This window comes from Hyla sarda, chromosome 3 (genome assembly GCF_029499605.1).
Source record: "Hyla sarda isolate aHylSar1 chromosome 3, aHylSar1.hap1, whole genome shotgun sequence".
Lineage (NCBI taxonomy): Eukaryota > Metazoa > Chordata > Amphibia > Anura > Hylidae > Hyla > Hyla sarda.
This window is the reverse complement of record NC_079191.1, coordinates 266304594-266448772: the sequence shown is the minus strand read 5'-3', so window position 1 is coordinate 266448772 and position 144179 is coordinate 266304594.

The window sequence follows — 144179 nt, the reverse complement described above, 5'->3', positions numbered from 1 at the left end:
TGTCATTCATTTCAATGAGCCGACCGGAGTGAAACGTTCGGTCCGGTCGGCTCATTTTTGCGCCGTATGCGCTTTTACAACCGGACCTAAAACCGTGGTTGACCACAGTTTTAGGTCCGGTTGTAAAAGCGCATACGGCGCAAAAATGAGCCGACCGGACCGAACGTTTCACTCCGGTCGGCTCATTGAAATGAATGACATACGGGAGCGCATATGGTCACATACGGGAGCGCGAGCTTTTAGCTCCCCCCTGCCGTATGCGCTCCCGTATGGGACAAAACGTAGTGTGGACCCAGCCTAACAGGAATAAAATGTGGAGTGAAACCAACAGCTGTTTCAAGCACCAATCCGCTTGGTTGGGTAGTTCTGTCTCTGAGCATCTGTCTGCAAATCTGTTTGTCCCGTATGTAAATAGTGTCATCTATCCATAGAATTTAGTATTGAATATGATCATAATATGAGCCACTTTTTGGATGTCAAAATGATAAGACAGGAAAAATATGGAAAGCCAAAAGAAAGAAATAACACATTAAAGTATAAAGGTTTTTATGCACCACATGCCTACCAAATGGCCAGTTGTGATGCCAGTGACTGCCACTGCAGTTTTTGAACAAAAGTCAGAAGTGGATCCATAAGGGAGGAGAAGTATAAGTCCTTCCTTTATATGTCATATTCCTTTTGAATACATTTCTGGCTTTGGCTCAAAAACTGCAGTGGCAGTGGAAACTTAGCGTGATTTACTAAGACTAGCATTTTACACACCAGTCTTTAGTAATTCCCTGGCAGGTCTAGCATTCTGCCGATTAATTAAAGGGGTACTCCAGCTGAATTTTTTTTTCTAAATTAACTGGTACCAGAACGGTAAACAGATTTGTAAATTACTTCTACTTAAAAATCTTAATCCTTCCAGTACTTATCAGCTGCTGTATGCTACAGAGGAAGTTATTTTCTTTTTGAATTTCCTTTCTGTCTGACCACAGTGCTCTCTGCTGATACCTCTGTCCATGTCAGGAACTGTCCAGAGTAGGCGCAAATCCCCATTGCAAACCTCTCCTGATCTGGACAGTTCCTGAAATTTAAAAAGGAAAACACTTAATCTGGAGCAAGCAGCAGCTGATAAGTACTGGAAGGGTTAAGATTTTTAAATACAATTAATATACAAATCTGTTCAACTTTCTGGTACCAGTTGATTTAAAAAAACAAATGTTTTCCACCGGAGTACCCCTTTAAAGGGGTTCTCCAGTGAAATTTTTTTTTTCCTAAATCAATTGGTGCCAGAAAAATAAAAAAAATTGTAAATGACTTCTATTAAAAACATCTTTACCCTTCCAGTACTTTTTAGCAGCTGTATGCTACAGAGGAAATGGTTTTCTTTTTGAATTTCTTTTTTGTCTCTCTGTTGACAGGAACAGTCCAGAGCAGGAGAAAATCCCAATTGCAAACCTATGCGGCTCTGGACAGTTCCTGACACAGACAGAGGTGTCAGCAGAGAGCACCGTGGACAAGACAAAAAAAATAATTCAAAAAGAAAAGTACTGGACGAGTAAAGATTTTTTAATAGAAGTCATTTACAAATCTGTTTAACTTTCTGGCACCAGTTGATTTAAAAAAAATGTTTTCCACCATAGTACCCCTTTAAGGCTATGTTCACACCTTTGAATTTCCGTGTGGAATTCCATATTGAAATTTGGCAGATGTTTCCGGCATGGAAATTACGATTTCCGTGTCCGCAGAAAGAATGAACCTGTTGATTCTTTCTGTGGACTCCGCATGCAATGCATAGCCGTCTATGAGATGGCACATTCCTGTGCAGTCCTAGCACTGGTATATTTTGCTGGCACCAGCCGTCTCCGGTATGTACACAAAGAGATTTTTTGGTGGACATTCCGAAGTGTGAACATTGCCGAAGAGGCTCTGGCCTCTTACAGAATCAGGCATTGGTGTTGGGTAAGATTAATCAAAACCTGTGTAGAGGAAAAGTTGACCAGTTGTCCATAGCAACCAATGAGGTGGCTTCTTTCATTTTTTTTAAAAGGCCTCTGATTGGTTGCTATGAGCAACTGGGGAACTGTTCCTCTAGACAGGTTTTGATAAATCTCCCCCATCGATATGGTGGTAGCAGGAAAAAATGACTTTTAAAGGGAACCATACATAATGTTTCGCCATATATAACGCTTGGCAACCAGTAAAATCCTTATCCCCACCATCCTTAGGGGATGGTTCTGCCCAGAAGGATGCTAAAATTATTTTGTTTGTACGTCTTCCCCACCATCATGTAAGTAGTCCTCTGGGCGGAGAGCTATGCTTACCTAGTTCTGCTGGTACAATGTAGTGATGCCCCCCTCAGAGCGATGGACAGCCTTTTTCTCCACTCTGCTCCGATTGCTTTGGGGCAGAGCAATCACGTCAAGGGGGCTTCACTACGGTCGACATTTTTATTTTTGTGGTGGAAATTCTGCCGTGCGCATGGTGCAGCAGAACCCATTTGAAAACAGTGGGAGGTTGCTGCAATGGAATTTCCGAGTGGAATTTTTCTGCTAGATTCCACTCAAAAATTCTGCCGTATTGCTCAAACAGGCACTTCTCTAGCTTGGCAATGAAGGAGCCCAAAAAAAAAAGAACAGCCAAGTTAAGTTACTACTTTTTATAGGACCAACACAACTGAGGTTGCAACAGGTACAGCAGAGTTAGGGTTGCAGTAAAAGAAGGAGAGCTTGTAGGTTGTAGTGGTTAAAGGGGTACTCCATTGGAAAGCTTTTTTTTTTTTATTAACTGGTGCCAGAAAGTTAAACAGATTTGTAAATTGCTTTTATTTAAAAATCTTAATCTTTTCAGTACTTATTAGCAGCTGTATACTACAGAGAAAATTATTTTAGTTTTGAATTTCTTTTTTGTCTTGTCCACAGTGCTCTCTGCTGACACCTCTGTCTGTGTCAGGAACTGTCCAGAGCAGCATAGGTTTGCCATGGGGATTTTTTCCTGCTCTGGACAGTTCCTGATACAAGCATCAGGTGTCAAAAAGAAATTCAAACAGAAAATAATTTCCTCTGTAGCATACAGCTGCTAATAAGTACTGGCAGGGTAAAGGTTTTTTAATAGAAGTCATTCAATAATCTGTTTAACTTTCTGGCACCAGTTGATTTGAAAAAAAAAAATTTTTTTCCACTGGAGTACCCCTTTAACCTCTAAAGGACTCAGGGCGTACCAGTACGCCCTGCACCCGGTCCCGGTATAAAATACTGGGTCATGCTGTGACCCCTTGCCATACCCTTGTCGGTCCCAGCGGCTAATGACAGATCATTGTGCCGCGTGCTATTAACCCTTTAGACGCTGCGTTCAAAGTTGGTCGCTGCGTCTAAAATGAAAGTAAAAGCTTCGCTGCCCCTCAGTCGGGCTGATTGGGACCATTGTGGGGAAATCGCGATGTCCCGATTAGCTAGAACGCGAGCGGAGGTCCCCTCACCTGCCTCTGTCATGTCCGATCGGCGAATGATTGCTCCAAGCCTGAAATCCAGGCTAGAGCAATCGACTGCCGATTACACTGATCTTTGCCATGTCAATGCGCAGCAATGATATGTCTATGAGATCGGTATGTGCAGGGAAATAGGCACCAGGGGGGCTATAACACTGCAAAAAAAAAAAAGTGTAAAAAAAAAGTTAAAAAGATCATTTAACCCCTTCCCTAATAAAAGTAAGAATCATCCCCCTTTTCTCATTTAAAAAAAACTGTGTAAATAAAAATAAACATATGTGGTATCGCCGTGTGTGGAAATGTCCGAGCTATAAAAATAATGTTAATTAAACCGCACGGTCAATGGTGTACGCACAAAAAAATTCCAATGTCCAAAATAGCATATTTTTGGTCACTTTTTATATCATGAAAAAAATCGATAAAAAGCTATCAAAAAGTCTGATCAATATAAAAATGGTACCGATAAAAACTTCAGATCATGGTACAAAAAATGAGCTCTCATACCGGCCCGTAGGAGGAAAATTAAAAAGTTATAGGGATCAGAAGATGACAATTTTAAACATATACATTTTCCTGCATGTAGTTATGATTTTTTTTTTTAAATAATACAAAATCAAACCTATATAAGTAGGGTATCATTTTAACTGTATGGACCTACAGAATAAAGATACCGTAAGATGTCATTTTTACCGTAAAATGCACTGCGTAGAAACAGAGGCCCCAAAAGTTACAAAATGGCAATTTTTCTTCAATTTTGTTGCACAATGAATTTTTTTTATCCGCTTCGCCGTTGATATTTTGGTAAAATTACTAATGTCCCTGCAAAGTAGAATTGGTGGCGCAAGAAATAAGCCATAATATGGAATTTTAGGTGAAAAATTTAAAGCGTTATGATTTTTAGAAGGTGATGAGGAAAAAATGAAAATGCAGAAACGGAAAAATTCTGCGTCTTAAGGTTTCAAATACTGAACCAAAATATTGAATCACAATAGAATATTTCCAGGCAGAGGTTCTGTAGTGTGAACCTACCCTCAGGGTACTTACTCAGAATTAGAAACAGAATACATTACTCTCTGTGGCGACCGTCAATGTCAGTCTGGTACTAGCGCCAACTCGATTTTTGCTTGAGATTTTTCTAGTTGTTTATTTTTTCCGTAGAATCTGCTTGGAAATGTAATGCCATCTATGAAAACAGTTAATTTCCGAGTGGTCCGAGTTGGCAACTGCCATGCCCGAATATCCGCACAGAATTTTCCCAGGTGGACATACTGCTATGAAAATGGGCCATTACAGTTCAGGGTTACATTATTTCTGGGGTCAAGCTGGGACTCAGACAAAATCTTTGCAGTCCTAAACTGGCTGCAAATCGCATGTCTCAAGTCTCTTTGAAGATTTTTAGCTTTGTGATTTTTAGTTCATTTCTTTCTCAGGTTGTCTTTCACTCCTCTAATCCAGAAAGGAGTGACTGTCAGAGACAGAGTAGATTCTGTGGTAAAAGCATTTAACCACCTCAGGTCCACATTTTTCCCACTATATTTTATCTAGACAATGAAGAACCAAACTATTCTTTCTGAAGGTAGATGCCTCTTCAGGTAGATTGGATGCTCTCTCCCAGCAATTTTAGAAGAATAAGTACTTTTCTGTAGCTTCTAATTCCCAAAAAACTCCTGCCGGGAGAAACAATACCATTGGAGATCAGGAACTAAGCTGGTTTTGAAGAAATGGCATCATCACTTGGAAGGTGATAAGTTCTCAGTAACTACCTAGAATTTTGAATATATTCAGTCTGCCTATGGCAAAGATGTTGGGCCCATTTCTTTCTTTCTCTCCCATAGAGCTGTATGGGAAGGGGGCCTGGAGGGGGAGTACCGTCAAGCTCACTGAGGTTAACACTATGCGCATTAGCTGTTCTCACAGAGCGGCAATGCTGGAGCCCGTTTGGGAGATCGCAGGAGGTCCCAGCGGTCAGGCCCCCCGTGATCAAACACTTATCCCATATCCTGTGGATAGGGGACAAGTTGTTATCGCTGCAGATGTCCTTTAATATCTCCAAATTGCTTCCTGAAGATCCAGCACATTATTGACCCAATCTGCATCCTTATCTTATCCAATGTCATATCTGAGAGACCATCAGGAGGAAGATGCCCCATATACCCTGATCAATGTAGTATGGTATTATACTATTCTTCTCGATTGTCTGGTTATCTGGGATTCAAACTCACCACTGCTTGACTCATGATGTCTTTTTTCTATTAGTGGCCAGTCTAGTGGCAAGATGCTATGGAATTTGTCCTGTCTTGAACTAGGTTTAATCCAACTAAGCCTTAAAAGGAAATATCTATGGACAATATCATAGCATTTCCACATACTCTTACTAGGTAGGCTTTTACTACCATATGGGTGGTAGTGTGTAATCTCTCAAATATGGCTCCTTTTGTTCTGTTACTTGGCTTACCATAAACTAATAAACACTGCCATCTCTTCTATCTCTTTGTTACGTGACCAGGATGGATTCATATGTAATTCATGTGTTAGAGCAGTCATAGAGGGCCCATGGCAAGGAAGGGCCCACATCAGATGTAAACATTTTTGAGCACTATAATAATCCTAAAACAAAACAAAAAAACTTTTATGTTTATGATATTGGACTGAAATTTAAATGTAAATAATAAAATAAGTAGTAGAACGAGCTATAGATTACTCTGATACCTGCCTTTTAACCATTTAGATGGTGTAATAAATAACAACAATGACAGAGGGGCTTCCTTTGTCACCTAATTGCCCCCCTGCCTCCCTTGGCACAACAAAAAAACTGAATTGTTTTTTTTTGTTTATCTTGTCATGCAAAAATCTCTAATTAAAAAGTGATCAAAAACTACCAAATGAAAACTACAGCTCTTCTAAGTCATCAAGTTAAAAATTAAAAAAGTTACAGCTCTAAGGACATAGATTGGTGACATTTTATTTTAAAATGGGCACTGAAAAAAAATTGCTGTCATACAGACATTTCAAGTTTTCATTGATTAAGGTCTGAGTATTCAGACCCTGACCATTCAAGAGAACAAGCTATGAGAAATGGGCACTGCCATATCTTCTAGCTCTGTGTTACGTGACCAGGATGGATTCATATTGTAGGTCTATGGGGCCTGTCCTGGTCTCACAGACACAATCCCTAGATTCTTAACCCCTTAACCACCTGTGCCATATATATACGGTGTGGCCGTCCAGCAGATTTATTAAGCAAGCTCAGTAGCTGAGCTTGCTTCATATTCTTTAGATCCTGGCCAGTGCTGCCATCAGAAATTTCGTGGCCCCTAACACCGGTCATAGCCTGGGCCCCCTAACCCCATCCCTCCCGGTGGCCTGGCCCTAAACCTGCCCCAGGAGGCCCCCCTCCCTACTTATTTTTCTAATTATTTATTTCTACTTAGATTACAGCAGAGGACAGTGCGGTAAAACACTGTGCTGTAAAGGGTTTTACTGCACTGCACTCTGCAATAATCTAATATACTCTTTTCTGGTTACTGTAAAACTTCCCTATGGAGGAGGGGGGGGGGGGGGGTCTGCTGTCAGCTTTTTCATGGAGGTAACCAATCTACCTTTAATCCACCTACCATTCCGGGCAGCCCCATAGATGTATTCTATCTTGCAGTGTGTAAAGAGATTAAGGCTTTAATTTACCCTAAAGCGGGTTTTAATATTTCTAAAAAAGAACAAGCCCTAGATTGGCTGGGTAGTATCAAGAAAATCATAGTCTCGAAGGCAGACAAAGGCGGATCTATAGTCATATGGTGAAAAAAAAATTATGACAGTGAAATTAAAAATCATCTTAATAGTGAGTCGGTCTATGAGAAATTGCCCAAGGATCCTACAAATAAAATTGTATATACAGTGCACAGTTTCCTTAAGAAATATGTAGAATCAGGCATTATTAGAGAAAAAACTGCTAATAAACTTATTCCAGTGAATCCATCAAAACCGCACATGTATATTCTACCCAAGATCCACAAAAAACAGAATCCCCCTCCTGGACATCCAATCATGGTGGCAATTGATTCCCCCACACAAGCACTATCCAGTTACGTTGACTGGCTCCTGTCCCCGCTGCTAAAACAAATCCCCACCTATGTCAACAGACAACCTCATATTGGCACTTCAAGGTTACGAATGGATGGCCGGATACAGCTTGGCTTCTATTGATGTTGAAAGCCTGTACACCCGCATCCCTCAGGATGTGCGTGTACAGAGTTTGAGGACTTTTTTATCCTCTACAGAAAAATCTGGCAAATGCATCCATTTCATTGTGGTACTTCCCTAGTGTTGAATAACAACTGTTTCAAATGTGATGGAGAATGGTTCAGTCAATTACTGGGGACCGCGATGGGGTCCCCAGTTTCTTGCTCATTGGCCAATATGTATTTAGGCGTATTTGAGCAGGATTACATTTTTACCCCTCTAAATCCATTCCTCCACCACATTCAACTCATGCTAAGGTATGTGGACGACATCTTGGTCGTCTGGTCAGGATCCCCTACTCAGTTCTCAGAATTTGTTACCTATCTAAATGATATCAATGAGGCAAATATGCTCTTTACTTCGGTATTCAGGGGAACTTCTTTAGAGTTCCTAGATGTTAGGATAGAGGTTAAAAACGGTAAACTACACATGTCGGGTTTCAGGAAAGTTACAGCAAAAAATGTGATCCTTCATTACAATTCATCCCATACAAAGAAGGAAAGTATCCCATATAGCCAGCTGGTACGGCTAAAACAGTTAAGTACAGGTCCATAAGTTTTCTCCCAACAGGCGGAAGATTTGTCTGATTGGTTGGTTGCTAGGGGTTACCCCAAAGATGTCTTATCTCAGGCTAGAGCAAAAATAGACAATATATCGAGAGAGCAGCTATTGAACAAAGCTAGAAGAAAAATGGATTATTCACACTCAAAACCAAGAAGAGCAATCTTTACGTTTAAAAATATCCCTATGATTGAGAAAATAAAAAATGCCATTTATTCAAATTTGTATATACAACAAAGTGATCCTGATATTGCTGAAATCACATGTTCAAATCCAATAGTAAATTACAAATGGAATAAAACTATTAGGGATTATTTGAAAAAGAAAAGAAAAAGAAACTAATCGTCAGAGAACATGGTTAGAAGACAGTAGCCTGTTAGGTAATTATGCCTGTGGTTCGTGTTCGTTTTGCAAGATGAATTTAAAGCAAAAAGTGATCAAACTAGGAGGGCAAACAATATTCGTGAAGCAGATGCTGACATGTTGGTCCAAATTTGTGGTCGACTGTATGGTATGTACGTGTGGATACTACTATATGGGGAATGTACAAACAAGGAGAGCGCTCCTAGTGTGATACCGTAATGCAAAGAGAACATGAACAAACAAGAAAACTTGCTCACCAAGTATAGTTGTACTGCGACCAAATACAACTATGGTGAAGGCGTGAAGTGACCCTGCAACGGGCGAAGAACGGCAGCTGCTCCTGGACACAGGCGAAGCAATTAGACGGATCCCTCCAAGGAAACAGTCCAGGATAGAGGCAGCGCACAAGACTTCAAAGGTAAAATGGTTTATTTACCCGGCATGCAACGCGTTTCGCTGGATAACCAGCTTCATCAGGCATGTTGAGGGTAGAGACACATAGGGTATTTATACACAACAGTTAACCCGCACATTGCTGGAATAAAAGCAATAAGCAGGAGCACATAAAACACACACATAAAAACTAGTGAAATAAAAAATTATATATATCACATACCTAACTAAAGAAATTAGATATAAATATAAATAAAATATAAAATATATAAAATATATCAATAAATTTGTAATGTATTTATAATATGATAATAGAAGGCAAGTCAAGTTACACAGCATTCTCAATCATCTCATTTAAACCACCAGGGAAAAGGGAACCAAGTGAAAAAATCCAGTATGATTCTCTATTAATTAGCCTTTGAAAACGATTTTTTATAATGGATGGTATACCTTCAATGATTTTTAATTTTAGACAGTCAAAATTCCCGGAGTGGATTTGACATATATGTCGTGAGACACTGTGTAGCATGAATTGCCTTCCCACATTGGACCGATGTTTATTCATGCGGGACCGCACTGTCTGAACGGTGCGGCCCACATACTGCAAACCGCAAATACAAGATAAAAGGTAAACCGCATAGCTGCTTTCGCAATCATGCGTTCCCTTAATCCGAAAGACATTTTTCGAAATATTACAAACAAAATTGTCACCTTTTTCTATCATGATACAGCATTTACATCTCATTTTTCCACAAGGGATGGTACCATTATCCTGTCCTACACGATTAGATGTAACGAAACGATTGTTCTTCAGACCATCACTAGGGGCCACCAGATTCCGCAGATTTTGTGATCTGCGGAATGTGACACCTGGGTGGTCAGACAAAATATCTTTAAGAATCGGATCACCTTTTAATATGTACCAATATTTATTAAATATTGTTTTTATCTTGGGTGCTGCGCAATTAAAATTGGTGACGAAATTGTGACTATAATTCTTATTGGATTTTTTACTATTTTTACAATCAATTTTACATTTATCAATTGTAAGATTTATAATTTCTTTCTTAATATTATTCGCAACAGTTTTATCAATTATCAAATCCTCTTGTCGTTGTCCCTTAGCCTGATTGAAAGCTTTATTTAGAATCGATTTTGGATAGTTTTTCTCTCTAAAGCGATTCTGTAAAATACGCGATTGTTCCAAAAAGTCAGAATTAGATGTACAATTTTTTCTGATACGCAAATATTGCCCATAGGGCACATTACGAATCTACTGGGGATAATGGGAACTATTGAAATCCAACAGGCTATTTATGTCCACTGGTTTAAAAAATGTTTTTGTTTTTATACGGCCATCCGAATCCTTTCTGAGTTGAAGATCAAGAAAATCAATGGAGGAAGAAGAGCAGTGTATAGTGAATTTTAAACCCCAGGTGTTCAAATTAAGAGTGTCAACAAAATCTTGTGCTTGAGAGAAAGAGCCTGTCCAAATAATGAACAGGTCATCAATATATCGCCTATAAAAGACGACATACTGATTAAAAACAGGGGACTGTGCGATATGAGAGGACTCGAAACGCCCCATAACCAAATTAGCATAACTAGGGGTGAATCGAGTCCCCATCGCAAGAGCAGTGTATAGTGAATGATAAAAAGTATCCACATAAGGGCCTTTATTATGGATAGGGTAAAATGATGAAATTACTTCATCATTTTACCCTATCCATAATAAAGGCCCTTATGTGGATACTTTTTATCAGATTGTTTCAAAAGAACTTTGTTCTTTACGGGATTTTGACAAAATACAAGATAATTTAAGTGCTGTTGAACGACAGGCTGTAAAAAGTCTACAGGACAATTCCTCTATAATTATCCGCCCCGCTGATAAGGGGGGCGGAGTTGCAGTTTTGGATAGATCTGCGTATATTGATGAGGCCCTCAGAATCCTTTCTGATAAGGAGTATTATGAAATTTTGGCGAACGATCCCTCCCCTAGGTATTTTGTGGAATATAAAGAGCTTATAAAAAGTGCTACTGATAATAATTTGTTAAATAAAAAAGAATGTGATTTTTTATCAGTGAAAAATTACTCTTTACCTATTTTCTACTATCTACCTAAGTTGCACAAATCCTATTTTGTTCTCCAGGACGTCCTATTATTTCTGGTGTAGGTTCACTCACTTGTAATTTATCACATTATATAGATTTATTCTTACAACCTTTTGTTCTTTCTCTTCCCTCCTATATTAAAGATTCCACACAGTTAATTAGGGAGGTTAGTAATATTATTTTTCCGGCTGATTTTTTATTTTTGACACTCGATGTTTGTGCACTTTATTCTAATATTACCACCTCTATAGGTCTAGCGGCCATAAAGGAGGTTCTCCTTTCAGATGGTAATTTTTCACTCACCCAAGCACTGTTTATTATTGAATCTATTTTTTTTATTTTAGAACACAACATTTTTAGTTTTAATGACATTATTTACAGACAATGCAGGGGCTGTGCGATGGGGACTCGATTCACCCCTAGTTATGCTAATTTGGTTATGGGGCGTTTCGAGTCCTCTCATATCGCACAGTCCCCTGTTTTTAATCAGTATGTCGTCTTTTATAGGCGATATATTGATGACCTGTTCATTATTTGGACAGGCTCTTTCTCTCAAGCACAAGATTTTGTTGACACTCTTAATTTGAACACCTTGGGTTTAAAATTCACTATACACTGCTCTTCTTCCTCCATTGATTTTCTTGATCTTCAACTCAGAAAGGATTCGGATGGCCGTATAAAAACAAAAACATTTTTTAAACCAGTGGACATAAATAGCCTGTTGGATTTCAATAGTTCCCATTATCCCCAGTGGATTCGTAATGTGCCCTATGGGCAATATTTGCGTATCAGAAAAAATTGTACATCTAATTCTGACTTTTTGGAACAATCGCGTATTTTACAGAATCGCTTTAGAGAGAAAAACTATCCAAAATCGATTCTAAATAAAGCTTTCAATCAGGCTAAGGGACAACGACAAGAGGATTTGATAATTGATAAAACTGTTGCGAATAATATTAAGAAAGAAATTATAAATCTTACAATTGATAAATGTAAAATTGATTGTAAAAATAGTAAAAAATCCAATAAGAATTGTAGTCACAATTTCGTCACCAATTTTAATTGCGCAGCACCCAAGATAAAAACAATACTTAATAAAGATTGGTACATATTAAAAGGTGATCCGATTCTTAAAGATATTTTGTCTGACCACCCAGGTGTCACATTCCGCAGATCACAAAATCTGCGGAATCTGGTGGCCCCTAGTGATGGTCTGAAGAACAATCGTTTCGTTACATCTAATCGTGTAGGACAGGATAATGGTACCATCCCTTGTGGAAAAATGAGATGTAAATGCTGTATCATGATAGAAAAAGGTGACAATTTTGTTTGTAATATTTCGAAAAATGTCTTTCGGATTAAGGGAACGCATGATTGCGAAAGCAGCTATGCGGTTTACCTTTTATCTTGTATTTGCGGTTTGCAGTATGTGGGCCGCACCTTTCAGACGGTGCGGTCCCGCATGAATAAACATCGGTCCAATGTGGGAAGGCAATTCATGCTACACAGTGTCTCACGACATATATGTCAAATCCACTCCGGGAATTTTGACTGTCTAAAATTAAAAATCATTGAAGTTATACCATCCATTATAAAAAATCGTTTTCAAAGGCTAATTAATAGAGAATCATACTGGATTTTTTCACTTGGTTCCCTTTTCCCTGGTGGTTTAAATGAGATGATTGAGAACGCTGTGTAACTTGACTTGCCTTCTATTATCATATTATAAATACATTACAAATTGATATATTTTATATTTTATTTATATTTATATCTAATTTCTTTAGTTAGGTATGTGATATATATAATTTTTTATTTCACTAGTTTTTATGTGTGTGTTTTATGTGCTCCTGCTTATTGCTTTTATTCCAGCAATGTGCGGGTTAACTGTTGTGTATAAATACCCTATGTGTCTCTACCCTCAACATGCCTGATGAAGCTGGTTATCCAGCGAAACGCGTTGCATGCCGGGTAAATAAACCATTTTACCTTTGAAGTCTTGTGCGCTGCCTCTATCCTGGGCTGTTTCCTTGGAGGGATCCGTTTAATTACTATATGGGGAAGACAGTACGCCCCTTATTCCACCATATATGGGAGCATTTAAGATCATTACGGACCTGCAAAGGATCAACAAGATTTATGGATCATATGTCAACCTGTCACAATAATAACCAGAAAGATATTAAATTTGCGGCTCTAGAAAAAGTAAATGAATCAATAAAAGGAAAAGATAAACATCAAACATTGATACTAAAAGAATCAAGATGGATTCTTAGGCTAGAAGCAACTGGCCCATTAGGGCTGTAAGATTAAAATGAGTTTGGGGTTCTATTACACTGCTCAAAAAAATAAAGGAAACACTAAGATAACACATCCTAGATATGCATGAATGAACTAATCGTATGAAATACTTTAGTCTTTACATAGTTGAATGTGCTGACAACAAAATCACACAAAAAATATTAATGGAAATCTACTTTATCAACCCATGGAGGTCTGGATATGGAGTCACACTCAAAATCAAAGTGGAAAACCACACTACAGGCTGATCGAACTTTGATGTAATGTCCTTAAAACAAGTCAAAATGAGGCTCAGTTGTGTGTGTGGCCTCCACATGCCCGTATGACCTCCCTACAACGCCTGGGCATGCTCCTGATGATGTGGCGGATTGTGTCTTGAGGGATGTCCTCCCAGACCTGGTCTAAAGCATCCAGCAACTCCTGGACAGTCTGTGGTGCAACATAACATTGGTGTATGTAGTGAGACATGATGTCCCAGATGTGCTCAATCGGATTCATGTCTGGGGAACGGGCGGGCCAGTCCATAGCCTTAATGCCTTCCTCATGCAGGAACTGCTGACACACTCCAGCCACATGAGGTGTAGCATTGTCTTGCATTAGGAGGAAACCAGGGCCAACCGCTTCAGCATATGGTCTCACAAGGGGTCTGAGGATCTCATCTTGGTACCTAATGGCAGTTAGGCTACCTCTGGCAAGCACATGGAGGGCTGTGCGGCCCCCCAAAGAAATGCCACCCCACAACATTGCTGATCCAACGCCAAAACGTTCATGCTGGAGGATTTAGCAGGCAGCAGAACTGCAGATTCTGTCACATCTGTCACATGTGCTCAGTGTGAACCTGCTTTCATCTATGAAGAGCACAGGGTGCCAGTGGCAAATTTGCCAATCTTGGTGTTCTCTGGAAAATGCCAAACGTCCTGAACGGTGTTGGGCTGTAAGCACAACCCCCACCTGTGGACGTCGGGCCCTCATACCACCCTCATGGAGTCTGTTTCTGACTTTTTGAATGGACACATGTACATTTGTGGGCTGCTGGAGGTCATTTTTCAGGGCTCTGGCAGTGCTCCTCCTGCTCCTCCTTGCACAAAGATGGAGGTAGCGGTCCTGCTGCTGGGTTATTGCCCTCCTACGGTCTCCTCCACATCTCCTGATGTACTGGCCTGTCTCCTGGTAGCGCCTCCATACTCTAGACACTATGCTGACAGACAGAGCAAACCTTCTTGCCACAGCTTGCATTGATGTGCCATCCTGGATGAGCTGCACTACCTGAGCCACTTATGTGGGTTGTAGACTCTCATGCTACCACTAGTGTAAAAGCACCGCTAGCATTCAAAAGTGACAAAAACATCAGCCAGGAAGCATAGGAATTGAGAATTGGTCCGTGAACACCACCTGCAGAACCACTCCATTATTGGGGGTGTCTTGCTAATTGCCTATAATTTCCACCTGTTATCTGTTCCATTTGCACAACAGCATGTGAAATTGATTGTCAATCAGTGTTGCTTCCTGAGTGGACAGTGTGATTTCACAGAAGTGTGATTGACTTGGAGTTACATTGTGTTGTTTAAGTGTTTCCTTTATTTTTTTGAGCAGTGTATAATATAATATGTATCTTTTCCTAATCCCTTAACATCCTGTTCACACAGGCGTTTATTCCTTCTTTTGTTTTTCACCTACTTTTTGGTTGTTAGGCACACAATGAGTTAAATGGTTTTTCCTCACCTGCACTTTTCAGAGGGGGCTAAATACGTGGAGTAAATGTGATGACGATTGAGCGGCCTGACGAAGCGCCAAGAGGCGTGATATGGTCCGTAGCCAGCATCTGAACTCCCCCGCATACCTGCCGCCTCCCCGCTCCAACTCCGAAGATGCCAGCATTTGGAGACTGCCATTGAAGGAGTGAACGATTTGCCGGGTGAGTGCACCGTATCTATGCTTCTATGCTACTTATGTGAAATTTTTTTTTTGTTTTGCCATAGATTCTTTGGTGCAATTATTGTTATCATTACAAGGCAAAATTGGTGGGGCAAAATACAAGCTCTCATAAAAAGAGAACATGCCCAAAAAAAGTCTGTAGGTGGAAAATTTAAAGCGTTATGATTTTTAAAAAAAATTTGAGATGGAAAAAGTGCAAAATGAAAAAACCCTGTGTTCTTAAGGAGTTAAGGATGCAGCTTTTTTTTTTTTTTTTTACTTTTTGTGCTTTCCTTTTCTTCTCACCTTCTAATAGCAATAATGCTTTCTATTTTCCACTTACATGGCCATATGGAGGCTTGTCTTTTGTGCCACCAATTTTACTTTGTATTGACATTACTCATTTAATCAAAAAAGTGGCAATGATTTTCTGCACTTTAGATGCAATCAACTTCAGTTGCAGGGCCTAAAAGGTTAATACTGGACATCACCCCGACCGGCATCAGCCGTGGGTCCTGGCTGCTGAGGGTGCTTCATGCAACAGAAGAATGCGCAGGACGTACACATACCACCTATAAGGGCTAGGACACATCAAAAGTTTTTTCTGAAGCTACTTGTAGAATAAAGTTAACATGTCTAATACATCTTTGTAAGGTCTGGGAAATGTTGTAGAATTCAGTTGTTTTTTTTTTTTTTTACACCACCCCCCCTTCCTCAAGAAAAATACATTTTATTCAAAACACTATGGAGAAGATTTATCAAAACCTGTGTATAGGAAGAGTGGTGCAGTGGCCCATTGCAACCAATCAGATTTCTTCATTTATTTTTAAAGTGGTCTGTGAAAAATGAAAGAAGCAATCTGATTGGCTGATATGGGCAGCTGCACGGTTTTTCTTCTACACAGCTTTTGATAAATCTCCCCTCTTGTGTAGCCTAAATTGGACCAATAAAATTTACATCTTGTCACACAAAAAACAAGCTGTCATGTGTTTTATCATAAGTTATGGCTCTCAGAAGGCAGAGATGTAGAACATGCAAAAAATGATATATCATAAAAGCCTAAAGCAGCAGTGAGGAGTTAAAATCTTCTTTAGCTTTATGTGTACTCTTCATCAATACGAGTGACTATTACTCTTTTGTGTCTGGGCTGTACAACAATGGAAAAAGTAACATCCTGAAAATTTGCCATTTCTGAATATATTATGGTGCATTATTTAAATAATGACTAATTACTTTTAGTCTCTGGAAAAAATGCAACATTTCATATTGTTTGTTTAATGAACAGATGTTCTCGCCTTGTGTGCCAGAACTTGAGATATAAATGTAGAAAACATTGCCCAAGCATTCCATATGGCCTGTTAAAAAAATAGACAAGCTGATTGTGTTTTTAACATTGCTTCTATATCCCAGTGGAAATCGGTCATTTATTGTAACTAAAGTAAACTAGAGATTAAGTTTAATAAATAGGTCTATTTTAGTGAAGTGTTAGGTAATCTCAATATTTGCAGAACACGGCACATTCTGATATGTCCAGCTATCTTCACACTTTCAAATCTACCACTACCAAATAATGAATACATATGAAGACATCTGGTCTAAATAAATACAACCATTAATATCAATGTAGAAATTTATAAGCAAATGTGTCTGATGAGAAATGTTACATTCTTCACCACAATCTTTATGTACTTCAACAATCCAGCCTTACTGACTAAGCCCAAGTTCATATAAGTGTACTTTAGTTCAGAAATTTGCCTTTAGTTGTTTACATCTGATCTAAATGACTGCCAATAAAAAAAAAAAAAAAAAAAAAAAAAACTGATAAATGATTTGTAAACACTGTTAGGTCATTATTTTCAACTGTAAAGATTTTTATGCAAAATATTTTCCCCCAAATCAGCCAAAAATATTATTTGCCCTTATTCATTTAATGGGTACTAAAACATTGGTGTTCCATTAGTGCTATTATCACAGCCTCAATAATTCAGATCATCAAGAAGGTAAAATCTCAAAAACTCTCACAGCCATTATTCACCTCCCTTAAAATAAAATTTTATTGGTATACTTTAAAATAACACAAACACCACCACCTAAAAATGGTGCCAATCTAATAAAATAAGGCCAAACTACATTATAGTATAACACACAATAACATTCTGTCTTTTAAGCACAATATATATGCAATTACATCCATATAGACTGATGTTGATTCATGGAAAATAAGACTGTTTATACTTTCCTCTACTATGGTACCAACCTCAGTTCCAACACCACGTGATGAAATATAAAATGTTCTACTTTACAATTATTCATAACGTTCCAACGCATTTCCCCCCTGTAATATTGAGGTTTCTCAAGGAACATTTATCGGTGGTATTGCCCCTCAATACGGTCTGGAATCCTGATAAATGGCCATAGGGTCTGCCTGACCCTTGATGAATGCCTGTCAATAAGAATAAACCACATAAATATGTGCACAACATGAGGTATGATATATTCCCTCTCAATCCAGTGTCACCCCTTAGTCATAATGACAAAGACATGAATGATTACGTCCCTCACGGGCACCCGTTATGGTTCATTGTTATCACTCCAAGCTGTTTCATTGGATTCTTGTGATAATTCCACAGGTAATATATGATGTAGATGACCATAGGGCCTCAGTCTTGAAAAGATTACATAGATTTTTTTTATTTAAGATTTATATTAGATTCCCATTAGATTTTAATGTCCCGGTGTTTACTTTGAACTAATACTGTATTACCACAAAACCCAAACTAACAAGGAGTCACATGGCGGCACAAGGACAGAGGCTAGAGGTGGCAGCAGCATGAGGAGACCATAATCTGGCAGAATGACACAGTCTAAAATTAGCTGCAGCAAGAGGAGACCATATAGGGGCAGCATGAGAAGTCCATAGGGCTTCACAATCCCTAAGATTAGAAGATGAATTTTAAAATTTAAATGGAAGATTTTTGGTAGCTAGTGCTACCATAAAAATTTGTAGGTAATGTCCCAGGCCCAGCAGCAACAGTAAACCATATAGTGGCTGAATGACACAGACTGGAGCTGTCAGCAGCATGAGGAGACAATGGGGCTTCATAATCCCTAAGATTAAAAGATGAATTAAAAAATTTAAATTATAGATTTGTGGAAGCTAGTGCTACCATACATTTTTTTAGGTAATGTCCCAGGCTCAGCAGCATCAGTAACCCATATAGTGGCTGAATGACACAGCCTGGAGCACGCGGCAGCATGAGGAGACAATAGGGCTTCACAATCCCTAAAATTAAAGGATCAATTTTAAAATTTAAATTGAAGATTTATGGTAGCTAGTGCTACCATAAAAATTTGTACGTAATGTCCTAGGCCCAGTAGCATCAGTAAACCATATAGTGGCTGAATGACACAGACTGGAGCTCGTGGCAGCATGAGGAGACAATAGGGCTTCACAATCCCTAAGATTAAAAGATGAATTTTAAATTTAAATTGAAGATTCATGGTAGCTAGTGCTACCCTAAAAATGTTTAGGTAATGTCCCAGGCCCAACAGCATCAATAAACCATATAGTGGTTGAAGGGCACAGCTTGGACTTGGCAGCAGCATGAGTAGAACATATAGTGGCTGAATGGCACAGCCTGGAGTTTGCGGCAACATGAGTAGAAAATATAGTGGCTGAATGGCACAGCCTGGAATTGGCGGCAGATGAGGAGACCATATAGTGGCTGAATGGCCCAGCCTGGAGTTGACGACAGCAGGAGTAGAAGATATAGTGGCTGAATGGCACAGCCTGGAGTTGGCGGCAGATGAGGAGACCATATAGTGGCTGAATGGCACAGCCTGGAGTTGGCAGCAACATGAGTAGAACATGTAGTGGCTGAATGGCACAGCCTGGAGTTGGCGGTAACATGATTAGAACATATAGTGGCTGAATGGCGCAGCCTGGAGTTGGCGGCAGATGAGGAGACCATATAGTGGCTGAATGGCACAGCCTGGAGTTGGCGGCAACATGAGTAGAACATATAGTGGCTGAATGGCACAGCCTGGAGTTGGCGGCAGATGAGGAGACCATACAGTGGCTGAATGACACAGCCTGGAGTTGGCAGCAGCATGCGTAGAACATATAGTGGCTGAATGGCACAGCCTGGAGTAGGCAGCATCATAAGTAGAACATATAGTGGCTGAATGGCACAGCCTAGAGTTGGCGGCAGATGAGGAGACCATACAGTGGCTGAATGACACAGCCTGGAGTTGGCGGCAGCATGAGTAGAACATACAGTGGCTGAATGGCTCAGCCTGGAGTTGGCAGCAACATGATTAGAACATATAGTGGCGGAATGGCACAGCCTGGAGTTGGCGGCAGATGAGGAGACCATATATCAGCTGAATGGCACAGCCTGGAGTTGACGAGAGCATGAGTAGAACATATAGTGGCTGAATGGCACAGCCTGGAGTTGGCAGCAGCATGCGTAGAACATATAGTAGCTGAATGGCACAGCCTGGAGTTGGCGGCATCATGAGTAGAACATATAGTGGCTGAATGCCACAGCCTGGAGTTGGCGGCAGATGAGGAGACTATACAGTGGCTGAATGACACAGCCTGGAGTTGGCGGCAACATGATTAGAACATATAGTGGCTGAATGGCACAGCCTGGAGTTGGCGGCAGATGAGGAGACCATATAGTGGCTGAATGGCACAGCCTGGAGTTGGCGGCAGATGAGGAGACCATATAGTGGCTGAAAGGCACAGCCTGGAATTGGCAGGAGCATGCATAGAACATATAGTGGCTGAATGGCACAGCCGGGAGTTGGCGGAAGATGAGGAGACCATATAGTGGCTGAATGCCACATCCTGGAGTTGGCGGCAGATGTGGAGACCATATAGTGGCTGAATGGCTTTGCCTGGAGTTGGCGTCAGCATGAGTAGAACATATAGTGGCTGAATGGCACAGCCTGGAGTTTGTGGCAGCATGAGTAAAACATATAGTGGCTGAATGTCACAGCCTGGAGTTGGCGGCAGATGAGGAGACCATATAGTGTCTGAATAGTACAGCCTGGAGTTGGCGGCAGATGAGGAAACCATGTAGTGGCTGAATGGCACAGCTTGGAGTTGGCGGCAAAATGAGTTGAACATATAGTGGCTGAATGGCACAGCCTGGAGTTGGCGGCAGATGAGGAGACCATACAGTGGCTGAATGATACAGCCTGAAGTTGGCGGCAGCATGAGTAGAACATATAGTGGCTGAATGGCACAGCCTGGAGTTGGCGGCAACATGATTAGAACATATAGTGGCTGAATAGCTCAGCTTGGAGTTGGCGGCAGATGAGGAGGCCATATATTGGCTGAATGGGACAGCCTGGAGTTGGCGGCAGATGAGGAGACCATACAGTGGCTGAATGGCACAACCTGGAGTTGGCGGCAGCATGCGTAGAACATGTAGTGGCTGAATGGCACAGCCTGGAGTTTGCGGCAACATGAGTAGAACATATAGTGGCTGAATGGCACAGCCTGGAGTTGACGGCAGCATGAGTAGAACATATAGTGGCTGAATGCCACAGCCTGGAGTTGGCGGAAGATGAGGAGACCATATAGTGGCTGAATGCCAAAGCCTCGAGTTGGTGGCAGATGAGGAGAACATATAGTGGCTGAATGACAGAGCCTGGAGTTGGCGGCAGCATGAGTAGAACATAAGTGGCTGAATGGCACAGCCTAGAGTTGGTGGCAGATGAGGAGACCATACAGTGGGGATCAAAAGTTTGGGCAAAACAGGTAAAAATTTGTATTAATGTGTATAAAGAAGCCAAGGAAAGATGTGAAGCTTTGGCTGGCTGAAGGAGGGAGCGGCGTGCCACTGGGTGATGCAGCAGGCTTGACCACTACATCAGAGCCACGGTTCTTCCAGGCCGCTTTATGGTGGCGCAGCATATGTTGATGCAGGGCCGTGGTGCATGCATGTAGTTATGATTTTTTCCAGAACTACCAGTGCTGGGGAGTTGGTAGATAAATGTTCCGACTCCAGAATTTTCTATACTTCCAACTCCGATTCCGACTCCCCGACTCCGACTCCTCTGTATTAATATGCAAATGTATTTTATACATTCCTTGAAGGAAAGAAAGGCAACATACATGTCATTACCACAGGACTACTGGCTGGGAAGCCAACAGTCTACTGTATTGAACAGTTTGTGTGCTGATCTGCTGCTGAAGATAGGGCAGTGGGAGGATCCAGGCATTTATTGTAAAACATGATTTACCTAGTAGAATCACATAGTCATGTTTTAAAGGGATACTCCGCCCCTAGACATCTTATCCCCTATCCAAAGGAAGTTTGCTCTGTGCGTAATGATGGGCGATACAGGGGACGGAGCAGCGTTACGTCATGGCTCCGCCCCTCGTGACATCACGGCCCGCCCCTTTAATGCAAGTTTATGGCAGGGAGCGTGACAACCGCCTCGCCCCCTCCCATAGACTTTTATTGAGGGGGCTAGCTGTTACATCACGAGGGGCGGAGCCATGACGTAATGATGCTCCAGCTCCTGTATCGCCTGTCATTAAGCACAGAGCGAACTCGCAGTGGGACCCCGGCGATCTGACATCTTATCCCCTATCCTTCCTAGGGGATAAGATGTCTAGGGGCGGAGTACCCCTTTAAGCTAACAATCGAGTTTACAACTTTTCAAAGCCTTAGCTGAATGGCAGCAGTTTTGCCAACGGTTTACAGCTTCAGTCTTGAACTATTGACCCTCCATTCCCTTCACTTATACAAGTGTCTCTAAAAACATATTTTCTTAATCCTTTTTCAGTGAGAGGCTAGGTTACCCATGGGTTCCCTGTAACAGCAGAACACAACACTATGGAAAGTATAAGTATTGCCGCTCCTAATTGTGCGTTGTGTGCCATATAGTAAAGCACATGAAAAGCATACTTCTTCACAGTCACTTAATGTGTTCGTTTGTGGTCTTTATTCTTAAAGTAGAGAAGTCATTAATTATAACTTTTTGTTAAATTAAACTTGCTTTTTTTTTTTTTATTCCAATCAAAATTTAGTAGGAGTCGGAGTCGGTGCATTGTTTGCTGACTCCGACTCCGACTCCAGGTACCCAAAATTTTGTCCGACTCCGACTCCTCGACTCCGACTCCACAGCCTTGAGAAGTACGACAAAATGAAACCTATATAAGTAGGGTACCATATTAACCATATGGACCTACAGAATAATTATAAGGTGTCATTTTTATTGAAATATGCACTGCGTAGAAACGGAAGCCCCCAAATTTACAAAATGGCGTTTTTTCTTCGATTTTGTTGCACAATGACTTTTTTTCCGGTTCGCCGTGGATTTTTGGGTAAAATGACTAATGTCACTGCAAAGTAGAATTAGTGATGCCAAAAATAAGCCATAATATGGAAAATTGAAAGGGTTATGTTTTTTAAAAGGTAAGGAGGAAAAAACTAAAATGCAAAAACTGAAAAACCCTGTGTCCTTAAGGGGTTAAAGTCGCTGTGTATTACACCCAAAAGTGTACTTTCTCTCTCTCTGTCAGTGCTTTTATGCAGTGATTTTGGCTTGTGCTGAATCGCTGCTGTGAAGCAGTTTTTCTGTGCAAAGCACACAATGCTTTATCTCTCCCTGTAATGAAACGCTCTCTCTGAATTAAAACACTGCAATGCCTGGCTGCAAGATGGCTGCCAATTATATAGGGCTGTGACATCACAGGGGTGGCTGGCTGCTGACAGGCTGCATCCTGCCTGTGATTCAGGGTCATCCTGCCTACCCTCCTTCCCAGAGTTGCCCCATGTCCTCACATGTGGGTCCGCCATTTTAGATGCCCTTGAGCCTAGACCGCACTAAATAGAGTTTAATGAAGCAATTCGTGCAATTGAATAGCGGCGATATTCAAATTCATTGCAAAGCAAATTCTTCCTGAAATTCGTAAGGAATTTGGATTCGCCAGATTCGATTCGCTCATCCATAGTGGTGGTGTTCGAGTTTCTTTGGTTCTACAAACATTTTTTTACCTTTTTATTTGCTCACTAATATATAGTTTTCCATTGACAATAATGAAACACAATATTATAAAAAATAAATAAATAAATAAATAAAAACTTTTTCAATGTTGTAATGAAAAATGCAGTTTTCACAGGCTTTTTTTTTTTTTTTCTTTACTGCTATAAAAGGTTTATGTGTGTAACCATGGCTGAATGGTCAAACCTATTTCAATCTGTCTTTTTATTAATGATAATGTAAAACAAAATGCTATATATCATCAGTAAAAACATGGTCCTATCAAATACACTACGACTAATATCAGAGGAAGACTATGTATATATTACTTTTGGAACATGAAAACTGCAAAGCAGCAGTACTCTATGCTCCCAATAAATGACTGATAGCCCTCATCAATAGATAAACAAACGCATGTAAGAATTAGAGGTAAGCATCCTGTGCCCACTAAACCCGGTCTCACTCAGAACTTTAGGGTAAATACAGCTCACAGAACTTTTGAAATTGGAGAACGAGGATGAGGAAGTGGGACCTGAGGAGGATTTGGAGATGAAATCTGTGAAAGGGATGATAGATGAAGAACCTACAGAATGTGCCAGTGATGAAGACGAGGACCATGATGATCAATCTTGGTATTATGAGTTCAGAGGCAGAACAAGCGGGGGCCTCGGAAAAGCTAGGAAGGATGGTGAGCTGTATGTTTTCTTGCTTGGTCACTGAGGGGCATATTAAGCTCTTAAATGAAAGACTGGATAGCCACACTCTTAGACCTTCAGTATGAAGCCAGATTAGGGGAATGTTTTTCACCTTCCAAAAAAAAAAATATATATATATACATTGGATTTTGATTTTGGGAGACCCTACTGTATGCAGCCAGCTTCCTCCAGCAGCAAACACCTACCAGAAGGGAGTGCACTCTCCACTCCCCTCTGAGCCAGAACTTGCCCAGTTTGCCATGGATGTTCTGTCTTGTCCACCCTTCTGTTAAGCACGGCAGGCGTCCTCATCCCCCCCTCATCTGGTGGCTATAACAACTCCCACTAGTCCACCACTGCTGGCTACCACAATTCCCACTAATCCACCACTGTCTGCTGTCATGTCCGCTGGCTAATACAACTCCCACCAGTTCTTTTTTTCTGCTGAACTTCTCAAGTATGACAATTTCAGCAATCTGTGCAATGTGACTAAGAAACCAGCAAATTGGGTACTGCACCATTCAATTTAAACAGGTCTGCAATAAGACCATAGACAATTTACATGCTGTACAAATAAAAACAAGGTTGTTTTTAAACCAGGCAATGGGGCTTTGATTATGTGCTAGCAAAATGCAGTTGTTATTATCTTGCCTTGCGGCGGCCATTACCTCCCAGTAGTGCCTAGCACAAGGAGGAAGCCACTTCCTACCAGCACTCTACGGTATGGGATATAAAGAAATTGTATAAATACCCCCTGGTTAGGGATCTTGTGCTGTTTACATTTGGAAATGGGGAATGCAGAAATACAATATGCCACAGCAGGGCTCAGGGAGCACGATTTTTAAAGGGGTATTGCAGGACAAAAAAACTTTTATTTTTTATATCAACCGGCTCCAGAAAGTTAAATAGATTTGTAATTTTTTTTCTATAAAAAATCTTAATCCTTCCAGTATTTATCAGCTGCTGAAGTTGAGTTGTTCTTTTCTGTCTGACAACAGTGCTCTCGGCTGACACCTCTCCTTGTCTCAGGAACTGTCCAGAGTAGGAGTAAATTCCCATAGCAAACCTCTAATGCTTCGGACAGTTCCTGAGACAAGCAGAGGTGTCAGCAAGGAGCACTGTTGTCAGAATGAAAAGAACAACTCAACTTCAGCAGCTGATAACTACTGGAAGGATTAAAATATTTTAACTTTCCAGAGCCAGTTGATATTAAATTTTTTTTTTTTTCCTGGAATACCCTTTAAGTTCTTGGTGAGCTTCTCCAGTGTGGCAATTTCAGCAATTTGTTCTCCTGTAGGCTCTGGACATTCCTTCCTTTCTTAGCCCTTTCATGTATCCGGTTTGCATAAATCATGCAAACCTGAAAAGACCATAGAATAGATTCCAGCTCTCCCTGATTCAAAGCATAGGATAAAACTTTACATTTAATGGATATGCATTAAAAGGACAAAATCAACATAACGTAAACAAAAGAAATAAACAAAATCACATGACGATGTGTACAGAGCAATTGCCCGTTTATATATGAGAGAATGAGCAAACCAGCAGAGAATTGACGCGGAAGGAACCAACTCTAATGGCATCAATTAACCTTATAACGGAACAATGCAATAACGGGGTAAAACGGTTACAAATTATTACAAACGGTTACAAACGGCACAAAACGGACTGCAATACAAATGGTGGTTCAACTGATCATAAGTGCAAAATGACTGGTATCAGCAATAGCAGTACTATATAGTGTCAATATGTACATACTTTACGTTTAGTAAACTGTAAAGTTTACGTAACTGTAGTAAACCCATAATGATAAAAAGCAATGTAAAACATATCATAATAGATGTATAAATACAGTAAATAATTATTTCAAAACCGCATACTATGAACATATATCAATAAAGTGGTAATCACCAGTTTTGGATCAGTGTCATAATATAACTGTGCTAGAATATCTAACATAACTCCAATCAGACCCGCGACAATAGCAGTAAGTTTATACCATTTAATATCAGTTTTTCTTCCTCTGAATATGATACAACTGACTATGTTACAGACGTATCGGAAATGGAGGAAACATACACACAGTGAAACCAAACAACTCAACCTCACCACTCTAAATCACAGCAGAATTTTTTAAGATCCTGGCCAAACGAAGAAAAAACAAAACAAAACCAAGACAACTCTTACAATTGCAAGGAAGGTACAAACCCTGCAGAAGATCAGGACAGAAACACCACAAATCAAAGAATACGCACACGATGGACTGAAACAAAATTATTTTTCTGTAATAAACCTTTCGGCCAACATTCTGTCTGCACAACAAATTCAGGTACTTGCAAGAGGACGGAGTTTTGTTCCGACCCAAAGTTTTGACCTGTACCAAACAATTTGTGATGTAAACAGATTCATTAGAAGTATGACTTCTTTTTTTTGCCTCAGATGTTTCAGACTCTGAACAGCATGAATTTATTGCTCATTCTACTTCCACTGCCCCTGTCCTTCACCCTATGGGTGAAAATCTCCTTCCATTACATACCACATTTCAGGAACAGGTCTCACTGCTAAACCTAATGAAATTACAAGGAGATGGGATTGTGGTGTCCCGGTACCGTATTGCATACCATACCTTGGTTAGGGGTCCCCAAAGTCAGAGTTCTTAGTAACTGTGGGGTTCCGTTTCTATAGTCATCCCCTAGTCACCCCTCAAATAGTTAATATATTTCTAAAATTAATGTAAATACTGTATAGAAAGTATATACTTACCTGCATAGCGTCGCAGGACCTGCGGGTCATGTGACAGTGGTTTAGTCTCTATGGTAGGTAAAAGGACCTTTGGAGGTTCTGGGTCAGATGATTACCCACAATGCCTTGTAAGGCTGATTGACAGATGGTGTGGACCAATCTTAAAACAGCCAGCCCCTGCCCATATAAGGGAGCTGCAGCCAATAATCTCTCTCTTGTTCCTGCGCTGCAAAGCAAGCAGCATCAGCTCTTGGGTTGCCGACACTTCATGAGGTACGACCTTCGCAACTTGCAAAGGCAACTATTAGGCCAAAGCCTGCTGGCCTTGACCTGAAACGAAACAGTGAGTTCTTACAAACTTCCCTGTTTATGCTAACGAGACCTCTGGACCTAAACATAACCCTAAATCCAGCGGATCTGCACATACTAAATCCTACTAAGCTAAAGAACTTACAAAAGTCCCAACCATACGTCAATCTCAGCTAAGCTGTATATAGACTCTGTTAAAAAGACTGTTCCTGTATTCACATGTTACAGAAGATCTTCAGTAAAGTTTACACAAGTTTTCAGCAAAGCTCTGGTTGTGGACAATACTTTATTCTGCATCTACCTATCGCTCTTGGGAAGGGTGGCGATAGGCCAAGCCATACAGCATCTAACCCTCACCCTGGCATCATGACTGACAAGAGTTAATTATAACCGTGATATACCTCACAGCAATACCCCAACTGCCATACACCTCCCCCCCCCCCCAAGGCACCACAGGATGACGGAATTTGACACGGCATATATTATTAACACTAGCAAATCTTTCTTTACATCTAATACTAGTTTTTACCCGGTCAATGCCAGAAGCAAACCTATGGATACCTTCCAGCACCAAGTAGAGAGTGATTTAAAAGAGCTTACTAAAATGACTACACAGAATATTGATAATAACCTGAACAAAGCACTAACAAAAGGCTGACAAAGGAGGATCAGTTGTTGCCATGGATGCCTTACTTCACAAGGAATTGATCCTACAACTATTACTAGACAACACTACCTACAGATCTTCTGATCCAACTGAAGCAGTCAGGAGTAAGCTATGAGCACCACCTTAAGAAGGTGTAAAACTAGGCATAATCATTGAGAAACAAACAAAAAAAAAAAAAATACATGTTACCAGAACACCCTAAATGTCCAGTGTTCCATGGTTTTCCAAAAACACACAAAGAAACCTTCCCTCCACCGTTATTGCCCAATTGTTGCCTTACATTGACTGCCTCCTAGAACATCTTGGAGCATGGCTTAACCACTTACTACAACCAGTAGTGACACGTGCGATGGGCTCGATTAGAGACACAAAAGTATTGCTTAAAACAATTGTCGTATACCTGCATACCCCAAAGCTATTGCATCTGTTCAACATCGGATGGAAAAGTACATATGATCCCGTTTAACAACAATACATTTTGGACATTTTGCTTTCTGTACTGAAATTTTTTTTTTTTCATTTAATGGGTCTTTATTTTTCCAAATAACAGGTTGCCCCATGGGAGCTAAATTCTTCCCTCCTTTGGTTAACCTGTATATGTCCAATTGGGAGGAGGTCTGTCTATCTATATTCAGCCGTCAATCCCTACTGCTCCCTCATGGGTTGGTACGGCCGACATATATATATATATATATATATATATATATATGTATAGACAACCTCCTCCTGATGTGGTCCAAATGGGAAGCAGTGTTGTTCCAACAGTATGTCAACAGCAACAATTTTAATTTGAAATTTACCACCAATTTGGAGAACAATTCTATTCACTTCCTTAGAGGCTAACACTGAGTCAGACATCATTTCGTCATGCATGTATCGAAAACCCATTTCAGGGAACAACATTCCTCATGCTCTCAGTTGTCACCCACGACATACCACCCGGAATCTACCGATCGGAGAATATATCAGAGCGAAAAGAGCTTCTACACCTTCAGCTGATGAAAACCCCTCATCTCAAATTACTGAATGCTTGAAACACTGTGGTTATTCTAACATTACTCTCACTAGAGCGAAAGCCATTGCCGATTTCAAAACCAGAAAAGTATATCTACAAGAGCATCTGCCTGAAAATAAAAAAGCTAGAGGAAAAGGAAGAGGAGATAACAATGTGGTAAGCTTGTGGGGTGTAGGGTATATGGGGTGTAGCTGTGCAGTAACTAAAGGGTGCTGGTTTAACCCTTAACTGTCGTGACGCCGGGGTGAGGGCTCCTCTGTATATGCTTGTCCTATCACCACCCATCCCAAGAGTCATAGGGAGGAATAATAAATGAATGTCCAGGGTTTATGCAGAATTAAACAGGAACAGTCTTTGTACAATAAGAGTCTATGAGGATCCTGACGGTTGGGACCTTGTGAGTTTTAAGCTCAGGAGATTTATATGCGCTGTTCCGCTGGATTTAGGGGATTGAGTTTAGGTCCAGCAGACTTTAGCGGGGAGTTGTATTGTAACTCACGATTTGGTAAGTTACGGTATTATCAGGCTTCGGCCTGGTTTTCTCTTTGAAAGTTGCACAGATCTCTTCTCTCTGCTAGTCTGGAACCCAAGAGAGCAAGGATTGGCTGGCAGCTCCCTTATATGGGCAGGGGCTGGCCTTGAGCTCATTGGTCCATACCATCTGTCATTCACTTTACACAAGGAATTATGGTCTAAACATGTGACCACCCATGTGACCTAGGAAGGTCCTTTAACATACCCTAAGAGAATTAACATTAGTCACATGACAAGGTCCTGCGACACTATATACATAATTAAATATACAATCACATATACATACAAACATCACAAAATTAAAGAAGGAAGAGGTGACTAGGGGCTATCCCACCAGGAGGGCCCTACTGGAATGAAGTAACTCTGACTTTGGGGACCACCATACAAGGTACGGTATACTATACTGTACCGGGACACCACAACAACATACTTACCTTCGCTACACCATTTATCAGCAATTTTGATGCCATATCTACAATTATAAATAGACGTTTACCAGTCTTACATCAAGACCCTATTCTCTCTAAAATTCTACAACCAGGCATCAGATGTGTTACAAGAAAAGCTAGGTCTCTAAGAGACCAATTATCCCCCAGTGAATACAGGCATATTCCATAGATATATGGTTGTCAACTAAAGGCTGTCATAAGTGTAACCAACCTCGGTGCTGAGTTTGTAGATTTATAGCCAACACAAAAAGCTTTTCCTCCATTGTTACTAAGAAAAACTTTCCTATAAAAACATTTATTATGTGCAACACCACCCCCATAATATATTTAGCTACCTGTACCAAATGCAACCTGCAATGTGTGTGTAGCACTATCCGCAAACTAAAACTAAGTTTTGCGGAACGTGTAAGAAAGGCTACTGAAACAAACTTCACTGTACGTTCCACATGAGGTCTCTCAAAACATATTTTTGATGCACACCAGGGTGACCCGTCCTCAATGCAAGTAATTGGTATCGAGCGGGTATTTTAACCACGTCGCGGGGAGACTGGACTCTCCTGGTACGCACACGTGAAGGTTTCTGGATACTATATCTGGACTGTTGTGTGCCGGGCTGGCTCAACTCCCGCAATGATCTTATGTTCATCTATTGACGTCTTGTATTTAACCTCTTAAGGACCCATGACTTACCGGTACGTCATGAGTCCACTCCCATTCTATAATGCGGGGCACGGCGTGGCCCAGCTTCATAGCGGGTTGGGCCCGGCCTCTAACAACGACCGGGACCCGTGGCTAATAGCGCGCAGCACTGATCGCGGTGCCGCGCGCTAGTAACCCTTTAGACGCTGCGTTCAACTTCTAAAGTGAAATTAAAGCCATGCCGGTTAGCTCAGGGAGCTGTTCGGGATCGCTGCGGCGAAATCGCGGCACCCCGAACAGCTTACATGACAGCCGGAGGGTCCTTACCTGTCTCTATGCTGTCCGATTGCCGAATGACTGCTCAGTGCCTGAGATCCAGGCATGAGCAGTAAAACAGCAGAATCCTCGATCAGTGGTTTCTTATGAGAAACCACTGAACAATGTAAAACAATGTAAAAGATCAGTGTGTGCAGTGTTATAGCCCCCTATGGGAGCTATAACATTGCAAAAAAAAGTGAATAAAAATAAACATATGTGGTATCACCGCGTGCGGAAATGTCCGAATTATAAAAATATATAATTAATTAAACCGCACGGTTAATGGCGTACGCGTAAAAAAATTCCAAAGTCCAAAATAGTGCATTTTTGGTTACTTTTTATATCATGAAAAAATGAATAAAAATTCCTATCACGGCGCAAAGAATGAGCCCTCATACCGCCCCATACGCGGAAAAATAAAAAAGTTATAGGGGTCAGAAGATGACAATTTTAAACATATTTTCCTGCATGTAGTTATGATTTTTTCCAGAAGTACGACAAAATCAATTCTACATAAATAGGGTATCATTTTAATCATATGGACCTAGAGAATAAAGAGAAGGTGTAATTTTTACCGAAAAATGTACTGTGTAGAAACGGAAGCCCCCAAAAGTTACAAAATGGCGTTTTTTTTCTATTTTGTCTCACAATGATTTTTTTTCCCGTTTCGCCGTAGATTTCTGGGTTTTAAAGGTAAGTAGGAAAAAACGAAAATGCAAAAACAGAAAAACCCCGGGTCCTTAATGGGTTAAATGTTGATTTTGTCTGCTAATTGTTTTCTTCTTTTTCTGGTTATTAATTGGTATAAACTTACTGCTATTATCATGGGTCTGATAATCAGGAGTTGTGTTAGATATTCTAGCACAGTTATATTTTGACACTGGGCTCTTACTGATTCAAAACTGGTGATCACCATTTTATTGAGATATGTTCATAGTATGCAGTTTTGTAATAATTATTTACTGTATTTATGCATCTATTATCATGTTTTCCATTGCTTTTTATCATTATGTTTACTACAGTTACGTACCCACTACTTGTACATATTGACACTATATAGTACTTCTATTGCTGATACCTGTCATTGTGCACTTATGATCAGTTGTACTACCATTTGGATTGCAGTCCGTTATGTCCCCTTTGTAACAGTTTGTAACCGTTTCTAACCATTTTATCCTGTTATTGCATTGTTCTGTTCTATCTAAGGTTAATTGATGCCATTAGGGGCAGTTCCTTCCGGGTCAATTCTCTGCTGGTGTGCTCTTTCTCTCATATATATAAATGGGCACTTGCCCTGTACACATCGTCATGATTAAGGGCTATGTTTTTAGCTTGAAACGCATCAATGTTTTGTTTTTTTCTTTTGTTTACCTTATGTTGATTTTGTCTTTTTAATGCATATCCATTAAATGTCAATTTTTATCCTATGCTTTGAATCGGGGAGACCTGGAATCTATTCTATGGTCTTTTCATGTTTGCAGTCATGGGATATGGCCCACATCAAGTTCCGTGCTCCCCTCCATACTTTCAACATGGGTCCAACATACAACTATTACCTGTCATGACTGATTGGGGGGACAGGGAGAGTGAGCCCTAAGCTGTTCCTAGTGACACTCTCCCTGCCTGCTTGCCTATACACCCTAAGAAGTGAATCGACAACTTGCAGCCGGTCCCTGCCTGCGCCAAAGTGCAGTGGCCTAAAAACAAATAATATACATATTCAGTCACAGGCCAGAAACAGAAACAGGAGAACTACAAGACAACCAGATATTCCAGACAAGATACAAATACTAACAAGGGCAGAATATAGTGTATTAACAAACAGTTCATAAACCAGATATCATATAAATGGCAGACATGATAAAATGACTAGGAATGGAACAGGAATACAGCAGAATCCAGGAAATGCAGGGAATGGATGGAAGAACTGAGAGCTAAAACACAAAACTGATCTGGTAACATAGGACACTGTTCACACTGGGACACAGAACAAACAAACAGGACACACTCCACTACACAAAAGGAGTAGCCATTATAATAAAGCCAAATAGTCTACAGGCCAGTGGACACATTCCACTGTGTGATCAGGATGCCGACCCAGTAGGAAACAGAAATATAATACATTGAACATCATAAACATGGATACAACCAAGTTAAAACCAAGCTCTACAATGTAGAGGAACTCAGGTCAGGATACAAGACAGGATATTACTCAAGCTACAAAACAGGCTATATTTCAAAACCAAACTCCACAAAGAGGAGGAACAAGACAAGATTCTACAGTGCGAATACAAACCAAGCAGAACAGACATACATCCTAAAACCGACAAATGTAACAGACTTAAAACTACAATTAGCATGCTATTTAACCATGGCTAAAATCCCGGATAAAAATCACAAGATAAATACATGGTAAAAGCTCAAGCAGAAATAGTAGCATTATAGCACAAACAGACAAAGAGTATTGCACCAACAACTTCATAGCAGCATATATGCACAAACAGACATCATAGTAGCAACAGGTCAATCACCAGCTCAGAACCTAGACTGAGCTGGAGATATATAGACACACCCGCATTGCAATTGAGTGAAAGGATTAACTTATCCACGCCTGGAAATGAAAGTATAGAAACAGAAAAACATGATAAACAAGGTCTGAACAGGGCCTAAAACGGGAAAATGAAAAAACCAGAAAAATGGACATTACAACTTTTTGCAACTTTTCTTTATTTTTGCTGCTGCATAAATCATGACACACATTTGGTATTGCTGCAACCAGGAGAACCCACATAACAATTTCTGGGATGTATGTCTCTGTTGAGGCAAGCTGGACACACTATATAAGGCTGTCATTCTGCTCATTCCCCAATAGCCTTTGCTTTTGGAAAACATCTCTTGATTTAAAAAGCTTACTACCCCCCTAAATTAATTCCTTGAGAGGTGCAGATTGCAAAATGAGGTCCCTTCTTTTGGGTTTTCACAATTTTTACACCTCTAAGCCTCTGTAAGTGAAATAACAACGCAGTAAATTAGACAAAGGTAGGTCTGAAATTTGAGTTGGTGCTATGTCTCTCCTGGAGGGGCAAGCTGTGCATAACTAGCTTGCCCCCTGACTGGTGAGCAGTAAGGGGTTAAGAAATATACAGGCAATGGTTTAGCCCCCTCCCCCACCTGTAAAACTTGCCAGTGGCTATAGTGGTATGTCCCATGGGTGGGGGGAAGGAGTGCACCAATCAGGGGTTCAATAGTTTCCCGGGCTTTCAGGGGCCCTCCCCTGGGTATTTATAGCTGTGGTGCCTCCCTTCCCCCCTCAATCTGCCCAGGACCCGGAGTTTTGTCTGCTGCTTGGTATGTATCTGCCCCTTATTTATGGCCCGGATGGAGCAGGAGGGTGAGGGCTGGCATGCTCGCTTGTGGCTGAGCTGGCCTCCCCTCCTGTTGCGCCGGCGTTGGGTTCGGGAGGCTGGAGGACCTCTCCTCAGTCCCGCTCTCCTTTCCCCTGTAGTCCCTGTGTGGCCTGTCCCACCTGCTCCTTTTGCCCTCTTCCCTGCCCCGAGCCCTCTCCCCTGCCTGTACCTTGATCCCTCTCCCAGGGCGTGCTCCTTATGAGCATGCACTGGTTTTCCTTCTTGTCCCCCCCCCCCTGTTGTCCCCTCCGTCTCTGGAGGTGGCGGCCCCTGGGTGGCTGCTGCAGGGTGGTGGCGGCCCCTGGGTGGCTGCTGCTGGCTTAACCCCCCTTTTTTTTTCCCCGCGCAAATGGACGTTTATTAACGTCCATTTGCGCGTCCCCAGCTGTAATGCGCGCTCCCAAGGCGAGCGCGCATCATAGCCGTGAGTCCCGGTTGCTATTAGCAACCAGGACTCATGCTAATGCCGGACATCGCCGATCGGGCAGATGTCCGGCATTGCCTCTTTAGACGTGGCGATCAAGGTTGATCGCCGCGTCTGAAAGTGACATTGCAAGCATCCCGGCTGCTCAGTCGGGTTGATCGGGACCATCACGATAAAATCGCGATGTCCCGATCAGCTGGGACGCAGCAGGAGGGTCACTCACCTGCCTCCTGCGCGTCCGCTTGTTGATTGATTGCTACAAGCCTGAAATTCAGGCTTGAGCAATCGATCGTTGTTAACACTGATCGTTGCCATGTTACTACATGGCAAGTGATCAGTGTCAGGTTCTGTGAGTGCAGTGTCATAGCCCCCTGTGGGAGCTATGTCAGTGCAAAAAAAATAAATAAATAAAGATTTCAACAGTTAAGTTTAACCCTTTCAATAAAAGTTTGTATGTGTATGTATATATATATATATATATGTGTATATGTATATATATATATATATATGTGTATATATATATATATATATATATATATATATATGTATGTGTGTGTGTGTATGTGCACATAAATTAAGTACTGTATATTATAACAAACGCATACATATGTGGTATCGCCACGTGCGTACATGTCCGAAATATAAAAATATATCATCAATTGAAGCGCTCCGTCTATGGCGTATGTGCAAAAAAAAAAAAACATAAAAAAAAAGGATAATTTAATACATAAAAAAAATTAAAATTAAAACAAATTTAAAAAAAAATTATTAAATAAATACAATACATATATAGCTACAAATATTAATAATTGAATAAATATATTTCACAGTCCTAATTAGCGTGTTTTTGATTGCTTTTTGTACCGTAAATATGTATAAACAGTGATCTCATCATCTGATCAAAATGACGCTGGTACCACGGACGACTTCAGATCCCGGCGCAAACTGTATGAGCCCTCATATCGTCCCCACTCATTTACCCAGTTCCTTACCCCCACCACACTAGCGCCCCCCCCCTTATCTCCCCCTGCTGCTGTGGCTGCTGTTGCCCCCCCCTTTTTCCTCATGCTTTTCTAGTGCTCCCCATGTCCTTGCAGCCACGGCCCCCCCCCCCCGCCTCCCCATCACCTCTCCGTCCCAAGTTCCCAACCCCCCCCCCTGCTGCCGCTGCTGTCCTTCTTCCTCCTGCCTCTCCAGTGCCCCCCGTGGAGGGGTAGGGAGTGCTCCCCTGATTTCATGTTGCTCTTCCCCCTCTGGGGCCGGATGGGAGCATAGACTTATTCGTCGCCGCTCTCGCTCTGGCCCTGGGAGGCGGTGTTTTTTGGACTTTCTGCTCACCTGCAGGGAGTAGGTGTTTTGGTTCTTCCCGCAGTGGTTCTCCCTCATCCTCCTCTGCCTCATACAGTGCCTCGGAGTCCTCTACTGCTGGTTTCCCGGCGTGGTTTCCAGCGCTGTTTCGGGCGGCGGCCGAGTGCCTGCGACCCGGCGGTCTCCAGCGTGCCTTGTCCCATGCCTGCGGCAGTGGTGAAGTGGTCCCTCCAGCTGTTGTGCTTCTCCATCTTCTGGAATTGGTGAGTGTTCTGCTGTGGGGCTTGGCCCCTTCCCCGGTTTGTGTGCTTATGGCTACGTTCTGTGTAGTGTTCGTCCTTTTGTTCCCGTGTGTTTGTTGTGTTTGTGTCTCGGATATGGATGTATGTCTGTTTTGGTCTCTGGTGGTGAGTTGGGTAAGTCTCTTCTTGACGGGGTGCTTTGGTAGGGTTTCATCTTGCGCGGTGTGCGCTTGGGTGAGTGGTCTTTTGGCCTTAAACTCCGGGTGGCCGGGGTTTGGCGGACTTCGCTCCCGAGGCTTGTTCCTTATCCTGGATCAGTGGTTGCCACCGAGTTACGGTTTTATTTCTTATGGTTTTCTCCCCCTTTGTTTGGTTTATCTCTCCATCTTGGTTGTAGTCTCTCTCCGCTGCGACTCCTGTATGTTGTGCTGGGTGCTTTAGCTGATGTGGCGGTGGGTAGATTTCGCTTGAGTCTTCAGTGGGTAGGTGTCGCTTGAGTATCCGTTTGTCCACCCTTGTGAGTTCTTTTCGTGGTGGTATTCCGGAGGGTGATTCTCCAGTGCTCTACGCTTGTTGGGGTGTGGTTTGTTGCTGCAAGGCTGACATGCAACTTTGTGAAGTGTTCCATATTTTGTGCTCGCTTCAGCAGCACATGTTATAATTGGAACGATACAGTAAAGATTGGCATGGCCTCCGCATGCCGCGTTGGCGATGGTTTGCTGCTTTCCTGTGGTTAGGGAGTGATTGCGTTGAAAAGTAAAAAAAAAAAAATTCTCTGTTTTGGTTTCCTCTGGGCTTGTAGGTGCCCTGGTTCTGGTCCTTGCTAGTTTACTGAATGTTCCACGGGGAATATGGTTCTGGGCGGAGTTTTTCCTGCAGGTTGTCTCTGGCTGCCGATGGTGTGTGGTGTCTGTGCCCCTGCATATGTGCCCCGGGTGCGCTAAGGGCTGACGTTTCCGTTGCTTGGGGTTTTTCGTGAGTTGTGCAGTGGACAGGCCTGCTTTCAGTCCCCGGTTGCGGCTCACGGGGAGCTTGCTCTGTTCTCAGATGTGGCTGGTTTGGTTGGTTGTTGGTGTGGTGTTTGGTTTTTCTTAGTGGTGCTGCAGGGTGGTTTACCCCTGGGTCTTAGTAGTCGGGGGGTTTCTGCCATGCTTGGGTTTTGTTTGCGCTTTTCCCTTGGTGTTGGTTGTGGGACTTTGGGTGCTTGCTTCGGCAGCTCATGTTCTAGAATTGTAACGATACTGTGTGGGTTGGCGTGGCCCCTAAAAAATGGCCGAGCGGTCTAGGGCGCCAGACTCAAGAGGATTCTTTTGCGCTTGGTTGCGCTCTAATTTGGTGATACTTTTCTTCTTTTCTAGGGTGTGATTTGAGTGATCGTGGTGTGTTGTCGGTCTGACATTCGGGGCGTTGTCTCTGCTATTATCTCTTTTTCGGCTCTCTTCCTGTGCTCGGCTTGTTGCACCCAGTTCTTCGCTGTTTGGAGTTACGAGTTATTTTGGGGCTATGCTCCTTGGGGTCGGTACTGGGTGTTGATGCTTTGTCCCGTTTTCTCTGGCAGTGGTTCCGGAGGTTGCTCCCTCGGGTGGAGTTGGAAGGTTTGCTTGTGTAACTGGCCCATGTGTCATTGTGCGGAGTGGTGTATTTCTTGGTCCGCTTTGGTGGGTCCTGCGACTCACGGTAAGGCGCTTGCGAGTGGTTGGTGTTGGTGTGGAGGCCGGGATGTCTACAGCCGAGGAGGGTCCCGGAGGTTCCAAATGGTCTGTGGATAGGGGATTTGTTTTTCATACCTGGAATGCCCCTTGTGGTAACCTTACGAGGCTCTGATGTTTGATTTCCTATTTCGTTTTATTAGGTTGTGTTAACGGACGTTAACTGCTGTGTCACCTCTCTAAGGAGGTTCTAGATTTGGGCTGTGTTCTCCGTGAATCCAAATAACATTCTTAGTATGTGAAGCTGGGTATCTTCACCTGTTCATGTGAATCACCTGCTAATTAAAAAAAAAAAAAAAAAAAAAAAAAAGTTGGGTGGCTTTCCCGCTGTGCTGCGATCCAGTGGGGTGCGGTTGCCGCATGGCACATGGCAGGGGGTGTTTTCTTTTCTGCTTTGCGGTTGGTGTATACCTAGGGGCTGGGCCCGTGAGTGGGTGGCCTTGCTGTCGGCGACCGGTTTTTCCTATCAGTTTTTGGGTTGCTTGGTGGCGGCTGCGGGTCGGGTTTTTGGTTGTCGCTTTTGCGTAGTTTTCTCTGATCCGAGGTTTTGCGCTAGCTTTTTTCGGGGCTATGTGGATGGGGCACTTCCTTTCTCCTCGTCTCCTTCCATGGGACTTGGGTGTCTGTGTTTTTGGGTGCCTATCTTGTGGTTTCACGAAAAAAGTTAAAAAAAAAAAAAAAAAAAAAAAGGCCCGTCGGTCCGAGACTGCTTAGGCGATCCGAGTCACGCAGCTTGTGCTGCATGAGGGTCCGCGGATGACTGTTTTTTCCGTTGTCATCCTATTGTTGACTGGGCAGCGGTGGGGCCCCCCCTTTTTCTTTTGCTCCCCGCCCCCGATTATTCAGTTCCAGGTTTTTTGTCAGTTTTGGGTTTTGGCTTTTCTTTGATAGTATGGGGTTTTGTGAGTTCGGGATTTGCTCTCTTTTTGTATCGGAGCCGGCGGAGGTGGCTGGGTTTCCGGAGAGGGTAGCGCTGTGCATGGGGCGTGGGAGATCTGAATGTTGTGTTGCTATTTTCGCCCAGTTTGATGTTTCCCATATGTGTTTTTGTTTTGAGAGCGGCTTTCCGCAAGGTGGTACGAGTGCTGCGGTACTCTTCGGTGTATAGGCGAGTCTGAGAGTGGAGTTCACACGAGTTATTTAATTTAAAAAAAATAAACTAAAATAAAAAATGGTCCTGGCGGCAGGTACCTCAGATTTCCTGGAGAGGAAATGTGTTGAGCGGATTTCCTGGAGAGGAAATGTGTTGAGCGGATTTCCTGGAGAGGAAATGTGTTGAGCGGATTTCCTGGAGAGGAAATGTGTTGAGCGGATTTCCTGGAGAGGAAATGTGTTGAGTGTGTCCGGGGGGTTGAGGTGGCCCCAGGTGTTGGCTATCCAGTATCTCTTGGGTGGGGGTCGGAGCCCAGTGTAGGGCTAACTGGTCTCCTCCGTGGCGGTAAGAAGACGGTGAAAGCGGGGTCAACCCGGGGTAGACCTCCACACAGGACGGTGTGGCAGCACCTCTCGGGTTGGTAAGAAGCCAATCGGTGTCTTTGTTACAATTAAATTGTTATTTATATAAGTAATTTTATAAATAAAGCTGTGGCCGATTCCCACCCACGGAAAAGTTAAATTGTTGTTGTGTCAGTTATTATTTAATTATTTATTGTAGTAAGGGGGAGGAGTAGATATAGCCTGCTAGGAGCTAATTGGGTCTCAACAGTCTGGAGGGGCAAGCTGTGCATAACTTGCTTGCCCCCTGACTGGTGAGCAGTAAGGGGTTAAGAAATATACAGGCAATGGTTTAGCCCCCTCCCCCACCTGTAAAACTTGCCAGTGGCTATAGTGGTATGTCCCATGGGTTGGGGGAAGGAGTGCACCAATCAGGGGTTCAATAGTTTCCCGGGCTTTCAGGGGCCCTCCCCTGGGTATTATATATATATATATATATATATATATATATATATATAGCTGTGGTGCCTCCCTTCCCCCCTCAATCTGCCCAGGACCCGGAGTTTTGCCCTCCCTCCCTCCCTTTTTTTGTATCTCTGTTTATTGTAAGTCACAGCTTGGCGGTGAGAAGACGGTGAAAGCGGGGTCAACCCGGGGTAGTCTGACCCCTGCCATCTGTCCACTCAGCAGATAACATGCTGCATATGGGGTAATAACTTGGTCAGGAGAATTATCTATCATCCCTGTGTTTCTGGTGAAAGCAAGAAAATTTGGGGCAAAAAGTGCAATTTATGCATAAAAATCACCTGTGGGGTCTAAATGCTCGCTACCTTCACTCAATTGTTTTGGGGAAGGTAGCGAAATGGGGTCATTTCGGGGGTCTTCCACTGTACTGGTACCATGTTGGACCCTGCAAACATGGTGAGAGCCCTCCTGCGGAGCCCTCCTGCGCGCCCAAACAGTTGCTTGTAACCACATGTAGGGTACTGGCGTGCTCAAAAGAAATTGTGTTACAAAGTTTGGGGTGCTTGTGTTCCTAAAACTACATGAATTCACACCTGCGATTTGCACCGATTTCCGGTCATACAGGTCTATGGTGACCCGGTGACCCGGAATATAAGGGGGATCGTGGTTTCGTTTACCCCGTTCTGCCCATCCACAATAGGTGGGACAGGATGGGGAAACCGACAGGGATCGGGCGCCGAAGTCCACTTACCCATCGGCGACAGCTGCAGGCTGCAAACGGGACGGGGATCGGCGGAAGAAGAGGACAGTGATTCGACTCCCTGTATTCTACGAAAGCCAGTGAGTTGCCTAGCATCATCTGGAGGGCTACAGTCTGAGACCACTATACAGTGGTCTCTATACTTTAGCCGTCCAGATGTTGCAAAACTACAACTCCCATCATGCCCAGACAGCTATTTGCTGTGTGGGCATGCTGGGATTTGCAGTTTTGCAACAGCTGGAGGGCTACAGTTTGGAGATCACTGTGCAGTGATCCAAATGTGGCCCTCTAGATCTTGCAAAACTACAAGTCCTGGCATGCCCACACAGCAGTTTACTGTCTGGGCATGCTGAGATTTGTAGTTTTGCAACATCTGGAGGGCCGGCCACAGTTTGGAGATCACTGTGCAGTGGTCTCTAACTGTAGCCCTCCATATGTAGCAAAACTGCAAATCCCAGCATGCCCAAACAGCAAACAGCTATCTCGGCATGCTGGGAGTTGTAGTTTAGAACCTCCAGCTGTTGTATAACTACATCTCCCAGCATTCCCTTTGTCGATCAGTACATGCTGGGAGTTGACGTTTTGCAACAGCTGGAGGCACACTGGTTGGAAAATACTGAGTTAGATAACTGAAGGTTTTCCAACCAGTGTGCCTCCAGCTGTTGCAAAAGTACTATTCCTAGCATTCACGGTCTGTCAGTAATGCTGGGAGTTGTAGTTTTGAAACAGCTGGAGGTTTACCCCCCCCATGTGAATATACAGGGTACATTCACACTGACTGGTTTACAGCAAGTTTTCTGCTTCAAGTTTGGGCTGCGGCAAATTTTTCACCGCAGCGCAAACTCCTTGCGGGAAACTCACCATAAACGCCCGCCAGTGAGAATGCACCCTAAAAACACTACACTAACACTTAATAAAGCGTAAAACATTACATATACACCCCCTTACACTGCCCCCCCCCAATAAAAATGAAAAACGTATCGTACGCCAGTGTTTCCAAAACAGAGCCTCCAGCTGTTGCAAAATAACAACTCCCAGCATTTCCAGACAGCCGCTGACTTTCCAGGCATGCTGGGAGTTTAGCAACAGCTTGAGGCACCCTGTTTGGGAATCACTGGCATTGAATACCCCTATGTCCACCCCTATGCAATCCCTATATAGTCCTCAAATGTGCATGGCGCTCTCTCACTTTGGAGCCCTATCGTATTTCAAGGAAACAGGTAAGGGTCACATATGGGGTATTTCCGTACTCGGGAGAAATTGCACTTCAAATTTTGGGGGGCTTTTTTCCTTTTACCCCTTATGAAAAGGAAAAGTTGGGGGCTACACCAGCCTGTTGGTGTAAAAAAAATATTTTTTTTACACTAACATGCTGGTGTTGCCCCATACTTTTTATTTTCACAAGCGGTAAAAGGGGAAAAAGACCCCCAAAATTGGTAACACAATTTCTCCTGAGTACGGAAATACCCTGCATGTGGGCGTAAAATGCTCTGCGGACGCACAACAAGGTTCAGGAGTGAGAGTGCACTATGCACATTTGAGGCCTAAATTGGTGATTTGCACAGGGGTGGGTGATTTTACAGCGGTTCTGACATAAACGCAAAAAAATAAATACCCACATGTGACCTCATTTTGTAAACTACACCCCTCACGGAACGTAACAAAGGGTATAGTGAGCTTTAACACCCCACAGGTGTTTGACGAATTTTCATTAAAGTTGGATGGGAAAATGAAAAAAAAAATGTTCTTTGCAAAAATGCTGGTGTTACCCTAAATTTTTTATTTTCACAAGGGAAAATAGGAAAAAAGCCCCCCAAAATTTGTAACCCCATTTCTTAAGAAAATGACCTATATGTGGATTAGTGTTGATCGCGAATATTCGCAATTCGAATATTATTCGCGAATATCGCATATTCGCGAATTCGCGAATTTCGCGAATATAGCGCTATATATTCGTAATTACGAATATTTGTTTTTTTTTTTTTTTTTTTTTTTTTTTTCTTCACAGTACACATCACAGTGATCACCCCTCTCTGCTTCCAGCTTGTGTGGTGTAAAGAAGGCTGTAATACTACTGTGTGAGACTGGCGTGCGAAAATTCGTATATGCGAAAATTAGCATATGCTAATTTTCGCATACGCGAATTTTAGCGCGCGCTAATTTTGTATATGCGAATTTTCACATATGGTAATTTTCGCATACGCGAATCTTCGCGTATGCGAAAATAAAACGAGAATATAACGAATATGCGAATATTCGCGAATATATGACGAATATTCGTCCATATATTCGCGAATATTCGCGAATTCGAATATGGCCTATGCCGCTCAACACTAATGTGGATGTAAAGTGCTCTGCGGGCGAACTACAATGCTCAGAAGAGATGGAGCACCATTGGGATTTTGAAGAGAAAATGTGTCCGGAATTGAAGGCCACGTGTATTTACAAAGCCCCCATAGCACCAGAACAATGGACCCCCCCACATGTGACCCCATTTGGAAACTGCACCCCTCACAGAATGTAATAAGAGGTACAATGAGCATTTACGGCCCCACAGGTGTCTGACAGATTTTTGGAACAGTGATCCGTGTAAATGAAAAATTTTATTTTTCATTTGCACAGCCCTCTGTTCCAAAGATCTGTCAAATGCCAGTGGGGTGTAAATACTCACTGCACCCCTTATTAAATTCTGTGAGGAGTGTAGTTTCCAAAATGTAGTCACATGTGGGGGGGGGGTCCACTGTTCTGGCACCACGGGGGGGGGGGGGGGGGGGCTTTGTACACGCACATGGCCCCCAACTTCCATTCCAAACAAACTCTCTATCAAAAAGCTCAATGGCGCTCCTCCTCTTCTGAGCATTGTAGTGCGCCAGCAGAGCACTTGACGTCCACACATGGGGTATTTCCATACTCAGAAGAAATGGGGTTACACATTTTGGGGTTCATTTTCTCCGATTACCCCTTGTAAAAATGTAAAATTTGGGGAAAAACTGCATTTTAGTACAAAAAATATGTTTTTTTCATTTACACATCCAACTTTCACAAAAAGTCGTTAAACACCTGTGGGGTGTTAAGGCTCACTGTACCCCTTGTTACGTTCCTTGAGGGGTGTAGTTTCCAAAATAGCATGCCATGTGGTTTCTTTTGCTGTTCTGGCACCATAGGGGCTTCCTAAATGCGACATGCCCCCCAATAATCATTTAAGCAAAGTTTGCTTTCCAAAAGCTAAATGTGACTCCTTCTTTTCTGAGCATTGTAGTTCGCCCGCAGAGCATTTTGCGTCCTTACATGGGGTATTTATATACTCAGAAGAAATGGGGTTACACATTTTGGGGGTAATTTTCTCCTATTACCCCTTGTAAAAATGTAAAATTTGGGGAAAAACAGCATTTTTGTGAAAACATTTTTTTCATTTACACATCCGACTTTAACGAAAAGTCATCAAACACCTGTGCGGTGTTAAGGCTCACTGGACCCCTTGTTACGAGCCTTGAGGGATGCAGTTTCCAAAATGATATGCCATGTGGGGGTTTTATGCTGTTCTGGCACCATAGGGGCTTCCTAAATGTGACATGCCCCCCCAAAAACCATTTCAGCAAAATTCACTCTCCAAAATCCCATTGTCGCTCCTTCCCTTCTGAGCCCTCTACTGCGCCCCCTGAACACTTGACATCCACATATGAGGTATTTCCTTACTTGAAAGAAATTGGGTTACACATTTTGGGGGGCTTTTGCTTCTATTACTCCTCGTAAAAATTGAAAAACTGGGTCTACAACAACATGCAAGTGTAAAAAATGAAGATTTTGAATTTTCTCCTTCACTTTGCTGCTATTCCTGTGAAACACCTAAAGGGTTAACAAACTTTCTGAATGTAAATTTGAATACTTTGAGGGGTGCAGTTTTTATAATGGGGTCATTTGTGGGGTATATTTTAATAACAAAGCCCTTCAAATCCACTTCAAAGCTGAACTGGTCCCTGAAAAATTCCAATTTTGAACATGTTGTGAAAAATTGGAAAATTGCTTCTGAACTTTGAAGCCCTCTGATGTCATCCAAAAGTTAAAACATGTCAACTTTATTATGAAAATATAAAGTAGACATATTGTATATGTGTATCAAAATATAATTTATTTGGAATGTATGTTTTCCTGACAAGCAGAGAACTTCAAAATTAGAAAAATGCAAAATTTTTCACCAAGAAATTATTCAGGTATCGGCAAAAATTTACCACTAACATAAAGTAGAATATGTCTCAAAAAAACATTCTGGGAATCAGATTGAAAGGTAAAAGCATCCCAGAGTTATTAATGCTTAAAGTGACAGTGGTCAGATGTTCAAAAAATGGCCGTGTCCTTAAGGTATAAATGGGCTGGGTCCGTAAGGGGTTAAGAACTAAAGAATTGGGGTACTAGGAATTGCTTAGAAATTTTTGTTTCTTAATACCTAAATTACAGAAAAAATCTACAGAAATTAAAATAAATAAATAGAAAGAAAAAAATGTAAGTTTAAAATTTAACCTTAAAGGGGTACTCCGCCCCTAGACATCTTATCCCCTATCCAAAGGATAGGGGATAAGATGTCAGATTGCTGCGGTCCCGCTGCTGGGGATCCCCGGGATCCCCGCTGCGGCACTGCACTTTCATTACAGCACAGAGCGAGTTCGCTCTGCACGTAATGACGGCAGTACAGGGGCCGGAGCATCATTACGTCACGGCTCCGCCCCTTGTGACGCCACGGCCCGCCCCTTTCAATGGTAGTCTGTGGGAGGGGGTGTGGCGGTCGTCACGCCCCTTGCCATAGACTTGCATTAAGGGGACGGGCTGTGATGTCACAAGGGGCGGAGCCATGACGTCACGCTGCTCGGTCCCCTGTATCGTCCGTCATTACGCACAGAGCGAACTCGCTCTGTGCTGTAATGATAGCGGGGTGCCGCAGCGGGGATCCCGGGGGTCCCCAGCAGCGGGACCGCCGCGATCTGACATCTTATCCCCTATCCTTTGGATAGGGGATAAGATGTCTAGGGGCGGAGTACCCCTTTAACTTTACTTTAACTCTTGTAAACTTTGTAAATGTCATTATGAATAACTTGAGGGGTGCTGTCTTTAAATGGGATGATTTATAGGGGGTTTTAAGAATGAAGGCCCCTTAAATCCACTATTGAACTGAAGTGGGCCTTAAAAAAATCTGATTATAAATTTCCCTTGAAAAACTGGAAAAATTCTTATAATATTATAAGCCTTCTAATGCCCAAAATAATGTTTAATAAATTATGCCAATATTAAGTAGGGCATTAATAACTAATTTATTTATCAGCAGTATGTCTCTTACAAGTAGAGAATTTCAAATCTAGAAAAATGCTAATTTTTCCACAAGTTTTATATAACTAATATAAAATACAATATAGTCTAAAGACATAGAAAGAATAAGTCTGGCACTGCTGTTTGAGACCTGTACACACTCCACCAGGGATTTAGGCTAACAGGAGTCTGTACCTTATGTACCTTATGTCCACTTGATGGGGGTGCTCTGTCTTAACAGCAAGCAAGCCATCCATCCAATCCATAATCCATTAACCTTTTAAGGACCAAGGACGTATCGTGTATCCTGAGTCCACTCCCATTCTATAACGCAGGGCCACGGCGTCATAGTGGGTCGGGGCCCAGCCTCTAACAATGGCCGGGACCTGTGGCCAATAGCGCGGCACTGATCGTGGTGCCGCACACTATTAACCCTTTAGATGCGGCGTTCAAAGTTGAACGCCGCGTCTAAAGTGAAACTAAAATGTTGCAGGCTAACTCAGGGGGCTGTTCAGGATCGCCATGGCAAAATTGTGGCATCCCGAGCTGTGACACAGCAGGAGGGTCCCTTACCTTGCCTCCTGGTGTCCGATCGCTGAATGACAGCTCAGTGCCTGAGATCCAGGCATGAGCAGTCAAGCGGCAGAATCATTGATCAATGGTTTCCTATGAGAAACCATTGAAGAATGTAAAAGATCAGTGCATGCAGTGTTATAGCTCCCTAAGGGAGCTATAACATTGCAAAAAAAAAGGTGAATAAAGATCATTTAACCCCTTCCCTAATAAAAGTTTGAATCACCCCTCTTTTCCCATTTAAAAAAAAACTAAACTGTGTAAATAAAAATAAACATATGTGGTATCACCGTGTGCGGAAATGTCCGAGTTATAAAAATATATTGTTAATTAAACTGCAAGGTCAATGTCGTACGCGCAAAGAAAATTCCTAATTTAAAGATAACATATTTTTGGTCACTTTTTATATCATGGAAAAATGAATAAAAAACTATCAAAAAGTCTGATCAATACAAAAATGGTACTGCTAAAAACTTCAGATCACGGTGCAAAAAAACGAGTACTCAAACCACCCCATATGCGGAAAAATAAAAAAGTTATAGTAGTCAGAAGATAACAATTTTAAATGTAGAAGAAATTTTCCTGCATATAGTTATGATTTTTTTCAGACGTACGACAAAATCAAACCTATAAAAGTAGGGTATAATTTTAATTATATGATCCTACAGAATAAAGAGAAGGTGTAATTTTCACCGAAAAATGTACTGAATTGAAACAGAAGCCCCCAAAAGTTACAAAATGGCGTTTATTTTCAATTTTGTCTTACAATGATTTTTTTTTTCTGTTTCACCGTACATTTTTTGGGTAAAATGACTGATGTCCTTACAAAGTAGAATTGGTGGTGCAAAAAATAAGCCATCATATGAATTTTTAGGTGCCAAATTGAAAGGGTTATGATTTTTTAAAGGTAAGGAGGAAAAAAAAACAAAAGTGCAAAAACTGAAAAACCCCTGGTCCTTAAGGGGTTAAGATAGAATGAACAATGGCACTAACAATCCATGGATTAATTTGTTTTGTTTATTTTATTATCTGTTTGTATGATCATAGCTCTGCACTGCATATGATGAAAACAAATTAACCCAAGGATGGCGAGTGCCACTGCTCATTCTATCTTTTTGGATAAAGTAAAACATGTCTCAAAACTAAATTCTCAGAATCACTTGGATCAGTGAAAGTATTCCAAAGTTATTATGACATACAGAGACACGTCAGATATGACAAATGGGGACTGGTTATTCTTGCGGACTGCTAAGGGGTTAAAAAGGGGTGTTAAAGGGTGAAAAAAAGGATATCATAAGCATGGTGCTGTTTATTGTTAAATGGATACAGTAAATAAATAGTTAATATATTTTTATTTATTTATTTACTTTGTGACCCTTCATTAATGCCTTAATGAAAACAGATGTTAACAAATAGTCTGTTATAAGCAGATGAAATTTGCTTTTAATATTAGAAACAAAATAACAATCTTGTATACACAACACCTGCTATAGGCTAACAAAATAAATAGACTATGTAAATAGCAAGCTCATGGTGTCAAAAAGTATCTGAGGAAACACACACTCAGAGGAAAAACAGAAATAGTAACAAAATGACATTTAATGTGCAACAGAACAACAAAAAAGTAGATGCATAAATCTTCAATATGTTCGCACAAATTTTGTTATTCCTATAAAATAAACTTGCAGTCAGGCTGCTTATTTTCTTCTTGGTAATCTTTGTCTATCTGCTATAGCAGCAGTGACATGTCATACCACAGAATGATGAGATATGATAGTAATCACTTATTCTTATAAACAAAGGGTGCATTAAATAGTTTTTATATATATGTATAATCACTTGTAAGGAATGCAACAAAAATGTGAAGGTCTTACCTGGCTCCGACTTGCAACATTTTGGAGGGGTTTGCAACTTTTATTTATGCCTACGTGCGTCATTCGCACATCATAAGTTCACAACCACTGCAATTTGAAAACTGAAAGTTGCTTAGGTAAGGCTGTTTGCTACTTTATGCTTACCCAGAAAAGTTGCAAAGAAAGTCCTTATGCACAAGTGCAACATTTTGTGCCCCCGGAGTACGCAAAAAAAAAAAACCCTCTAAATGCAGTGATAAATCTCACCCAATATGTTTGATAGTTACAGTTCACAATTAATGACACTATATGTTTAGAGGTTGCAATACACTATAGGTGGTGCAGTTACCAGCCATAAGGTAATGCAAATCAAGAAAGAAGCTGGTGTTGCTAAGATCTGAAAATGGTCATATTTTCAAGCACCCAGCTCCAATCATTGGTGTGTGGGTGGGACTTTAACCCCTTCCCGACCTATGACATACCTGTACGTCATGGGTGGCAAGGCGTTCCCGACCCATGACATACAGGTACGTCATGGACATTACTGCCGCTACTCGCGGCACCCCGCAGCGCCCGGAAAGATGGTGGCTATCACTGATAGCCAGCCATCTTACCGTGCGACCACGGGGGGTTTCGTCCCCCACCCCCCCAGCGATCGCTGCTATCAGCTGGTCAAATCTGACTAGCTGATAGCAGCGTTTCGCTATGAAAACACTTAGCAGCGCGGTGTGTGAGTCCCGATCACGGGGATCGGGACACACACCGCTCTGCTAAGTGTCCCTGACCCGTCCCCCGGCGTCACTTACCCGTCGGAGCGGTGTCCCGAGCGGTCCCGGCGTCCTCCATGCAGTCCCGGCTGCGCTGCGTCCCGGAGGTGAGTTTCCGGCAGCAGGGCGGCATCTTCATTGGCAGCAGTGAGATCGCCGTAAAGCTATCTCACTGCTGCCTCTGAGAGTTTCAAAACTGCAACTCCCAGCATGCCCAGACAGCCTTTGGCTTTCTGGGCATGCTGGGAGTTGTAGTTTTGCAACATCTGGAGGTCCACAGTTTGGAGACCACTGTATAATGGTCTCCAATCTGTGCTCTTCCAGATGTTGCAAAACTACAAATCTCAGCATGCTCAGTCTGTCCAGGCATGCTGGGAGTTGTAGTTCTCTAACATCTGGAAGACCACAGATTGGAGACCATTATACAGTGGTCTCCAAACTGTGGACCTCCAGATGTTGCAAAACTACAACTCCCAGCATGCCCAGACTGCCCAAGCATGCTGGAAGTTGTAGTTCGGCAACATCTGATCCTTCAGATATTGCCGAACTACAACTTCCAGCATGCCTTGGCAGTCTGGGCATGCTGGGAGTTGTAGTTTTGCAACAACTGGAGGCACACTAGTTGGGAAACATTGTCCGTTTCCTACCTCAGTGCCTCCAGCTGTTGCAATTGTTGCTAAACTATAACTCCCAGCATGCACTGACAGACCATGCATGCTGGGAGTTGTAGTTTTGCAACAGCTGGAGGCACACTGGTTTGGAAACACTAAGTTTGGTTGCAAAACACTTGAAAGTTTATTACTTAACTTAGTGTTTCCAAACCAGTGTTCCTCCAGCTGTTGCAAAACTACAACTCCCAGCATGCACGGACAGCTCAAGGGCATGCTCGGAGTTTGCAACAGCTGGATGTTTGCCCCCTCCCCCCAATGTGAATGTACAGGGTACACTCACATGGGCGGAGGTTTACAGTGAGTGCTGCAAGTTTGAGATGGCGCAAATTTTGCGCTGCAGCTCAAACTTCCAGCGGCAAACTTGCTGTGAACCTCTGCCCATGCGACTGTACCCTAAAAACACTACACTACACTACACTGACACTAACCTAAAATAAAAAGTAAAAAACACTACATATACACATACCCCTACACAGCCCCCCTCCCCCCAAAAAATGAAAAACGTCTGGTACGCTACTGTTTCCAAAACGGAGCCTCCAGCTGTTGCAAAATAATAACTCCCAGTATTGCCGGACAGCCATTGACTGTCCAGGCATGCTGGGAGTTTTGCAACAGCTGGAGGCACCCTGTTTGGGAATCACTGGCGTAGAATACCCCTATGTCCACCCCTATGCAAATCCCTAATTCAGGCCTCAAATGCGCATGGTGCTCTCTCACTTTGGAGCCCTGTCGTATTTCAGAGCAACAGTTTAGGGCCACATATGGGGTATCGCCGTACTCGGGAGAAATTGCCTTACAAATTTTGGTGGGCTTTTTCTTCTTTAACCCCTTATGAAAAGGTGAAGTTGGGGTCTACACCAGCATGTTAGTGTAAAAAAATAAATTTTTTACACTGACATGCTGGTGTTGCCCTATACTTTTCATTTTCACAAGAGGTAAAAGGGAAAAAAGACCCTCTAAATTTGTAACGCAATTTCTCCTGAGTACGGAGATACCCCATATGTGGGCGCAAAGTGCTCTGGGGGCGCACAACAAGGCCCAGAAGGGAGAGTGCACCATGTACATTTGAGGCGATTTGCACAGGGGTGGCTGATTGTTACAGCAGTTCTGACAAACGCAAAACAATAAATATCCACATGTGACCCCATTTTGGAAACTACACCCCTCACGGAATGTAATAAGGGGTGCAGTGAGCATTTACACCCCACTGGTGTATGACAGATTTTTGGAACAGTGGTCTGTGAAAATGAAAAATTAAATTTTTGATTTGCACAGTCCACTGTTTCAAATATCTGTCAAACGCCAGTGGGGTGTAAATGCTCACTGCACCCCTTATTAAATTCCATGAGGGGTATAGTTTCCAAAATGGGGTCACATGTGGGGGGGGGTCCACTGTTCTGGCACCATAGGGGCTTCCTAAATGGGACATGCCCCCCAAAAACCCTTTCAGAAAAACTCACTCTCCAAAATCCCATTGTCGCTCCTTCCCTTCTGAGCCCTGTAGTGCACCCGCCGAACACTTTACATACACATATGAGGTGTTTCCTTACTCGAGAGAAATTGGGTTACAAATTTTAGGGTGATTTCTCTCCTTTTACCCCTTGTAAAAATTCAAAAATTGGGTCTACAAGAAAATGCGAGTGTAAAAAATGAAGATATAGAATTTTCTCCTTCACTTTGCTGCTATTCCTGTGAAACCCATAAAGGGTTAAAACGCTTACTGAATGTCATTTTGAATACTTTCGGGGGTGCAGTTTTTATAATGGGGTCATTTATGGGGTATTTCTAATATGAAGACCCTTCAAATCCACTTCAAACCTGAACTGGTCCCTGAAAAAAAGCGAGTTTCAAAATTTTGTGAAAAATTGGAAAATTGCTGCGGAACTTTGAAGCCCTCTGGTGTCTTCCAAAAGTAAAAACTTGTCAATTTTTTAATGCAAACACAAAGTAGACATATTGTATATGTGAATCAATATGTAATTTATTTGGAATATCCATTTTCCTTTCAAGCAGAGACTTTCAAAGTTAGAAAAATGCAAAATTTTCAAAATTTTCATGAAATTTTTAGATTTTTTACAGAGAAAGGATACAAATATCAGTGAAATTTTACCGATAACATAAAGTAGAATATGTCACGAAAAAACAATCTCGGAATCAGAATGATAAGTAAAAGCATTCCAAAGTTATTAATGTTTAAAGTGACAGTGGTCAGATTTTCAAAAAATGCCCAGGTCATGAAGGTGAAAATGGGCTGGGTCATGAAGGGGTTAATGCCAAATTGAAAGCGATTTCTCAAGCTACATGAAACCTTAGAGTCAGTACAGTATGATTGTGTAATGTCTCCTGTTCATTGATGTGGCTGTTATCGCCAGAAGTCGCAAACTGAGAGGAACAAAACCCTGGACCTGAGAGACCTCAGTTCATAACTATGACAGACCACTAAATGTGTAAACCAAGATGTCAGCACTGTTTATCATTGCATGACCGAATGGTTGTGAGACCAATGATGAACTGGAATGACAGCAAGAGTAGCAGAGGGAACCTCTACACAGACAGATCATTAGATTTGAAGAGTGGCGTGTAGTGATCCATTCTTCACTGAAAGAAAATTGGACATAACATACCAAGTCTAGGGTGTCAAACAGGGTCTACACTCATCATTAGAAGGGTCTTCCACAACATTGGGCAACAAGTCAGACACCCAGCTACATATATTCCATTGACCCCCACTCTTGAAGGCTATTATGGTGCAGAAAACATGGTAGTGGAGGATGGAATGAAGGGCTATCCTCTGCAGTGAGGAGTCCCATATTTGTCTCAAATGCAATGATAGACAGAGATAGCCAGTCTGAAGACCATGTGGGCAATGCCATGAAGAGGCCTTTACAACTGAACATGTAGTAGCCCTTGGGGGGTGTATGGTATGGATGGTATGATGTTGGTATATGAGGGGTTAATATTAACCCCGTCACTCGTGACGCCAGGGTGAGGGCTGGTATGCTGAATCTATGCTCCAGCCTATCGCTGCCCTTCCCAGAAGCAATAGGTGCAATGAAATGACTGAAGGTCCACAAGCAGATTTAGCTTGAACTTGAATAACTTTACTGCAGTGCTTGCAATATCCAATGCGTAGTAACAGTCTCATATAACAGTTCTTAGGTTGCTTAGCGACTGGCAGAAGTTGCGGACCTTGCATTAAACTTATAGTCTCTGAATTTAGGGAGTGATGTGCAGATCCGTCCGGATTTAGGGGAAATATTGGGTCCGGTGATACTGCAGAGTGCTTAGGGGATGACACACTATAATTTAGATCATTCAGCAGTTGCCGCAAGGCTCAGGCCTAACTCACTGCGATTACTGCTATACAGGTCTTGCTTGCTTGCTATCCCAGGAACAAGAGAGAGCTAAGATGGCCGCCGCTCCCTTATATGGGCAGGGGGCGTGGCAATTGGTCCGAACGTCTGCCACTCACTTTACATGGTATCATGGGATTGCTTACATCACAGGATCTATATACATTGCAAAAACCCAAAATAAGGCTAGGGATAACAAAGTGAGGACTGGAACGCATCCAGAATGAGGCTTGGAACGCATCACATGACCCGAAGGCCCTGCGACACCATGGAAACAAGTAATTAACCATTTATATGCAGAAATAATACTATATACATTATTCTATAGATAAATTAGAAATCTATACACTATAATAGAGGCGACTAGGGGCGGACTGACTAACAGATATTACTAAGTCCTAGGGACTCTGGCTACGGGGACACATAGATAAATAAGTACTGAATGAAATGCGGCACTGGGACACCACAAATATCACATTAATCCTACCCCCAGAATTATGGTGTGGGGGGACATAATGCACGGTAGCTGGACCCCTCTAACCTTCATTGTGCAGTGTTGAGGTATTGTCCCCACACTGCTAAACTGTAAAGTTGTCGGGTAGAGGAGTCAAATGGGCACTATCATGATGATCCACAGTAGGATATGTTTAAACATCCCACTCAATCTTGTAACCTGAGACTTACCCTGTAACTGATGCTAAGTCCCATTCAGTCCCAGGGCAAGTTATAGGCTACAAGTTTGCATGGGGTTTTTAGAGATATGCTGCTGAAGTTTGTCATAAAGTACTATGGATGTGCAAGGGTTAACAGTTTTACCCTTTACTGCCACCATTGGATTGCTTTGGTAAAGGATGATTGGAATATTGGTCACATGCCTCTCCTTCTTAGTCAGTTTCTATGTAAATACTCCTAGAAAGGCTAAAGGAGAGAAATTCCCAAGTCCAACCCTCTCTCTCCACAGGACTGGACCCAAAATGAGTTTAGTCTGGCTCTAGCCAGAGTAGTGTGAAGAAGTCTCTTAGCTCTGCTTCTGATAAGTAGACCAGATTGGTCAGAGTTCATAATGCTAGGTCCTGCCAAAAGTTTATACCTGAATAATAACCTGCACTAGTCAAAGCCTGCTGCAAGCAAAATAAATTAGGGTGCATTCGCAACACGTTTTTGCAATACAGTTCCCGTATACATTTTTAATTTGAAAACCATATGGAACCGTATTGAAAACCGTATGCAATGACTCTCCATTGAAAACCATATGCCAAACGAAGCATCCATTTTGCGTCTTGTACAGTTTTGTCCATTTTTTTCCGATACCCAAAACCAGAGCCTATGACAGTTTTTGGTCCGAGTAAAAAAATGGTATTGAAACCTTATATGTTTTTTTTAACATGGGAGTCAATGGGAACCGATACTGTCCAGTTTGCACCATACGGTTTTTGACTTTGCACAGTTTTTTTCTTTGAATTTCAATCAAACAAGTTAAACTTTGTTCATAATGGCGTGACAAGTTAAAAACGTATACGTTTTTTTCTTTAAAAAAATGGATGCAACCGGACACTATTTTTCAAACCGTATATGGTTTTTAACCGTATACGGTTAAAATTTGTACACATGTTTTGATACAGTTTAGTACGGTTTTGAGGAATTCATTTTTTATCAAAAACTTGATACGGGAACTGTATTGCAAAAACATGGTGTGAATGCACCCTAAGTCTTGTCTGCACCAGAGTCACAAGTCCAGAGTCACTGCTGTATGGCTGTCACATAAATCTCTTTAGCATATGCCCTGTGAGAGGGTATCATGCTGCAAACCATAAAGATAGTCTTCAAGTATTTTCCCTCCACAACAAAGTTGTTTCTAATAAGACTGTGTTTTTACATCACCCATACAGAGAGATCTTTAGTCAGTATCACTACTCCTAAAACGTCTTAGGAAACTGTGACCAAATGTTAACACCTTCACTCTAAAGAACTGCAACTTTGCAACCCTTTGCTAAAGTGGTGGACATGTATCATTATTTGTGTATAGTAGAAGCAGTTCACCCCTTCTGCCGAATTCTAAATTATGCGCAGAAGCGCTAAACTTATCAATCAAGCGCAAAGAGCTTCATAAATTGCGGGTAAATATGGTAATCTCCTCATACCTCCACTCTTTGAAAAATGACATCGATAATTCAGAGCATCTTGCTACGTGCAGTCCAAGATGGCTTATATTTGCATTAAAAAATATGGTCATTGCGCAAGATTTCTGCGGGTAAATGAAATGTACGCAGTTAATAACTTCATGCGTACTAAATATGTCACTCCAAGGTACACCGAAACCTACACATCTGGAGGAAATGCTCCACCAGGATGTACACCAGAATGTACACAAAAAAAGACGAAAAAAATCAGTGCAAAAATTTTAATACAAAACAGGGGTAAAATCTTTGATACATGTCCCCCAGTGTTTCTGTCTGGAAGTTCAAAGTGAGTCTGGAACCTCATCCCTAGACACCTCGCCGCATGTAGTTCAAGGATTTACTAAACTGTGTAACATCCCTGTTACCAAAGTTGCACAGGCTCATAGGGGGTTAGCAAGACCATGCATATGTGCCAAATGTAATACTACCAAATGCCTGAGGGACAATTACCTTCATCTATCTATCTATCTTTATCTATCTATCTAAAGAACATCCGTGCAGGACACACAATAAAATAGAACATCCAGTCGGCGATTCTCCCACAAAGTAGAAAGAGGCTATGCAAAGCTAAATGCAAGCTACTTTATTTCAAGGATGCAACTCACACCGGTGCATAGGCGCTTTCTACTTTGTGGGAGAAGCGCCGACTGGATGTTCTATTTTATCATGTGTCCTGCACCAATGTTCTTTGGATCTTCATTGACCGGTGTGCAGCTGTATTGTCTGGGAGAAACGAGAGGCTGCTGACCTAGGTCCATATTACTTTGTACGCTTTCTAGATGTTGTGCTCTGAGTACAACATCATTTGGTAAGGAGCTACCCGTTGCCACTATATCTTTCTGCCTTTCTTCATAACAGTCTAAGTTAGGGGTGCCCACCTTTTTTCTTCCCTTTGTTTTCTCAGAATCTATCTATATATTCACACATGCAAAATATTCCAAAGTATAGAATTTAGGTGCTTATTTCAATCCCTGTCCCCATTCTGGCTCCCACCCTAATTTCAATTTCCCTATGTTAGACACACAGCCCATACCCCTCTATAAGGGAAGGAGGATGTTAATTGAACCACTGTGAAAGGCGTAACTAGTCAAAGTATGGGGCTGTTTTTTACTATAATGTATACAGTGTAAATTATTCTTAACTTAATACCATGTCCAGCTTTTAGAGACAGTTTCATATAAGATAAAGAATAGGACTATTCTTACTTTATAGAGTTTCCCATTTCAGGTTTCTGAATCTCTAACTGTTGAATGGATTTCAAAACAAATCAAGAGACACATATAGACTCTGGTTATTTTTGGCTAGTGTTAGGTAAATTAATAGCCCAAAAGCTTTTGTCACCATGCCAAGTTTTTTCTGAAACTACATTTAAAGAGTCACAGTTTCCTGGAACCCTTGAAGTTAGTGGAGATTTATGCCTTTTATATTGTCTTCCATTACTGTATTCAAAGGAGCTGTCTGCATGAAGGTTGATAGAGGGCAGTCAAACCTTTTCACTCTGAAAAAATGATATCATTAGGTGTCTGTCCATAGGGTCGACTTGTTCTCAAGCCCTAAAAACTAAACACAGCTGAGATCTAAATCTCCTGACAAATGGAGATTGTGTGCAGGGATCAGGAATAGCGTATGGCAAATGGAATTTCTAAACACCATCCCATTATACCATATACACCTGATAAATGATCCCTGCAAATATATATTGTTGAAAGGGGCACTGTACAACATGCCTAAAACACGCAAAACATCATTTCAACTGAAGCGATTGAGTAACTTGACACTGAATAATTATGGGATACTGGCTGAGTACCAGGCGTTGCCCGGTTTTTCCTTCCTAATCCTTGTTGGGGAAGAAAATCAACAAAGGAGGAAGCTTTTGACTTCATATCCCGTCCTCATATATTGTTTTCATATCCAACCCCATATCCCGACCTCCTTTCCTGACCTACTATCCCGTCCTCATATCTCAACCTCCTATCTCGACCTCCTATTTCAACCTCCTATCCCGACCTCCTTTCCCGTCCTCCTATTTCGACCTATCTCAACCTCCTATCCTGACCTCTTATCCCGACCACCTATCCCGACCTCCTATTCTGTCCTGATATCCCGTCCTCCTATACCGTCCACCTATCCTGTCCTCCTATCTTGACCTCCTATCTCGACCTCCTATCCCGACTTCCTATCCTGACTTCCTATCCCGACTTCCTATCCTGACCTCCTATCTCAACCTCCTATCTTGACCTCCTATCCCGACCTCCTTTCCCGTCCTCCTATCTTGACCTCCTATCCCGACTTCCTCTCCCCGACCTCTTATCCCGACCTCCTATCCCGACCTCCTATCCCGACCTCCTATCCCGTCCTCAAATCCCGTCCTCATATCTCAACCTCCTATCTCGACCTTAAGTCCTGTACATAAAAAAAAAAAAATAAAATAACCGATCCTCTGTGACAAACACTTCGTCAGCTAGGTTGGTCCATGGTAGTTGAAGGGTCACTCAAGGGTACGTGTATATTGTCCTCACGCTCACAGAATACATTCTGTACACACGTTTGTAGGGTTTATACTGTATTCACGCCCACAGGGTTTATACTGTACTCACGCTCGTGGGATTTGTACTGTACTTACGTATGCAGGATTTATACTGTTCACACGTTCATAGGTTTTACAGTATACACGCTCATAAAGTTTACATTGCACGTATGCTCAGAGGGTTTATACCATACTCTTGCTGGTAGTAGTTATACTGTACACATGCTTGTAGGATTTATATTGCACATACGCTCAGGGTTCATACGGTACACTCGCTGGTAGTATTCATACTTTTCACATGCTCAGAGGGGTTATACAGTATACTCGCTCATAGGATTGATGCGGTATACACGCCTGCAGGTTTATACTGTGCATTCGCTCAGAGGGTTTATGCTGTACACTCGCTGGTACATACTGCACACACGCTTGTAGGTTTCATGTCATTCATACGCTCATAGGAAGCATACTGTACGTAACTGTACTCTCACATACAAAAGCTCACAGATCCGCTGGTGCTGTCACATGTTATATCCGCTTGTTACTTCGATACTATGGACAAGTGTTTATTGACATGGTAGCATTTACAGTGGGCATTTGTTCATATAGTTCGTTTGTATATACGCACACACAGTTCATTCTGGCTGTACGCTCAGGGTTTCATGCTAATGATTACTTCATGTAGTTCACACGTTATAGTGTTTATCAATGCACTTTTGTAGGTGCATTGTAGTGTCTGCAGTGCATATAGTTGCATAGCATTGGGGCACATGCGTTACACACTTTAGTGTTTATACAGCTGTCGGGGCCTCATATCTATCATGTCAGCAGGGCATGGGACTCAGTAGTTATTACTGACACGTTTCCTCAGCAACAGCCTCAAGACACATAGGCGGTGTATACCCATTATACCTGCCACGTCTGCAGGGGGGGGTACATTGCATAATTGTTGTTACTGACACGTCTTCAGAACAACGATAACTTCACACATAGGCGGTGTATACCCATTATACCTGCCACGTCTTAAGGGGCATATATTGCATTATTGTTGTTACTGACACATTTTCAGAACAATTATAACACAAAACATAGGTGTAGTTATTGTACAGGGTGACAGACATCAGATATTAAAATCATGTGTTGGATTATATATTAGTGCTTAATGCAATTGTTTTACTCGTACGGGCCATGTGTGTACAAGTTTGTCTGTGTATCTGCTTATATAGTCGATTCAGTGCATATTCGCTCATGCAGTTCATTCTAGCCATACGTTCATAAGTTGTTCAGTGCACGCGCTCAGTTTTGAACATACACCCATATAGTTTGTCTGGGCATATGGTCGTAGATTGCTGAGCATGCGGTCGGGGTGTTAGTAAGGGGCATATGGCTTTGTTGGTCATGCTGGACCTACGTTCATATGGTCATGGTCTGCATAGGGGTCATGCTAGGCTTACATTAATGGTATTCATATTCGACATACATTTATAGGTTCATTAGGTACATATGTTTTCATGATATTTTGTTATGTTATGGTGTTAAGTCCATGCATCCATGTCTTTGACTCTGTGCAGGTTTCATGGCGTTGGGTGAACCTGTGCATGGATAATTCGGTGGGTCATCCTTAGCTGCGCATACATATATATCACACACGTATATATCTGGGGTTCGGTTGGTTATTTGCCTAGTCGACAGGCTAAGTATGGTTACGTCTTATCTTGGCTTCAGGTTAATCACATACTTTGGTTCAGGCTTTAAGTTTGGCTGGACCAGTCACGTCTACAGGTCAGTCTGGATACAACCTGACACGACTTCAGGTTGGCAACAGTGTCCTTATATACGTCATGTTATTCACCCGTTGGGTTATGTACAGGGATATAGCTTTATTTTTCGTTGTTGATTGCCATTTACTTTTGGCCTGTCACGTCTACAGGTCGGTCCAGTTGCAACCTGACACGACTTCAGGTTGGCGGAAACGTCGTTATGGCTCCATAGGCCTACTCAGCATTTGGGTTGGGCATACAGGGACTTGGCTCTGTGTGGTTGATTTTGTTGTCTCGGCTTCAGGTTGACGTTAGTAATCACGTGTTGGTTGAGTTTCATCGTCATGTTTGCTGCGTTAGTGGTTAGTATGTTTACGACAGACACTCAGAGGATGTCTCAAGTGCATTTTGTTCTTACTTGCATTTGAGTTTTGCCACTCTTCTTTGAATCCAGCCCCTCTAGCCGTCAGCCCTGGCAGCTGGCTTAGTTAGTTGGCTAGCTGACGTTTAGGTAATTCTCCATTGGGACATCAGGACGGCTTAACGCGCTGTCCTTCAGTTGCCATGGTTTGCTAAGGTGAGAAGAATTACATGCAGGTGCATGGCCGTAGTTACAAGAACTTTACAGGGATGTAAATAATTACTTATTGAAATTGTATAGCAGATGAATGTTAGTGTCAGGTTACTATCATACGGCATTTTCTCAAGTCCCACGAGTGATGCTCAGCTGAGTATTGCAATCTTCGCTTCAGCATGTCAAGGGTCCAATGGGGTCAGCAGATGCCATTGTTTAGGGGGCGGCACTCACTGCAAGTTGTATGTCAAGCATGTTCGTATTCTTGTTAATTCTTTAGCAATCCGTCCATTATATCCAGTCATTCCCTTAGCATTAGGCCTGCTGCACCGACGTCACATCATGGTGTGCCAGCATACGTGGTTAGGTAATAGGGGTGCTGGGGAACCAGTACCTACATGCACTATACCTCCATTCCATAGTCGGTAACGCACGATGCATTTCAGTCATTGGTCATGGGGTTGTTGCACAAGTTAATAGCGGTGTGTTCTCATTATGAGTTTTGCCCTCTGTTTTTCAGGTGTACTCCTACACGGCAGTACATGGCATAACTCAGACTGCTTAGATAGGTTACAGGATGTAGGAGTTTAGTAAGAGGTTCAGTTAGGTAGGCTCGCTATACGATTGAGCACTGACTACAAGTGTTAAGGCTAATTCATTAAGCCTGTATTTGTGGGAGGGGCGGGATTTCGCTATAAGAACCCGCGGCGGTACCTGTGCTCGCTGCCGCAGGTTTGCCACGTCCTACCCAACCCTCCCTCAACTTCATTTTTCACGCCATGGATATCATTATACATCAGGGTATGCCCTCTATTTTTTAGGTGTACTCCTACGCGGCAGTACATGGCATAACTCAGACTGCCTAGATAGGTTACAGGATAGTAGGGAACAGGAGTTTAGTAAGAGGTTCAGGTAGGTAGGCTCGCTATACGATTAAGCACCGACTACAAATGTATATATAAATGAATTATCTGTATATATATTATTTTTTTTTCACTCATGTACATGTACATGTAGATGTAAACTTTCACATTAAATCATATATATATATATATATATATATATATATATATATATATATATATAAAACCAAAGGATAAATTGGCCAGCACTATTGATCCAAACTATTGTAAAAACCTGGCTTGCAGGTGCAAGCTGCTGGGCTAAATATACAGCAACTGGAGAATACAGCAGCACACTGCTAGCACAAAGATATAGATGAAACATGAGTATATAGATAAAACATGAGTATATAGATAGAACATGAAAAGCTATACAGATGTAATGCAATAAATGAAGATATGAAACCATGAAAATATGAGGTACTTAGCTTGCAAATTTGGCGCCAAATAGCGTGGACCGTCCCACTATGGTAAGGTGGCCTCATTCTGGGACGGACCCTACACTGTGTATATGCCTCTGTGTGAACAGTACAACAGGCATTGCAAGGTCTGAAACATCCAAGGCACCTTATATACACCTAATAGAGGTGGGTGGGGTGCAGGAGCCAATATGGAGGTAGCCACTCCCCCGTATGTGTAATACAACCAAAGGATAAATTGGCCAGAACTATTGATCCATAGTGCTGGCCAATTTATCCTTTGGTTGTATTACACATACGGGGGAGTGGCTATCTCCATGTTGGCTCTTGCACCCCACCCACCTCTATTAGGTGTATATAAGGTGCCTTGGATGTTTCAGACCTTGCAATGCCTGTTGTACTGTTCACACAGAGGCATATACACAGTGTAGGGTCCGTCCCAGAACGAGGTCACCTTACCGTGGTGGGACGGTCCACGCTATTTGGCGCCAAATTTGCAAACTAAGTACCTCATATTTTCATAGTTTCATATCTTCATTTATTGCATTACAGCTGTATAGCTTTTCATGTTCTATCTATATACTCATGTTTTATCTATTTACTCATGTTTCATCTATATCTTTGTGCTAGCAGTGTGCTGCTGTATTCTCCAGTTGCTGCATATATATATATATATACTAGCTGAGTACCCGGCGTTGCCCCGTTTTTCCTTCCTCATCCTTGTTGAGGAGTAAGCTTTTGACTTCATATCCAATCCCCATATATTGTTGTCATATCTCAACCTCCTGTCCTGTCCTCCTACCCCGAGCTCCTATCTCAACCTCCTGTCCTGTCCTCCTACCCCGACCTCCTATCCCGTCCTCCTATCCCGTCCGCCTATCTCCACCTCCTATCTCCCCCTCATATCATGACCTCCTAACTCGACCTCCTATCCCACCCTCCTATCCCAACCTCCTATCCCATCCTCCTAACCCCTCCTCCTATCTCAACCTCCTATCCCGACCTCCTATCCCAACCTCCTATCCCGTCCTCCTATCTCCACCTCCTATCCCCTCCTCTTATCCCGTCCTCCTAACTCGACCTCCTATTCCGACCTCCTATCTCCACCTCCTATCCCGTCCTCCTATCCCGACCTCCTATCCCGACCTCCTATCCCGTCCTCCTATCCCGTCCTCCTATCCCGTCCTCATATCCTGACCTCCGAACTCGACCTCCTATCCCATCCTCCTATCCCCTCCTCCTATCTCGACCTCCTATCCGGTCCTCCTATCCCGACCTCCAATCCCCTCCTCCTATTTCGACCTCCTATCCCGTCCTCATATCCCGACCTCATATCCCGACCTCCTATCTCGACCTCCCATCTCGACCTCCTATCTCGACCTTCTATCTCGACCTCCTATCCCGACCTCCTATCCCGACCTCCTATCCCGTCCTCCTATCTCGACCTCCTATCCCAACCTCCATTCCCATCCTCCTATCCCGTCCTCCTATCTCCACCTCCTCTCCCGACCTCTTCTTCATGTTAATTTAGCCGTTTTGACATTTTGGGGAACATACATACATACAAACACACACACACATTGAGTTTTATATATATATATATATATATATATATATATATATATATATATATATATAGAGGGAGAGAGAGAGAGACAGAGAGAGAGAGAGACAGAGAGAGAGAGAAATCATATATCTGTATATATTATTTACTAACTGAGTACCCGGCGTTGCCTGTTTTTTCCTTCCTAATCCTTTTTGGGGAGGAAAATAAACAAAGGAGGAAGCTTTTGACTTCATATGCAGTCCCCATATTGTTGTCGTATCCCGACCCCACATCCCGACCTCCTATCCCGACCTCCTATCTCGACCTCCTGTCCCGACCTCTTATACCGTCCTCCCATCCCGTCCTTGTATCCCGACCTCCTATCCCGTCCTGCTATCCCGTCCTCGACCTCCTATCCTGTCCTCCTATTTCGACCTCCTATCCCGACCTCCTATCCCATCCTCCAATCTCGAGCTCCTATCCCGTCCTCCTATCCCGACCTCCTATCCCGACCTCCTTTCCCATCCTCATATCTCGACCTCCTATCTAGACCTCATATCCCATCCTCCTATGCAGTCCCCATATATTGTTGTCATATCCCGACCCCACATCCCGACCTCCTATTCCGACCTCCTATCTCGACCTCCTGTCCCCACCTCTTATACCGTCCTCCTATCCCGTCCTCCTATCCCGTCCTTCTATCCCGACCTCCTATCCCGACCTCCTATCCCGTCCTCCTATCCCGTCCTCCTATCCCGTCCTGCTATCCTGTCCTCGACCTCCTATCCCGTCCTCCTATTTCGACCTCCTATCCCGACCTCCTATCCCATCCTCCAATTTCGAGCTCCTATCCTGACCTCCTATCTCGACCTCCTATCCCGTCCTCCTATCCCGACCTCCTTTCCCATCCTCATATCTCGACCTCCTATCTAGACCTCATATCCCATCCTCCTATGCAGTCCCCATATATTGTTGTCATATCCTGACCCCACATCCCGACCTCCTATCCCGACCTCCTATCTCGACCTCCTGTCCCGACCTCTTATACCGTCCTTCTATCCCGACCTCCTATCCCGTCCTCCTATCCCGTCCTCCTATCCCGTCCTGCTATCCTGTCCTCAACCTCCTATCTCGTCCTTCTATTTCGACCTCCTGTCCCAACCTCTTATACCGTCCTCCTATCGCGTCCTCCTATCGCGTCCTCCTATCCCGTCCTCCTATCCCGTCCTCCTATCCCGACCTCCTATCCCGACCTCCTATCTCGACCTCCTGTCCCGACCTCTTATACCGACCTCCTATCCCGACCTCCTATCCCGTCCTCCTATCCCGTCCTCCTATCCCATCCTGCTATCCTGTCCTCGACCTCCTATCCCGTCCTCCTATCTTGACCTCCTATCCAAACTTCCTATGCAGACCTCCTATGCCGTCCTCATATCCCGTCCTCCTATCTTGTCCTCCTATCCCGACCTCCTATCCTGACATCCTATCCTGACCTCCTATCTCGACCTCCTATCCCGTCCTCCTATCCCGACCTCCTATCCCGACCTCCTTTCCCGTCCTGATATCTTGACCTCCTATCTTGACCTCCTATCCCATCCTCCTATCTCAACCTCCTATTCTGACCTCCTATCCAGACCTCCTATCCAGACCTCCTATCCCGTCCTCCTATCCCGACCTCCTTTCCCATCCTCATATCTCGACCTCCTATCTTGACCTCCTATCCCGTCCTCCTATCTCGACCTCCTATCTCAACCTTCTATCCAGACCTCCTATCCTGTCCTCATATCCCGTCCTCCTATCTTGTCCTCCTATCCAGACCTCCTATCCCGACCCCCTACCCGACCTCCTATCCTGACCTCATATCTCGTCCTCATATCCCGTCCTCCTATCCCGACCTCCAATCCCGTCCTCATATCCTGACTCGTAATATGTGTACCAGGTAATGAAATAGCTCCAGCCTAACGGAAATTAAATAGGAACATACATTTCCCATTGATTTGCATGGGACTTAAAAAAAAAAAAAAAAACCCTGACCCTCACAAATGGGGGTAGTTAAGAGTTAAATTAACTATCCTAAATTTTAAGTGGACATATAAGTAACATGTGACCAAGTATTATCGAAATATCTCCAGCCGTTTGGAAGTTATGCAGTAACATATATTTCCCATTGACTTGCATGGGACTTTAAACATAAGCCCCGCCCCTGGCAAATGGGGGTAAGTAAGGGTTAAATTACCTATCCTATGTTTTCAGTAACATAAAAAAGAATAAATTCCCAAGCGTTCAGAGAAGTACTAGAACTATCAAACACAATATCTTAAAGGTAAGGACTTACTCCACAGTGGGGGGAAGTGTTGGTTTATAACAGTTCCCCCCTCCTCGTAGGCACACACAGACTCAGGATCGTGGCAATCGTAAGCATCCACCCATATGGCTAACTGATTCCAAACCAAAGAGACCCCTGGACCAACTTAATAAGATCTTGTCTTCATTTATTGAATGCGACGCGTTTCTCAGGTATTATTGGCTTGCGCCACCTCCTTCATCAGGCACATAATATATAAAATACATATGGTTTAAATACCTTTCCTCCGGGTCTTCACATGTGGCGTCTTCCGGGCGGCACCGCTTATCATGTGACGGACTTCCGGTCGGCGCCCAATCACATGACTCCACCATGCGTTCCAGCAGACGTAATTTCCTGCAGATGGTGAAACGCAAACATGAACGGATACCGGACATTACGGAAAACCCAAAGGTCAGGTAATACATAGCTCACAATTATAAAATAATTTTTTTTTTAAAGCATCATTACTAGACATTAATATACCTGTTCTAGGCTCTCATTCAGACCATGAGGAAAAAGAGTATTGAGACGAAAGATCCAATACATTTCCTTATTGCAAAGTGTTTTGTAATCTCGTGGTTTAATTTTTTCTAAAGGAGTAACTTTCATATGTCCAGAGTTTTTCTCATGATGGGTAAGAAAATGTCTGGATACACTATGTAAGGTGTATCCATTTCTAATGTTGGACCTATGTTTATTTATCCTAACTCTTAGACTGTTTATAGTTCTCCTTAGGTATCTGAGCCCACATAGGCACTCTATCATGTATATAATAAAGTCACTGCTGCAATTTAAAAATTCTTTGATGGGGTAAGGTTCGGATTCCTCTTTGATAGTTATTTCCTTTCTTTTATTGCATATGTGTATACAACATTGACACCTGTTTATGCCACACTTAAATACTCCCCTGGTCTCCTGTAAAAACCCTTCTCTATATGATGTTAATTTGGGTTGTTGTGTACGGGGTATTGAGGGGGCAAGAATATTTTTTAAGGTCTTGCTTCTCCTAAAAATACATTTAGTTTTTTTTGGAATATGTTCTCCAAGTATAGGGTCACTAATAATCAAGTTCCAGTTTTTTTGCAATATTTTATTTATTTCTGCATGTGAATTGTTATATCTCGTAATAAATGCTATATTATAGTTGGAATTTTTGGGTATTTGTTCCTTATCTCTTTTTTTGTTATCACTAGGTAGACACTCCACTTGAGAAGATGTTTTTATTTTCTGCTCTGCTCCCTCAATCAAAGGTTGCGGATAACCTTTTTGTTTGAAACGATGACGCAATGTACACAGCTGTTGGTGAAAATCCACCTCGGCTGAGCAATTGCGTCTTATCCTCTTCATCTGCCCGTAAGGTATGTTGTAAGGTACTTTTTTTATGGCAGCTACTATAGTCTAGATAGCTGTTTGCATCCACCTCCTTGAAATGGGTGGTGGTATGTAAACAGCCATCCCTCACCTCAATCTCCAAATTCAAAAATATGGCCCTAGAGGTACTAATATTAGATGTGAAGCTCAAGCCCCAATCGTTTGCATTCAGCTCTCCTATAAATTCAATAAGAGACCCTTCACTACCATTCCATATCATGATGATATTGTCGATGAATCTCCTGTAAAACACAACCCGTTTATCACGGATTCGTGCTTCGAAGGCTCCTACGTACAGGTTTGCGTAGCAAGGGGCAAATTTAGTGCCCATTGCTGTACCGCAAACCTGTACGTAGTGATCACCCCCATATGTAAAGTAGTTATGGGTCAGTGTGTAATGGATGGCATCTAATATAAACTTTTTTTGTTTCACAGGCATTAAGGGGTCTTCCTGTGAAAAGGAACCCACTGCTTCAACACCCTTGTTATGGGGTATATTTGTGTATAGGGCGGCTACATCTAGTGTAACCCAGATGTAGCCTTCCTCCCATTTGATATCTCTAAGTAGGGACAATAAATGTCCCGTATCCTTAAGATAGGCGGGGAGATTGGTGACGAACCTTTGTAATTGGTGGTCTATATACTCAAATACCCCACCCATGATGGAATTCATACTTGCCACTATTGGTCTACCCTCAATACCCCGTACACAACAACCCAAATTAACATCATATAGAGAAGGGTTTTTACAGGAGACCAGGGGAGTATTTAAGTGTGGCATAAACAGGTGTCAATGTTGTATACACATATGCAATTAAAGAAAGGAAATAACTATCAAAGAGGAATCCAAACCTTACCCCATCAAAGAATTTTTAAATTGCAGCAGTGACTTTATTATATACATGATAGAGTGCCCATGTGGGCTCAGATATGTAGGGAGAAATATAAACAGTCTAAGAGTTAAGATAAATAAACATAGGTTCAACATTAGAAATGGATACACCTTACATAGTGTATCCAGACATTTTCTTACCCATCATGAGAAAAACTCTGGACATATGAAAGTTACTCCTTTAGAAACAATTCAACCACAAGATTACAAAACACTTTGCAATAAGGAAATGTATTGGATCTTTCGTCTCAATACTCTTTTTCCTCATGGTCTGAATGAGAGCCTAGAACAGGTATATTAATGTCTAGTTTTATAAATGATTTTACGAATTTGATATATTTATATGTTTATATGGAGTTTTTATGAGTAATGATGCTTTAAAAAAAAAATTATTTTATAATTGTGAGCTATGTATTACCTGACCTTTGGGTTTTCCGTAATGTCCGGTATCCGTTCATGTTTGCGTTCCACCATCTGCAGGAAATTACGTCTCCTGGAACGCATGGTGGAGTCATGTGATTGGGCGCCGACCGGAAGTCCGTCACATGATACGCGGTGCCGCCCGGAAGACGCCACATGTGAAGACCCAGAGGAAAGGTATTTAAACTGCATGTATTTTATATATTATGTGCCTGATGAAGGAGGTGGCGCAAGCCAATAATACCTCAGAAACGCGTCGCATTCAATAAGTGAAGACAAGATCTTATTAAGTTGGTCCAGGGGTCTCTTTGGTCCGGAATCAGTTAGCCATATGGGTGGATGCTTACGATTGCCACGATCCTGAGTCTGTGTGTGCCTACGAGGGGGGTGGGGGGGGTACTGTTATAAACCAACACTTCCCCCACTGTGGAGTAAGTCCTTACCTTTAAGATATTGTGTTTGATAGTTCTAGTACTTCTCTGAGCGCTTGGGAATGTTTTCTTTTTTATGTTATATTCCCTACGGATCTACCTGGCGTATATCTGGATACCCCTGCGATCTCCTTTTTGGATACCAACTCGGTGGAGAAGTGATAGATAGCTGATTGAGTAAAACGTGGACGTGGCTCTGGAGGTGTTTGTGGTGGTTTCCTTGAAATAGAGATCACCACCTACACCAGGTGAGTCACAGTCTAGAACCCTCTTCCTATCCCTAACTTTACTGTCTATAGAATTTGGTTGTTTTGATAGCAGCGCTCCCTGGTTGTTTTTTTCTCTGTTTTTCTTTCATATGTTTGTTGTAGACATATAAGTAACGTGTGCCAAGTTTCATGTTAATATCTTTAGCCGTTTGAAAGTTTTTGTGGAACATACATACATACATACATACATACATACATATATACATACACACACACACACACACACACACACACACACATTGAGTTTTATATATATAGATTTTTTTTCACTTCGGCCAATTGAATGAAGAACAGGAAATGGGAGGGAAAGACCTTAATTGAATAATGAAACCACAGCCAATAAAGGTCAGACCAATTGACCTACATTCCTTTGATGTTCTATTACCTATTTGACCTTAATTGGTCTCATTATTCAATTAACCTTAATTTGCTCCAATTAGAGCAGCTACTGTATATTTCAAAACATTCCTTTTTTCAATTCATACGGTCCCAGTGACTCCCTGCCGGTCCCTGCTGCAAGCAGGGACAACAGGAATTCAAGAATTACAACTCACATCGTCCCCTACATAAAAATTTAAAGATTTTTCACATATATAAAAAGGTAATTCCACATCCCACCAGTGGCGGATCCAGGGGGGGCGGCAACGTGGCAATTGCCCCCCCCCCCCCCCGAGATTGCTGCCCCCTAGCCTGGTGGAGCCGAAGCTTGGCTTTCACACACGCTGTGAGTACACTGCAAGTGAGCTGCGGGGATGCGATCCACTGCAGGCCGGTGTGAGGTGAAAAATTCAAACCTGTGAAAAAATCGGCCTGCAGCCCCAGTACAGAAGCAGGAGACTGCTGTTTAAAGCGGTCTCCTGCTTCCAGGGGCAAACAGAGGAGGCCGCTGCTACCAGAGACATTTTTTTTAAATCCTGTGGCATGTTGTACCTGAGAGCAGAGAGGACGCCCCTCCCCTCACACTATTGGTGGAGCAGGATCACATGATATGTTTTTCCTTCTCCAAGACCCTGACACTCTTTTGCCTCTGGTAATTGGAAGACTTCCCATGCCTAAGGAAGCATCCATCAATCATAGTAAGTTACTTTCTGGAGGGGGGAGGTTGTAATTTGGGGATTAATAGGAGATAAATAGGCAATATCTCATGAAACAGCTAGAGGCACCTTGGTTGAAAAACAATGATATAGTGACTATTTACCTCCATCTTATTGTTTCTCAACCAGGGTGCCCTCTGCTGTTGCAAAAGTACAACTCCCAGCATGTTTTTGGCTGTGTGGGCATGCTGGGAGTTGTAGTTTTGCAACAGCTGGAGGCACCCTATTTGGGAAACACTTTAATATCTATCTATTTATTTATTTATCTATCATGTCTTTTTCATATCTATTTATCTATCTCTCTCCCCCCCAATAGGGCCCCTACTCACTAAACGCCAGGACTGGTTGCTGGCCATATCTATCTATCTATCTATCTATCTATCTCATATCTATCTATCTATCCATCTATCTCATATCTATCTATCTATCCATCTATCACATATCTATCTATCTATCACATATCTATCTATCTATCTATCTCATATCTATCTATCTCACTATTATTATCTATCTATCTCTCATATCTCCTATATCTATCTATCTATCTATCTATCTATCTATCTATCTATCTATCTATCTTCTATCTATCTATCTATCTATCTCATATCTATCTATCTATCTCATATCTATCTATATCCTTTCTATCTATCTATCTATCTATCTATCTATCTATCTCCTATTTATCCATCTATCTCTCTCTCATATCTATCTATCTCATATCTATCTTTCTATCTCATATCTATCTATCTCATATCTATCTATCTATCTGTCTCTATATATAGTAGAAAGAAACGGGCAGCACTACGGTGTGCAGGATGGTGCTCGCTGGTTGACTCGGTCCCAAGTCCCAGGTAAATATCGAAGGAAAACAGCGGCACTCACGGATTGCAGGTGAATAGTGTGTGGCTTTATTCACAAAGCATCAAAAATAGCAACGTTTCAGCCTTCTCACAAGGCCTTTGTCAAGCAATGGTAAGTACACAGTGCTGGGTATATATACATATCAGGTGGGGTACAATTAGTGACATAATCAATGACGTAGTATGTTTACAAAATAGACAGCAAGCCGCGTGTGAATTATGATCATAGGCGTGCAGGCACAAATACAAACACTGCATATACATCAGGTGTCCGGCTCCTATGAGTTCAATCAAATAGTGCAAAACAAACAAAGTTGCTGTACATAGAAAGTCCAAACAATAAGTGCTATTAAGTGTGGTTGGTGTACCTTCCGGTGGGGAGGAGGAGTCTCGGCACATGTGTCACACGCCGGAACCTGTGGATCCCCTGTATGGGATACGGTGTAGACAGCGTTCGCACCATTTCCGATGCGGGGCGGAGGATGACGTAGGTAAACAATAACATATGGTTCCACGTGCGCATGCGTCTTGTTAGCTCGATGGAAAATGTGCCATCTTGGGTCCTGGCAACCCCGTACTTATGATCCTGCACAAGCTTTTGTACTACCCAGCGCTAGTTATACTACCACATCGTGGGGGTGGGGAAGTACCCATGTAGAGGGGCGGTTATCCCAGAACGGTATCCATTCTTGTAGACTTACCCGATTCCCTGTCAATCCCTGGTGGTTGCCCATCTGTGTGACAGTATATCGGTCCGCTCACTATTTCTGGGTCTTCCGGGCATCAACCTGACCATCTTTGTATTAGGCTGTACGCTTGCTCGTATCTGTAGTGATGGGGTGCTCGGTACCCAGATGTGCAGGCCGTGGTGATATGTAAAACAAGGTTTTGCCCAATAGTGTTCCTCATGTCCAGCGTGCTCCTCCATGTGTCGCTCTCCACCTCCACCTAGGGAAAGACAAATAAAAAAAAGTAAACACACACATAATAATAAAAGAGTACTTCATCCTACACCTGCGACGATGGGGGTATTCCCTAACATACATTACATTGGAGACATATATGATCAAGGGTTACAAATTTTATGGCTAATTCTATATTCAGTATTGAGACCTGCTGGTTTCAAAGTGTTCAAAGTATAAATCCATCTGAGTTCCCTTCTTTTTAGTAGACTCAGGCTGGGTTCACACTACGTTTTCTCCCATACGGGAGCGCATACGGCAGGGGGGAGCTAAAACCTCGCGCTCCCGTATGTCACCGTATGCGCTCCCGTATGTCATTCATTTCAATGAGCCGGCCGGAGTGAAACGTTCGGTCCGGTCGGCTCATTTTTGCGCCGTATGCGCTTTTACAACCGGACCTAAAACTGTGGTCAACCACGGTTTTAGGTCCAGTTGTAAAAGCGCATACGGCGCAAAAATGAGCCGACCGGACCGAACGTTTCACTCCGGCCGGCTCATTGAAATGAATGCCATACGGGAGCGCATACGGTGACATACGGGAGCGCAAGGTTTTAGCTCCCCCCTGCCGTATGCGCTCCCGTATGGGAGAAAACGTAGTGTGAACCCACCCTCACACTGTCACCGCCTTTCTTGAGGGGCGGTATGTGATCAATTAACATGAACCGTAAATCTTTTTCAGTATGCCCTATGTCATCAAAATGTTTCGCGACAGGAAGTGGAGGTGGAGAGCGACACATGGAGGAGCACGCTGGACATGAGGAACACTGTTGGGCAAAACCTTGTTTTACATATCACCACGGCCTGCACATCTGGGTACCGAGCACCCCATCACTACAGCCTAATACAAAGATGGTCAGGTGGATGTCCGGAAGACCCAGAAATAGTGAGCGGACCGATATACTGTCACACAGATGGGCAACCACCAGGGATTGACAGGGAATCGGGTAAGTCTACAAGAATGGATACCGTTCTGGGACAACCGCCCCTCTACATGGGTACTTCCCCACCCCCACGATGTGCTAGTATAACTAGTGCTGGGTAGTACAAAAGCTTGTGCAGGATCATAAGTACGGGGTTGCCAGGACCCAAGATGGCGCATTTTCCATCGAGCTAACAAGACGCATGCGCACGTGGAACCATATGTTATTGTTTACCTACGTCATCCTCCGCCCCACATCGGAAATGGTGCGAACGCTGTCTACACCGCATCCCATACAGGGGATCCACAGGTTCCGGCGTGTGACGCATGTGCCGAGACTCCTCCTCCCCACCGGAAGGTACACCAACCACACTTAATAGCACTTATTGTTTGGACTTTCTATGTACAGCAACTTTGTTTGTTTTGCACTATTTGATTGAACTCTTAGGCGCCGGACACCTGATGTATATGCAGTGTTTGTATTTGTGCCTGCACGCCTATGATCATAATTCACACGCGGCTTGCTGTTTATTTTGTAAACATACTACGTCATTGATTATGTCACTAATTGTACCCCACCTGATATGTATATATACCCAGCACTGTGTACTTACCATTACTTGACAAAGGCCTTGTGAGAAGGCTGAAAAGTCGCTATTTTTGATGCTTTGTGAATAAAGCCACACTCTATTCACCTGCAATCCGTGAGTGCCGCTGTTTTCCTTCGATATATGTCTCTATATATATCTATCTATCATTTCGTAAGGGGGGGGGGGGCAGGCCTTGAGCCGTGTAAGGGGCCCCATAAATTCTGATGTCAGCCCTGAGTATGAAGAGTATGCTCAGAGCCCAGGGGATTAGGGGGACAGAATATGTGCCACTGTTAGGGGCACTATATCGTACAGGAGGAGGGGGATTTAAAAACTTGGTGGCAGAGAAAAGGGAATATTTAATGTGAGGGGCTGCAGGGCAAAGCACAGGGGGCATTATATGTGAAGAGCACATGACAGGGGGGGCCCCTGTGCTGTGCTCCTGACATATAATGCCCCCTGTACTGTGCCCCTGACATATAATGCCCCCTGTGCTGTGCCCCTGACATATAATGCCCCCTGTGCTGTGCCCCACACATATAATGCCCCTGGTGTTGTGCCCCTCACATACAATGCCCCCTGTGCTGTGCCCCACACATATAATGCCCCTTGTGCTGTGCCCCACACATATAATGCCCCTTGTGCTGTGCCCCACACATATAATGCCCCCATAATGCGCCCCTCGTATATAATGTCCCCATCATGAGCCCTTCACATATAATGCCCCCATCATGCGCCCCTCAGATATAATGCCCCCTGTGCTGTGCCCCTCACATATAATTCCCCATCATGCACCCCTCATATATAATGCCCTCATCATGCGCCCCTCACATATAATTCCCCCTGTGCTGTGCCCCTCAAATATAATGCTCCTGTCATGTGCCCCAAACATATAGGGGACAGGACAGGGGGCATCATATGTGAGGGGCACAGCACAGGGGGCATTATATGTGAAGGGCACAGCAAAGGGGGCATTATATGTGAGGGGCACAGTACAAGGGGCATTATATGTGAGGGGCACAGCACAGGGGGCATTATATGTGAGGGGCACAGGACAGGGGACATTATATGTGAGGGGCACAGCACAGGGAGCATTATATGTGAGGGACTCATGATGGGGGCATTATATGTGAGGGGCACGGCACAGGGGGCATTATATGTGAGGGGCACAGGACAGGGGGCATTATATGTGAGGGGCACAGGACAGGGGGCATTATATGTGAGGGGCACAGGACAGGGGGCATTATATGTGAGGGGCACAGCACAGGGGGAATTATATGTGAGGGACACATGATGGGGGCATTATATATGAGGGGCAAAGAATGGGGGCATCATATGTGAAGGGCAAAGCACAGGGGGCAATATATGTTAGTGGCACAGGACAGAGGGCATTATTATTATGTTGGGGGAAGAGGACGGGTCATAATTATTATATGTGGGGGCACAAGATGGGGCATTATTACTATATGTGAAGGCACAGAGTGTTCTGCATTTCAGAAGTATAGTGTATATTATGAGGATTTTCTGGGGTGGTAAGTTTTTTATGGGCCACAATACATTTGGGTATTTTATTCAGAGGGTGCACTGCACAGCAAGTTATATTCAGAGAGGGCAGTGTTTGGTAGCATTAAATTCAGAGGGCACAGTGTGTGGTCGTATTATATTCAGAGAGCACAGTGTGTGGTAGTATTATATTCAGAGAGTGCAGTGTGTGATAGTATTACATTTAGAGGGAACAGTGTGTGGTAGTATTATATTCAGAGAGTGCAGTGTGTGGTCCTATTATATTCAGAGAGTGCAGTGTGTGATAGTATTATATTTAGAGGGCACAGTGTGTGGTCGTATTATTATTTAGAGAGTGCAGTGTGTGATAGTATTAAATTTAGAGGGCACAGTGTGCGGTAGTATTATATTCAGAGAGTGCAGTGTGTGATAGAATTATATTCAGAGAGTGCAGTGTGTGGTCATATTATATTCAGAGAGTGCAGTGTGTGATAGTATTAAATTTAGAGGGAACAGTGTGCGGTAGTATTATATTCAGAGAGTGCAGTGTGTGATAGTATTATATTCAGAGAGTGCAGTGTGTGGTCGTATTATATTCAGAGAGTGCAGTGTGTGGTCGTATTATATTCAGAGAGTGCAGTGTGTGATAGTATTATATTTAGAGGGCACAGTGTGTGGTCGTATTGTTATTCAGAGAGTGCAGTGTGTGATAGTATTACATTTAGAGGGCACAGTGTGTGGTAGTATTATATTTAGAGAGTGCAGTGTGTGGTAGTATTATATTTAGAGAGTGCAGTGTGTGATAGTTTTATATTTAGAGAGTGCAGTGTGTGGTAGTATTATATTTAGAGGGCACAGTGTGTGGTTGTATTATATTCAGAGAGTGCAGTGTGTGGTAGTATAATATTCAGAGAGTGCAGTGTGTGATAGTATTATATTTAGAGGTCACAGTGTGCGGTAGTATTATATTTAGAGAGTGCAGTGTGTGATAGTATTATATTTAGAGAGTGCAGTGTGTGATAGTATTATATTTAGAGGGCACAGTGTGTGGTTGTATTATATTCAGAGAGTGCAGTGTGTGATAGTATTATTTTTAAAGGGCACTGTGTGTGGTTGTATTATATTCAGAGAGTGCAGTGTGTGATAGTATTATATTTAGAGGGTGCAATGTGTGGTAGTATTATATTCAGAGGGTACGGTGTGTGGCTGTATTATATTCAGAGGGTACGGTGTGTGGCAGTATTATATTCAGAGAGTGCAGTGTGTGATAGTATTATATTCAGAGAGTGCAGTGTCTGTTAGTATTATATTCAGAGGGTATGGTGTGTGGCGGTATTATATTCAGAGGGTACGGTGTGTGGCGGTATTATATTCAGAAAGTGCAGTGTGTGATAGTTTTATATTTAGAGGGCGCAGTGTGTGGTAGTATTATATTCAGAGGGTACGGTGTGTGGAGGTATTATATTCATAAGGTATAGTGTGTTGTATATTCAGGGGGTACAGTGTGTCAGAATTATATTCAGAGGGTGTGTGCCAGTATTATATTCGTAGAATACAGTGTTTGGCAGTATTATAATAATTATTGTTTTCATATAGAGGATGAGAATCCGCTGACATAGTGAGGAGCCATCTGGGTATCAAGTTCTGCAGAGAGAACATTTAGCTGGAACAAATCCCGGCAGTATGTACATCTGAATTAGATAAGGAAAGACTATAGAGAAGACGTCACCTGTAGTCACTGATATCATTCTGTATCCTCCTGTGTGTGTCCCATCAGAGCTGTAGTCACTTGTAAGTTCTACAGTTATGATGGGTGAAACAACAACTCCAAGCATAATCTTACCACTGCTTAGGTCATACTGGGAGCTGTAGTTTTAAATGGTAAAAACTTCTTTAGCACTTACCCATTCTGTGGCAATTGGTATATTTGATTATTATTCTGACATGTGAGCATGGCCAAAAATTCTTAAACAAGGTTAGGACTGTATGATACATTTAATAATATTGTAAGTTCCGCAAGCAACACCTTATTTTCTGTCCACCAACACAAAATACTCTAATAGTGCCCCTCCCGAGACTCGACTCTGGATCCGCCCCTGCATCCCACATCCATGGTTACATATTCCCTTCTACAGCTTACAGCAACAAAAAAGTCCTTTCCAACCTACTGAAATTATAGCTCCCATCCAAATGTTCCTGCATATACAGAGACATTGGAATTACAAGAAGAGCTTTGCAGTAATTTGTCATTTAAAACCAGCTTATACTGTATAATTACATTTATATCATCCTTCACAATTACATTAAATACATACATACATATTGTCCCGGCCATCTGCCTCCGCAAATTACAATTTGAAGTTTCTTTAACCCCTTGCCGCAGAATGACGGTTGTACCAGTCGCTGCGGCACAGGAGGGTTATGAAGCGAGCTCAGGAGCTTAGCTCGCATCATACCTGCACGGTCCTGGCTGCTATCAGCAGCCAGGACGTGTGTTTAATGCTGGACATCGCCATTCCGGCAGATGTCCGGCATTAACTCTTTAGACGCGGTGATCGAAGTTGATCGCCACGTCTAAAAGTGAAAATAAATGCATCCCGGCAGCTCAGTCGGGCTGATCAGGACCTCGCGATAAAATCGTGATGTCCCGATCAGCTAGGACGCAGCAGGAGGGTGCCTTACCTGCCTCCTGCGCATCCGAAAGGCGATTGATAGCGGAAAGCCTAAAATCCAGGCTTGAGCAATCAGCCGCCAATAACACTGATCAATGAAAAGCTATGGCTTTGCAGTGATCTGTGTGAAAGATCAGTGTGTGCAGTTTTATAGCCCCCTATGGGAGCTATAACACTGCAAAAAAAAGTGAATAAAAAAAGTGAATAAAGATCATTTAACCCCTTCCCTAATAAAAGTTTGAATGAACCCCTTTTCCCATAAAAAACTGCGTAAATAAAAATAAACATATGTGGTATCGCCGCATGCTTAAATGGCCGAACTATAAAAATATATTGTTAATTAAACTGCACGGTCAATGTAGTATGCGCAAAAAAATTCCAAAGTCCAAAATAGCGTATTTTTGGTCACTTTTTTTTACTATAAAAAATGAATAAAAAGCGATCAAAAAGTCTGATCAAAGCAAAAATGGTACCAATAAAAACTTCAGATCACAGCGCAGAAAATGAGCCCTCATACCACCCCGTACATGGAACAATAAAAAAGTTATAGGGGTCAGAAGAGGACAATTTTAAAAGTATAAATTTTCCTGCATGTAGTTATGATTTTTTTCCCCGAAGTAGTAGCAAATCAAACCTATATAAGTAGGGTATCATTTTAATAGTATGGACCTACAGAATAAAAATAATGTGTCATTTTGAATGAAAAATGTACTGTGTACAAACAGAGGCCCCGAAAATTTACAAAATAGCGTTTTTTCTTCCATTTTGTCGCACAATGATTTTTTTTCCGTTTGGCTGTAGATTTTTGGGTAAAATGACTGATGTCATTACAAGGTAGATTCCGGCTCTGCCATAGAGTTGTATTGAGGGGGCGTGTCGGCTGCTGCTTTGTGCGGGGGTCGACACTCCCCCTTCGCGCGGGCTGTCGGGGCCCCGTACAGGAGATCGCGGGGGGCCCCAGTGGTCGGACCCCCGTGATCTGCAACTTATCCCCTATCCTTAGGATAGGGAATAAGTTGTTCACCACTTGTTCACTACTGGACTACTCCTTTAATGTTATTTTTTAAAGAGGGATCAATTTATGTGGGCGGGCAGGGACCTAAAAATGTAGCAACAATAATAAAACTGTAGAAAGGGGCCATTTCAATGTAAAAATAATATATTTTTATAATAAATTTTTTATTTGTTTTTTTTTTATCAGTAATGTATTTTAAAATTGTGTTTAACCCCTTAAGGACCGAGCCCTTTTTCACCTTAAGGACCAGAGCATTTTTTGCAATTCTGACCACTGTCACTTTAAACATTAATAACTGGAATGCTTTTAGTTATCATTCTGATTCTGAGATTGTTTTTTTCGTGACATATTCTACTTTAACTAAGTGGTAAAATTTTATGGTAACTTGCATCCTTTCTTGGTGAAAAATCCCCAAATTTGATGAAAAAAATAAAAATTTTGCATTTTTCTAACTTTGAAGCTCTCTGCTTGTAAGGAAAATGGATATTCAAAATAATTTTTTTTTGGGTTCACATATACAATATGTCTACTTTATGTTTGCTTCATAAAATTTATGAGTTTTTACTTTTGGAAGACACCAGAGGGCTTCAAAGTTCAGCAGCAATTTTGAAATTTTTCACAAAATTTTCAAACTCGCTATTTTTCATGGACCAGTTCAGGTTTGAAGCGGATTTGAAGGGTCTTCATATTAGAAATACCCAATAAAAGACCCCATTATAAAAACAACACCCCCCAAAGTATTCAAAATGACATTCAGTAAGTGTATTAACCCTTTAGGTGTTTCACAGGAATAGCAGCAAAGTGAAGGAGAAAATTCAAAATCTTAATTTTTTACATTCGCATGTTCTTGTAGACCCAATTTTTGAATTTTTGCAAGGGGTAAAAAGGAGAAAATTTTTATTTGTATTTGAAACCCAATTTCTCTCGAGTAAGGGCATACCTCATATGTCTATGTTAATTGTTCAGCGGGCGCAGTAGAGGGCTCAGAAGGGAAGGAGCGACAAATGGTTTTTGGGGGGCATGTCACCTTTAGGAAGCCCCTATGGTGCCAGGACAGCAAAAAAAAAAAACATGGCATACCATTTTGGAAACTAGACCCCTCAGGGAACGTAACAAGTGGTAAAGTGAACCTTAATATCCTACAGGTGTTTCACGACTTTTGCATATGTAAAAAAAAATATTTTTTTTTACCTAAAATGCTTGGTTTCCCAAAAATTTTACATTTTTAACAAGGGTAATAGCAGAAAATACCCCCCAAAATTTGAAACCCAATTTCTCCCGATTCAGAAAACACCCCATATGGTGGTGAAAATTGCTCTGCAGGCGCACTACAGGTCTCAGAAGAGAAGGAGTCACATTTGGCTTTTTGAAAGCAAATTTTTCTCTGGGGGCATGCCGCATTTAGGAAGCCCCTATGGTGCCAGAACAGCAAAAAAAAAAAAAAACACATGGCATACCATTTTGGAAACTAGACCCCTCGGGGAACGTAACAAGGGGTAATGTGAACCTTAATACCCTACAGGTGTTTCACGACTTTTGCATATGTAAAAAAAAAAATTTTTTTTTTTACCTAATATGCTTGGTTTCCCAAAATTTTTACATTTTTATAAAGGGTAATAACAGAAAATACCCCCCAAAATTTGAAGCCCAATTTCTCCTGATTCAGAAAACACCCCATATGGGGGTGAAAAGTGCTCTGCTGGCGCACTACAGGTCTCAGAAGAGAAGGAGTCACATTTGGCTTTTTGAAAGCAAATTTTGCTCTGGGGGCATGCCACATTTAGGAAGCCCCTATGGTGCCAGAACAGCAAAAACAAAACAAAACATGGCATACCATTTTGGAAACTAGACCCCTCGGGGAACGTAACAAGGGGTAATGTGAACCTTAATATCCTACAGGTGTTTCACGACTTTTGCATATGTGAATTTTTTTTTTTTACCTAAAATGCTTGGTTTCCCAAAATTTTAACATTTTTAAAAAGGGTAATAGCAGAAAACACCCCCCAAAATTTGAAGCCCAATTTCTCCCGATTCAGAAAACACCCCATATGGGGGTGAAAAGTGCTCTGCTGGCGCACTACAGATCTCAGAAGAGAAGGAGTCACATTTGGCTTTTTGAAAGCAAATTTTGCTCTGGGGGCATGCCACATTTAGGAAGCCCCTATGGTGCCAGAACAGCAAAAAAACTAAACAAAAACATGGCATACCATTTTGGAAACTAGACCCCTCGGGGAACGTAACAAGGGGTAATGTGAACCTTAATATCCTACAGGTGTTTCACGACTTTTGCATATGTGAATTTATTTTATTTTTTTTACCTAAAATGATTGGTTTCCCAAAATTTTAACATTTTTAAAAAGGGTAATAGCAGAAAACACCCCCCAAAATTTGAAGCCCAATTTCTCCCGATTCAGAAAACACCCCATATGGGGGTGAAAAGTGCTCTGCTGGCGCACTACAGGTCTCAGAAGAGAAGGAGTCACATTTGGCTTTTTGAAAGCAAATTTTGCTCTGGGGGCATGCCGCATTTAGGAAGCCCCTATGGTGCCAGGACAGCAAAAAAAAAAAACACATGGCATACCATTTTGGAAACTAAACCCCTCGGGGAATGTAACAAGGGGTTAAGTGAACCTTTATACCCTACAGGTGTTTCACGACTTTTGCATATGTTAAAAAAAAATTATTTTTTTACCTAAAATGCCTGTTTTCCCAAAAATTTTACATTTTTAAAAAGGGTAATAGCAGAAAATACCCCCCAAAATTTGAAGCCCAATTTCTCCCGAGTACGGCGATACCCCATATGTGGCCCTAAACGGTTGCCTTGAAATACGACAGAGCTCCAAAATGAGAGCGCCATGCGCATTTGAGGCCTAAATTAGGGACTTGCATAGGGGTGGACATAGGGGTATTTTACGCCAGTGATTCCCAAACAGGGGGCCTCCAGCTGTTGCAAAACTCCCAGCATGCCTAGACAGTCAGTGGCTATCTGGCAATACTGGGAGTAGTTGTTTTGCAACAGCTGGAGGCTCCGTTCTGGAAACAGTGGCGTACCAGACGTTTATCATTTTTATTGGGGAGGGGGGCTGTGTAGGGGTATGTGTATATGTAGTGTTTTTTACTTTTTATTTTATTTTGTGTTAGTGTAGTGTTTTTAGGGTACAGTCGCACGGGCGGGGGGTTCACAGTAGTTTCTCGCTGGCAGCTTGAGCTGCAGCAGAAAATTTGCCGCAGCTCAAACTTGCAGCCGGATACTTACTGTAATCCTCCGCCCATGTGAATGTACCCTGTACGTTCACATTGGGGGTGAACATCCAGCTGTTGCAAAACTACAACTCCCAGCATGTACGGTCTATCAGTGCATGCTGGGAGTTGTAGTTTTGCAACCGCTGGAGGCTCCGTTTTGGAAACGGTGACGTACCAGACTTTTTTCATTTTTATTGGGGAGGGGAGGGGGGCTGTGTAGGGGTATGTATATATTTAGTGTTTTTTACTTTTTGTTTTATTTTGTTTTAGTGTAGTGTTTTTAGGGTACAGTTACACGGGCGGGGGTTCACAGTAGTTTCTCGCTGGCAGTTTGAGCAGCGGCAGAAAATTTGCAGCCGGATACTTACTGTAATCCTCCGCCCATGTGAGTGTACCCTGTACGTTCACATTGGGGGGGGGGGGGGGGGCGAGAAACATCCAGCTGTTGCAAAATTACAACTCCCAGCATGTACGGTCTATCAGTGCATGCTGGGAGTTGTAGTTTTGCAACAGCTGGAGACACACAGGTTGTGAAACTCCGAGTTTGGTAACAAACTCAGTGTTTAGCAACCAGTGTGCCTTCAGCTGTTGCAAAAGCTACAACCCCCAGCATGTACGGACAGCGGAAGGGCATGCTGGGTCTTGTAGTTATGCAACAGCCGGAGGCATACTACATTGGCTGGGGATTATAGTTATGCAACAGCTGGAGACACAATGGTTTGCTACTTAACTCAGTGTGCCTTCAGCTGTTGCAAAACTACAACTCTCAGCAGTCACTGACAGCCAACGGGCATGCTGGGAGTTGTAGTTATGCAACCACCAGATGCACCACTACAACTCCCAGCATGCACTTTAACCCCTTAAGGACATAGGGCGTATCCATACGCCCCCGATTCCAAGTCCTTAAGGACCGAGGGCATATGGAGCATTTCTGGCCCCCGCCGCTAACCGGAGGGGAGCCGGGGCCGGATACCTGCTGAAATCATTCAGCAGACATCCCGGCATATCGCCCAGGGGGGTCATTATGTCCCCCCATGTCAGCAATTGCCGCAGATCGCTGGACAATTCAGTCCAGCGATCTGCGGCAGATTCCGGGTCAATCGGGTCTCCAGTGACCCGATGACCTGGAATTACTGGCTGATCGGGGCTGTCAGAGACGGCCCCGAACAGCCAGAGCCAGCAGGGGTGAGGTGGCACTGGTGCCACCTCACGATCGCCCTGATTCGTCGGCCGGATTCCCGGCCGACCAATCAGGTCGCCTTCTGCGGGTGTCACTCCCGCAACCCGCTCCGCCCCTCTTCCGGAGGACGTGAGCGGGTGCGGGCAGAAGACCCCGGGTGCTGGGGACCCCGATCCCCGGCATCCATGTTGGGATCGGGGCCCCAGGAGCGACGGCGGCGGCGGGACTGACCTGTTCCCTGAGCAGCAGCAGGAGGTGAGTGACAGCCTCCTGCTGTTGCTTAGCAACAGCTCCCAGCATGCAAAAAGGGCATGCTGGGAGCTGTAGTTATGCAACAGCAGGAGGCAGACCACCACAACTCCCAGCATGCCCTTATGGGCATGCTGGGACTTGTAGTTTTGCAACAGCTGGAGGCACATTCTTTCTATGGAAAAGTGTACCTTCAGCTGTTGTATAACTACAACTCCCAGCTTGCAGCTAAAGTGCATGCTGGGAGTTGTAGTGGTGCATCTGGTGGTTGCATAACTACAACTCCCAGCATGCCCGTTGGCTGTCAGTGACTGCTGAGAGTTGTAGTTATACAACAGCTGAAGGCACACTTTTCCATAGAAAGAATGTGCCTCCAGCTGTTGCAAAACTACAAGTCCCAGCATGCCCATAAGGGCATGCTGGGAGTTGTGGTGGTCTGCCTCCTGCTGTTGCATAACTACAGCTCCCAGCATGCCCTTTTTGCATGCTGGGAGCTGTTGCTAAGCAACAGCAGGAGGCTGTCACTCACCTCCTGCTGCTGCTCAGGGAACAGGTCAGTCCCGCCGCCGCCGTCGCTCCTGGGGCCCCGATCCCAACATGGATGCCGGGGATCGGGGTCCCCAGCACCCGGGGTCTTCTGCCCGCACCCGCTCACGTCCTCCGGAAGAGGGGCGGAGCGGGTTGCGGGAGTGACACCCGCAGAAGGCGACCTGATTGGTCGGCCGGGAATCCGGCCGACGAATCAGGGCGATCGTGAGGTGGCACCAGTGCCACCTCACCCCTGCTGGCTCTGGCTGTTCGGGGCCGTCTCTGACAGCCCCGATCAGCCAGTAATTCCAGGTCATCGGGTCACTGGAGACCCGATTGACCCGGAATCTGCCGCAGATCGCTGGACTGAATTGTCCAGCGATCTGCGGCAATTGCTGACATGGGGGGACATAATGACCCCCCTGGGCGATATGCCGGGATGTCTGCTGAATGATTTCAGCAGGTATCCGGCCCCGGCTCCCCTCCGGTTAGCGGCGGGGGCCAGAAATGCTCCATATGCCCTCGGTCCTTAAGGACTTGGAATCGGGGGCGTATGGATACGCCCTATGTCCTTAAGGGGTTAATAAAGTGTGTGTGTATGTGTGTTTCACTTTTTTCTCTCTATTTTTTAAATTTTTTAGGTAGTACTCTTACTCCCAACATGGAAAATACTGCTCCATGATGGGAGCTGTAGTACCTGTACTAAAATACAGATTACCCCGGGTGTCCCTCCTGACACCCAATGTGATTGTCCTTTCTATTGCAGAGATGGAGCGGCTTCCTCCTGTGCTCGCATCTCTGCACTATACTCTGGCCGGCCAGTGATGTGAATAGAATTCACTTATTCATATTTCCCTCAGAGAGCTGTGATTGGCCGGATGGCTCCAGCCAATCACAGCTCTCTGCGGAAAATATGAATAATAGGTATATATACGGCATATACTGGTACTACAGTGGGACCAGAGAAGAGCATCCGGCCGCCTGCATCTATACATTATACAGGACAATCACATTGGGTGTCAGGAGTGACAATCACTGTGATCTTTCCTTACCTGCAGGTACTACTGCTCCCAACATGGCGCACACTGTGCTCCATGCTAGGAGCTGTAGTACCTGCATTAATAGACAGATCGCAACAGGTGTCAGAAGTGACACCCGTTGCGATCAGACAGATTAATGCAGGTACTACAGTTCCCAGCATGGAGCAGAGTGTGCTCCGTGTTGGGAGCAGTAGTACCCGCAGTTGAGGACAGATCACAGCGGTTGTCACTCCTGACACCCGATGCGATCGGCCTATATATTGCAGAGACACCCGGGGTGATCTGTCTATTAGCACAGGTACTATTAGCACAGGTACTTATTTTTTAGGTAGTACTACTACTCCCATCATGGAACAGTCTGTTCCATGCTGGGAGTAGTAGTACTACCTAAAAAATAAAAAAGAGAAAAAAAGTTAAACACACACACAAAAACCCATTGTTAAAATACATTGCTAATAAAAATTTGTATGAAAAATTTGGTGAACCGGCCGAATCAAATTTTTCAAAAATTCGCTCATGGTGACACTTGGACAGTTTAATCTTTAACCCATGCTTGATTAAGACTTGGAAGATGTCTGACAGATGACTGGTGTTCCTGGTAGGACTTGAAATACACAGTGACATCCATTGTCCAGGTACAATAGGACACTTTTAAAATTCAGATGGCCCAGGCACCTTTCCATCAGATGCTGAAACATAGCAGGAGCTTTGCACAGCCCAAACGGCATACTTTTAAACTCGAACAGTCCCATGGGTGTCACGAAGGCGGTCTTCTCCTGATCCTCCACGGCCATGGGCACTTGCCAATATTCGCTGGTTAAGTCCAGGGTGGAGAAGTAAGTAGCCTACCCGAGGGCTGTGAGTGACTCCTCGATCCTTGGCAAAGGATAAGCGTCTTTATGTGTGACATTGTTCAGATTCCTGTAATCAACACAGAAGCGGATGGTTACGTCTTTCTTCTTGACCAGGACAAGTGGCGCCGCCCACTTGGATTACGTCTGCCTCCTTCATGTCTCCCAGCATCTTCTTGACAGTCTGAAACATGCCTGGCACGACTGGATGGTATCTTTCCTTGATAGGTAAGCTATCACCTGTGAAGATTTGGGGCTGGTTCATTGAAGTATTCCCAAAGTCTGCTTGCTGAAAGCCTCATGGTACCTCTTGGTGACATTGATGATTCCATTGACTTGGTCCCTTAGAGTAGTGTCATCTGAAACCTGGAGTTGCGCCCATCAGGGCTCTGGAGGGCTCACACCGGATCCTTCGGCCACTTGAGCTTCACGCTGTCGAGCCACCAGATTTTCTGTCACAATGTTGTTCAACTGGTACAACTGGGCTACATGAGTGTATTTGGGAAAGACATAAGCAGAATCAGGCAGGTTTACTAACCGCACTGGGACTCTCCCATTGGTGACAGTGACAAGGCTTCTCGCAGCTCGAACAAGAGGATGAGCTTCCAATTGCATAGGTTAAAGCAGGGCTTGATAGTCCCTATTATTGACTCCGGGACGTGCACGACACCAAATTATGCTCTCTGTGTTGGGTTGTAAGGTCAACGACCTTATGTCTTGAACTCGTACTCTACAGATTTCACCTTGCTTGTTGGCAAACTTCTCCGCCTGTAGAACTTTCAAGCCAGACGGGGACAGAGGGGGAAGAGAGGCATGCAAGGTATCTAATATTTCAGCAAAACAATGTCTCATAATGTTCATCTCCAATATCAACTCAGCAGACCCCTTATCTGTCACATTAGTTACAATCACTCCCTGCCTGGTAAGTACATGCCATCCCAACTGAATGGTTGGCTCCCAGAATCCATGTCTGGGGACTGGTTGCCCATAACCCGTAACTACTCGGAAGTTAACATCATCAGGCTCACACAATAAACTAGCATCCCATTGCGGATGCAAAACACTTTTAGGTATAGTAGACACTTGTGACCCTGTATCTATCAACGCCTCCAATAGTACACCTTCTACAACAAACATAAGGGCAGGAGGCGATATAAAGTGAGAGTCCTGACTTAGGTAGTTTGGGGTTTGGACCTGATGACTGTTTTCCTGAGGGCCGGTCCTCAACCTGGAAATCTGTTTAAATCCCAGCACTGCATTTTAAAATATCCTGACTTGTTGCAATAAGTCCAAAGGGGCCTTTAAGTCCCTGAGGGTCTATTGGGTGAAGGATTGTCATAGTTGGGATTGTGGGGGGTAGGAGCAGGGGCCGGTTTTCTAGGCAAGGGTGGTTCATGGTCAGAGGGAGCAAGCCGGGTGGCCAGCTCCTTTACAGCCTTCAATGTTCTGCCTAACAGTCTGTAAGTCTGAGGATGCAGTGACTGGCAAAGTAGATGACACTGGGGCGAGGACAGGTGATACTGGTGGTATAGGTATGGCTATCGCCCCTAGTGGCTCTTGAATGGGTGTAAGGGGTCACAAACTTCCTCTAACTCAGTCCTGGACTCAATTACTTGGATAGTCAGTCTCTTGAAAGCGGGGAATGACATGTTAGGGTTTTGGAACGCTAACATTCTCAGCTGGGCTTTGTCCCACTTATTATCAATCCATTAACACCTTGTTGCCCTGCTCGGGAGTTATACCATCTAATTTTTGGACAGTCTCTAGGGCATTTTGCAGGGCTATGGCATATGCTCTCAAGGTCTCACCAGGCTTTTGTCGCCTTTCATACAGCTGGAGACGTACCTCTGACAAAGGGTGGGACTCAAATACCTGGTACAGTCCTTCAAATATCTGCTTGGAACACCAGGACTGTTGATGCTGACTGCAGGCAGGGTTTGCATTATCCTGGCTGCTGGGGCAGGTGATGACCTTGCTGCTGGAGATGAAGGGGCGCTGTCGCCTGGTTGATCTGGAGAGCTGGGTTCTGATATCCTGTTGAATGTTGAGTGCACTGTCGCTTTAAGGGAAATAAGTTGCGTTCTCCTTTAAGATGCTCACTGTAGCGCGACAGCGGCTTTGACTTGACTGATAGGGGTACTGTAATGGATGCTCCCCTCTATTTTGCAGGCACCCGGTAGTAATTCGTCTTGCGACCAGACTTGGGGGCACTAATGGGTTAATACTGATAGCTACTGGCACCGGAGACTTGATACTGACAATCGTTGGTGTTTGCAGAGTTTGCGCTGCAGCAGGTGCTTGACAGGTAACAACAGAGAGGAGCGCAGCAGCTGGAGCTTCCAATATGGATGCGTCCTTCCTGCGCCCTTCCTGTTTTTGTCCGGTCGGTAAAATCTTCCCCTGTGTAACACAGGGAGGCTCTTTGGTTCCTCCTTGCAGCACTGAAGAGGCATCACCACTGGGGACTGACAGGGCAGAGCTGCGACTGCTTGCATATGTGGGAAACACCGGACCAAATTAACCCTTACAGGTACCACCTCTATACAGTTTATACAGTTCACAGAAGCAGATAACAGTCTTTTCTTCACATCCCTCTCTATCTTACAAGCGCCTCGGGTAAAACACTTTTCACTAATAAAGTCCCGTACACTTTCTGGCGCAAATTTTTTTTGCATCGGCATGCAATTTTCACTGAAAATACTGGACACAGTTCAGACTGGGGGAGGACTTGTCGCAGGCGCACACCCGTATCCTGTTCGTAGGATGCCAAAAGTTGTGGTAAGGGGTGTGATGCAAAGGGCAGATGGAATTACCATAGGGGCAAATTACATTAACCTCTTGTATTTGTGATGCCAGGGCGTGGTTTATCCTCAATACCACCCAAAGGTATACCACTGGATCCTGGGCTAGGCATAGGGGCAATAATGACTCTGACACCAAGTTACGGATAACGGTAGCTTTACTGAGGTTAGACAGGTGGAAAAGACTATACAGTTCAGCCAGGCCCACGGAGGTGACCAGTGACTCAGAGACCTTAAGGGCTTGCTGGGACTTGTAGTAGATGAGGTGAATTTAATGCAGGACACATTGACTTGACAAATGATGACAAATGATGACTGTGACTGACTTGACTTGTGACTGATGACTGACAAGACTGTGACTGTGTGTCTGAATTGTGGCTGCAAACTGGACTTGAGGCCTCCAATGACTCTGGACACACACTTAGGCACGACTTGACTGGACCTCAGCAGGAAGCAAGAGCTCAAAGAAAGAGTAGCTAGCTCCACCCAGGGCTTGTATGGGGGGAGACTAGCAGGGAGCCCATAGGTCACTCTTGGGATCACCTGGTCACTGGTACCTCCTGGGTAACAATCACATGACATATCACATGGTAAAGCAGCATTACATTTTATAACACTTTACATAGTAAAACATATTTACAATGGGGAAACAAGTGCAGGGGGCCTTGGGGACACTGAAGGAGGCTGCCCGACAGGACAGCAGGAGCACGAGGCAATACCTCCCCCACTGGGCCACCACAGTGCCATGTGTCTTCACTCCATCAGGCTCATGCAGAAAGACAGCACCTTACAATACATATATAAGATGTCAAGTCTTTGTAGAAATAAGATTTGGTGGCCCTTACAATTATAGACTTACAAAACACCATCTATATCGTTCAAAGTGGTAGTTGGTAGCTTGTTCCTAACTGGAATATTTATTACATAGCCCCATACTTTAAACCCTTCACTGTTCTGCCTTAACAGTTCCTTTTACAAATGTTTACAACGACCCTATATTTTTTATGAGAAAAGATCAATCCAAAATGGATAAAAGCCCGTCTTTATTCCAATCTTTTAAAGCAGATTACAAACATGTACCAATGCAGCATGACTCAGATTGACATGTTTCATGGTATCCCACATTATCCAAAGCATAATGCAAACGTTTCACACAGCATTAAAGGGGTTATCCACCATAAGATGATTTTAGTACGTACCTGGCAGACAGTACATGATTAGGAAGGATCTGCACTTGTCTTGGGGCTAAATGGCTATGTTGTGAGATTACCATAATACTGTGGCTAGCTTTTTGTGAACTTGTATTTCCTGTTTGACATTTATTTTTTTGACTACAAATCCCACAATTCCATTATCCTCCCTCCCACACATCAGCCACCCCACCCATTGAAGCAGACAGGCTTCCTGTCATCAGCTGACTAGTGAGTCAGTTCCCGGCCACATTGCAAGCTGGGAAAAATCGGAGACAACAGTAATTTTGTATGCTGGTAAAAATAAATAGTGGGGTGAAAATCACAGAAGAATCGTGAGAAAACCATCACACACAGGTACAGACACTATATTATGAACTACACTAACTTTACAGCCCCTGTAGCATAGTCAAATAAAAAAATCCCTGGAATACCCCTTTAAAATAGAGTACAACTTCACATATCAATTTAGTTCAGCTGAAGGTACACAATTAAAATAATGGGTAACACGAGTGCACACACATCCCATGAAACAGGAAAAAATATTAACCCTTTAATCGAAAAAACATAGTTACAAAAACACACATCATTTGTTCATTATTTAAACTCAAATTTGAGGATAGAACACTGCCAAAGATGTACATAAGCACACATTTAATTTATAAAAACTTTAGAAAAATTTATAAATAACTTGAATAGTTTATCTGGATGGTCTATGTTCAAAAACATATGGAAGGGGATATTACCAGCCTAACAGGTGTGAATATGTTTCTAAATATAATATATGTATCCATAGAAAAACATGACAAGAAAAAGGAAAATATAAAAAGTAAGGAGAAATAGTAATTGTTCATATGTAAGGATCAAATCATGCATTTTCAAAACATAGACCATCCAGATAAACAATTCAAGTTATCTATACATTTTTAAACAGTTTTTTATAAATTAAATGTGTGCTTATGTACATGTTCTATCCTCAAATTAAAAAATGATGTGTGTTTATATACCTATGTTTTTTCAATATAAGGGTTAATATTTTTTCCTTTTTCATGGGATTTGTGTGCACTTGTGTTACCCACTACTTTAATTGTGTACCTTCAGCTGAACTCAATTGATATGTGAAGTTGTACTCTATTTTAATGCTGTGTGAAACGTTTGCATTATGCTTTTGAAAAAGTGGGATACCACGAAACGTGTCAAGCTGAGCCGCATTGGTACATGTTTGTAATCTGCTTTTAAAGATTGGAATAAAGACGTGATTTTATCCATTTTTAGGAAGCGCTGGATTCATCTTTTCTCATTTGCTATCCGGTTCCACTGCACAGTGGTTCTCCTTGCGCACCGGACAACTTCCTGGTTAGAGGGTGGGCTGATTTTCCAGTATTTGTGGACTATATTTTTCATAGCGTGAACCCTGAGCTGATGGGTAATTTCTACATTCACATGGTATTTTTTTATGGTATTTCTCAATAAGACTGGGTTGATATATGTCTGGCTTCCAGCTCAATGTATCCAGCCTATGACTGACTGCAACTGATGCCACTATTGATGAAATAGGTCTATCAGGTATTTAGGATCCAGCAATTTATTAATTGTTCAGGACAGGAGAATGCAACAAGAATGTTCCCCTGTCCGGCACCCAATCGGTGTGTTCCACCATACTGCGTCCAACTTGAGACATCGGATGAATGTAAACTGTCCCATTCAAATCAATGGAATGACTTCTATAATCAGTTTCCTTCTGGTGCTTTTTCTGTAATGCTGGTGGGAAATTCTGCCGGACGACAGACATAAATGAAAGGGGTCTTACAGCAGTCTTGCTATATATCCTGGACCTCCTCATATAACAATAGCTTGCCATTGTACTTCAGACCTTGGCTGTATCTCCCAATATGGGCTGTGAGCCTGTGCATAGAGCAGCAGTGTTGAGAGGGGCAGCACCTCAGTGATTAAAAATATGCTAAATACCTTTGCTGTAGCTGCAGCCCCCATGCTGTAGCCTGGAGAAAAAAATAACATTGGTCAGAATAGCTGCACATATTACCTGTAGTGATGTCACGAACATAACATTTTCGGTTTGTGAACCGCGAACGCGAACTTCCACAAAAGTTTGCGAACCGGCGAACCGCCATTGACTTCAATGGGCAGGCGAATTTTAAAACCCACAGGGACTCTTTCTGGCCACAATAGGGATTTAAAAGTTGTTTCAAGGGGACTAACACCTGGACTGTGGCGTGCCGGAGGGGGATCCATGGCAAAACTCCCATGGAAAATTGCATAGTTTATGCAGAGTCTGGTTTTAATCCATAAAGGGCATAAATCACCTATTATTCCTAAATGGTTTGGAATAACATGCTTTAGCCCCCTTTAGGCAGCACATAGAGCCCCCCTTTAGGCATCACATAGTTAGATTCCCCCCTTTAGACAGCACATAGATTCCCCCATATTAACTCCTTGGGGACGGAGCCCATTATAACCCTAAGGACGGGAGAATTTTTTGCAATTCTGACCACTGTCACTTTAAGCATTAATAACTCTGGGATGCTTTTACTTTTCATTCTGATTCCGAGATTTTTTTTTTGTGACATATTCTACTTTATATTAGCGGTAAATTTTTGTCGATACTTGCATCATTTCTTTGTGAAAAATTCCCAAATTTGATGAAAAAATTGAAAATTTTGCATTTTTCAAATTTTTAAGCTCTCTGCTTGTAAGGAAAACAGACATTCCAAATAAATTATATATTGATTCACAAATACAATATGTCTACTTTATGTTTGCATCATAAAGTTGATATGTTTTTACTTTTGGAAGACATCAGAGGGCTTAAAAGTTCAGAAGCAATTTTCAAATTTTTCACAACATTTTAAAAATCTGAATTTTTCAGGGACCAGTTCTGTTTTGAAGTTGATTTGAAGGGCCTTCATATTAGAAATACCCCATAAATTACCCCATTATAAAAACTGCCCCCCTCAAAGTATTCAAAATGATATTCAGTAAGTTTGTTAACCCTTTAGGTGTTTCACAGGAATAGCAGCAAAGTGAAGGAGAAAATAAAAAATCTTCATTTTTTACACTTGCATGTTCTTGTAGACCCAGTTTTTGAAATTTTACAAGGGGTAATAGGAGAAAAAGCCCCCCAAAATTTGTAACCCAATTTCTTTCGAGTAAGGAAATACCTCATATGTGTATGTCAAGTGTTCGGCGGGGCAGTAGAGGGCTCAGAAGGGAAGGAGCGACAATGGAATTTTGGAGAGTGAATTTTGCTGAAATGGTTTTTGGGGGCATGTCACATTTAGGAAGCCCCTATGGTGCCAGAACAGCAAAAAAAAAAAAAACACATGGCATATTATTTTGGAAACTACACCCCTCAAGGCACCTAACATGGGGTCCGGTGAGCCTTAACACCCCACAGGTGTTTGGCGACTTTTCGTTGAATTCGGATGTGTAAATGAAAAAAAAAAAAATTTCACTAAAGTGCAGTTTTTCCCCCCCAAATTTACCATTTCTACAAAGGGTAATGGGAGAAAAATCCCCTCAAAATTTGTAACGCAATTTCTCCCGAGTACGGAGATACCCCATATGTGGCCCTAAACTGTTGCCTTGAAATAAGACAGGGCTCTGAAGTGAGAGAGCTCCATGCGCATTTGAGGCCTGAATAAGGAATTTGCAATATGGGTGGACCCGGTTACAAGGATGGGGCTTGTCTCCACCAAAACCCTACACCAGTGTTTCCCAAACAGGGTGCCTCAAGCTGTTGCAAGACTCCTAGCCTGCCAGGACAGTCTATGGCTGTCCGGCAACACTGGGAGTTGTGGTTTTGCAACAGCTGCAGGCGCCGTTTAGGAAACACTGCAGTATGAGATGTTTTTCATTTTTATTGGGGGGGGGGGGCGCGATGTGTAAGGGGGTGTATGTGTAGTGTTTTACTTTGAATTATTTGGTAGTGTAGTGTTTTTAGGGTACATTCACACAGACAGGGGTTCACAGTAAGAATCACTGAGTTAGGAAACAGACACTAGCTCAGTGTTTCCCAACTAGTCTGCCTACAGCTGTTGCAAAACTACAATTCCCAGCACGGCCAGACAGTCAGGGATGCTGGGCATGTAGTTCTGCAATATATGGCCCTTCAGATGTTGCAGAAATACAACTCCTAGCATGCCTGGACAGTCTGGGCATGCTAGGAGTTGTAGTTATGCAACAACTGGGGAACAATAGTTTGTAGACCGCTAAGTAGTGGCCTCCAAACTGTAGCCCTCCAGATGTTGCAAAACTACAACTCCAAGCATGCCCAGACTGTCCAGGCATGCTGGGAGTTGTAGTTCTGCAACATCTGAAGGGCCAGATATTGCAGAACTACACGCCCATCATCCCTGATTGTCTGGCCATGTATTGTAGTTATGCAACATCTGGAGGGCTGCAGTTTGGAGACCACCATATAGTGGTGCATGCTGAAAGTTGTAATTTTGCAACATCTGGAGGACCACAGTTTAGAGACCACTAAACAGTCTCCAAACTGTGACCCTCCAGATGTTGCAAAACTACAACTCCCAGCATGCCCAGACAGCCTTTGACTGTGTGGGCATGCTGGGAGTTGTAGTTTTGCAGCTTTTAGAAGGCCACAGTGAAGATCACTTATCACGATCTTCACTGCTTGCGCCGCTGCCTCCGAAGGTCCGGGTAAGCCGGACCATGCTCCCCCCTCTCCGCCTGTGTTCTCCCGCTCTGTACCAACTTCCGGGTGGCCAGGGGAAATGAACTCTAACCCCCCTCCTCGCTCCTCACTCCTATCCTTTAGGCTGATCGGACAGCTCCGATCAGTCTTATTTTCTGGGCGATCAGGTAACCAGTGACCCGATTTGCGGCAAATCACAGGTCTGAATTGACCTGTGATCGCTGACATGGGGAGGGGGTCTCAGGACCACCCTAGGCATTGCCATGGGATGCCTGCTGATAGATATTTCGGTCCCATCACTGCCCGGCGAGCAGCAGTGATCGGAAATGCCAAGGGCATATGGATATGCCTTCCGTCCTTAAGTGACGGGACGCGAGGGCGTATGAATACGCCCTTCGTCCCCAAGGAGTTAAGCAGCACATGGTTAGAGCCCCCCTTGAGGCAGCACATAGTGGGATTTGAACCCAAGGCCCCAGCGCTGCAAGGCAGCAGTGCTAACCTCTGAGCCACCATGCTACCCTTAGCATACATCTAATATTCATGGTTGCTAAAATGGACAGAGATGTCAGCAGAGAGTACCAGAAAAATTAGGCATGTACAGATGCCTGAAAAATTTGGTATTGTTGCAGCCGCTTCTGTAGCAGCGGCCAGAAAAATTGCAGCACCATAACAAGTGCAGCAGCAGAGGCCAGAAAAATTAGGCATGTACACATGGATGAAAAATTAGGTATTGTCGCAGCCGCAGCTGTAGCAGCAGCCAGAAAAAGTGCAGCAGCAGAGGCCAGGAAAATTAGGCATGTACACCTGGCTGGAAAATTTGGTATTGTCGCAGCTGTAGCAGCGGCCATAAAAATTGCAGCACCATAACAAGTGCAGCAGCAGAGGCCAGAAAAATTAGGCATGTACACATGGATGAAAAATTGGGTATTGTCGCAGCGGCCAGAAAAATTTCTGTTTGTTTCGCCAGGCAGAAAGTGCCCTAAAACATTGCGGCTTGAACCCTAGTTGGTGGCGGATAAGTCACACAAGTCATCCGGCATTCAGAGTTCAAATACAGCAGTGTGTGGACCATTTTTAGCCCAAGGCAGCTCATCTGATCAGGCCTTGTTCAGTCAAATGTATCGCCCAGTGTCAGTCCCTTCGGGATCCATCCCTCATTCATCTTAAGAAAGGTGAGGTAATCTGGACTTCATTGACCAAGGCGACTCCTCTTCTCAGTGACAATACCTCCTGCTTCACTAAAGGTCCTTTCTGACAGGACACTTGAAGCGGGACAGGCCAGAAGTTCGAGCGCAAATTGGGATTGCTCAGGCAACAGGTCAAGCCGGCACACCCAGTAGTCAAGGGGTTCATCGCTCCTCAGAGTGCCGATATTTGCGGTTAAGGCCAGGTAGTTTGCTACCTGTCGGTCAAGTCGTTCTCTGATGGTGGACCCCGAAGGGCTGTGGCGATGCGTAGGACTTAAAAAGCTCTGCATGTCCTCCATCAACAGCATGTCTGTACAGCATCCTGTCCTTGCCGGAGTGTTCGTAGGAGGAGGAGGATTACTTTCACCTCTTCCCCTGTTAGATCCCTGTTGTGCTGTGACATGACCCTTATACGCTGTGTACAGCATACTTCTTAATTTATTTTGGACCTGTTGAATCCTTTCCGCCTTGCTGTAATGCGGTAAAATGTCAGGCACTTTATGTTTATACCGGGGGTCTAGTAGCGTGGACACCCAGTACATTTCGTTCTCCTTCATCCTTTTTATTCGAGGGTCCCTCAACAGGCACGACAGCATGAAGGACCCCATTTGCACAAGGACGGATGCCGAGCTACTCATGTCCCGTTCCTCGTCCTCAGTGATGTCAGGGAAGGTATAATCTTCTTCCCCCCAGCCACGTACAACACCACGGTAACCAAATAGGTGACAAGGAGCACCCTGGGAAGCCTGCTGTGGTTGGTCTTCCTCCTCCTCTTCATAGCCACATTCCTCCTCTGACTCCTCTTCCTCACAATCCTCTTCCAGCGTTGCCGCAGGTCCAGCAAGCGATGCTGATAAGGCTGTTTCAGGTGGGGATGGTGTCCACAACTCTTCCTCTTCACGCTCATCTACTGCCTGATCCAGCACTCTTCGCAGGGCACGCTCCAGGAAGAAAACAAATGTGATGTCGCTGATGGTGCCTTAGGTGCGACTGACCAGGTTTGTCACCTCCTCAAAAGGACGCATGATCCTACAGGCATTGCGCATTAGCCTCCAGTAACGTGGCAAAAAAATTCCCAGCTCCGCGGATGATGTCCTAGCACCCCGGTCATTCAAATATTCGTTGACGGCTTTTTCTTGTTGGAGCAGGTGGTCGAACATTAGGAGTGTTGAATTCCAATGTGTCGGGCTGTCGCAAATCAAGTGCCTCACTGGCATGTTGTTTCGCCGCTGGATATCTGACAAGTGCACCATGGCCGTGTAGGAACGCCTGAAATGGCCACACACCTTCCTGGACTGCTTCAGGACATCCTGTAAGCCTGGGTACTTGAGCACAAAGCGTTGTACAATCAGATTACACACATGTGCCGTGCACGGCACATGTGTCAACTTGCCCAACCTCAATGCCGCCAACAAATTTGTTCCGTTGTCACAAACCACCTTACCGATCTCCAGTTGGTGCGGAGTCAGCCACTGGTCCACCTGTGCGTTCAGGGCCGACAGGAGCGCTGGTGCGGTGTGACTCTCTGCTTTGAGGCAAGTCAACCCCAAGATGGCGTGACACTGCTATATCCGGGATGTGGAATAGCACCAGGGGAGCTGGGGGGGGGGGGTCAGTTATTTGGTGCAAGACGCAGCAGTGGAAGAGGACTCGGCCGAGGATGTTATGGAAGAGGATGGAGTAGGAGGAGTAGAGGAGGTGGCAGCAGGCCTGCCTGCAAGTCATGGCGGTGTCACCAACTCCTCTGCAGAGCTACGCATTCCATGCTTGGCATCCATCACCAGGTTTACCCAATGCGCAGTGTAGGTGATATACCTGCCCTGACCATGCTTTGCAGACCAGGTATCAGTGGTCAGATGGACCCTTGCTCCTACACTGTGTGCCAGACATGCCATAATTTCCTTTTGCACAATGGAGTAAAGGTTGGGGATTGCCATTTGTGCTAAAAAATTTCATCCGGGTACCTTCCACTGCGGTGTCCCAATGGCTACAATTTTTTTTAAAGGCCTCAGACTCCACCAGCTTGTATAGTAAAAGCTCCATCAGTTCCGACAAGCCAGCTGTCAGACGCCGGGCTGGGGGGTGACTTTCAGACATTGTCTTCTTGCGTTCAAACATCTCCTTGACAGACACCTGGCTGTGGGCAGATGAGCAGGAACTGCTCACGGAGAGGCATGTGGTTAATAGGGGGCAAGGAGGGCAGCAGTGGTTGACCTGGCTGAAGATGCTGGACCAGGAGGAGGATGGCGGCTTTGACTTTGTGTGCTGCTTGTACTGACGTGTTGATCCCATAGGCGTTTGTGATGTGACATCATGTGCCTTCGCAAAGCAGTTGTGCCTAGGTGGGTGTTGGACTTCCCACGACTTAGTTTCTTCTGGCACAGGTTGCAAATGGCCTCGCTGTTGTCAGAGGCAGATGCACAAAAAAAAATGCCACACTGCAGAGCTCTGCCATGACGGCATTCTGGTGGTGGCAACAGCATGCATTGATTGGCGTCCTGTCTGGCTGACCCCGGGTGCCGATGCATGCTGTCTGACTGTGCCACTAGCTCCTTGCGACGACCTCCCCCTGCTTCCAACTCGTCTCCTCCTCCTCTCTGTCTCCCCATCTGAACTTTCCCCCTCTTCTTCTCTTCTAGCGGGCACCCACGTGGCATCCACGGACACATCGTCATCATCAACACCTTCACCGCTATCTGACACCTCAAGAAACGAAGCAGCAGCGGGTACAACATCATCATCACACCGTACGTTCATGTGTGCAATGCTGCCTGACTGAGACATATCCCTGTTAACTACATCCCCTGGCAATAATGGTCGCGCATCTCTCATGTCTTCAAACTGATGTGTAAATAACTCCTCTGACAGATCAAGTAAAGCTTCTGCGGTGCTAGTGTTGGTGGTGGCGGCAGGCGGGCAAGTGGTAGCATGAGAGGTGCCCGAAGCTAAGCTAGAGGAGGAGAAGGACGGTGCGTCAAGGTTTTGAGCGGAAGCTGCAGTAGATTGGGTGTCTTGTGATAGCCAGTCAACTAAGTCCTCAGAACTTTGGGGGTTCAGGGTACGTGGCCTCTGAACACTGGCCATTCTAGGGCCAAAGGGATTCCCAGCACCACGACGGCCCCTGCGGGGCGGCCTTCCTCTGCCTGTCAATTTTTTGGTTAAATTTGCACAACTGTCACACCTAATGTGATTTGCACTAGGGTGACACAATTTGCCCTGCAGGCAAAAAAAACTGGCAACTGTGACGTGAACTGACAGTGACGACTGATTTTATTTAACAGCCAAAAAAGGTATTTTTTTGTAATTTGCACAACTATCACACCTAATGTGTTTTGCACTAGGGTGACACAATTTGCCCTGCAGGCAAAAAAAAATGGCAACTGTGACGTGAACTGACAGTGACGACTGATTTTATTTAACTGCCAAAAAAGGTATCTTTTTAAAAATTTGCACAACTATCACACCTTATGTGATTTGCACTAGGGTGACACAATTTGCCCTGCAGGCAAAAAAACTGGCAACTGTGACGTGAACTGACAGTGACGACTGATTTTATTTAACAGCCAAAAAAGGATTTTTTTTTTAATTTGCACAACTGTCACACCTAATGGAATTTGCACTAGGGTGACACAATTTGCTCTGCAGGCAAAAAAAACTGGCAACTGTGACATGAACTGACAGTGACGGCTGATTAAATTTACCAGCCAAAAAAGGTATTTTTTTTTTCTTTGCAGAACTGTCACACCTAATGTGATTTGCACTAGGGTGACACAATTTGCCCTGCAGGCAAAAAAAAAAAAAATTGCAACTGGTACGTGAACTGACAGTGACGACTGATTTTATTTAACAGCCAAAAAAGGTATTTTTTTAATTTGCACAACTGTCACACCTAATGTGATTTGGACTAGGGTGACACAATTTGCCCTGCAGGCAAAAAAAATAGCATCTGTGACGTGAACTGACAGTGACGACTGATTTTATTTAACAGCCAAAAAAGGTTTTTTTTTTTTTATTTGCACAACTGTCACACCTAATGGGATTTGCACTAGGTTGATACAATTTGCCCTGCAGGCAAAAAAAACTGGCAACTGTGACGTGAACTGACAGTGACGACTGATTTTATTTAACAGCCAAAAAAGGTATTTTTTTTAATTTGCACAACTGTCACACCTAATGTGATTTGCACTAGGGTGACACCATTTGCCCTGCAGGCAAAAAAAAAAAACTGGCAACTGTGACGTGAACTGACAGTGACAACTGATTTTATTTAACAGCCAAAAAAGGTATTTTTTTTAAAATTTGCACAACTGCTACACCTAATATTATTTGCACTTGGGTGACACAATTTGCCCTGCAGGCAAAAAAACTGGCAACTGTGACGTGAACTGACAGTGATGACTGATTTTATTTGACAGCCAAAAAAGTTTTTTTTTGTTTATTTGCACAACTGTCACACCTAATGTGATTTGCACTAGGGTGACACAATTTGCCCTGCAGGCAAAAAAAAAAAACTGGCTACTGTGACGTGAACTGACAGTGACGACTGATTTTATTTAACAGCCAAAAAAGGTATTTTTTTTTTAATTTGCACAACTGCTACACCTAATGTGATTTGCACTTGGGTGACACAATTTGCCCTGCAGGCAAAAAAACCTGGCAACTGTGACGTCAACTGACAGTGACGACTGATTTTAATTAACAGCCAAAAAAGGTATTTTTTTTTTATTTGCACAACTGTCACACCTAATGTGATTTGTACTAGTGTGACAATGAGCAAAAAAGCTTGCCAGCGGAGTTCCCCTTTTAAGCAGTGGTCCCCAACTAGGGTGTCTCCAGCTGTTGCAAAACACACGGACCGATATATTTCAGCCCTTTGAATACTGTAGTAGTTAGTTGCTTTAAAGAAAAAAAGCTTGCCAGCGGAGTTCCCCTTTTATGCAGTGGTCCCCAACCAGGGTGCCTCCAGCTGTTGCAAAACACATGGACTTATATATTTCAGCCCTTTGAATACTGTAGTAGTTAGTTGCTTGAAGGAACTTAAGTTTTATACTGGAGTACCCCTTTTAACCAGCGGTTCCCTCCCAACCAGGGTGCCTCCAGCTGTTGCAACTTGCAAGACAGACGGACTGATATCTTTAAGCCCTTTGAATACTGTAGTAGTTAGTTGCTTGAAGGAACTTAAGTTTGATTCTGGAGTACCCCTTATAACCAGCGGTTCCCTCCCAACCAGGACTGATATCTTTCAGCCCTAAAAAGGGCTTTTTTGGTGCTGTCCTTAAAGCAGATGTTACACTAGTGCTTTAGAAGTAAACTGGACCCTGAATACACCACCTAGCAGCAACCTAGCTATTGCTTTCCCTATACAGCAGGAGCAGCTTTTCTGACCCTCCACTTCCTAAGCCTGCAGCATGCTGAATGAGGCTAAAATGGCATCCGTGCAAGAGGTAGGAGGGTCTGAAAGGGAATGACTGCTGCTGATTGGTTGTAATGTGTCTGCTGACTCTGACTCACAGGGTCAAAGTTTACTGCAGTGTTAAAGTATAGGGGGCAGATCGAACTTCACATATGTCCGCCCGGCGATGCGGACGCAAACATGCTAAATTCGCCGGGAACTGTTCGCCGGCGAACAATTCGCAACATCTCTAATTACCTGCAATTTGAAGCCATCACATGTTCTTTATGATGTGGAATTACCTTAATGGACTGCATTCAGCCCAATACCTAGGACAGCATACATTGTAAGTACAGCCCTGTTTAGGCCTTCCCCCTATAACAACTGATAATGTACTATGGACCTCTCCCTCCCCCTTTATGATACTGTATGATACCACATACATTACTGTTCTAGAGAGTTGCTAAGTATTATTTTTTTTTTGCATGCCATTTTGGAATGTTCCTTTTAGTTAATGCTCCTTCTCTTTTTAAAATATGGCTTTTCATTTAATAATGTAATGATATTGCAACACTTCCTTTAACGGGATGTGTACAAACAGATACAAAATCCAGATGCTCTGTTTGGTCAATGTAGACATAACAGATCTGTCTGTCCAGACATGCTACTGTCCCATAGTATTACTCCTTTTGCTTTAGTGGACACATAATGGAGCTTTACCATAATGCATTAACGCAATATCCTATTTCACTGTTAGTCATATTACAGCAAATGGACGTATCAATGTACTGAGAAACATACACAGTTTTTTTTAGTTAAGAGTTGAACTTGCATAGCCTTTTTTGTCTAAATATGTAAATAGAATCATAAAATTTATATGATGCTGTATCATATAACGTTTCTGTCCATGTTTGTTCTTAAAGGGTTGTTTCACACATAGGCCCAGATTTACTAAAACTGCCTCATTCCTGTTACAGTGCAAACTTAGACAGACAGACCGACATCAAATGTGCCGAATTTATTAAATCTGGTAAATCTGTAGAATTTCTGGTTTACATTTATATCAACTTTTAGTTAGTATACTTTATACCAGAAATATTGTGCTGAAATGTCTGGAACATTTTTTGGCACATGTGGGTCAAGCCCCTTTAACCCCTTAAGGACCAGGCCATTTTACACCTTAAGGACCAGAGCGTTTTTTGCAATTCTGACCACTGTTACTTTAAACATTAATAACTCTGGAATGCTTTTAGTTATCATTCTGATTCCGAGATTGTTTTTTCGTGACATATTCTACTTTAACTTAGTGGTAAAATTTTATGGTAACTTGCATCCTTTCTTGGTGAAAAATCCCAAAATTTTATGAAAAAAATGAAAGTTTTGCATTTTTCTAACTTTGAAGCTCTCTGATTGTAAGGAAAATGGATATTCAAAATAAAACATTTTTGGGTTCACATATACAATATGTCTACTTTATGTTTGCATCATAAAATTTATGAGTTTTTACTTTTGGAAGACACCAGAGGGCTTCAAAGTTCAGCAGCAATTTGGAAATTTTTCACAAAATTTTCAAACTCGCTATTTTTCATGGACCAGTTCAGGTTTGAAGTGGATTTGAAGGGTCTTCATATTAGAAATACCCCATAAATGACCCCATTATAAAAACTACACCCCCCAAAGTATTCAAAATGACATTCAATAAGTGTATTAACCCTTTAGGTGTTTCACAGGAATAGCAGAAAAGTGAAGGAGAAAATTCACAATCTTCATTTTTTACACTCGCGTGTTCTTGTAAACCCAATTTTTGAATTTTTGCAAGGGGTAAAAAGGAGAAAATTTTTACTTGTATTTGTAGCCCAATTTCTCTCGAGTAAGCACATACCTCATATGTCTATGTTAATTGTTCAGCGGGCGCAGTAGAGGGCTCAGAAGGGAAGGAGCGACAAATGGTTTTTGGGGGGCATGTCACCTTTAGGAAGCACCTATGGTGCCAGGACAGCAAAAAAAAAACCACATGGCATACCATTTTGGAAACTAGACCCCTCAGGGAACGTAACAAGGGGTAAAGTGAACCTTAATACCACACAGGTGATTCACGACTTTTGCATATGTAAAAAATAAAAATAAATGTTTTACCTAAAATGCTTGGTTTCCCAAAAATGTTACATTTTTAAAAAGGATAATAGCAGAAAATACCCCCCAAAATTTGAAGCCCAATTTCTCCCGATTCAGAAAACACCCCATATGGGGGTGAAAAGTGCTCTGCTGGCGCACTACAGGTCTCAGAAGAGAAGGAGTCACATTTGGCTTTTTGAAAGCAAATTTTGCTCTGGGGGCATGCCGCATTTAGGAAGCCCCTATGGTGCCAGAACCGCAAAAAAACCCCACATGGCATACTATTTTGGAAACCAGACCCCTCGGGGAACGTAAAAAGGGGTAAAGTGAACCTTAATACCCTACATGTGTTTCACGACTTTTGCATCTGTTAAAAAAAAAAAAAAATTTTTACCTAAAATGCTTGGTTTCCCAAAATTTTTACATTTTTAAAAAGGGTAATAGCAGAAAATACCCCCCAAAATTTGAAGCCCAATTTCTCCCGCTTCAGAAAACACCCCATATGGGGGTGAGAAGTGCTCTGCTGGCGCACTACAGGTCTCAGAAGAGAAGGAGTCACATTTGGCTTTTTGAAAGCAAATTTTGCTCTGGGGGCATGCCGCATTTAGGAAGCCCCTATGGTGCCAGAACCGCAAAAAAACCCCACATGGCATACCATTTTGGAAACCAGACCCCTCGGGGAACGTAAAAAGGGGTAAAGTGAACCTTAATACCCTACATGTGTTTCACGACTTTTGCATCTGTTAAAAAAAAAAAAAAAATTTTTACCTAAAATGCTTGGTTTCCCAAAATTTTTACATTTTTAAAAAGGGTAATAGCAGAAAATACCCCCCAAAATTTGAAGCCCAATTTCTCCCGCTTCAGAAAACACCCCATATGGGGGTGAGAAGTGCTCTGCTGGCGCACTACAGGTCTCAGAAGAGAAGGAGTCACATTTGGCTTTTTGAAAGCAAATTTTGCTCTGGGGGCATGCCGCATTTAGGAAGCCCCTATGGTGCCAGAACCGCAAAAAAAAAACACATGGCATACCATTTTGGAAACCAGACCCCTCGGGGAACGTAAAAAGGGGTAAAGTGAACCTTAATACCCTACAGGTGTTTCACGACTTTTGCATATGTTAAAAAAAATTTTTTTTTTTTACCTAAAATGCTTGGTTTCCCAAAATTTTTACATTTTTAAAAAGGGTAATAGCAGAAAATACCCCCCAAAATTTGAAGCCCAATTTCTCCCGATTCAGAAAACACCCCATATGGGGGTGAAAAGTGCTCTGCTGGCGCACTACAGGTCTCAGAAGAGAAGGAGTCACATTTGGCTTTTTGAAAGCAAATTTTGCTCTGGGGGCATGCCGCATTTAGGAAGCCCCTATGGTGCCAGGACAGCAAAAAAAAAAACACATGGCATACCATTTTGGAAACTAGACCCCTCGGGGAACGTAACAAGGGGTAATGTGAACCTTAATACCCCACAGGTGATTCACAACTTTTGCATATGTAAAAAAATAAAATAAAATTTTTACCTAAAATGTTGGTTTCCCCAAAATTTTAGATTTTTAAAAAGGGTAATAGCAGAAAATACCCCCCATAATTTGTAACACAATTTCTCCCGAGTACGGCGATACCCCATATGTGACCCTAAACTGTTGCCTTGAAATACGACAGGGCTCCAAAGTGAGAGCGCCATGCGCATTTGAGGCCTGAATTAGGAATTGCATAGGGGTGGACATAGGGGTATTCTACGCCAGTGATTCCCAAATAGGGTGCCTCCAGCTGTTGTAAAAGTCCCAGCATGCCTGGACAGTCAGTGGCTATCTGGTAATACTGGGAGTAGTTGTTTTGCAACAGCTGGAGGCTCCGTTTTGGAAACAGTGGCGTACCAGACGTTTTTCATTTTTATTGGGGAGGGGAGGGGGGCTGTGTAGGGGTATGTGTATATGTAGTGTTTTTTACTTTTTATTTTATTGTGTGTTAGTGTAGTGTAGTGTTTTTAGGGTACAGTCGCACGGGCGGGGGGTTCACAGTAGTTTCTCGCTGGCAGTTTGAGCAGCGGCAGAAAATTTGCCTCAGCTCAAACTTGCAGCCGGATACTTACTGTAATCCTCCGCCCATGTGAGTGTACCCTGTACATTCACATTGGGGGGGGGGGGGGACATCCAGCTGTTGCAAAACTACAACTCCCAGCATGTACGGTCTATCAGTGCATGTTGGGAGTTGTAGTTTTGCAACAGCTGGAGGCTCCGTTTTGGAAACGGTGGCGTACCAGACGTTTTTCATTTTTATTGTAGGGGTATGTGTATATGTAGTGTTTTTTTACTTTTTATTTTATTGTGTGTTAGTGTAGTGTAGTGTTTTTAGGGTACAGTCGCACGGGCGGGGAGTTCACAGTAGTTTCTCGCTGGCAGCTTGAGCTGCAGCGGAAAATTAGCTGCAGCTCAAACTTGCAGCCGGATACTTACTGTAATCCTCCGCCCATGTGAGTGTACCCTGTACATTCACATTGGGGGGGGGGGGGGGGGGGGAACATCCAGCTGTTGCAAAACTACAACTCCCAGCATGTACGGTCTATCAGTGCATGCTGGGAGTTGTAGTTTTGCAACAGCTGGAGACACACAGGTTGTGAAACACCGAGTTTGGCAACAAACTCAGTCTTTTGCAACCAGTGTGCCTTCAGCTGTTGCAAAAGCTACAACCCCCAGCATGTACGGACAGCGGAAGGGCATGCTGGGTGTTGTAGTTATGCAACAGCGGGAGGCATACTACTTTGGCTGGGGATGCTGGGGATTGTAGTTATGCAACAGCTGGAGACACACTGGTTTGCTACTTAACTCAGTGTGCCTTCAGCTGTTGCAAAACTACAACTCTCAGCAGTCACCGACAGCCAACGGGCATGCTGGGAGTTGTAGTTATGCAACCACCAGATGCACCACTACAACTCCCAGCATGCACTTAAGCTGTTTGTGCAAGCTGGGAGTTGTAGTTACACAACAGCTGAAGGTACATTTTTCCATAGAAAGAATGTGCCTCCAGCTGTTGCAAAACCATAAGTCCCAGCATGCCCATAAGGGAATGCTGGGAGTTGTGGTGGTCTGCCTCCTCCTGTTGCATAACTACAGCTCCCAGCATGCCCTTTTTGCATGCTGGGAGCTGTTGCTAAGCAACAGCAGGAGGCTGTCACTCACCTCCTGCTGCTGCTTGATCGCCGCACAGGTCAGTCCCGCCGCCGCCGCCGCCGTCGTCGCTCCTGGGGCCCCGATCCCAACATTAACGCCGGGGATCGGGGTCCCCAGCACCAGGGGTGCATGTCCCGCACCCGCTCACGTCCTCCGGAAGAGGGGCGGAGCGGGTGCGGGAGTGACACCCGCAGCAGGCGCCCTGATTCGTCGGCCGGTAATCCGGCCGACGAATCAGGGCGATCGTGAGGTGGCACCAGTGCCACCTCACCCCTGCAGGCTCTGGCTGTTCGGGGCCGTCTCTGACGGCCCCGATCAGCCAGTAATTCCGGGTCACCGGGTCACTGGAGACCCGATTGACCCGGAATCGCCGCAGATCGCTGGACTGAATTGTCCAGCGATCTGCGGCCATCGCCGACATGGGGGGGCATAATGACCCCCCTGGGCGATATGCCGCGATGCCTGCTGAACGATTTCAGCAGGCATCGGGCACCGGCTCCCCTCCGGCTAGCGGCAGGGGGCCGGGAAAGGACAGGACGTACTCCTACGTCCTCGGTCCTTAAGGACTCGGAAACGGGGGCGTAGGAGTACGTCCATTGTCCTTAAGGGGTTAAATGAGGTCATGTGCCCTGTCAGCATAGTGTCAATAATGCATGTAAACGTGGCTTTGGTTCAAAAACTGCAGTGGAATATTTCCAAAAAAATTGTTAATCTAGGGCATCATGTTTTTTTGGAAATATTCCACTGCAGTTTTTGAACCAATGCCAGAAATTGATCCAACAGAAAGAAGTTTAAAGGGGTACTCCACTGGAAAACATTTTATTTTAAATCAACTGGTGCCAGGAAGTTAAACAGATTTGTAAATTACTTCTATTTAAAAATCTTAATCCTTCCAGTACTTATCAGCTGATGTATGCTACAGAGGAACTTCTTTTCTTTTTTGAATTTCCTTTCTGCCTGACCACAGTGCTCTCTGCTGACACCTCTGTCCATTTTAGGAACTATCCGGAGTAGAAGCAAATCCTTATAGAAAACCTCTCTTGCTCAGGACAGTCCCTGATATGGACAGAAGTGTGTCTCCTTCTTCTAACAGCTATCTAACAGTATCAGCAGTTTGGAATGTGAATTGATGTTGAAAGATTCAAAAGAGAAAACAATCAATGATTCTGAAGTGCAACCACACTGGAACGCCACTAGACTGCAGAACTTGGCTTCTTTTTCAGTGACTTTTATGGAGTCCTAACAGTGACTCCCGGTACCCGGTTACCCCCAGGACGTATAGTAGGGTAGAAAGGATGACCGGCAAGCAGTCAATCATGCTAGCATGTATCAATATCAGAAATGACAAGAACAAATAAAACTAGTTGCGCCTATAATATTTCTACACCAGCTTTAGAGTATGTTCACACTGAGGAATTGGGGCGGAAATCAAGCAGAAATTTTCTGCCTCAAAACATTGTTACTTTTCCACAAGAACTCACAGAGATTTTGCGCGGAATTTCGCGTGGAATTGGCATGGAAATCGCGTGGAATTTGCGCGGTTTTCCACGCGGAAATGCAAGTTTCATGCGGAGCAGGAGTATCAAGTATTTCTATTCATAAATTTTTTTTTTTTCATGCGGGAAATTCCACGCAATTTCCGCGGGAAAAAAATAACATTGATCTCTAGGGGAGAACGACGCTGATTCCGCCTGAAAGAAAGGACATGTTCTTTCTTCAAGCGGAACAGACTTCCTCGTCAGAATTCTGCTTGAGGAAATTCCTCAGTGTGAACTGAGCAGAAATTCTGCACAGCTCTATGGGGATTTTCACTGCTGAATGAATTGGAGAGGAAAAGCGAGCAGAATTACTCGTGGAAATTCCTCTCCAATTCCTCAGTGTGAACATACCCTTAGACTAAACTATGCTAGCCGCATAAAACAGGACTTAATGGATGAGATTTATCAAAAGATTTACACTGGTTTTTCCTGTCTAAATTTGTCGCACAGAAAGTCGCAGTCTAAATATGTATGACTTTTTGCGACTTTCGCTTTAGAGGATTTTTAGAACATGATGCATTCTAGTCTATTTTAGATGGAAAAATGCATTGTTGCTGAATTTATCAATAACGACTTTTCGTCGACAAGTCGCATCGGCTGAAAGTATGCCGAAATGTCAGACCATACTGGAGCAGGTTTATATACAGTCTAAATCATAGATCCCGAAGTCCGTGCGCAGAATTTATCAAGAGCCGTGCACCTTTTGATAAATTAGGCACACAATAGACCAGCCTAACCCTCTGTAGTTTGGTCTATTTTGATGCGGGACATAGACAGCTTTGATAAATATCCCCCCCCCCCCAATGACTTCTAAATACCAAAGCCAGAATAACATGAACAGGAAATAAGGATAGACAGGAAACACAAGACTAGAACATGGAATAAACAGAGAACAACACTTGGGCAGGCCTTGGCAAAATTTACTCTCTAATCTACAAAGAGTACCAGCTCTTGAGTCCTTTTAAAGGTTAATAAATGGAACATTCAGACCCCAGCATTTAAGATACCAGATCCATTAATTGGACTGAGAGCCTTAGTGCTTAGATGCAGGAGAAGAACTAATAGGATGATGCCTTCCATATGTAACACTAGTAAGCATTCTAACCTAATGTGGTTGGCTGCTTTCTCTAGGAACATCGAACAAGGTGCATGCGGTTTATTTACCTGCAGTGTAAGTGGCAGCGTGTCTACTTACCAAGAGAGGATAGTGTTCTGGGGACGGGCACAAACACAAACACAATTAATAAACATAGAGTATGAATGTATTTCCAGCCAATTGCTATATAGCTACAATTCATCTAAAATAAAAACAATTTTGCAAGTATTGTTGCGTAGGAATATCTCACTGTTTTGTGTCTATAGTTCTGATGACCTATATATCTCCATGTTCCATATACAAACATTTTGTAATCTGACTGTAGTCAATTCATTTTTGCTTATTTCTTGATAAGAAATATTGTAAAGACTATTTACACAGTTGCTTCATATTTTTTTTATTTCAGATGAATTGAAGCAAAAACAATTGGTGCAATACAAATTTGATTTACAAGAATTTAGAGACATTGAAATTGTTAAAATTAAATATTTGTTGTTAATAAATCCATACTTTGTGCTGTAGTTAGAATTTACTACTGTACTTTTAATAACTGCTGTACAGAGCTGGGCACAGTTTTAAGGGAGCATAGAGTGATGTTGAAGAGGCTACAAAGGTTAAAGTGGCTCATGATAGGGATTAGGGATGACAAATCTGAAATGCGAATATTGCCGAATCACTTCATTAAACTCCATGTAGTGCATTCCAGGCTTCAGGTAATCTAAGATGGCGGCCCCACATGTCAGGACATGGGGCAACGAATGCTGGGAAGGCGGCAACAAGGGTAGGCAGGAAGACCCTGAATCACATGCAGCCTATCAGCAGCCAGCCACCCTTGTGATGTCACAGCCCTATATAATCGGCAGCCATGTGGCAGCCACTCACATCAGCGTACTGTTGCAGAGAGAGAGAGGGACAGACATCAGTGTGTGTTGCACAGAAAACCATTTTTACAGCAGCGATTCACCTCAAGCCCAAATCCAGCCTAGAAGTACTGACAGGGAAAGGAGTGAGAGATATTGAGAGAGAAAGTGCATTTGTGGGTGTATTACAGCAGCGACTCACCTCAAGCCTAAATCCAGCCTAGAAGCACTGATAGGGAAGGGATAGAAACTGAGAGAGAAAGTGCAATTTTGGGTGTAGTACACAGCGACTGTGTGCTGCAGCACTGGTGTATACAACATCAAAAAATGGAAAGCTAATAGTAGCCAGCCAGTTAGGGTGAGCAGTGCACTAAAAGCCACAATCACCTGCTATTAATGCCTAATACTGGTTGAGTAGCGGAGTGTAACCTGTGCACCATTTTGTTCCTGTTAAAGTATTAAGGTCCTAGTTACTTTGAAAGGCCAGGCAAAAGTACATACCTGCTGGTGTTGCAGACAAATACTGTTTTAAGTGTAATGGAGTGCATTGTGACATGGTAAGTGGGCTTACACATTATGGTCTTAATGTACACTAATGACCTGTTAGTTTTACAAATGCTGAGAAGCTCAGGATCATTGTGCAAGATGTAGATGTGTGGTATTCAGGCTTTTCAATTGGTATGCGTGACTAAACGTGATATTGTTTTTTTGAAGCTTAAATAAACTAACAGTTTATGCCTTCATTGACCTCTGGCTACTTTATTAGGTACACCTTACAAGCATCAGGTTGGACCCATTTTTTGCCTTTATTATTTGTGGCATACTTTTTACAAGGTGCTAGAAACATTCCACAGAGATTTTGGCCATATAAACATGATGGCATTACACAGTTGATGCAGAATAATCAGCTACAAATCCATGATGAGAATTTCCTGTTCCACATCCTAATGGTAATCTATTGGATTGAGATCTGGTGACTGTGAAGGCCATTGGGGTACAGGGAAGAACTGTAACACAATACATTATCCTGCTGGAGGCAGCCATCAGAAGATGAGTAGACTGTGGTGATAAAGGGATGGACATTGTTAGTTACAGTTCTCAGGTAACCGCTAACCGTTTTGACACTTTAAAGAAAAAAGAAATCTATTGGATGTACAAATTGTCAACGGTTGCACCCAAGGGGTTAAATGAGATAGTTGAAACAGTCCTATAATTTCGGATGTCGATCATTCACCTCTGTCATCCAAACCCCGGCGGCTGTCCAATTTAGTCATTTCCATCTCTGTATCTATACCGGTCTATTTATATTCCTTTATATATATTTTCTTTATTATAACAAAATTTTCCCATATCGTCATTATCACCAACTTCCAGGACAGTTGCCCTGTTTACTATCACTTATTAGTCCACTGTGGACTGGTGCATATGGTTCCCTGTAGCGTGACAATTGGTTATTATATTTTACATATATATATATAACCTGCACTGTGGGACTGGTTGCTATTACAGACAATATTTATCAATTGCCACCATGTTCAAGTCCCCCCTTTTTACTCATTGAGACTTTTTTTTAGTCATGACCCTATACAGCGGAGCCCATACAGGATCAGATGCTCTTACTCCCACAACAGCACCTTGGATAAACACCTTCACTACCATCAGGGTAATGTCTTCTTCTTATACACTCCTATTGTCTTCAGGGGAACACCCTATACTGAGATCGGTATACTTAGAGTGTTCCCGTGCATCAGGATTACGTTCCTAATATGGAACAGCGGATTGTCAGCAAGCCCTGCTTTTCCCTGCAAGTCCCCGGTGAATAGCCTCGTTTTGATTTCCTTCATTCACAAAGGTTATGTCATCTTGCTCCTTTTTGCTTACTATGCGCTACATTGTATCCACCCCCACCTCTCAGCCTCGTTTTGATTTTCTTCAGTCACAAAAGTTTTTGTCTACTATGCGCTACATTTTATCCACCCCCATCACTCGCTATGGCGAGCATCACACATCAGCCTCTTTCTGATGCCGTGATTAACCTCCGCTGATCGGGAGCCTCCAGCGCTGCCAAATGGGCAAACATATAAATTTTATACCAAACTCCATCTAATCTTAACTTTTATATATGTATATATTCTTATGCCTTTATCACCTTTTATGTTGTATGTTATATTTTGTAATTTAAGAGTAATGTCATTGTGACCTTTCACCCGGAACCATTTTGGGTCCCGGGTATTTTAAGTGTATGTGTTTGAACCCCTTGTCATATGCCTGAAGAAGAGTCTGGCACAAGACTCAAAACTATTGTTGCGAATAAACTCCCTTTTTATTCTATGGATCTGCCTGCCTAAGATTCAGTACCCTACTAGGAGGGGAAGCGCCCGGAACCCAGTCCTCCTTTTATGTGTCCCAGGCCTTTGGTTCACATTATTCCAGACTGTAACAGTTCTCAGGTAGGCTGTCACAGTTAAACATTGCTGAATTGGTACTAAGGGGCCCAAACTGTGCCCCACACCATTACAACACAACCAGCTCGAACCACTGATATGAGGCAGGATGGACCACCCCTCACTGGATATTTTTCTTTTTTCAGATCATTGTTTGTATACTGTAGAGACTGTTGTACGCCAGTAGATCTGCAGTTTCTGAATTACTCAGAATAGCTCATCTGGCACCAACAATCAGTCTCTGTTCAAAGTCACATAAAGGAGTACTCAGGTGCTCCAGTGTTCTGAAATTTTTGTTCAGAACTCTCAGAGCCGGAGGCCCTGATCATGCCACGCCCCCTCGTGACATCACGCCCCCTCCTATAGACACAAATAGAGGGGGCGTGGCTGTAACATCACGACCACTGCCGCAGGAACCTTGTATTTGTTTAGAACACCAGGTGCTGCAGGAGGTTGCAGGGGACCTTACTCTTACTTATTCTTTGGATAGGGGATAAGATGTCTAGCAGCGGAGTACCCCTTTAAATCCCCTATCTGTCCTATTCTCATGCTCAGTGTGAACTTCAAATAATGAAAGTTAAACAGATTTATAATTCACTTCTATTTAATCTTAATCATTCCAGTACTCATCTGCTGTATACTACAGAGAATTTTTTTTAGTTCTTTCCATTCTGACCATATTGCTCTCTGCTGACCATGTCAGGAACTGTCCAGAGCAGGACAGATTTGCTCATGGAATTTGCTCATGATTTAGGAATTTGCTCATGATCTGGACAGTTCCTGACACGAACAGAGGTGGCAGCTGAGAGCACTGTGGTCAGACTGGAAAGAACTACACAACTTCCTCTGGGCATACAGCAGCTGATAAATACTGGAAGGATTAATATTTAAATTGAAGTAATTTACAAATCTGTTTAACTTTTTACCACTAATTGATTTGAAAAGCTTTTCCTCCGGAGTACCCCTTTAATACTGTTTTGTTAGAAATATGCTATGTTTAAGATTTGATATTTGCTAAATGTTTGACTACTATGTCCTTTCTATTAGTCAGTAGTCAGAGTTTTTCTTACGAAAGAGACATGGAAAGTTGGTACTCAGTGGTTGGGCTTTAGCCAAAGTGTAGTCGTTCCCTCACATTCACGTTAAAACATTTGAGATAACAGAGACACAAGCATGCTAGTAGGGTCACCTTAGGGCTGAGGCCTGTCGGTTGATCACACAGTAACTTTAATGGGGAGCGTCCTAAATGTTAGTTTAAGTTTCTTGAATGTTCATTGTAGCGTCATTGTCTGATTTAACATTCAACGACTCAAGTTCACTTTCAGGTTATATGCTTAAGTTCATGAATATTTCTCATCCTTATCTTCAAAGTATATCTTTATGTGTAAGCAAGAAGCCCACACAGCCACACACTCAGACCAGTATACAAACTCCCCAGAGTGTATCACAAACAACATAAGCTATTGTCATAAGAGAAGACATAAAATATAAGTACACAAATTACTCAACAGCTGCATTATACAAAAGAACAGCCTAAGGAGGTTGTTACATTTCCTTGTTCTGCTTGTAATTCCATTATTATTACATCTCATAGATGATCATTTGGTATTTCCTATGATTTATTCCCATTGTTGGGGGTCACAGCCTTCTCCTTTAAGGGACAAATGGGTTTTAACACAAGTTAAAGCAACATTTTTACAAAATTTTAGTTTTGGTTTGAGGTGAAAAACATTATGGTACATTGAACGCCTAGAAGAACTTTATTGGAAGCTCTGCCCTTTCACTAACCAGATTAAGGATGGATTTACACAATGTTTTGCTGAGGTTTTTTTTAACTGCATTTTTGTTGACATTTTAAGGGCAAAAGTGCTGCAGCCAGATGTTCTTTTAACCCCTTAAGGACTGGGCCATTTTTTATTTTTGTATTTTTGTTTCCTCCTCACCTTCTAAAAATCATAACGCTTTCTGATCTTTTTGATCGCTTTTTATACATTTTTTCTTTGGAATTTCTTTTCCTGTACGCCATTGACCGTGCTGTTTAATGAACATTATATTTTTTATAGTTCAGACATTTACACACGTGGCGATACCACATATGTTTATGTTTGCATATTGTTTTTTTTAATGGGAAAAGGAGGGTGATTCAAACTTTTATTAGGGAAGGGGTTAAATCACATTTATTAACTTTTTCTAAAACTATTTTTACACCATTTTTTTGTCCCCATAGGGGCATAGCATTGATCCGTATTATCAGTGCTCTGCTGCTCCAGCCCGGATCTCAGTCATGGAGCAGCAGAGTGCTGATCGGATGGAGATGGAAGCAGCTAGGGACCCTCCCCTGTCCTCTCAACTGTTCGGGATGCCAGGAATGGTTTACTTTAGCTTTAGATGTGGCAATCAACTTTGATTGCTTCGTCTAAGGGGTAATGCCGGGCATCACCACGATCGGGGATGTCCGGTATTAGTCACGGGTCCTGGCGGTTGATAACCAGCCAGAACTACATGGCTATGATGCGGGTCGGCCCCTGACCCCACGTCATAGCAAGGGAGTAGGACCAGGGTGTACAGGCATGCCCTTGGTCCTTAAGGTGTTAAAGCCTAAAGTAACAATTTTAACAAGTCTACATGGAAAAAGTTTTGATTGTGGTGTTTCTGTGATGTTTTGGAAGGTTTGTATTTTTATTGATTTCTTTAACACATTTAAATTGCATTGTTTGTATCTTTTTTGCCCATATGTTTCTGTATATGACAAGATGGCAAGAAAGGCATTTTTTTTACTATAACTAACTAAATAAAACACCACAAAAAATGCTGGTTAAAAACACCCAAAAAAACCACTGAAAAAATAATGTGTGAAGCAAGTAAAAAAAATAAAAATAAATAAAGATTAGGATAGAAAAGAAAGATAACTCTCAGGCTGTGTTTACACTTTCATTGCAGTGCTTTATTTAACCTGTTAAGGACCAAGGGCGTCATAGCAGGTTGGGCCCGGGACGTCATAGCGGGTCGGGCAACAGCCGGGACCTGGGGCTAATAGCGCACAGCACTGATCGCAGTGCCACACACTATTAACCCTTTAGACGCAGCATTCACAGTTGATTGCCGCGTCTAAGGTGAAAGTAAACTAATGCTGGTTAGCTCAGAGGGCTGTTCTGAAATCGCATAAAAATAAGTGAATAAAGATCATTTAACCCCTTCCCTAATAAAAGTTTGAATCATCCCCCTTTTCCCATAAAAAGAAAAGTGTAAATAAATAATGATAATAATTCTGCCACATGCGGAAATGTCCAAATTATAAAATTATATTGTTGATTAAACCGCACAGTCAATGGCTATGCGCAAAAAAATTCCAAAGTCAAAAATTGTGTATTTTTGGTCACTTTTAATATAATGAAAAAATAAATAAAAAGCGATTAAAAAGTCTGATAAATACAAATATGGTACCGCTAAAAACTTCAGATCACGGCGCAAAAAATTAGCCCTCATACCACCCCATAGGTGAAAAAATAAAAAAAAGTTATAGGGGTCAGAAATGACAATTTTAAACGTATAAATTTTCCTGCATGTAGTTATGATTTTTTACAGAAGTACGACAAAATCAAACCTATATAAGTAGGGTATCATTTTAATCGTATGGACCTACAGAATAAAGATAAGGTGTCATTTTTACTGAAAACGGAAGCCCCCAAAAGTTACAAAATGGTGTTTTTTCTTCAATTTTGTCGCGCAATGATTTTTTTTCCCGTTTCGTCATAGCTTTTTGTGTAAAATGACTGACGTCATCACAAAGTAGAATTAAGCCATCATATGGATTTTTAGGTGCAAAATTGAAAGAGTTATGATTTTTTAAAAGTAAGGAGGAAAAAATTTAAGTGCAAAAACGGAAAAACCCCTGGTCCTTAAGGGGTTAAAAGCCATAAAAAAACTTTGTATTCAATAATTGCAAAATAAAACCTTTTTACTAGACAACAATCGTGTTCAGGTGTGCTAACTATATCTTATTTGTTGTGCATGCAGTATAAACCTATGTCCAACAGATGGCAATGTCGAATCAAATCTGTATACTTGCAGAAACATATTAAGCTTTTGAAGTAATATGAATAAATAAACATTTTATGTGTTTACTGTTAGTATTCTAATGTTCTGTACAATACAGTAAGAACATGAACTGTGTAAAATTCATAAAATCTATCATTTTCTCCGATGAAAAGTAAAAACTGTCTAAAATTTGCACCAAAATAATTTGGCCCACGCATTTTAATGCTCTTACAGTTTTAAGTAGAGTTCATTGTCTTTGCCGAAGACAGCTTCATATCTCAGCCACTAGAGCCCTGTCTTCTCTTGGCACACACATGTGTTCCCAAGGAAGACATGCTTCAGGCAAAATTTTTATCGCAAATATCGCAAATTCTCAAGTTCGCAAATATTGCATATATATTCGCTATATATTCAAAATTGCAAATATTCCCTTTTTTTCTACATATGCGCATATTCGCATATGTGAATTTTTTCCATTTTTTCCGCATATGCGCATATTCGCATATGTGAATATTCGCATATTTCTTCTTTTCACTTGTGGGCTAATTAGAATGATGCAAATACACTTGTCAGAGGTTATCAACAACATCCCTAGCAACCAATAGTAAAGTTGCCAACGCCCTCACTGTTTTCTTTCCCGAATACGCGACTATTTGCATGTGCGAATATTCGCATATGCGAATATGCTATTACAACGAATACACAAAATTCGCGAATATGAATATTCATCTATATATTCGTGAAATAGCGCAAATTCGAATATGGGCAATGCCGCTCATCACTATTAGCAATGGGGCACAGAGGGAATCTGCTTACTGGGGGGCCTATCTACAGAGGCAAAGTACCTACTTAGGGCTTATCTACAAGGATAAAACTACCTACTGGGGGGTCTATTTACAGAGGAAAGCCACATACAGGGGGCTATACTTAGGGGGAAACTACATACTAGGGGCTATTTACTGGGAAACTACTTACTGAGGGGGGCTATCTTAAGAGGAAAACTATCTACAAAGGGCCTATACATAAGGCAAAACTACCTACTGGAGGCCTATCTACAGGGGGATACCTCCTACTAAGGGCCTTTCTACAGGGGAAACTTCCAATTAGAGACCAATATACTGAATAATCTTCCCACTGGGGGGTTATCTACAGAGGAACACTACCCACGGGGTACCTATCTACTGGAGGTCTATTTACAGGGGAAACATACCTACTGGGGCCTATATACTAGGGAACCTACCTATTGGGTCATATATAGTGGAGAACCTACCTACTTCGCCCCACCCAGTTACCAACTTACTTTACTGTGCACAACACATAGAAAGACATTATTACTAACTGGAAAAGAGGTAAGGAGGAAAGTATAAGTATGAAGCCTAAGATGTTTGTCTGGCCGGTTCTGCAGAGATGAGTTGTGGTGAAAGAAATCATTCTGGTGATCTGGGTCAGATAGACACACAAAGGGTAAAGTGACTGACTCCAATCAGAGAAGTGATTGAGACCTGTGAGTCACTGAATGTAACTGTACTGTGAATTACTTATATGGTGGTCTTCAGAGCTTGTGTAGAGCTGGTATTTACAACCATATGAACACTGTATGGGGGTACATTGGTCTGTGTATAGTCTTTAGTAGCAATACGGTTATATGAAGTCATAGTGTAACAGAAATATTTTTTAACCCCCTTCCCCCCTTTGATAAAATCCTGCGTACACCCCTGATTATGCCCAGTATTATTTTAAGCTTACACAAATTGGTATACTAAAAATATATTAGGAACCATCTTCCATTATGCCCATTGGTACCCTAGGAATAGAATCTAAATCTTTATTGGACGAATATTTAATTGTCATTGATATTATAGTTCAAATGGGGCCCAGATACAATTCTGGAGAGAAATAATATTACAGTTTATAGTCACTAGTTTTGGAGAAGGGTTGTTGATCCAGGGTTTTCCGATTCCAGATTTGGAGCCATGATGAAATTTGCTCCCTAAAATAAGAAAAATGGCTTTTACCTCGTGTTTTTTTGCCTTCCTCTGGATCAGCACTATAATATAATAGACTGAACTAGATGGACAGCTTTACAAGCTTTTTACAGCCTTACAAGCTATGTTAATGTAACCTCTCTTAAGATGTAGTATAAGATAAATCAGTGTATAACCATTGACCTAAAAATGAAATGGTGAAGGTTTTATCAAACTTATAAAACCCATGAATTGAAACATACAATCTAGTTCATATATGTCCTGCTTATGATCAATGCAGATAACTGTAAAACATTTGGATAAAAGCAGGATTCACGGGGGGGGGGACTCGGCACGCTGGCGGCTGGACGTGCTTGCTAGGAGCTCCTGCTTGGACCGGCTCAAAATAGGCTTTTCTGTGGATCATGAGAGGCAAAACCAACCACAAAAGGAAAGATAACCCCTCCAAGAACAAGTCGGCTTCCAAGGGTACTATTGAACACTTTTTCTGGCTCTCCGGTCCCTCTGAGGCCTCCTCCGCACCACCTGCGCTCCTGACTTCAGCGTCTGCACGGGACCCTCAGCACAGCCACGCGGCAGAGGGACGCGAAACTCCTACTCGCTCACCTGCTACTAAGCTCACAGAGGGACCGCCATCTACTCCGGACTCCCTCGCTCCTCAACGAGCTGTAGCGGAGAAGCTCACGGAGATTTTGGGACCTCCGTTAACCGAGGACCGCTCACTTCTGGCTGTGGTCTCTGCTGTGCAGTGCCCGGAAAACGCCGACACGCAGGGAGCTGTGCAGCCGCGGGAACAACAGAGCTCTGCACGCCCTTTACTTCTAACTGACACAGTGAGTAAACCAGCCCAAGGTGCCTGTACTCCTGCTATCTCTCTCCACACGGCAACCCCTCCATCGTATACAGCTGTAACGACCGTTATGCAGATACATAGCCCCCTGGCCCGACCAAGGCCCCATTAGGCTCCACTCCTCCACACAGTAATTCCCCAATGGCGACTCCAATACCTTCAGCTGAGGGTGCCTTAGTGGTTCTACCTACACGCAACTCCCCAAGTGGCTCTACACCAGTAACATTGAAGCCCTTCTCTGGGAAAGATCCTATTGCTTCACCTGATATGTTTGCTAACTCCTCTCTACCTGCATTTATGGCTCCTGTACCTAGCCCGCCGGCCATGGATGTGACTGACTGGTCCAATGCTAATGATTCTGATGACACTTATGTGAGACAGGACTCTCATGATTCCTCAGATGATGGTGACCCCCCTGAGTTCTGGGGCAATAGCCCCCCAGCTAAAAAAAAAACCTGTTCATGACACCTATGAAACATGCACCTCTTAAAGATTCTGACCATGGTCATTCCTCTTCAGATGATGCATATGACACTCAAGTGCGTGCTCCCCGCCGCATGACTCCTTTAAAATTGAGGTAACACCCTGTGCTGACTCACACGCCTGCCACTACAATTCCTGCTTCTCACCTACCATCGCCTGAAATGGAGGCTGATACTCTGAAAAACTTTCCTGAATTACAAGCGCTGCTTGCGCTCCTACCGACTAAGTCTGACATGATATCGCTGGCTGCTGACTTGAAATCCTCCTGGAAACAAGACCTTAAGCCTGTTAAAGCTGAGATAACTAAGTTAAACACTGGGGTGAGAGATTTGGAAAGTTTCAAGGAGGCCATTGTTACTAAAGTGAACTTTCTGCAAGAGGTCACGAAAAATCTAACTTTACAATGTGTAGCTACTATTGACCATATGGATGATATGGACAATCGTAATCGCAGAAACAATGTACGGATTAAAGGCTTGTCGGAATCGATCCCCCCACAGGATTTGGCGGGGACCCTCCAGAGACTTTTCAACCAAGTAATACAAAAGGCACCTGAAAATCCAATAGAACTGGATAGGGCCCACCGAGCATTAAGAGCCAAAAATCCGGATCCCAAAAAGCCTCGTGATGTGATATGTAGGATACATCATTATCTACAGAAGGAAGAGAAAATGGGGAAAGCCAGAAATCTAAAGACGCTCAAATATAATGGACATCCAACTGTACCCTGATCTATCTCTCAGAACACTCAAACTGAGAGCTGCCCTCCGTCCTCTCCTGCAACTACTGCAAAGCGCCCAAATAATCTACAAGTGGGGATACCCTTTTGCTCTTCATGCGAGACATGGCGCAACAACAGCAACTCTGCGCAGACCTGAGGATTTGCAACACTTTCTGCTGACCTTTCGATTGTTACCAGTAGCTTTGCCGGAGTAGGACCGACTGTTCCAACTCCCCACTATGTCACCACTACCTCCATCTTTTTGCCCCCCTTCACGGGAAGACCGCGGCCAGAAGACCACACCTGATCCTCTCACTCAAAGGCAAAAGAGGAAGACCTGAAAAGTTCCTGCATAATGCTGCTTACTACTGACTTACTCGTCTCCCACTTGGATTTCCACAGTAGAGCCTTGGCACATGGTTCTCCATAGGGGCTGTTGTTGTTTATTACTTACTGTACTATTGACAGTTATTTAGAATTGCTTTACTAGCTATGTTTTGGTTTACTCCTGATCTCTGAGCTAAGCTGATGCTTGAAATTATTACTGACACCTACCTATTCTTGCATTCTTATAGTTCATCTAATGATTGGCTACCACTCTTTAGCACATTACTCTTTGCCTCTCTAAAACTACTCCCGCAGGGGTCGATGCCCGATCTTATAAATAATTAGCCTTATCTGAAACTATGTTCTGGTGCGCATTGGCACTGGGACTTTAATTTGCTAATTGACTGTCTATAGCTTGTGCTTGTACCCCCTTATCTACTACTGCTCTGATAAAAACACTGGGACCTCCGCCCCAGCGTTCCCTCTACGGTACCCCCATTAGGCTACTGACCAGACTGGTTCTGGTCCTTATTACGGTCCTTAGGACCCCTTCTTATAGTCCCTTGGTGACTGTGTCTGTTCAGTCGCTGTTACTCACCTTCCTCTGCTCCCCCCTCACACGTAATTTTTCTCTCCCTGTTTCGCCTTCTAGGTTGACTTTCCTGTTTGTGACTTTTCCCTGTGGGCGGGATGTGGCATGGACCTTCGGACTTGGCGGTGAGTACTACCACCCCCAAACTGTCTATGATGGCTGCTAATATTAAACTTGCCACTCTCAACGTGAGAGGCTTTAACACATCTGAAAAAAGGGTGCAGACGTTGTATTCTTGCCATAGACAAAACGTACGCATATTGGCTCTACAGGAAACACATTTTAAAAAAGACCACCTGTCTAAAATCCCTTCTAGATATTACTCGCAGTGGCTACATAGTGTTAACCCAGACGCCAGGTCAAGGGGAGTGTCCCTTGCCTTCCACCGCTCACTTCCGATCATTATACTCTCATCCTCCATAGATCCCAATGGACGATACATTTTCACCAACTGTGAGATTTCTGGTCAACGGCTTACTATTGCCACCATATATGCACCCAACCATAATCAAACCCCTTTTCTTCTTAAGGCCATAGACTTACTTTCCTCCTTCGCTACTGGACCCATATTTTATGTGGAGACCTTAATGTGCCTCTTCTCCCCAGCGTAGACACCTCCTCAGGTAGCTCACATATCTCCCACCGAAAACTCTGTGCCATTCGCCTTAAACTACATAACATGCAGCTTAGTGATGTGTGGAGAGCTCTCCCTCCTCAATCCAGGGATTATACATTTTATTCCCCGCCTAGGAATTTGTATAGCCATATAGACTACATATTCCGCCCTTACCATCTCTTACCATCCATCTCCTCATCCTCTATTGGAGTAGTGTCCCTCTAAGACCATGCCCCGGTTTTTTGCACTTTCACGCTTTCCTCCTTTGCCAAGCCACATGCCTCCTGGAGACTAAATGAGAACCTCCTTCTTGACACACTATGCATGCAGGACCTCAGGATAGCTATTGAACACTTTGAGCGTGATCATTAAATGGGAGGCCCTGAAATGTGTTTTGAGAGGTGTGTTGATGTCTCATGGGGCTAGGCTGAAGAGGGAGGCGTCAGCTAAACTAAATTCCTTGCTACAAACCCTCAAGTCATTAGAAACTCAACATAAGCAGACCCAACAGGACGCAACATATAGGGAGCTTATTAAAACACGACATGATCTCTTGGACCTCTTAAATACCCGTCATAGGTACTATAAACAAATTACAGGTAGATTGTTCTATGAGTGGAGTAATAAATCAGGCCGCCTATTAGCGAATGCCCTGAGAGAAAAAAAAGCAAAACTGTTCGTCCCTCAGATTAAAACCCATACTGACTCTATCTCCCATCTTACACCGGACATTTTAGAAGCATTCAGAAGTTACTACTCCGATTTATATAATATCCCTGATAAACATTCAGACTTACCCGATATTGCATCCCCCCCCATCCCTGCAACAATACATAGCGGACACGGCCCTCCCCACTCTTTCCCGTTCAGATATGGAGGCGTTGGAGGCGCCCTTCTCCCCTGAGGAGCTGAGCGTAGCCATTTCATCCATGTCTGCGGGGAAAAGCCCAGGCCCTGATGGCATTACGGCAAAATTTTACAAGACTCTTGACCTAGAACTCTCCCCCATGCTTCTCGCGACTTTTAACTCCATTTCTCTTGGATCCCCGCCTCCACCTGCCTTTTTGCGTGATTTCATAACGGTAATACCAAAGGACGGTAAAGATCCAAATTTATGTTCTAGCTACCGGCCAATCTCACTACTTAATTGTGACACTAAACTCTTTGCGAAGCTTATAGCCAATCGCCTTGCTGCCCACATGGCCACTCTGATCCACCCAGACCAAGTAGGGTTAGGGACAGCTCCCTACGTGTTTTCTCCTCCATACATATTGCTCGACAAAATAAGGTGCCCCTGTTTCTGCTCTCCCTTGACATGGAAAAGGCCTTCGACCGGGTGGATTGGAGGTTCCTGGCGGCCACGCTTTCCCAAATAGGCTTGGGAGACGTTATGAGAACACGCATACTGGCACATTATTCTTGCCCCCAGGCCCAGATTCATCTCAATGGCCAATTATCTTCTCCGTTTATTATAAAGAATGGTACGAGGCAGGGCTGCCCCCTATCCCCGCTCCTTTATGTGCTCTGCAAGGAACACCAACTGGTTGCCATAAGACAAAATCAGGATATTAGGGGGTTGGTCCTGCCTACATATCATTATAAATGCTCTGCTTACGAAGATGATCTATTATTGTATCTTTCATCCCCCCTGACTACTCTCCCCTCCCTAATGGCTACGCTCCGCTCCTTTTCCACCCACAGTAATTACAAATTAAATAAGGCCAAATCGGAGGCGCTTAATATTTCAATAACTGAACACCTTGTGCATTCCATTAAAATTAACTATCCCTTCAAATGGCAACCCACTTCTCTGAAGTACCTGGTGATACAGGTCCCCTCAGACCTATCAGACTCCTACAGGGTCAATTTCCCTCCACTGCTCAGAACCTTGAAGGCAGATGTGTCCAGGTGGGGGCGTGGAGACATCTCGTGGATAGGCAAAGTTAATGCTTTCAAAATGAATGTCCTTCCACGGCTTCTCTATTTGTTTGCTGGGATAACGGTACATCTTCCCCGCCCTTTTTTCAGGGAGATCTCCACGCTCCAAACTGGCTTCATATGGGCAAATGGACATCCACGCTTGTCGAAAAAAATTCTCATTAGATGTAAGAGAGATGGCGGTCTTGCTCTCCCGGACCTCCTGCTGTACTACCAACCATCTAGAGTTCTGGACTGCTTTCACCAGGCCAGGGACAAGCAGTGGGTGGACCTGGAGAGCAAAGAAGCCAATATAGACCCTAGCAGCCTAAACTGTTGTGGCAGCCTAAACCACCTACAGCGAGTAGAATAGGTCGATCCTTACCCCCATCCTGGATTCCATAGTCCGAATGAGTATTACCTACCTTAAAGGGGTACTCCGGTGAAAACCTTTTTTCTTTTAAATCAACTGGTGTCAGAAAGTTAAACATATTTGTAAATTACTTCTATTAAAAAATCTTAATCCTTCCAGTACTTATTAGCTGTTGAATGCTACAGAGGAAATTCCTTTCTTTTTGGAACACTGATGACATCACGAGCGCAGTGCTCTCTGCTGACATCTCTGTCCATTTTAGCAACCATGCATGGCAGATGTATGCTAAGGGCAGCATGGTGGCTCAGTAGTTAGCACTGCTGCCTTGCAATGCTGGGGACTTGGGTTCAAATCCCACTAAGGACAACAATAAATAAAGCATTATTATTATTATAATGTCAGCAGAGAGAACTGTGCTCGTGATGTCATCAGAGAGCATTCCAAAAAGAAAAGAATTTCCTCTGTAGTATTCAGCAGCTAATAAGTACAGGAAGGATTAAGATTTTTTAATAGAAGTAATTTACAAATATGTTTAACTTTCTGCCACCATTTGATTTAAAAGAAAAAAAAAAAGTTTTCACCGGAGTACCCCTTTAAGAGGTCTTCCTTGTTCTCTAGAGATGGGCCTTTACTACACCTCTTCGGGAATAATGAATTCCCCCCAGCTTATAGTGCCCCCTCCTTTCTTGAGTTCCACCGTTCGGAGGGTATTACCTTCCGAGCGGTCCTCTCACCGATCTCCTTCCTCTCTCAGATATACTAAGCGGCATAGCTCCCTCACCACTGCAATCCTTCCAATACACGCAACTCCGTCACTTTTATACCACGCATAAACAAAGGTTAAATCTACACCGCCCCCCTATGCACTTTGAGAAACTCTGCCTTTCCTCATCTCTGATCCATAAGAAAGTGGGTTTGATTCACGCACTTCTTTTGGACAAGATCGCGGAAGAACCCCTCCCTTTCCAGGCCTCATGGGAAAGGGAAATCAACATGGTCTTCTCAGATGAGGAGTGGTCCAGAGCCCTGGGTATGTGCAGTCGTACGTCGATCTCCTGCAAGGCGCAGGAAACGAACTATAAGATACTTACGAGGTGTTACCGTGTTCCTGCGTTGCTATCTCGTATCTATCCAACAGTCTCGGATGTCTGTTGGAGGTGCGGTGGGGAGAGGGGTACGATATCACATATTTGGCTAACCTGCCCGGCTCTCGACGCCTTTTGGACTGACTGCGACCCTAACTATTATGCCCCGCCTTGTCTCTTGCTCTCTTAGTAAGACACCAGACATGATCCTCTTATCCACACTCCCACAGCAGATACCCCGCCACTCAGCCAGACTATTACATCACCTTCTTTTAGCAGCTAGAACAATAATACCCAGACTATGGAAGTCGACCACACCTCCTTCGATCTCCTCCTGGTTCCAGGAAATATCGAAAATCTGTAGAATGGAGGAACTTACGGCTGACCACACGCATCATATTGATAAATTTCATGTCATATGGAACCCTTGGATTTCCTTTATGGCCTCTCCTGAATTTCTTAGCCTAAATCTCACAAATTAATAAGCAGTCAGTTCTTACATAGAGCCTTGTTGCCGGAGTCCGGAGGTCCATGCCTGTCCTTCCACCACAGGGTAAGTCAATGACTAACTAACCGTAAACCGATTTTTCCCCCTCCCTCTTCTTGTTTATCTGGGTCCCCCCCTTTCTCTCCTATTCCCTGCATTCTTCATCACTTGACGTTTCCTTTTCTCTGTCTCCTGCACTTCCTATGTCATACAGTGATTTCAAGCCTTCCTTTTACACGTTTTGAGACTGAGTCACCAGCAGACGGGAATTGGCTTTTATTATTGCTATTAAAGACCTCGACTGAGGGGACATTATTAGTCCACATTTTGCCCGCTTACTATTGCTATGGGATGTATTACAATAATGATTGGACTTTTGTCTTCTGATATCTGCCTGAATGGACTGTTACTGTGTCGGGAAATGCTATATTACCTTGTTGACCATTGTTTTCCAGTTGATGCTTGTTATGACGAATATGCTTCATATGCATGTTACTTGTATTTCTATATTTCAAACTTAATCAAACTTTACTTTGAAAAAAAAAAAAAAAAGCTGGATTCACAACTAGCATTTGGAAAGAGAAGAAAATATTTCTAGTATTGGCCACATTCTGTAGCATTTCTACCAAGAGCATGTCATTCTTTAAAGTTCACACGATAAGGTTAAATGTTAGCCTCCACATCTTTATACTCTTCCTCATTACTTAGCAACCAACTTTGGTATCATAAATATTTTTTTCCAATCTATAAACGATGTGCATCAAACTGTCACCTTCCAGGCAAAGTAGTGACATCCCATGTTATGGAAAACCTCTGCGCAAACATTGCAGATTGGTGGATTTGTTTTGTATTTCTTGGAACAAGTATTCGAACATATAAAGGAATTTGGGATATGTCAAAATAATATGAGAATGAATCTCAGACACATTGTAATGGATTTGTTTTATTTACAGCTTATTTCTGGTCAAGTATTTTGCCTATTCATTGCTTGTAGAGGATTTATGGTGACTTTGTTCTCTACAGAATGTTGGGAAAATCATTCCTTTCATTTTAGCTTTATACAGAATTTACTTGACACAGCCATCTACAGTATATCATAGGTATATAGACAGAGAGAAAGCTCCAGCTCACCCAGCCCGGACACTCGGAGCAGCGGATCCATGACACTGGACCATGTCGGCCACAAGTGAATACGAAAAAGAAGGAAGGATCCGGCTCTGCAGGTAAAAACTCAAATTTATTGGCACCCACCACAGGAAAACATGGATAAAAGTAACGCGTTTCAAGCGCCAGACACTGCGCTCCTAGTCATACCGATCATAGGTATATGTTCTGTATGTGCCATGGAGTCTGACCTGCTCTAAAGTCATCTTGCCATTCACTGGTTGGACATTATTCCACCTTAAAATGGTGGTGAAATTCAAAAAGAGTAAATCTGTTAAAGGGGTATTCCAGGCAAAAAACTTTTTTTTATATATCACCTGGCTCCGGAAAGTTAAACAGATTTGTAAATTACTTCTATTAAAAATTTTTAATCCTTCCAATAGTTATTAGCTTCTGAAGTTTTCTGTCTAACTGCTCAACGATTATGTCACGTCCCGGGAGCTGTGCATGATGTGAATCATCAGAAAGCAGTTAGACAGAAAACAGCAACTCAACTTCAGAAGCTAATAACTGTTGGAAGGATTAAGATTTTTTAATAGAAGTAATTTACAAATCTGTTTAACTTTCCGGAGCCAGTTGATATATAAAAAAAAGTTTTAGCCTGGAATACCCCTTTAAGAGAAAATGAAATGGCTGCCTAAAAAAATGCATATCCAAAACTTTTGAGGTTTAATACAGAAATGAAGCAAAACTTATGACTCCTAATTCTGTAAATCATCGCAAAATGATTATCAAGTGAGAAAACAGGACAGCAACAAAGAGCTTTGTTTGTTATACAGTAAAATCTTCCATAGTGGACACATCCCAATAGGGGATACCTTCCAATAGCGGACAGTTTTAAATTCCCCGGCAGAGTCCTATAAGACATAATGCATTTGCACCCTTTGAATAGGGGACACTCCCAATAGCGGACACACCCAATATGGGACAAAACACTCCCAATAGGTGACAATAGGGGACGAAAAACTCTAAATAGGGGACAACCAGGTTTATGTGCAGGCCCTACCTTGTACACAGGGCCGCCATCAGGGGGTACAGCCAATTCCCCAATAAGGGAACCAGGCTCCCAGGGGGTGAAGAATTTGCATATATGGTAATAAAGAGGGAATGAAATGGCACGTGAGGGGCATCAAGGGGAAATTATGTGGCACAGGGTATGAAGGGGGATGAAATGGTACAGGAGGGATAAGGGGAGATTCTACTGTAATATTGCTTTTTGTCCTGTTTTATAGGTGATTACACTCTATAGTGAGTACAGTACAGTATTCCGTCATTTTTGAGCATTTTTCCCAATAGGGGACATCTCTTAATAGCGGATTCTTTTTTATTCCCCACGAGTGTCCGCTATTGGGAGATTCTACTGTATTGTAATCAAGGTTGGAGCCCCATTGTTCAAATACAGACATCCAAGTTCTCTGTAGAAACATACAATACAGTGATAACATGCCATCCACTAGTGGCATCATGCAAGCTTTAACGGTGTGCAGTAAGATTCTATTCTTCCCAGATGGCCACCATATCATCTTTAACAACTATGTTCATGGAAAGGATTTGGAGCTATGAATTAAGCAAAAATTAAAGAAAAAAGTTTGACTGCCAGAAATACATGATTATATATGTGAATATTCCCTTTACATTTTTACTTTACATAGACAGTAAATTTTGGTGAAAAATGTAACGACTTTTGACATGTCGATCAGATATGTCAAGAGTTACTAATCTCATCGGATCTTGCTGTTGAGACCTGCTGTATTGGAAAGATTAACACCTTTTTCTGTATTTTCGACCCTTCTGGTTTTGGCTAAAAATGTTGACCAAAATGCAACCTGTGAACCCAGTCCTGAATGGTAGATTTTAAATAAAAAACTAGCGGGGAAGGGGAAAAAAAAAACCTCACCCCTCACTTGCTTCCATTTCTTTTTCATCACTGAATCAGATTGCTGTAAGGAAGTGTGCGATGATGTCATCGTCTGCTGCAGCAAATCACTGGCCATTGGTGCTCATCCAGTCACGTGGGCTAGAAAACCTCTTGAGGGTACGTTCCCACGAGCAGACCCACAGCGTATTTTACGCTGCAGATCCGTGGCTAAAGGACCCCTGCATGGTGGCTTTACATGTGTCTGCTTGGAGCGACAATACCCCGCTCCGAGCAGACACACTGCTATGTGCGAGTCGCAGCGCACATGCGCTGTATACTCGCACATCGCAGCTGCTCTCTGCCTAGCTCATGGAGCAGGGGGAGCTGCCGCGATGTGTGCGAGTATACTGCGCATGTGCGGCGACTTGCACATCGCTTCAATGTGTCTGCTCATAGTGGCGTATTGCCGCTCCAAGCAGGCACATGTAAAGCCACCATGCAGCGATCCTTCAGCAGCAAATCTGAAGCGTAAAATACGATGTGGGTCCGCTCGTGTGAACGTACCCTAAGGCTAGGTTTCCACCTGCTTTCTTTCCTGGCATATTTTTAGGGGCAAAAAAATGCCACAAAAACTGCCACTAAATTTTCCTGCATTTTCATATTTTTTGAGACATTTTTATGGCCATAGTCTCAGTATGCAGTCATTTTTGAAGAACTGCCATTGAGCTCAAAACAGCTGGAAGTGGATATGACATATTGAAGTTCCCTACTGACTTGCAGCTAACATCTGGCCACTGTGTTTTTTCACCGAAAAAAGCTGTGTGGCAGATTTGGCATTTTTCCTGGCGTTTTATTTTTTATTTTTTTTGTTCTTAAATAACCAAGTGGAAACCTAGCCTAATAGCCGCAATGTGAATAGTGTTTGTTTTCCAGTATCTTTCCTTATGTATTTACTGCTCCACTCCTTCTTATACTGGGGCATTGGCTCTTCTAACCAAACTTTGAAGATGCATATCCCACAGATGCCAGTTAAAACAGCCAGGTTTTCTCATACATTATGTAATATGGCAGGTATTCAATTTCAATGTAGTTGCTTAACATTTTGAAAAATGGGGCATGGCCAGAACATGGCATGAACTACTCGTATTAATGTCTTCCCTAGTGTTAACAGCTCAGAGGGGCGTCAAATTTAGCATGGGCACTCAGAATAATAAATGAGCAGTATAATATTTTCTATGACACAAAGCATAGTGCAAACTGAAGTCACAAATTCTTGACAATAAGTACAGTATATTCCAATGTCCTACACAGTCACCAGATTTCAATCTATTAAATCATTTCTTGGAATGAAAACTAGGTCTCAGGAGAAGTAGGCCAGAGTGTTGGAATGACTGTGCCAGTAATTGGAACCTATTCAGTCTTTATCCTTTTATGCTTACCAACATCTAGATCTCAACATTGGCAGTCATGTCGGAACAGTATCTAAGTCTTCCATTAACCACTGCAGACTTGCTTTTATTTCTTTTATATTGGTGACAGTAAGCTGCTGCCACAAAACACAAAACAATTTACCAGTTTTATACATACTCTTACATAAAAAATTAATAACATTGTTGAAATTATTGAAAAAATAGGCATGTCCTAACGGTTACTAAAACAGTTTTTTGGTGGTCGCAATTTCCTGGGGTCTTTATTACCTAGCCCCTTAGAGCACCTTAACATTAATGGATGCCATGTTATCCATGTACTGTACATCCATGCAGTGAAACGGAAAAAAAAAAAACACATTAACCTGTTGCTGCTGTCTCAATTGTGAATTATGATATGGAGGGATCCAAAAAGTACTTCTTATAAGTGTTTATTGAACCAAAGTAATTTAAAATAATATAAGGTACAATTATGGTTTCTGGCAGTGACAGGCAGCAGGTCTCTGTGCATCATGATTCATGAGTTGGGATTACACATCCAGAGTCGGGAGGGTTAAATTACCTGCTGCTGCCAGGTCAATTTTTTGCATCGGGGCCCTGGGATTTCTAGCTATGTCCCTGAGTATAAATAGTGTAGATGTGGAGGGAGGGGCATAGTGTGCATGACTTTGAACATACATTTTACAATAAAATAAATTAAAACTTTATTAACATACATTGTATTTACATCATGTGCATGTTGTGTCTATTCCCACATGTCAGACTCAGTAAGCAGCTGTTAGCTATCCACATAGAAGTCAACTTCCAGGTCTTACATATTTACTACTCCCCACATCTGGTTAGTTCCTGTGCCGTGAATGAATTTGTCCAGTATCATTGTTAAACATCGCCGTCATCACTTAGACATGAGACGAATCGGCAAACACATTCAGGCTTTTATTGTTCTTACAAGTTGCCCACAAAGGGTTTGTTCATTCTGTTTGCTTGTTCCTCTCTGTAATAGTTCAATTTAAGTATCAACAAGATAAGCTTTTAAAAGCAGAATATTCCCAGCTGTTCATCTTTGCACCAGCAGGTTTATGTCAGTGGACAGCACACGAAACCAGTGCACCATGTGCAACGGCCATGTCCGGGAGAGAGCATGTGATCCCTGTACACAGTAGCAATTGGTCCAGGAGACAGCAATTAGCACCATGTGAATGAAGATGAAAAGCCAATATATATAACCTTAATAAAAATGTCAGAGGGAGTTGTTTCATTCCATATGGATTCATTAGAAGATTCAGTAGAAAGAGTAATATACCTCCTAGACTTTGTGTAGTCTAATAATAGGAAGAACTTCTGTGTAATATGTACTGTATCAATGTATAATATTGTTTAGAAGTGTTTATTATTGTGTAGAGTTCCTTGTTTTAGCAAGTTTTTATGGAAAAAGAAGTTCAAAACTTATTATATTTTCTAAAATTAAAGACAACATGGTCCTCTACTAACCTGTTAGTGGACTGATGCAGTGACATTACTTCACCACCTGCACTAGGGCACTAGTGTTCACAATGTCCTGGTGCATTCACAGTGCAGGAGTGAAAAAAAGTAAGCAAACCACTATTAAAAACAGCTATTTCTGGCCTACAGAGAGCCTCAATAGGGTTGTAGAGCACTTTGCCTTGTTCTAACACACATAGGGAGTGTGCTTTGTTAGTGAAATAATACTGTTATTCAGTATGACATGCAGATTACAGGCATTGCTATTAGAATCACTACTGCAGAGCATCGATTTGGCAGCAGGGAGACCATGTGGTGTCAAAATTGAAAAGAATAAAGAGATTTTTATGTAATTTTTATGAAATTAAATTTGAATTTATTTAAATTTTTTAAGTACCCATTCTGGTGAGCATTTACCTGGCGAGGTGCCACCTGTTCCAGCCTAGGCCTTTCAGTGACTGTGAAAGTGTGAATGTTTCATTTACATGGTTACATAGTTACATAGTTAGTACGGTTGAAAAAAGACATATGTCCATCAAGTTCAACCAGGAAATCGAGGGGTAGTGGTGTGGCGCGATATTGGGGAAGGGATGGGATTTTATATTTCTTCATAAGCATTAATGTTATTTTGTTCCAGGAATGTTTTAATCCTTTTTTAAAGCTGTTAATTTTTCCTGCTGTGACCAGTTCCTGAGGTAGACTGTTCCATAAGTTCACAGTTCTCACGGTAAAGAAGGCGTGTTGCCCCTTGAGACTAAACCTTTTCTTCTCCAGACGGAGGGAGTGCCCCCTCGTCCTTTGGGGGGGGGGGGGGTTAACCTGGAACAGTTTTTCTCCATATTTTTTGTATGGGCCATTAATATACTTATTTACATTTATCATATCCCCCTTAAACGTCTCTTCTCGAGACTAAACAATTGTAACTCCTTTAATCGCTCCTCATAGCTAAGATGTTCCATGCCCCATATTAGTTTAGTCGCGCGTCTCTGCACCCTTTCCAGCTCCACAGTGTCCTTGTTATGGACTGGTGCCCAAAACTGAACAGCATATTCCAGGTGAGGCCGTACCAATGCTTTATAAAGGGGGAGTATTATGTCCCTGTCCCTCGAGTCCATGCCTCTTTTTATACATGACAATATCCTGCCGGCCTTGGAAGCAGCAGCCTGACATTGCATGCTATTCTGTAGTCTGTGATCTACAAGTACACCCAGATCCTTCTCTACCAGTGACTCTGCCAGTTTAATCCCCCCTAAGACATACGACGCATGCAGGTTATTAGTACCCAGATGCATAACTTTACATTTATCCACATTGAACCTCATTTGCCAAGTGGAGGCCCAGACACTTAGTCTATCCAAGTCATCTTGTAACTTATGCACATCCTCTATAGACTGTACCGTGCTACAAAGCTTAGTGTCATCTGCAAAGATAGAAACAGAGCTGTTAATGCCATCCTCTATATCATTAATAAATAAATTAAACAACAGCGGGCCCAGTACTGAACCTTGGGGTACACCACTAATAACCGGGGACCAATCAGAGTACGAATCATTGACCACCACTCTCTGGGTACGATCCATGAGCCAGTGTTCAATCCAGTTACAAACTAAAGTTTCCAAACCCAAAGACCCTAACTTACCTGTCAGACGTCTATGAGGGACAGTATCAAACGCTTTAGCAAAATCCAGAAACACAATATCCACAGCCATTCCTCTGTCAAGGCTTGTACTCACATCTTCATAAAAGCAAATTAGATTGGTTTGACAACTTCTATCCTTAGTAAACCCATGCTTGCTATCACTTATAATACAATTATCCCCTATGTATTCCTGTATGTAATCCCTTATAAGTCCTTCAAACAATTTACCCACAATGCACGTTAAACTTACCGGTCTATAGTTTCCTGGGGAAGACCTAGAGCCATTTTTGAAGATTGGCACGACATTCGCCTTGCGCCAGTCCCTTGGCACAATACCAGACACCAGTGAATCTCTAAATATCATGAATAGGATATCACTGAACTTACCTCTCTAAGAACTCTTGGGTGCAATCCATCTGGCCCTGGAGATTTGCTTACATTTATATTACTTAACTTACCTTGTACCATTTCTACATTAAGCCAGTTCAGTACATTACATGATGTGTTACCAGCACTGACCTGGCCAATGTCAGCTCCTTCTTTCTTAGTATATACAGAACTAAAGAACCCATTCAGTAGCTCTGCTTTCTCTTGATCGCCTGTGACAAGCTCCCCATTATCATTATTAAGGGGTCCTACATGCTCTGTCCTTGTTTTTTTTGCATTTATATATCAAAAAAAATATTTGGGATTAGTTTTGCTTTCTTTGGCCACCTGTCTCTCATTTAGAATTTTTGCTGTTTTTATTGCATTTTTACAGATTTTATTAAGCTCCTTGTACTGTTTAAATGTTATAGCTGACCCATCAGATTTGTATTTTTTGAAAGCTATTTTTTTGTTGTTTATTGCTCTTTTAACATCATTTGTCAGCCATGTAGGATTTAGTTTTAAAGGGGTATTCCGCCCCTAGACATTTTATCCCCTATCCAAAGGATAGGGGATAAAATGTCAGATCGCCGCGGTGCTGCTGCTGGGGAGCCCTGGGATCCCCGCTGCAGCACCCCGCTATTATTGCCGCACAGAGCGAGTTCGCTCTGCACGTAATGATGGGCAGTACAGGGGCCGGAGCATCGTTACGTCACGGCTCCGCCCCTCGTGATGTCACGGCCTGCCCCTTTCAATACAAGTCTATGGGAGGGGGCGTGGCGGTCGTCACGCCCCCTCTCATAGACTTGCATTAAGGGGACGGGCCGTGATGTCACGAGGGGCGGAGCCATGACGTCATGCTGCTCCGTCCCCTGTATCGCACGTCATTACGCACAGAGCGAACTCGCTCTGTACTGTAATGATAGCGCGGTGCCGCAGCGGGGATACCAGGGGTCCCCAGCAGCGGGACCGCGGCGATCTGACATTTTATCCCCTATCCTTTGGATAGGGGATAAAATGTCTAGGGGCGGAATACCCCTTTAAGCGTTTATATTTGTTCCCCTTTGGTATATATTTAGCTGTATAGTTATTTATAGTTGCTTTAAAGATGTCCCATTTACCCTCTGTATCAGTATTTGACAACACCTCCCCCCAGTCTATATCCTGTAGTGCAGCTCTCAGCCCAGGGAAGTTTGCCTTTTTAAAGTTATATGTTTTTGCCTTCCCCGTCTGTCTTTGTTTTCTACATTTTAAGTCAAAAGTAACTATATTGTGGTCGCTATTACCAAGGTTTTCCCGCACAGTTACATTACCAACCAGCTCTGCGTTGGTGGAAATGATGAGATCCAACAAGGCATCACTTCTTGTTGGGTCCTCCACAAACTGGCCCATAAAATTATCCTGCAATAAATTTAGGAATTGTCGCCCCTTTGTAGTTTTAGCCAACCCCGGACCCCAATCTATATCTGGATAGTTAAAATCTCCCATTATTACCACTGTACCTGCCAGAGCGTCCCTCTCTATTTGTTTATGCAGTCGACCTTCTATCTCTTCAGTGATACTAGGGGGTCTGTAGATTACACCAAATACTATTTTTTCAGTATTTCCCTCCTTTTGTAATTCTACCCACAGTCATTCCACATCCTCAAAATCATCACACACTATGGCATCGTTCCCACTGCTTTTCATACCACTTCTAACATACAGACAGACTCCACCTCCTTTTCTGTTCATTCTATCTTTGCAAAACAATGTAAACCCCTGCAGATTGACAGCCCAGTCATGCGAGGAGTCCAGCCATGTCTCAGTAACCCCAACTATATCAATATGTTCCTACAGTATCAAGGCCTCAAGTTCCCCAATTTTATTTGCTAGGCTTCTGGCATTTGTGAACATACACTTTACATTTCCATCCTTTATGTTATTGGGGTTAATGGGATTCAAGGGTGTAAGTTTTATTTTCTTATGAAGCCTATTCCTATTAACTATTCTAACCCCTCCCTCTGCTCCACCCCCAGGTACATTTATAATTCCCACCTCTCTATCTACACTATCTTCCCCCTCTTTGCTGTAGGTTCCCTCCCCCCAAGTCCCTAGTTTAAACACTCCTCTACCTTTCTAGCCATCTTCTCCCCAAGCACAGCTGCACCCTCCCCATTGAGGTGCAGCCCATCCCTACGGTAGAGCCGGTAACCGACAGCAAAGTCAGCCCAGTTCTCCATGAACCTAAACCCCTCCTTCCTACACCAGCTTCTGAGCCACTTGTTTACCTCCCTGATCTCCCGCTGCCTCTCTGGTGCGGCTCGTGGTACTGGCAGTATTTCAGAAAATACTACCTTAGAGGTCCTTGCCTTAAGCTTGCGGCCTAAGTCCCTGAAATCATTTTTAAGGACACTCCACCTACCTCTTACTTTGTCATTGGTGCCAATATGTACCATGACTGCTGGGTCCTCTCCAGCCCTGCCCAGCAACCTGTCAACCCGATCCGCGAGTTATGGTTCATTGTTATCGCTCCAAGCTGTTTCATTGAATGCTTGTGATAATTCCACAGGTAATATGATGTAGATGACCATAGGGCCTCAGTATAGGGCCTCAGTTTTAAAAAGATGACATCGTTTTTTTTTTATTTAAATGTAAGATTTATATTAGATTCCCAAGTTTAATGTTCCGGTGTTTACTTCGAACTAATACTGTATGACCACAAAACCCAATCTAACAAGGAGTCATATGGCGGCACAATAAAAGAGCCTAGAGGTGGCGCGGAATTCCACGCACATTCTACGCAGATTCCGCGCAGATTCTGCGCGGAATAAAACTGTAATTTCTGAGCGGATTTGTTCAGCGGAAATTCCTTGCACATATTTGTCAGTTTGAACGTACCCTGACACAGCCTGGAGCTGGCGGCAGCATGAGTAGACAACAGGGCTTCACAATCCCTAAAATTAAAAGATGAATATTAAAATGTAAATTGAAGATTTATGGGAGCTAGTGCTACTATAAAATATTTTTAGGTAATGTCCCAGGCCCAGCAGCATCAGTAAACCATATAGTGGTTGAATGGCACAGCCTGGAGGTGGCGGAAGCATGAGTAAACAATAGGGCATTTCAATCCCTAAGATTAAAAGATGAATTTTAAAATTGATATTGAAGACTTTGAAATTGAAATTTAAGATAACACTCCCAAGTTTTAACCCCTTAAGGACCCAGCCATTTTACACCTTAGGACCCGGCCATTTTTTGAACATCTGACCACTGTCACTTTAAACATTAATAACTCTGGAATGCTTTTAGTTATCATTCTGATTCCGAGATTGTTTTTTCGTGACATATTTTACTTTAACATAGTGGTAAAATTTTATGGTAACTTGCATCCTTTCTTGGTGAAAAATCCCCAAATTTGATGAAAAATTTGAAAATTTAGCATTTTTCTAACTTTGAAGCTCTCTGCTTATAATGAAAATGGATATTCCAAATATTTTTTTATTTTATTCACATATACAATATGTCTACTTTATGTTTGAATCATAAAATTGACGTGTTTTTACTTTTGGAAGACACCAGAGGGCTTCAAAGTTCAGCAGCAATTTTCCAATTTTTCACAAAATTTTCAAACTCACTATTTTTCAGGGACCAGTTCAGGTTTGAAGTGGATTTGAAGGGTCTTTATATTAGAAATACCCGATAAAAGACCCCATTATAAAAACTGCACCCCCCAAAGTATTCAAAATGACATTCAGTCAGCATTTTAACCATTTAGGTGTTTCACAGGAATAGCAGCAAAGTGAAGGAGAAAATTCACAATCTTCATTTTTTACACTCACATTTTCTTGTAGACCCAATTTTTGCATTTTTACAAGGGGTAAAAGGAGAAAATGTATACTTGTATTTGTAGCCCAATTTCTCTCGAGTAAGCACATACCTCATATGTCTATGTAAAGTGTTCGGCGGGCTCAGTAGAGGGCTCAGAAGCGAAGGAGCGACAAGGGGATTTTGGAGAGAACGTTTTTCAGAAATGGTTTTTGGGGGGCATGTTGCATTTAAAGGGGTAGTCCAGTGGTGAAAAACTTATCCCCTATCCTAAGGATAGGGGATAAGTTTGAGATCGCGGGGGGTCCGACCGCTGGGGCCCCCTGCGATCTCTCTGTACGGGGCCCCGGCTCTCCGCCGAGATAGCGGGTGTCGACCCCCGCACGAGGCGGCGGCCGACACGCCCCCTCAATACATCTCTATGGCAGAGCCGGAGATTGCCGAAGGCAGCGCTTCGGCTCTGCCATAGACTTGTATTGAGGGGGCGTGTCGGCCGCCGCCTCGTGCGGAGGTCGACACGCCCCCTTCCAGCGGGCTGTCGGGGCTCCGTACAGGAGATCGCGGGGGGCCCCAGGGGTCGGACCCCCCGCGATCTGCAACTTATCCCCTATCCTTAGGATAGGGGATAAGTTGCTCACCACTGAATCACCACTGGACTACTCCTTTAAGAAGCCCCTATGGTGCCAGAACAGCAAAAAAAAAAAAAAAAACATGCCATACCATTTTGGAAACTAGACCCCTTGAGGAACGTAACAAGGAATAAAGTGAGCCTTAATATCCCACAGGTGTTTCACGACTTTTGCATATGTAAAAAAAAAAAAAATTGTTTTCACTAAAATGTGTGTTTCCCCGCAAATTTAAAATTTTTGCAAGGGTTAATAGCAGAAAATACCGCCAAAAAATTTGTAACCCCATCCCTTCTGAGTATGGAGGTACCCCATAAGTTGACCTGAAGTGCACTATGGGCGAACTACAATGCTCGGAAGAGAAGGAGTCATATTTGGCTTTTTGAGAGCAAATTTTGCTCGGGGGGCATGTCGCATTTAGGAAGCCCCTATGGTGCCAGGACAGCAAAATAACCTCCACATGGCATACCATTTTGGAAACTAGACCCCTTGAGGAACGTAACAAGGGGTACAGGGAGCATTTACCCCCACTGGTGTCTGTCAGATCTTTGGAACAGTGGGCTGTACAAAATTTTTAATTTGCACAGCCCACTGTTCCAAAGATCCGTCAGACACCAGTGGGGTGTAAATTCTCACTGCACCCCTCATTACATTCCGTGAGGGATGTAGTTTCCAAAATGGGGTCACATGTTTGTTTGTTTTTTTTGCGTTTGTCAAAACCGCTGTAACAATCAGCCACCCCTGTGCAAATCACCTCAAATGTACATGGTGCACTCTCCCTTCTGGGCCTTGTTGTGCGCCCCCAGAGCACTTAGCGCCCACATATGGGGTATCTCCGTAGTCGGGAGAAATTGCATTACAAATTTTGGGGGGCTTTTTTCCCTTTTACCTCTTGTCAAAATGAAAAGTATAGGGCAACACCAGCATGTTAGTGTAAAAAAAAAATTTTTTTACACTAACATGCTGGTGTAGACCCCAACTTCCCCTTTTCATAAGGGGTAAAAGGAGAAAAAGCCCCCCAAAATTTGTTAGGCAATTTCTCCCGAGTACGGAGATACCCCATATGTGGCCCTAAACTGTTGCCTTGAAATACGACAGGGCTCCAAAGTGAGAGCGCCATGTGCATTTGAGGCCTGAATTAGGGATTTGCATAGGGGTATTCTACGCCGGCGATTCCCAAACAGGGTGCCTCATGCTGTTGCAAGACTCCCAGCATGCTTGGACAGTCAACGGCTGTCCGACAATACTGGGAGTTGTTGTTTTGCAACAGCTGGAGGCTCCATTTTGGAAACAGTGGCGTACCAGACGTTTTTCATTTTTATTGGGGAGGGGGGCTGTGTAGGGGTATGTGTATATGTAGTGTTTTTTTTCTTATTTTATTTTGTGTTAGTGTAGTGTAGTGCAGTGTTTTTACGGTACAGTCACACGGGCGGGGGATTACAGCGAGTTTCCTACTGCGAGTTAGAGCTGCCGCGCAAAATTTGCTGCATCGCAGACTTGCAGCCTGATACTCACTGTAAGCCCCCTGCCCATGTGAATGTACCCTGTACATTCACTGGGGTGGGGGGAACCTCCAGCTGTTGCAAAACTACAACTCCTAGCATGCACGGTCTATCAGTGCATGCTGGTAGTTATAGTTTTGCAACAGCTGGAGGCACACGGGTTGGGAAACACTGAGTTAGGAAACAGACAATGTTTCCCAACCAGTGTGCCTCCAGTTGTTGCAAAACCACAACTCCCAGCATGCCCAGGCAGCCGAAGGGCATATTGGGAGTAGTGGTTACGCAACAGCTGGAGGAGAACAGTTTGGGGACCACTGTGTAGTGGTGTCCAAGCTGTAGCCCTCCAGATGTTGCAAAACTACAACTCCCAGTAAGCCAAAACTGTCCATGCATGCTGGGAGTTGTAGTTCTGCAACATCTGAAGGGCCAGATGTTACAGAACTACAACTCCCAGCATGCCTGGACAGTAAGGGCATGCTGAGGATGTGTAGTTTTGCAACATCTGGAAGGGCACAGTGGTCTCCAAACTGTGGACCTCCAGATGTTGCAAAACTGCAACTCCCAGCATGCCCAGACGCCAAGGGCTGTCTGGGCATGCTGGGAGTTCTAATATACAGGGTCCCATTACAGCAATGCATGTCGCTTTACGGCGACGTGCATTGCTGTAAAGGGCCCGACAGCGGCTGAAGATCAACTCACCAGTCGCGGCCGCCGCCATCTTCATCGCCGGGATCCGGGTCTTCAGGGACGAGGTAAGTACCGGGGCCGGTCCCCAGCACTCCCCCGTCCCCCACTGCGTCCTCCAGTCTTCCTCCCGTCCTATCTGGACTTCCAGGGGCTGGGCAGGGCGGGAGGAAGTAACCGCCCCCCCCCCCCCCTGCGATTGGTCGGTTAACTAACCAACGGATCGCAGGGGATGGGAGGAGGTGGCAGGCTTGCCACCTCGCTCCTATACTTTAGCATGGTCCTGGCTGTCTGTGACAGCCGGGATCATGCAAAATTACCGGGCGGTCGGGTCCCGGAGACCCGATCAGCCCGGTATCGCCGCAGATCGCAGGGGCGATTTCCCTAGCGATTTGCGGCGATCGCCGACATGGGGGGCTTACATGGCCCCCCTCGGCGTTTGCCCCGGATGCCTGCTGAAGCATTTCAGCAGGCATCCGCTTCCGATCTCTGCCCGGGGCGCGGCAGAGACTGGAAAAACACCAGGACGTACTAGCATGTCCTGGGTCCTTAAATCCCAGGGTGCCAGGATGTTCTAGTACGTCCTGGGTCCTTAAGGGGTTAATGTCCCGGGCCCCAGCGTGTGGTTACAAAGGACCAAATCTAACAAGACGTCACATAAACAGACTTATCATTAAACTGCAGTCATTGAGCTTGGACTCCCATATTGTTGAGTGGATTAGGCAGTGGCTGAGTGACAGACAACAAAAATTTGGCGAATCGGCCGAATCAAATTTTTCATAAGTTCGCTCATCTCTAGTAGCAATCACCACAAATAGGAAAAAATCTAATCTTACAATTCATGAGATTTCTAACATATAGTTGCAAGGAGAAAAAACTGAAGCAGATGGGCTACAGCAGCAGAAGACCACACCAGTTGCCACTCCTGTCAGCTAAATATAAGAAACTGAGGCTACAATTCGCAAAGGCTAACCAAAATTGAACATTTACCCATTGCCTGGTCTGAAGACTTGCAATTGCAGCTTCAACATTCAGATGACAGGGTCAGAATTTTGGATAAACAATATTAAAGCATAAAAGCACTAGGCTGGTGGTCTTCTCTGTTTGTAGTTGTCCAATTTCCCTTTACTTCTTCATTTGGCCCAGATTACCTCCATCTCCTTCTTCCAGCTATGTCTTAAATATTCATAGTTTGCAGCCCTGTTCTGTGGGGCTTATGGTCTAAGTACTTTTGTACTATATTTTGCATGTATTCATATTTCGGCAGTTTTTATAGTGTCATCCTTATTCTACTTTACCTGTTGTGCTTGAAGTGTGATTGTATGCTTTATCCCTGCAGACATGATAGTAGTTTTGTCTTTCTTGTATATGTTTTATTGGGGAAAAAAATAATTATGCCACTGTGCGACTTGAAACTATGAAAGATGCCCCTGTGCCCCCTCAAAGAATGAATAATACTTCTGTGCCCTCCTAATGAACTGAGCCAATATCTGTCCCCTAGCATCAGAGCAGGATGGTGATGGCATACAGGGGGCTCAGTTAATAGCCTGCAGTGGTGATCTCTGCTGCAAGGCTATTAACTCTTTAGATACCACAATCAAATTTGTTTGCAGGACCTAAAGCTGGTCACTGTGTGTGGGCGGATGGTGGAGGATGCTGATCGGGACCACTGTGAGGTAATCACAGGGTCCTGATCAACTTACATGATGGACAGAGGGTCCCTACCTACCCTTGTGCTGTCTGGTGTCTTCTCTGCAGCTCCAGCCAATAAAAGTTTGAATCCCCCCCCCCCATTTTCTAATAAATTAATGTAAACAACAATAAACATATGGGGTATTGCCGTGTGTGGAAATGTCTAAACTAGAAAAATATAACATACCGTATTTTTCGCCATAGAAGACGCACTTTTTCTTCCCCAAAACGGGGGGTTGGTGCGTCTTCTACGGCGAATATATGCCCGAGGCTGCTGCGGGCGAGAGCGGGAAGTCAGCGGTAAGTACAGAGGCTGCGACGGTGTGGTACAGCACTGACTATCCGCTCCCCGCCCGCAGCAGCCTCATGACCGCCGGTGAATTTTTCACCTCACACTGGCTATGTTTATTGCCCTACGCCTGGAACATACAGTTCCCGGCGCTGGGCAGGTGAATTACTAATAACTGTATACTTAAAAAACAGGGTGCCTCCAGCTGTTGTGAAACTACAACTCCCAGCGTGCCCGGACCAGCAAAGGCTGTCCAGGCATGCTGGTAGTTGTAGTTTCACAACAGCTGGAGGCACCCTGCTTTTTAGTATACATGAATTAGTTTTTACCTGCTCTGGCCGGCCCCCGCCTGCAGCCGCACACGGGGGCCGGTCCGGGCAGATAATCCTAGGTTTTCCTATGCCGGACATCCCTGTGTCCCGAAAAATGTTTTCGGGACATAAGGATTTCCACAGGTCACTAACCATAACCCGCCCGCCGCGCGTCCTCCTCCGGTCCTCCTGCGGTCTTCCTGCGATCCTCCGCCTCTCTATGGTTGTACGCACGGGACGTCAGTGAAGTCCCGTGCATACAACCATAGAGGCGCAGGAGGACCTGAGGAAGACGCGCGCCAGCCGGGGCCTGGTGAGTGACCGGCGGCGCGTAATCTTCAGTGTTCCGGTCACCGCTCCTCCGGTCCCGGCACCTACTGCTATGGTCCATAGGCCATAGCAGTAGATTGTGACACCGGGCCAGAGGAGCGGTGACCGGAACACTGTGGGGGCAGCACACAGACATACAGCCTCCAGCCGTACACTGTATATGGCTGGAAGCTGTATGTCTGTGGGGGGGGGGGAGCTGCCTACCATTGTGGGGGAACTATACTGCCAACTATTGTGGGGGGAGCTGCCTACCATTGTGGGGGAACTATACTGCCAACTATTGTGGGGGAACTATACTGCCAACCATTGTGGGGGGGAGCTGCCTACCATTGTGGGGGAACTATACTGCCAACCATTGTGGGGGAACTATACTGCCAACCATTGTGGGGGAACTATACTGCCAACTATTGTGGGGGGGAGCTGCCTACCATTGTGGGGGAACTATACTGCCAACTATTGTGGGGGGGGGAGCTGCCTACCATTGTGGGGGAACTATACTGCCAACTATTGTGGGGGAACTATACTGCCTACCATTGTGGGGGAACTATACTGCCAACTATTGTGGGGGAACTATACTGCCTACCATTGTGGGGGAACTATACTGCCAACTATTGTGGGGGAACTATACTGCCAACCATTGTGGGGGGGGGGAGCTGCCTACCATTGTGGGGGAACTATACTGCCAATTATTGTGGAGGAACTATACTGCCAACTATTGTGGGGGAACTATACTGCCAACTATTGTGGGGGAACTATACTGCCAACTATTGTGGGGGAACTAAACTGATATAAAATATTTTACTACAGTATTTGGTTCAGAATCTTTTTTTTCTAGATTTTCCTCCTTTAAAATTGGGTGCATCTTATATGCCGGAGCGTCTTATATGGCGAAAAATACGGTAATTAAACAGCACAGTAAATGGCGTAGGCATAAAACAAATACCAAAGTCAAGAATTGCATATTTTTGGTCACTTCATATACCAGAAAAAATGAACAAAAAGTGATCAAAAAGTCATATATGTGCAGAAGTGGTACCAATAAAAACTACAAATCACAGCGCAAAACAGGAGTCCTCATAAAGCCCCGTTTACGGAAAAATATGGCAATGAGTCATATGTACGAAGTATAAAATCACTTACAGTAGGTTGGTTTCATTCTTCATCTTTTTATTTCATTTCAATTCAGTGTTATGGTTTTAATTGCTGTGTGCCCTAACAACTAGTAGTCAAGAGACACCAACTTAGTTGTGTCTCCTACAAATTACGAACCATGATGGAGCTGTCTGAGCCCAAAATAAGTCTAATCTCTTCAGTTAGGAGCACACAGTGTTTTTAAATGTGTGATTTTTCCTCCTTTGCACTTCATTATTATTATTTTGGACCCACACATTAAAGTCCTGTATATAGTATAGTATATTTGGTTGGGATCTCCAGGGCCTTTATTGGATTGCCTTTGGCGATCTATTAATAATATATTGTGAAAATTGCCCTCCAACCATCGGTCTCGTTATTTTTGGATTATGTCCTCCTCAGTGTGGGGCCCCATACAGCGCTCTTCACGCCTGGGCCCTGCACCTAGCTGGCTGTGCCCCTATGTGCACTATGCTGTCCCCGCTATCACAGGAGAACGCCCCCTGTGGCACACATGTTACTGCCCATATCTGTCCCCGGCTGTCATATTGTGCCTTTAATCTCTGCGGGTTCAGTGCTATGTGTCTGCAGCTGTCCCCAGCTC